Source organism: Chelonia mydas, chromosome 5 (genome assembly GCF_015237465.2).
Source record: "Chelonia mydas isolate rCheMyd1 chromosome 5, rCheMyd1.pri.v2, whole genome shotgun sequence".
NCBI lineage: Eukaryota > Metazoa > Chordata > Testudines > Cheloniidae > Chelonia > Chelonia mydas.
In genome coordinates this window covers 95,384,927-95,529,105 of record NC_051245.2, presented here as the reverse complement: position 1 = coordinate 95,529,105, position 144,179 = coordinate 95,384,927, and the positions used below count along the sequence as shown (strand labels likewise).

Sequence of the window (144,179 nt, the reverse complement as noted above, 5' to 3'; positions counted from 1 at the left end):
CAGTCTGCAAGAAGAAAGGAGTTTAGACTGCCAGATCCTCAGGCCAGGGATTTGTCATTTGTGTTGTGCTTGTCAAAAGAAACTGTGATAAAGTAGCATGTACACTTATGGCACCACAGAAATGTATAAAAATAATCATTTTATTGCATTTTTAGTAAAGAGATTTTTCTCCAGAGACTGCTGGTTGTTAATTTCTGCTGACAGAAATTTACGACTATGGTGATTAGAGAGACAAGGTGGGTGAGGTAATAACTTTTACTGGACTTTTTCTGTTGGTGAGCGAGAAGCTTTTGAGACATACAGAACTCTTCTTCAGGTCTACAGTGATGACTCATTATGGGGGCATCCTTTTTAGTGAATCCACTGCTAATGAAAGATGCTGGATTCACAGCTCTAAAGACTGCAATCTTCTGATTTTTCCATTGAACAGCGGATATAGAAGGAGGACAACTTACCTCACACTGCCCCATCAATGTGCCTCACTCCTCACTTGAAAGATACTTCTAAGGGATAAGAGGGATATACAGTTTCCAGGGCCCATTTACTCTTTGGATTTTTCTGATGAGACTGACAATATGGGTGCCAACTACAACGAGAATGGGTGGTTTGGGGATACTGATGCCTGTCCACAAGCTGGACTGAGACCTCTTATTCATTGCACATAAGCTACTGAACAGCCATTAGTCACACACTGGCAACTATAAGGTTTTAGACCAAAGTTCAGACATACATTAACAGCATCTCCCACTGCAAAAGGTAACGTGGCCTTAGCCTGCAGCAGCATAGCTGAATTATTCAAAAGCAGAGAACAGTCTTTAGAGGATTACAATTACAGTGTCAGAGATCAAGAATGAAAGAAAAATTAAAATGGTGGCAAAGCAAAGATTCAGAGGCATAATATCACAAGCAAAACATTACCTTCCTCCTTATTCAAATAATGGAATTCAGACACAGGACAAAGAAACAGCAGCAATGGGTAATACAAAACACATGTACCATGTCACATAATCCAGACTGAAACACACAAAACCATTGGGTTAGCATTGAAGACCATTCAGAAGCAGAGCTAGTGCAGAATGCTTGGCAGTATGAGCTGAAGGGAATACACTATTGATCCAACCTTTTTGTGTGGCAGGGCATATATGCTAGGGCTGGTGAATGCGGCACTATGTTGCCTACCCCTCCACAGCCCCTGGTGTAGGGGTAAGTTGGGGTTGGGAGGAGAGTGCCAAATGCAGGAGGGGAAGAGCAGCCCATAGGCAGGTGTAATGAGGCTGTTCTAACTTATGCCAAAGGGTGCATGATCTCTTGGAACAGGCAGAATCCAGGATGTGCAAAGGTAGATTAAAATTGTAGTTGTCCAGAGGATGACAATTCTGTTTTGTGACAGCTTTCGAAGTTTCAAAATTTGTTTTAGCTGTGCATTGGAAGGAAGACAAAACTTTTTGAATATTTTAGTACAACAGATTTTTTGTTGAAACAGCTGTTTTTGGATCAAAAAGCCCAGGCTTTAGATTCAGGTTTCTATGTCTCATCACAAGTGACCAGAGAGCCCTGGATACAATTCCAGACAAATACTTAATATAAACTGATCCATCTTGACATATCAGCATATTTCAGTAACATTTAATTGAGCTGAAAATGTTCTGATTAGTTCGACTTAAAACTAGGAGTCTCTCAGGAAGCATACCACAGTACCTAGGCCCAAGTCTCTAAATTGTACTAGTTTCCTGTTTAATTCAATGTATTCGCTGATCCATAAAACCCTAAGAGGCTTGTGAGTCGCTCAGGAGGCGTACCACTGGATCTCTCATTAGCTGAGAGACTGCCTCCATGTTCATGTGCCACCATTAGAGAGACAAGGTGGGTGAGGTAATACCTTTTACTGGACCAGCTTCTGTTGGTGAGAGAGACAAGCTTTTGAACTACACAGAGCTCTTCCTCAGGTCTGTGTAAGCTTGAAAGTTTGTCTCTCTCACCAGCAGAAGTTGGTCCAGTAAAAGATATTACCTCACCCACCTTGTCTTTTCAACATCCTGGGACCAATGGCTGCAACAACACTGCATGTGCCACTGTGGCAACTGATACCAGGCAGGGCACTTTGGCTGACAGTCCCTGGGTTTGATTATCCAGGCTTGGCATTCTCGGTGGAAGCTCCGACCCTCCTCTTAGCTAAACCAAACCCAAATGTATTTGCCATTTCCATTCTCTGGCTTTTCCCTGAGAGAGTTGTATGTTGTGTAATAGTGAAAGAGTTTTTCATAGTTGACACTGGTCAGAATGTTACGTGTTATTCTTATTAATATTGTTCAGTGAGCAAGGGCTCGGAGTCTAATCCTGCTCACCAAAAATTGTCACTGACTTCAACAGGAGAGGCATTGGTACACAGAGGATGGTGGCTTTTATAAAATAAAAAGTAATAACAACAACATATGGGGTACTGAATTAATAACACGAACGAGACTGCTAGGCTTAACTAAATATACCTTTAACACTGATAAAATATGACCTAGTTAATTTGATAAGCAACTGCTTTGTTAATATCTATTAGATTATTAACCCAACCAGTTCTTGAATAATCATTTCTGAATTTTAATTAAAGTTGTGTTGTAAAAGTTTCTCAAATTTCTCCCACATGCATATTTCCTCCATTTTTCATGGCAACCATTTCATATTTAATCACATTTGCCATATTCAGTTAAGCTGAGAATAATGCCTGAGGTAAAACTTTTGAGCAAGTCATGATAAATTTGGTTGCCAATGCATAAATCAGATATAGAAGCCCAGTCACCTCTACCCTTGAAGCCCTCAGAATAATGATAGGAGTGATATAGAGATTTGAAACCTCATGAACCCAGATAAAATATTCTAATCTAGACCTGAAATGCTTTGTTATCAGACGTTCATCACAAGACCAGTGAATACCTAAGGCCCTGATCCTAAAATGAGCTTCATCCATGTTGAATTCTGCTGAAGTCAATTTGTTGCAGTTGCACTGATCTAAATATGCACCCACACGAGTCATTTTGAGCCTGACCCCAGGTTCTTTCCATTACCGTCACTTCTCTTGCCAGTGTCATATACAGTAGTACTGCCTGATAAAAATAGGACTATAAGTCATAAACAGAATCAGCAGCTGGTGTAGAAGGCACATGTAAAGGGGAGGATAATGATGAAATTATTCAATCATTTAGTAGATGGTGCTTAACCCTGGTGTCTTGGACAAAGTCCAAACAAGATAATCAATCTCTCTACCTATATTGCCCTGTTCATTTAATTGGATGAGATCTCTTTTCACTTCCTGTGCCAGATTGGTGTGAAGTGTGGTTGGCACCGTTATAATTGCAGTCATGTTCAAGTGACTGAATTTCATTTCTAGGAGAAACTCTGCAGGGATTTGCTGTTGCTAGAGTATGGGCCACATAATTTGATTCATAGTTTGTAATTCTGTGAAATGCTTTGAGGCTTACACCAAGTGCTATATAAATAAATGCACAGGAATAATAATCCTTGAAATGTAATCTGATTACACAAAATTAACAACCCTGAAAATATGTCAGCTTGTTTTATAAATTCATATTTTTGTGGCAATGTTGAACAATTTAACAGAATTTAATGGAAAAATGGAGCAGTCCAAGAATTAGGACATTTGTGTGAAAGTTGAAAAAATTGCAAAGTCAGGTGCAATTTAAGCTTGTCAAATAAAAATGGATACATGGGAAAGGATGGGGAAATTGTAACCTAGAGACCATGTATTATTTGTTCACTATGCAGAACAAAGAAGCAGGTTGAGGACCATGGTAGGAGGAGATCAGAGTCAAAAGAAGGTCACAGCCTTCGTTTTACATCTCATCATAAGGATGGCACCTGCAGTGGCAGAGCACCCCAGCATTCTGGTGAGGCATTGGTAAGGTACTGACTCTGAAGTGTGTCATCCACTGAACCCATCAGTGTCACTTTGTGCAGCACCCTGGATTTTCCCATGCAAACAACATCAACTCTGCTCGCCTTAGAATCATAGAATATCAGGGTTGGAAGAGACCTCAGGAGGTCATCTAGTCCAACCCCCTGCTCAAAGCAGGACCAATCCCCAACTAAATCATCCCAGCCAGGGCTTTGTCAAGCCTGACCTTAAAAACCTCTAGGAAGGAGATTCCACCACCTCCCTAGGTAACATGTTCCAGTGTTTCACCACCCTCCTAGTGGAAAAGTTTTTCCTAATATCCAACCTAAACCTCCCCTTGCAACTTGAGACCATTACTCCTTGTTCTGTCATCTGGTATCACTGAAAACAGTCTAGATCCATCTTCTTTGGAACCCCCTTTCAGGTAGCTGAAAACAGCTACCAAATCCCACGTCATTCTTCTCTTCTGCAGACTAAATAATCCCAGTTCCCTCAGCCTCTCCTCGTAAATCATGTGCTCCAGCCCCCTAATCATTTTTTGTTGCCCTCCGCTGGACTCATTCCAATTTTTCCACATCCTTCTTGTAGTGTGGGGCCCAAAACTGGACACAGTACTCCAGATGAGGCCTCACCAATGTCAAATAGAGGGGAATGATCTTGTCCCTTAATCTGCTGGCAATGCTCCTACTTATACAGCCCCAAATACCGTTAGCCTTCTTGGCAACAAGAGCACACTGTTGACTCATATCCAGCTTCTCGTCCACTGTAACCCCTAGGTCCTTTTCTGCAGAACCCCTAGGTCCTTTTCTGCCTTGTCAGGTAACGACCCAAATTGTGGTTAGCGCTTAGCCAACAGATTACAATAACAGTTTACATTATGCAATGCCATCCTGAGCAGTAACTTGATTACAGAGTGGTCTGAAAAATAACATGGAACACATTATTTTCTCTCTGTGGGCAATCTTGTCTTTCTGTGATAAGTGTGAGTGAAGTCATGGTGCCCACAGCCTTGCTGTGCAACTCCCACACATATGGTGCGAAAGTAACTGTCAGTCTGTAACTGATCCAATTAAGGAGCCAATTATCTTAAATTGTACGACATTGTTGTATGAAGTGTGGTTAAGGCACAGTATTGATAGGAAGGAGAGGTGAGCTCTTTGGGGAAGGGACCATTTTTTTAATGTTAGTACAGTGTCTAGGACAATGGGGCCTTGATTCTGATTGGGGTCTTTAGGCATTACCGCATCAAAATAAACAACACTAATCATAATAATCAGGATTTAAACCTCAGATTTGTGACTGCCCAAAGTCAAAGTCACTTACCTTTTTTGTGACTCTTTGATCACCTGTGAAATGGGGACAATAAAAATACCTACTTCACAGGGGACTAGACTGTGACAGGCCCTTACAGAGTATGCTGGGGTGAGCAGTGCACAAGGAACCTTCTTCCCATCTTATCCCTTGTGTTCTCTGACGCCTGAATGCAGTCCCTCTGCATGGGGGAGTGCCAGGACTGTTCTCCCTGGGCACCCCTAAGAATGGAAGGAGTGGGGAGGAGGTGGTTCCCCTGTTCACTTACTGCCCCTGCCCTCTTCTCTCCTCCCCACACACTGGCTAGCCGAAGGGATGTAGCTCCTGAAGGAGCTTAGCAGGAATTCTGCCACTCTGAGGCAGAATTCCTCCAACAGCCCCTTCAGGGATTTACTCCCCACCAGCACAGACTATGCCTAACTGGCATGTTAAAGCCCATGGGCATTACGTTAATTCATTAATGTTTGCCAAGTGCTTTGAAATCCTTGGGTGGAAGATATTCCAGAAGCACAAATCATTCATAATAATTCTAGGTTGATTATTAAAAACCAATGACTAGGATTCCAGGTAGACATTAGCATCCCCACATACTTCCCCATAATTCACTTTTGCCTTTGTTGTAACTGTTTGGAGAATTACTTCAGAAGCATTGCATGAAACACATGCACTGCAAACTATAAATAGAAGTCAGTCTATCAGAGGTCCTTTAACACATTCATTTGACTAGCTCCTCTCTGACAATTTGCTCAGCAATGTAGATTACAAAATAAATGATAAAAATATCTGAATAGTGCCTTTGTTGTCTGATTTTTTTTCATTATTCCTTAATAACCTTTGAAGCAGCATTGAAACTCTGCCAGGAATTCTTCCATTTCATGATTATATTCTGGCTGACCTATGATATCATTTAGCATTTCACCTACAGTGGTTTATTCAGATTTGATTGTATGATCATTACACACCACAGACATAGTCTACAGCTTTTGCAGATAATTTATCACTCATTTGAGCTAATTCTGCACTCATTTGCTTCATGGAAGAGAGACAACAGTTCTCTCAATGTTTTTAATGACTGGCTGTATTAATAGGAATGCCTTATGATAGTCCAGCCATTATGGCCATAAATCATTTGCAGGCCCAGATCACCCACTGTCCCAGAGAAATTTGTTAGAGGGGGTAAGACAACGCTGAGGTGAACTTCCTGAAATTCCCAACAAAGCATCCCCTCAAGGGAGCATTTGGGGCCATACAGTATTTGCAGATGGTAAAGTCTCCCAACACTGAACATCCGAGGGATCCACAGGGAAGGAATCCCTAGATCTGCAGAGAAAGGAGCCATCCACATGTAATGATCCTCATCTTCGCATGTTCTCCCCCTGGCATCATGGTTCCTGAAGGAGCAATGCAGTCATCAGCTGGGCCTTGTAGTTGCTCAGCAGCAGACGCAGAGGGAATTAATGTAGCGCTGTGCAATATCAGTTCTCTCCTGGATTTCTGTAGGGAAGTCCAGAGAGGGGGGTGTAGGGCATGGTGCAATGAAGGAAGGCCATGTTGGTGCTCTGCCCCTGCTGTTCATGGCACTCCTCCCTTCTGAGCAGGCATGGTAGTGCATTATACTCACTTCTTCCCTCAGTGTGTAAACAGGTTAGGGCATGGAACTGCTATCTGTTTGGCACAAGTACAGTATAGTACAGACCTGCATGCACTGTGGTGCCATATAAAGGGTAGACTGTAACCTGGACTGCATATCCACATAGAGGTGTAAGGTGAGCAAGAACCCTTCCTTATGTCCATTCCCTGACTACCCAGACCTTGGGTCCAGGAGTGCATGGGCAAATAGAAACTGGGCACCCACTGTTGCCCCCCAAACCGGTATGTGGGGAATGGATGGAACCTTGGCTCTGCACCCACTAGGCAAGTTAGCAGAACTGAGCCTGTGCAGGGAAGGAGAGGTAGTAATTTGTGGCTGAGATGAGTCACAGATTTTGTAGTGAATATCTAGTCATTTATGCAATATTCAGACTTTGCTATATAAGTTTTGTAACAGATCACTTTAGCCACAGGGCATTGTTTCTGTGCCCTGATTGGATGACTTATCATGAACGACTCCCCTCTTTGCCTCAAATGCATTTTGTTTCATTTCCTAAACACATTTCTTTTTTGATTAAGCAACATTTTGGGCTTAAGCCCAAAATGTGGATATTTTGAAAAGTTGTTGTATGAATGTTTGCAAACAGCAAATACCAAAGGGGTATGAACAGACCAATTCACAACGTAGCTTTGAATTCAGGGAACTGAACAGATTTTTACACGAGGAATTCTGTAGCAACATCTAAAGCCTAGACGTTAGTTGAAAATTGACTGATTTTTTCCTTTGACCCCATTCTTGAAAGTAATCCTTTCTGGAGGTGTTACTTTTGGAGATTATAGTTGCAAGGTGGTATTTCAGATTGCTCATGCTGTAGAAGGCTGGGAATTTTTGCTGTGGCTTCTAACTCATAAAAGAGGTCATTTTGATTCTAGCCTCTCTCTGCTGGTGGCCAATAATAATAGTAGTAAATTGTGTAAAACTATGTACAGCGCTGCTCTTTGATAAATAATTATTGTAGTCTAAACCCTCTTTATTTTGTATTAGTGACCTTGCCAGAATGCTGATATTTTAATCTAATCTTGTATGGATAATTAATGAAACACATGGCTTTGGGGGCCATTTGATTTTACTTCCTTTCTGTACTTGAGCAATAGTGGGATACCATTAGATAGGATACTCCCATATAAAACAAGTAGCACAGAGTTCAGGTGCTATCATCCTGTTCTTGTATATTTTGTATTTGTGCTGGGGCTGTGCATATGGGTCCTACTGGAAAGCAACGGGTCAGTATTGCGAGGGCCGTCTTTCTTGCAGAGGACCATTATGGGTCCAGTGTAACAAAAGATCTGGTCTTCTAAAGTTATGTTCACCATCTAGAAAGTGAAATACTAGGAACAGATCAAATCTCTCATTATTTGGCCTCATGAATAACTCTGATGCTTTGTCTACACTGGGAAACCAATTTTAAAACTGGTTGGTGCCAGAGGCCACATCCACACTACAGACTTTTGGTCAGAGCTATGAGGAGGTACCATCTCTGACTGATAGCTGCACTCAAAATTCCCTCGTATAGACACAGCTATACTGGCAAGACTGTGCAGCTTTTACTGATATAGCATGTTTTACTCGGGGAGGTGATGGTGAGGCTAAACCAGCAACAGCACAGCGTTGCCAGTGTATGCTGAGTCTATAATAGGAGTGCTTTGCTGGTATAGTATACTGGCATTAGCTGTACCACTAAAGCACTCCTAGGGCAAACCAAAGTCAAGACAAAGCTTTGGCAGCTGGAACCGTTTTTATAACTGGCTTAGTGAAACCTGCTTCCTGGAGGTTAAACTAAAGTTGAGGACATTTCCAGTTTTAAAACTGGCTTGAATTTCTGGGATGACTTCCTGTGTGTAAATCAGGCCTGAGGGATTAAGACAGCCAGTGACAACAAGCACGCACAAACACACAGCTGTGACCTGTGGTGTCCAGGACAATGGGTGGAGCAGTTTTGTATATTTAAAAAGATTCTATTGAAGGACATCACATAGGGCTGGTGAAGGCAGAAAAATTTAGAGCTGGGCAAACAGATTTGGATGGCCTGAAATAAACATTGGCCTGACCTGTCACCCAAGATATTAACTGAACCTATTTATTTATTTATTTATTTATTTATGGGATTTGAAAAAGTTTGGCTAACTTAAAAGAAAAACAAACAAACAAACAAACAAAAATCCATCTTTGTGCCCCTTCCTAGTTTTGACTGAAGGAGAAACAAAACATCATGAGGTAAATAACCCTGTCTACCCCTTTCCTTGGGATCATGGAAGCCAGGAGCCTGCAAAGAAGCTGTGCAAACCCTTTCCTATTCCATACAGCTGAGGATGGAGTTAGGGTGAATGATGCTGGTGGATCTGCAACTACATGATAAACTATTGGATATTCTCACTGCCCCCCTTCTTTCCCCACACAATGGCTACTGTTTCCTCCCACATCTGTTGTTATTATTATTTATATTATGTCCTGCTCAATGTAGCATCCTAGCACCTTCAAGCTGCAGGAATGCCGACTGCCTTTTCTCAACCTGGAGGTGGATGGGAGGATTCCACTGAGGAAGAACTCCAGCATGCAGCCTGTATATCCAGCATGCAGCCCAGGGATCAAGATTTGCCTCTATTAGGAATCCTAATGAGAACAGAATGTGTTGTAGATATCTTGCAAGAAATGCTCACTGGAACAGGCTTCCAGATGGAATTTTTGCACCAAAACAATTTGGTTAGTTCCCCTTAACACTGGGATGCCTTTACCCAAGACCTGATGGGGTTTTTGCATTAAAAATACCTTAGGTATGTTTTTGAAAACTTACTGATTAAAAAGAAGGGAAAGCAGGTTCTTCATACAATATATGAAACAGCATCAGCTCCCAAACCTCCAAATTCACACATATCGCTCTTCACTTAAAATGTCCACATAAATGCATTATAAAAGAACTGAATCATATAGAAAACATAATCAGTATGAACACTTAAAATAAGGAATTATCTGCAACCCAGCTGATTATGGCCCAGCCCTGCAGTCATTTCTCAAACAAAATCTCCCACTGAATCAGGGCTTAACTTAATTAGATGTTCTATTACATTTTATGGGCCAGATCCTCAGCAGGTGTAAATCAACATGTCTCCATTGACCTCTTAAGGGGTGAATTTCAGCTGGTGTACATCCGTGTAACTCAGTAAAGCTAGGCTGATTTCTATCAGCTGAGGAGATGATCCAACATGGCTTGGGATGTGGCTGTTATGGAGGGGGGGGGGTGTGTGTCATTTCCAGAGTCCATCAACTGTACAGTTCAGTGCAGTGCAGTACTTTGGCCTCTCCCCTGCTTAAGCTGCCCCTCAGAAAGATTTTACATTCTTAACAGCATTTAGCACTCACCATTGAGATTTCCTGTCTGCACAGGCCCTGATAATTACAGAGTGGGAGCAATACTAAATCATCTCTGTTGTTACTGCCCGATCCTACCCTATAGCACTGCCGATGGCTGTCTGCTCCGTCTGCAGCATGTGTGGCATTGTGTAGCGAGAGGAGGAGGGCTGATAACTACTGTACTGAACAAGAATACTATCACCTCTTTCTCTTAGGCTGTTATACGTGCTCAGCTGAGTCCCATGCTAGATTGCAGGCGATGTTCTTTTACTAGCACATCCTGTATGACACCAGATATCCCAACAACACAGCAGAAAAGGTGGCCTGAGAAGCCTTTCTGTGGGTGCTCAACATATTTATAATTATTTTAAAATAGCCCTATTCCTACAAGACTGTGGGGATGCTTCTCCCGCTGTTTAAACCAGTGTAAGTCAGGACTCAGAATAACTCCAACTGAGGGTCAGAGTTGTGACCATGAAACTGGTGTAATGGAGAGAAAAATCAGGCCCTATTTATTAAGAACGTTGGCGTTCCTTATACGATGTTAGCTTGCAAATAACTGCTCCAGCACTTCATGCACCAATGGAAATATTTTGAATAGCATACTATGGCAATTTGCAACCTTCTTGAATGAGGAATGTGTTTCTCTCTCTTGTGGATCTTCCTTTGGGACTTACTGAACTGTGGTTTTATACACATATGGATGGGCACACTTTCTGGTTGGTCTACCTTAAAGCTGGCTGCTGGCCTTGTCTGGTCCCCGGGGCCTACCTGTGGCCATGCATCCTGATGGTTCCCTGAATCTCTCTCCCCTGGTCTGGGATCTGTGCTAGGTGAGGGGATGAAGACTGAGTGGACTAAGAGGAGACGCATGGAGGATGCACATTGCTACCCTTCAATCCCATGCAAATTAGCCAGAAAGGATGACCCTGCCTTGCAGCGTCCACTCCCAAACCTGGCAGATCTATGTTGATCACCAGGAGCTAACTGGTATGCATGTAGGGGATCAACAGAGGGAGGACATGGAAGAACAGACCATCCACCCAGGTGATCCTGGCCTCCCATCTGGCCTCCCATGGATCCCAGGAGATCCACTCAGATCCCCAGTAGTCTACTAAGTTTGGAAGCAACCCTCCCCCCCCCCCCAGCCTTTTGCATACAGAGGAGAGGAGGAGCCCTGAGCTCCCCCCACCCCCGCTCTGGTGATATGGGGTAATAGCTGTGTGGGGATCCTTTAACCCCATCCTGTGGGTCTTTACATGGAAGGGGATGATTTGGGCCAATATTAATTGCAGAGGAAGACTGTTGAAAACAGGTGCAACCAGTAGCTGGTGAAACCAGTACAGCAAGCAGATATGCTGTGTCCCGCAGATTTTCTGCATTACCCTCACGTTGACCCAACATCCAAAATAATTGGTTTCATCCTCTGATCACTACTCTGAGGCAGGTCATTTCTATTATTTAAAAATGGATCAGGAGAGCTGGTCTACCTGACTGCCATGCTTGCCTCCCTGGTATCCTTACTCAATTCATTCTTTGGGAAAGACGTGCAGAAACTAAGGCAAACCAGCTGCGAGTGCTGACTCTCCTAACACTCTTTACTAGAGCTGTTTTGTCAACAGAAAATTAATGTTGGACTTTTAACCCCAATGTGGTAAATATCTGTTTGGTTTCTTGTTGTCTAGGGCAATCTATATCAGAAAAAAGGAAGTAGTTGTTTCAAACACACTGTACATTACTGACTGGTGTAATAGGCAAGGTGTGTCTAAGATGACTTAGGGTGACTCAGAAGTATGATGTGCTTATCATTGATTTAAACAAGAAAGTCATTCAAAAACTGTTTGTGTCTCTTCCCTCTCTGATTTTTTTTGCTCCATCCAGCTGTGTGACTGAAAGTAGTAGTAATATCAGGGAGCACAGCTCTTTTCTCTAAATTAATCACTGCCATGCTAAACACTGCTTGTTCTGAAATCCTGAATCACATTTGAATTCTTGGTCACAACTTTCTATGGTATGTCATCACCTGGGGTTTTCTCTATTTTAAATCCAAATGCAACTCCAGAATAACGTAGAATGGTTTAAAACTTGACTCAACAGTTACACAAGTGCAACCATACTAACTTAACAGGAAATGTATATGTGTACTTTAAGGATTGAAATAGACTCAGTGATGGGAGCTATACATGGTTTAATGAGTGTTTGGTAACACACTATAAAACATTTTAGAGATTTACTAAGGCCTGATGTTCAGAAACTTGAGCCCTGAGGTCTGTGTGCATTTTGCACAGAGCTACTGCAACGACAGATGCTAATCTAATGTGTGCAAACAGGTATTTTGCTCTGCTTTGCATCTGTAAATACACATTTTGCTGTGCAACAGCAGCAAGTGCATTCACAAAGTAGGCATGGAATAATATGTGCGTGCAGTTCTCAGTATTCTGGAAATCAGGTGCTTAATGTTTTCCCCAGCTACAGTGGGGTTTCCCCCCCTGCAATTTTACGAGTTTTTGTGATGGAATGAATGCCTGTATTCGCACCTTACACACTATTGCAATAATCTTTGTATAAAATATGCCTTGTCAGGTATCATTTGAAAACTAAACTCACATGATTAAATGTTGCTATACACATCATATGTAAAGTTATACATATAAGCTGAAGTCAGGTCTGAAAGGTGTTTACCATACAACCAGTTTCTCTGAGACAAAAGACAAGCTGATGCCTCTAGCTAGGTATCAAAGTTGATGGGCAATCATCTGTCAAGTGGCCATTCTTTGGCAAGGAAGTGGGGAGGAACAAACAGATCTGCCTCTTAGCAAGCAACAGCATGGAATCTCTTTCACCACCAGACCCCTTGTCTTTGTCCTTACAGCCAGAATAACCATCAAGAAAGTGTATCTCAAAGGGGATTGGACTATAAAAGTGAGGGGAAACACACCCCAAAGCATCTCTCCCTATCCATCTCTCTTTTACTTAAGACAACAAAAGAAACAGCCTTTGGGAACAGACTCTGACTTGAGAATTTGGTCAGCAATGTTACTGGGAACATGTGGTAAGGGATTTCACCTTGAACCAAGTCTAGTTTGTTATGTTTTAGTACTAGGAAGTGTTTTATCTTTATTTCTTTTGTAACCGTTTCTGACTTTAATGCCTTATACTTGAACTCAGTTGAAGTCTCTCTCTTTGTAGTTAAATAAACTTGTATTTTTCTTTGATCAAAACTAATAGTGTTGTGAATTGTTTGGGTCACTCCATTTAAAGTGGCAAACTGTTGTATATTGTTCCCTTACAGGAGCAACAGACCTAAAACATCTGAACAGTCCAAGAGAGGGCTGGACAGTGCAGAACACATATTTTTGGGGAAAAGTGAGGACTAGGAGTGTGTTGGGGTCACCCTGCAGGCAGTAACCAAGGCTGTTGGAAGCCAGAGTGTGGCTGGCATGCTGCTGGGGTCAGAGTTGCTGGACCAGGGCTGTGGCTATATACAGACACTCACGGTGTGACCTGCATGCTGGCAGGCTGATTGTGAATGGCCTAAATTGGCAGGTTTCGGAGTGGAAGCACCCCAGGTTGCAGGGCAGGGGTGACAACCCCTCACTGACCTGGATTTCACCCCAGAATGTCATAAGTGGTATAGTTGGCAGGATTTATACACAGCTTGCAATTGTAACTGAGATTTACACTTTTGAAACTGTTACACCATTGCTTAATGAGTCTGCAGAGTGGTGGCTGGGAAGAGTCAAAGAAAGGTTAGTTTGTTGTTTTCTGTTTGGTTATTTCAGGTAGGGGAAATAAAAATAAAGCATAAATATGAGCACTAGTGAAGCAGCTGTAAAGCCAGAGCTGGCCAGGCTGGAGAAAGAACAGAAAGACAAAGAGTGTGAACACCAAAAAGGCAAGATGAGATTAAAGCCAAGGAGAGGGAGGCAAAAAAGCAGCAGCAGGAAGAAGCACATGAGCAGAGAGAGGAGAAAGAAGCAACCACCCACCAATGAGCCAAAAGCCAAAGCAGCACACTGTTTTTGTTTTTGTTTTTTTAAGTATGAATCACACTGGAAGTTCCCACACTGGAAGTTTAAGCAAGTGGGGTTGTAAAGCTAGATTTGCAAAACAGAGAGCCAGCAGCTGACTGTTCCTGCTCAAGTCCTCCCAATAACAGTTCTGCTTTTGTGCTGTGATTCCATGACCATCTCATGCAACCTTTGCAGGCTGGACAATCAGAGAGAAACGTATGCTCCCAGCCGACAGCTTCCTTATGTGAGCACTTCCAACAGCCTGGGAAGGGAGATTAAAAGAAAGGCAAGTATTTGAGGGACTGAAAAATAAAGTGGTTTGTCCTGCTATGAATTTACTGGCCTCCTACTTCTCTGTGCCTTAAAAGGCAGGGCTACTTAGGCCAGACCTATGGTCTCCAGAGGCCAAGTGCACACCTGAGAGTGTGGGGCATTGCATGGTCACATACACTGGCTGATTCTTCAGGGAAATGGGTTGTTAATCAGTATTACTGCTAAACCCAGCTGAGGGATTAATTTGCAAACTGGACACCATCAGATTAGGCCTGAATAGAGACTGGGGGTGGTTGGGTCATTACAAAACCTAGACTTAATTTCCCCAATACTAATTTCTCCCTACTGTTACTCACACCTTCTTGTCAACGGTCTGAAATGGGCCACTCTCTTACCACTTCAAAAGTTATTTTTCCTCCCTTGGTATCCTGCTGTTAATTGATTTATCTCGTTACACTGACCTCACACTTGGCAAAGCAATCCCCCATTCTTTCATGTATTTATACCTACTCCTGTATTTTCACTCCATGCATCCGATGAAGTGGGTTCTAGCCCACGAAAGCTTATGCCCAAATAAATTTGTTAGTCTCTAAGGTGCCACAAGGACTCCTCATTATTTTTGCTGTTACAGGAATACAGCTCAAATGAGCATACGGTAAGCAAGAAAGCAAATGAAGAGGGAGGGTATTGTCTATGGCATAAGGGGAATGGGAGGCCAGGTTAGCTCAACTAACTGAGGGAATCTGTTGTAAGGTAGAAGAAGGGATTAGAAGAGAGAGAAAGTCAGACAAGGAAATAAGATTTGGTGGATTGAGGCAGGATACCTGGAGAGGGGAGAGTGCACATGGGTTATGGAGAGAGAGAGAATAAAGGAGGAAACGCTTGAGCATGTGCTTAAGCCCATCCTTAGTGAAGCTGGATTTCAGGCATGTGCCTAAGTCTCATTAAGAGCAAGGAGACTTAAGCACATAATTCAAATTAAATAGGCTTAAATATGGTGCTGAATTATAGCCAGAAAGAGCACCTGGGGTCTGGATGGAAGGCCAGAGGGTAAGAGCATGTGGGCCTAAAAACAAAGGGCCCATGAAAGACGCAGCATTTTCATTACAAATCCCTATTGTCGGGACTTTCAAAATGAGGGTTTTTTTTTTGTGTGTGTGGTTTTTTTTAATCATTTGGCCAGCATATGCATGCCTCAGTTTGAAATGGATTGATTTAGTCATTTTTTTGGCATGTAAAAGGCCAAACTCCCCCTCACCCTTTATAGAAGAACAGATCATTGTTAATAGCTTCAGTTAATGCATTTTTTTCCTCCTTTAAGCAAACTGCCAGGGGGTGGGAGTGGGGAAGACTAGCTGTGCCTTAAAAAACAACAAAACAAAACAAAAAGACAGGCATTTAATATTGAATGTGGACTAATGCCCTTTGCTATTTGAAATAGTACTTATTTCTTTATACAGCTGAGCTAGAAAGGGCCCAATGCTTCAAATAGCTACCGTCCAGCAAACACTATTGATTTCATTGAGATAACTTACTTTAGGGTCTATAGAATCAGGATCTCAATGTATAAAAATGTTGCCTGTATTATAAAGAATAGCTACTTTTTCTAAAGCTATTATTATATCAGTGGCATCTGGCTCCCTGAAGCCCTGGGTGTGAAATGCTTCTATTGATTTCAAATAATTCCATTGACCCCTCCAACTCTGTTCCCCTGGAGCCATTGAAGTTTTATGCCCTTACAAAGGCATCACTGTCTTTAAAAAGCTTTCACTTTTACTGCCGTTATTCTAATTGTTTCCAGCTACATATGTAGATTAAATGACCAAATGAGAGAACGAGCATTTCAGATCTCTAACATTCAAAAGGGAATAGGAGACTGCCTGGCAAATTTTGCTCCTGTCTCGGTCTTGCTCCTGGAAGGTCTTGACTCAATATTTTATTGTCCAGGCAACATGGCACTTCTGTTGATGCCAGTGGGAGAGCAGATGATCCCAACTGGCTGGGGAATGAGCTTCCAAATTTGCCCTATAGTGGCATCAAGGTACTATGATTAGTCTTTCAGGTTGATGTAGGGCTTATAAAGATTACTAATTGGACTCAGGGTTTCCCCACTATATAATTTGTCTTTGATTTAAGTGGGTTCTTTCTCCCTGTTTAATATTCTTTATTAATTGTATTACCATAGGACCCCAACTGAGATCAGGGCCTCATCATGCTAGGCACTGTATAAACACATAGTGGGAGGTAGTTTCTCCCCTGCCAAAGAGCTTACCATTTCCTCTTACCATGTGGAAGAAGAAACAGAGGTGGGAAGTGACTTACCCCAGGTAACAGAGCAAATCAGCGGTCCAGCCAGGAACAGATCCCAAATCTCCTGATTCCCAGTCCCATATTGTCTCCCCTCTTTCTATTTTGGAGTGAATGAATTGGGAGTCATCTGAAAAAAATGGCATTCTGTTTGAGCTGCAGGGCCCTCAAAGTCTGCCAGTTTTAGGGAGTGATATTTCAAACAATTATGAGTGGAATTCTAATTGTATCACCTGTGAAACTTGCACAACAAATCCTCTAGACAAAGAATATATATCTCCATCCAAATTCCAGTTATACCACTGAAATCTAAAAAGTCACACAATTTAATTCAAAGTAACTCAGTGTCAACAGGGTAAAGCAGAATTTAGCCCATTCTATATACAGTCACAAACTCTTTCATATGGATGGGATCGTCAGCTGGTAGCTACAAGACAGAAGTCAACCTATCAACTTCAGAACCTCTGAAAGATCTATCACTAGTCTCCTTCATTAGGTATGTGCTTGCTAAGTATTCTTTAAAAGCACTTATTAATTAAACTTTAGGAATATTCTCAAATTACAAATGGGCTTTTAATTGTGGGGTTTTGGCACTTCTCAGGATTGGACCCTCCAATTTCTACCAGATCATAAATAAAGAAAATTTAGAAAAGAGATTTTGAAAGAATTTGAACTTGTTTTCTGTAGGAGTTAAATCCAGACTAAACTGAACTGAATTACAATCCCAGTCACACTGAGAATTAAACCACATTAAAGAAAACCTCTGAAGCACCGCACCTTAGACAGCATTCCTGCCACTACAATGTAAACATGGTTGGCCTAGTCAGCAAGGACCTACTTCAGAACAGGTTTTAAATGAAAACAATCATGCCCAGTCCACAGCTCAAAGATGTTTAAACTATATGTTAAAGAGGTTCTGTTGACACATTGTAATTGTCAATGAGATGGGGCCTAAGTGTCCCCATTACCCATAAACCTGAGGGCATGTCACATTCTAAGATTTGAGCCAAGATTTACAAATGGAAGTAATATGTGCATTTCTCATTCAGAGATCATATGCCGTACATATTTTCAACGTGCTACACATGTGCATGGACTCTACTATCTGAAAGGGGGCACATTCTTATATCTCTGGGATATCACACATCTGAACTGTCCATTCATATGCTGTGTCTAAAAAGAGTTCATACACAGTATGTATATTTTTATTTAATGAGTCAAATCCAACATTAAATAATAATGGACAAACTTTAAAAGATTTTGAGAAGGCACTGGACAGTTCACTTGTTTCTCTGAACTATCCAAACTTCTGTGTCAGCAAAACTTATCTGGAAATCTCACTGGAACAGATTTTCTCATGAGATTTGCAGTTCTTTCTGCCAGGACAGAAATAGTTCAGTCTTTCTTGTAGAATTTCAGCACTTTTACTTCATGTCCCAGCCAGAACCAGGAACTGAAGAAGGGTATGCAAATTCATTCTAATGGCAGTAAGACAATTTCAAGGCTCTTTGGGGCAAAGGTTCATTTCTTATTTTATCCATTCCAGTTTTCATCGTGTTTTCTAATTAGTAGCCAACAACAGCGGCACCAACTCTTGCAAGTCTCACAACACTTGGTGTTTTTCTTAAAGTCCTAGACCACAGATACGGAGACCTCAGTGGTTCAGAAGCCAACTTAACTATCAACATTACCCAAAAGAGCCACTGTAGTGTGAATAATTCATGGTTTCATTTACTTTAGTATATATTCATATTTTAACAGTCTGACAGGGGAAATATTTAGCATATGTATATATTTTATTCTCACAACAAAATGACTGACCAAGTATTATAATAGTATCAACTGCAATTGATTAATAACATATTAACCAATCAGGATGCTTTTACTAACTTAGACTGGTTAATAATTAAAATCACACTGTTTTAATTTCATGTGCTGTGAAGAGCCGCAGGAGACACATTAAGGAGCCGCTTGCAACTAGCAAGCCTCCATCTGAGTATCACTGCTTTAGGCCAAGGCATATGAATATACCATAATCTCATATTCTATTAAAAAAAGTTTTCAGTCCTTAGAGATAAGCTTACCAATGCACTCTTAAAGTTTCAAAAACCAGAAGTAAAATAAAAATAGATTTGAACTTCTTTTAAGATCTCGTGATTATTAAACCAATTTCATGGTTTTTGGGAACCTGACTTCTGATTTTTGAATGCTTGGGGTTGGCAATACTGCAAACATTAATGAGATGTTCCTTAATCCTGCTAATTATGCCTGATACTTCACAGGGATGGATGATACTGAACAGTCTCTGAAAAGACATAATTAATCAGAGATTGCAATCAATCTGTGCTTTAGAGGATTTAATAATATTAAGGTTCAGTTTGACTAAGCACCCAAAAGCCTAGATGTTTATCAAGACCCTCAGCTGCATTGTCAGACTGCATTTCCAAAACTGATATCAAACTCACAAGATTTCCATAACACTAGAAACGACTCTGAATAGAGCCTTACGCAAAAACTGAATAACTTCAGGATCTTAGAATTAAGCATGAAGCTTGTTTGTGCATGAGGCAGGTTTTTCTCAAGGGCTGAATGAACTCCTTCACAAACTGCCAACCAGCACAAATCTCTCCAGCTTCCTTTCCAAATGCAATGTGTAGTTCTTTGACCTTGTCTTTGCTAATATGACCTACAATGTACATTTAATATTATACTTAATTTTTTTTAAAAAAAGTAACAGTTCTATCCTAGTGGAGAGGAAGAGGAAAAGAAAGATCTTCATGTTAAAGATGCCAGTCCTAGCACATAATATATTTTTGGAAGGTGCTTGGATACTGTGATGAAGAGGGCTATGCAAGTGTAATAGCACAGAAATTATCATCTCCTTTCTTTACCCTATCGACCCTCCCTGTCATTTATCATCTAATTTTGGACAGGTCATTGTATTTGTTCTGAGAGATACTTGTGGGCACTACCTAAATAATACTTTTGCCTCCTGTGAGAGACAGAACCAGGAAGTACAGAGTGAAGCTAAGCTGAAAAATAATAGAGAAAAGTTAACCCAAATAATTCAGAGCCTTCCAAAAGGTTCATTTTGGAGGTAGACATAGGCAAAGATGTGGATTCTGCTGAAGGTGAGTTATGTTTTATGGTGTCCGAGCAAACATGTGTTGTTTGTTTATATAGAACCCTAGATGCACATGGCCATTAGGGAGGCAGTGCTACCTAGTGGCTACAGGAGTGGACTGGGGTATGAGACTCTCTTTGAGATTCTCTTTGTGGCTCTGCTGGATGACCTTGGACAAATTACTTCCCCTCTCTGTGACTCAGGTTCCCACTCAGTAAAATAGGGTTAATGAAACTGACCTTTGTAAAGGAGAGTCCACACGCTACCTATACTAATGGGAGGCTCAGCCAGGCTCTCTCAGGCAGAAGCAGCTCCATCCCACTCCCTGCTGTGCTGCCAGGGAGAGCAGCCGAACTTGCCTGGGGAGAAACACAGAGAGTGAAGGACAGAGAGCCCCCACCCCACAGGTAACATGGGGGCAGGGAGAGCACTGCAGCCTCAGGCTGAGTGCAGGGCAGGGGAGACACATGGGGCAGTCACGTCCCCATACTCAGGGGTACAAGCTATCTATGGGTGCAAAGGTCTGTACCTAATCATTGATCCCCCAGCCCATCCAGTTCCCCACACCCAGCACTTCTCTGCCTTTTATAGACTTGCCGAAAGAATGACACCCCTCCTATTCTGGAAAGAGGAAATCTATGATATGAATGAAATCCTCCATTTGTTTAGTCATTCTTCTGCAATGATTGCCTCATATTCCCTATGATTCAAGGCCAAAATTTAGACCGACAATCTCACTCGTGGATGGCAATTCAAGGGAGCAAGGAATAAGAATACAAAATAGTGACTCCCATTTTTTGGGCCAGTGGATCGTGAGCCCATATAAAAAGCACAAGCACTTTAAAAACATGCCTCAGACCAATAGCCAGCCTGTGACACGAGCTCAGTTACATTAATTTGCGGATGTTTTTAACAATTTATAATAGTGCACGCTGGGCACTTGTCTATACTGTAACAACTGCCCCCACTGATTTAAAATGGAATTCACTCTTCTGTTTTTAACCAAGCACATTTGCTATGTGAGAGATGTGCCATTGTTCCAGACCATGCCAAGTATATCTGGGATACTGATTGGGTTAAGTAGACCGTGCACCGGACTGTCTTGGCCCCTCACAGGACCTGAGCTGAAGCAATTTTTGGTGGGCAGAGGCTGCAGGTTTTCTAATAGTTGGCTACAGTGGAAGAACAAACCACACATTTTGCGGGAGGAGAGGGCTGTGTGTGCAGCTGGTTTTAAGTCTGGGCCAGCTGTGCACCAGGGGACAAAGTTACAAAGGTATTACAGTGCCTAAAGATGCACAAAGGCGCCTAAGCAGGTTAGGAACCTAACTCTCTCCCAGTTAAGTCAATTGGGATCCAAACAGACAGACACACACAAAGTTCAGTGGCCATGTCTGAAAATGTTGGCCCTAACTATTAATATCCACCTCCACAGTGAACTGCAGATATAAAAAAGTATGTGGGCAAAGTTGTGCCCACTAAAACAGAGACTATCACTGGAAGCCATTAAGCCTACTCTTTGTATTGTGATCTCCCTTGATATGTTTCTGAAGAATTATATTATACATTTATGACTCTTATTTAGTGGGTTAAGGACAGGAAAGAGATGGATGCATGTTATTAGTGTGACATATGTCAATTTCCCACAATATCTTTGAAAGGCTTTATGGCATTAAGCTTGTGTATTATTGTGGGCTGGGATTGTATGTAGCTTCTTTCTGGGAGAGATGGAATAAATATTACAACCCCAGGCTTTGGGGGTCGATTTTTTAACTGAATGGTTGATATATGATTGTGTTCTATTCCATAGAGGAGGGCTACCACAGCTCCATTAGGAACTAAAGACAGTGGGTGGCGATTAAGGCAAGGTTGTAACTCCCCAGAAAGGTATCACCTACTAGGGAGGCTTGCATGAATTTTTAAATGTAGACAATAGATTGTTTTTAGGCAGTCTCAGTGTCTATGCCAGTGGTAAGGAATCATGGAAAGAGTCACTTTCTTCTAATACCTAACATGGACATTTATTAGAATGAGGATAATAATGGTAGCTAGTGCCTGAGTTTCTGCTCAAGATTTGCTATCTTAAAAAACAAAACAAAAAACAAACCCCACAGAAAATGTACCCTTGCCCTTGGTCCTGCTCACTTGTGTCAATTTAAAATGAAATCTTTATATATACTTTGGGTTCAGTTCTTCAAAAGCACTCAACATCGACCCACTGCTGCTCCCATGAAAGTTTACCCTTGACTTCAATGGGAGCAGAGTTAGGCCAGTGCTGAGTGCTTTTGAAAGTCCCCACCTTTACTTCTCAGTTTAACCATGGTTCCTCAACACAGTAAAATTGTACATATGGCCAGCTTCTCGGGGCCGGTGAAGGATTGGTTCATTGGCAGAGAGGGAAAGTTGATGTGGAAGTCTGGCATTAGAGCCGCTGGAAAACAATTTCATTTTGTGAAAACTTTCGAAGTTTGTTTTTGTTCTGTATTGGAACAAAACCAAAACCTTGCTCACACTGTCACAAAACAGAATCAGTGGCATTGGAACAATTTTTATAGTGGGTGCGCTGAAAGCCATTGAACTGTAAATCCTGTATGTGATGGAAACCACTTCAAGCCAGGGGTGCTGCTGCACCCTCAGCACTCCTAGTTCAAGCATCCCCAAACAGAATTGTAAAACCCTGTCTGTTTTTGAATCAAAACGGTCATGTTTCCAATTTGGCTCACTCTCACTTTAAATGACCACATTGGAGAGTTCACCCTGGACCTCAGGAAACTTCCTGTCAAAATAGCCATCAAAAACTGATATATCTTTGCAAAACAGTTTGGCTTCAGTGAAACAGAGTATTTAAAGGCGAAAAAAACTGTCAAAAACGCTCTGACCAGCTGGCATCTTGGGTATTCAAGACTTCTCAAAAAGATGTGGTGGAAGGGGACTAGATGTGGTCCCTCTGTGAGAAAGACGGTAGGTCCATTTGGCAACTGGGAAGGAGTGGTGTTTGTTGTTGTTTTCTATGTGGGCTACAGAACCTATCACTCTATAGAGACTTTTGCCTAAAATGTATCAATACCCAAGGATACCTAAGATCCTAACTTGTGATGGACCTTACCAGCACTGTCCTTACTTATTGCTGGCATTTTTATACCTAGACAATATACAACACAGGCTACCTACTACTCCAGTTATGTGTTCATTTTATGGTAATCCGCAGAGGTTTGAGTAGTTACAATTCAAAGAGAACCATGCTGTTGGGCTGTGAGTACAGAAGGGAGAGAAGGTATTTGTTCTCATTCGATAGCTCCACCAAACGGATCTGTGGAATGTGATCAATATTCACTTTGCAAATATCCAAACAGGCGAATGGCAAGTGAGCAAAATAAGTTAAGAACATCCCTCCTCCTCAAACAGCCTTGTCCCTCAAAAAAGCACTTATTTCCCCCCTGGTGAAAATTCAAGATCCACTGTCATTTATGTCATCTGTAAATATCTTTCTCTATATAGCTCCAAAGTTCACAAGTCTAATTCATCTAGTTTTGAAATACCTGGGGTGGGCTTAAATAAAAATCCTAAATTTGAACATCAGTCTCTGGGAATATTCAGATCCACATCTGAACTTCATGTCTGTCCTTCATCCTTATAATGGATTATAAATACCCTAGATATAAGAGAGTTACAGATCCTGCTCTAAACTTTGTGGTTCTTTGTCCACACAAAGCACAGATAGTGTAAAATACATGTTGTGTCATAGAAAAGAACAACTTGAAGCATTACACACACACACACGAGCCTTTGAGACCACTGATCAGAATCTCCACTTTTCAGAGTAACAGCTGTGTTAGTCTGTATTCACAAAAAGAACAGGAGTACTTGTGGCACCTTAGAGACTAACCGACTTATTTGAGCATAAGCTTTCGTGAGCTACAGCTCACTTCATCGGATGCGTCTTATGCGCAAATAAATTGGCTAGTCTCTAAGGTGCCACAAGCACTCCTTTTCTTTTTGCAGTCTCCACTTTGAATTCATTCATTGTATGTACACGGGAACAACAAGGTTCTTTCTAATTAGAAAAAGATGGGAAACCCCCCTCCCCCCAGATATTTAAAGAAACCACCACAAGTTTGAAATGTTACGTAGCTCAGCAGATTTGCAAATGTGATTAAAAATAATTGGAGAGACAAGGTGCCAAAGATACTTAAAAGTAACCGATGGCGGAAACCAGGTACTTGATAGAAAAACAGAACTCCTCCACCACTTCGATTTAGCTATTTCATGCAGCACTCCATGAAGGAAACCTCTTGATTTCAGCAGCATTGTAGAGTCGGGGTTGTTTGTTTTTTTTTGGCAAGGGTAAAAGAATTTGGTGGCAGGTTTTAATGAAGCCTAAGGCTGTTCCAAAGCAGTAACCCGTCTGACTGTCTCCCGGGTTCTGCGGACGCAGACCTGGGAGCTGCAGAGTTCTGAGAACCCGCGCTTCTCCTGTTTCCCGGCTTCCTTGCTCATGAATCATTCATTGGCCACGCCGCGTGTTCAGCCATTGCAACAGAAGCGTCTGCGCGGTGCTGCAGGAACAGGAAAACAAGCACATCAAGAGGCAACCCTGAATGCATCTTGCCATGGGCTGTTCTGGTAAAATGTTTAACAAGAGTTAAAGTAGCTTTATTCCAACTGGAACACAGGGCTTCGCCTTTTAGGCACAATTGAGCCCTTTGGCATACCTGTACTGTCTCTCCACTGCCAGGTCAGGCTCTACGCACTGCTCTGATTTGCATGGCTGTAAATAGACTTTCCAGTCGGACCTGTATCCGCAGCACTGGCAAGGAAACAGCTGAGCAGAGGCTGAGGCAGTCAGATTCACGGAAACTGCAAGGGCTGGGTGAACTCAAAGATCCAGAGGTTTGGCTCGGCTAACGTAAGACTTCGGGATGCCTATCTGCATGTACCCCTTACTACAGCCGCTACTTGTTTCCTCATTTACAAAAAGTATTAAAAAAGAGAGAGAGAGAGAGAGAGAGAGAGAGAGTCAGGATTAGGATTCCTCCCTTCTGTTAAGAACTGCATGCAAAGAGTCTAGAACACCATCACCTTTATTAGTCCTACAAAACCCAGGAACAATGCTGAATATTCTGGAGCGCCATCTACTGGCACTTTATTAGTTTTGTATGTTTTCACTGGTTTCAGAGCAACAGCCGTGTTAGTCTGTATTCGCAAAAAGAAAAGGAGTACTTGTGGCACCTTAGAGACTAACCAATTTATTTGAGCATTGTATGCATGTATTCACATGTATTCACTGCATGTCTGCTTCATAGAGCACTTTCCTCACCCTTTCCTCACAACTTAAGACACCCGGCAGTTTCCAAGTCTGCATCCCTATAACCCCTCCATCCCTCCTTGGTTCCTAAGCCCACGAGGTAACCTCTTTCTTCTTCTTCACTGCACGCCAGCAGGCTCCTCTGAACTTCCCAGATATTTCACGTCCCACTGCCCGTGCCGCTTCCAGCAGCTCCGGCTGGCCTGGAGCAGCGAACCGCGGCCAGTGGGACCCGCGCTCGGCCAAACCTGCAGATGCGGCAGGTAAACAAACTGTCCCGGTCCACCAGGGGCTTTCTCTGCACAAGCGGCAGAACAAGTTTGGGAACCACTGCCGCAGTGGATGTTTAAGTTCATTGGCAATTCCAAAAACTAATTAAAAAATTATATTGGTTAAAACAAAAAAGGAATAGTTTGAAATTCAGTGAATTGAAAAGTGATTTTGGGTTGAACTACATTTCATACAAATAAAATGTTTTGTTTCAATTTTGAGCATTTTTAAAGGTTTTGAATTGTTTTGTAATAAAACTGAAGGGAATTTCAAAACAGCAATTTGAACCAAAACCCCAAACATTGAAAATATTGATACAAAAAGTTGGTCTGGATTTTGTTTTTGATTGAAACAATTTGGACCAACTGATGTGTATTTGAAGACAATTTGGTGTTGCCAAATCTACATTTTTGGCTGAGAAATATTTTGCCTGAAACATTTCACCCAGCTCTAGGACCTATACCTTACCATGCACAAAGTCGAGCAGAATGGGGCTCTGACATTGAGTAGGGCCCAAAAGGCTGGGCCCCACTCAAACAACAGTCTTCAAAGGTGATCGTGAACACTGGAAGCAGGAGTCATGGTTATGGAGGGCTCCTTCAGATGTGTGGACCCAGGGAGAGGAAAAACGAGGGTTATTTTAAAAAGGTGGAAAGTGTGACTGTTCATGTCAGTTTTATTTGAAATGGTTTATCTGTGGGTCAGTCTAGGTACTTAAATGGCTCACATCACCATAGTATCCACAGGTCTCCCAAGTACTTAGAGAAATAAAAATCCCACTCTCCCCATCCTCCTTCCAAATTGCAGGCAAAATAGCTTGATTAATTTATAGGTGGATTGTTTGCTTGTCTGTCTAGATTCGTCTCTGTAGGTATGTATGTAATGTATGGTATATAGAACTTGCCGAGGAGAAACTGAGCCCTGGTCTACACTAGGACTTTAGGTCGAATTTAGCAGCGTTAAATCGATGTAAACCTGCACCCGTCCACACGATGAAGCCCTTTATTTCGACTTAAAGGGCTCTTAAAATTGATTTCCTTACTCCACCCCTGACAAGTGGATTAGTGCTTAAATCGGCCTTGCCGGGTCGAATTTGGGGTACTGTGGACACAATTCAACGGTATTGGCCTCCGGGAGCTATCCCAGAGTGCTCCATTGTGACTCCTTTGGACAGCACTCTGAACTCAGATGCATGATTGTCTGCCGTTGCTCTGACGCAGGGAGGGGCGACTGACGACATGGCTTACAGGGTTGGCTTACAGGGAGTTAAAATCAACAAAGGGGGTGGCTTTACATCAAGGAGTATTTCAGGCAGGACTTCATGGAGGGTTCCAATAAGAAATGGTGCACCTAAGTTATTGTTCTTATTGCAACAAGCAGGTTGGTCTGGCCTCTGATTGATAAATGGCTAGATTTACCTCGCTGCACCTTCTCTGTGAGTGACTGCAGTGTGACCTAGAGGAATGAGTCCCCTAGACGGGGGGCGGAGGAGTGGGGTGAGGTTGCAAATGAGTACAAAACAAATCTGGTCTATTTCTTGTTTTGATCCACTCCATCTATCTTTTACATCTTTGGCTGGCAGCAGACGGTGCAGAAGGACTGCATGCCATCCACATCTCATGGCTGCTCGGCAGAAGATGATACAATAGGACTGCTAGCCATCCTCATCTCTTGCCTGCCTGGCAGAAGATGGTACAAGAGGACCGCTAGCAATCCGTATTGCCTGCCTGCTCACCATAAGATGGTTCAATAGGGCTGACTGCAGGACTAAAGAGAATGACCTGATCAAGTCACTCCAGATTTAGTCCCTGCGCCCATGTCTGCCCAGGCGCTCCTGATCGACTTCACAGAGGTAACCAGGAGCACCTCGGACATGACGATGACGGCTACCAGTCCTACTGTACCGTTTGCTGCCATAAGGCAATGGGTTGTTGCTGCTGTGTAGCAATGCAGTACCGCGTCTGCCAGCACCCAGGAGACATACGGTGACGGTGAGCTGAGCGGGCTCCATGCTTGCCGTGGTATGGCGTCTGCACGGGTAACCCAGGAAAAAAGCCGCAAAACGATTGTTTGCCCTTTCTTTCATGGAGGGAGGGAGGGAAGGGGGGCCTGACGACATGTACCCAGAACTACCCGCGACAATGTTTTAGCCCCATCAGGCATTGGGATCTCAACCCAGAATTCCAATGGGCAGCGGAGACTGCGGGAACGGTAGGATAGCTACCCACAGTGCAACACTCCGGAAGTCGACGCTTGCCTCGGTACTGTGGAAGCACTCCGCCAAGTTAATGCACTTAGAACATTTTCTTTGTGGACACACACACTCAAATATATAAAACCGATTTCTAAAAAAATGACTTCTATAAATTCGACCTAATTTTGTAGTGTAGACATACCCTGAAACAGAGAAATGAGTGTTGCAGTTAGTTCTGAAAGCGGCATGGCCTAAGCTCATTCTTCGTTCTTGTGGGAATCAATTGCACAGGCTAGATTCAGATGCTGTGAAAATTCTTGTCCTTAATGCGGGGGGGGGGGGGGGGGGGACGACCCACCAATCAGTGAAGATGAATTACGTTTCCCATGTCATTGGGAAACTGGCCAAAAATCATATTTCATCTCTGTCATCTGCAGAGATGGGAGATCAAATGAAATATGGTAAATCATGGAAAATATGCAATGCTCCTATCCACAGAAGGGCCACTGTGAGATTAACATCATGAAGCTTCATGCTGTCACTTGCTACTCAAAAGAAAAATCAGCTCTCTCCTTTCTTGATTAACTGATGAGACATTTATATTTCATTGCCTGCAATTTTGTTCTGAATTGAAGCATTACATCCATCTGAGATGGAACTACTTACAACTCCATCTGCTGGTAGCAGCTAAAACTGCAATTCCTCAAACAAAGCATTTCATGCACTAGAGTTTGTCAGAATGAAGTATAATTAAATGCCCCCCCCCTTTATATAAACAATAACAAATTTAGAAAATGCAAAGGTTGCATATTGCTTACCACACTGAATATACTAGATCTGCTTACAGATGTTTATTTTCTATATATTGATTTATCTAGATCCTGTCAGGCACTCATCATTGTTATATTTTAATAATTCCTTGTCTATCACAATCTCTCATTCTTTCCCAGCGGGTAGGTTTGACTGATGCATTGTGGTGGGGGTTGTGTTTCTGTGTATGGAGAACTACCATGGGACAGTTGAGCTGAAGAGTTCAGTTTTGCATTGAGTGAGACAGGAGTATTTGGTGACCTAACATTAGTAGTGGGTCCCAGCTGCTCCCTCTTCTCTTACCTTCCAAGAAAGGAAAGAGTCAGAATCACATATGATGGTCCTTATTGCTGTTTCTGCTTCAGTGACTGCCACTTATGTGAACAACAGCCCCACTAGTAATCAGAACTATGATGTATGTGCAGTGTAGTTGAATTAGTTACTTTGATAATCTTAACTACACACCCTAACTTTGAGGGTGACTCTAATCTAAGGTTGAGCCAGTTTGTACCTAGCACAGGTGTGTGAGTCAAGAGGAGGAAAGCACAAGGAGCCAGGCAAGATAACACTCCCAGCTCCCCATTCTATCCCTCCCATCCCCAAGCTGTAAATCACCACCATGATGATCCAGTTTGTAGTATATGGGACATTAGCCAGATAAAAGCTTTGGATGCATCCCCTGACATGTCTGTAGTTTTAGTACAGAGAGCATCTTATTGTCTCATCTGCATTTTGACTACAAGGCTGTATCTTATACAGAACTTCACTTCTTTAAATTATGTTTACTTGCTGCTGCTGACCACCAGAGATACATTAGGTACCTCAAGAAGAGGCCAGACGGATACTGTAGATTATGTAAGGAGATTCATTTACAGATAAACTATAGAAATTTACAAGACAGGCTGAGTTTTGCCCAAATCGTCATTTTAAGAAATGGCTTTAATGTAGTCAATCCTACATTTATCAATTTTTCAAAAGATCTTTGATAGTGTGAATCATTCTTTATTGGGCAGTAAACTTTACAGCTTTGGTTTTAAGTATATCGTCTAGATCTGTGTGAATAGATTTGGGGCTGGAGCAAAACAGTCATTTTCCCAGCAGTTCCGGGCCTCCACAAGTTTGTAGTATTCTGCAGACATTGCTGGATTGGTTGCTTGATTTTCAAAAATACTTTATCTTTCATTGAGCCTTTTCTGTCTCTGCTGAGGAAATGCAGATGGCCTCTCCAGATTTAAAAAAAAAAAAAAAAAAAAAAAAAAAAAACAACCTCAAAAAAACCCCAACCCCAAACTCATTTATTTCTCTAATAAATTGAATGTTGGGAGTCATGTCTCAAGAGATCAGTAGTAATAGTACAGGGAGCCTTTAGTTAACTGTTAAGCCTTAATCTGTAGCAGGAGTCTGCCACTCATCACTGAACACCAGAAGTCACTACGGTCAAACAGCTGTTTAGAGATCTATATGAAATGAGTTAACTATTTCAGCGCCTGTCCTAATGGAGAGATGCCTACATCCCAAAAATTAGTATTATACTTGACACTAAGTGGCACCCATTTGGCATCTCAGTAGTGAGAACCAAGAGTAAATGGAAATGAAGATTAAAAACCTCTCACTTCAAATCATGATCTCTTCATATCAGCACTGAGGCCACTCAGGGGAAGGTGGCCATCTCATTGCACATACAGTAGCTGTAGATATTAAAAGATGAGTTAGTCATTTTTGGATATGAAAAATTTTCTAGATTTGAAAGCTGGAGCCCAAGCCCTGGGCCCCTGCGGGTGGGGCCAGTGGAGGGGGAATTGAAACAAAATGGTGTGTTTTGGTTTTAGGTTGAAAAAGCCATTTTAGCCAAAGTGATTTTTTTTTAGTTTTTGAAATTGCCAACAAACCAAACAAAATCCAGTATTGGCCCAGCTTTAGTCACAGGCGTAATGGAGCCAGAACATCATTTTGGCACTTTTGCCATTTGGAAGATGTCATTTTGCTTCCAAAATGGCATCCTCTGCACAGCATGACCTCACACTTGCATGGGAGGATCACATTATTTGCCATGCTCCCTGAGCATCCTGGCTGTATTCCCCTATGCAGGCAAAAGGGCCTCCATTCACATTCTGCTATTACAGCTGTACAACCCCTGCTAGCAAGTGCTTCCAGGCACATTTAGCTCTTAGTAGTTTTAAAATCTACCACTCTGCTTGAAAGAAACAGGCAACGAACGATCCCAGAGAAATAACGATCTAGGCTTCCTCTCTTGACTCTATAGCTACAGCTAAGCAGCACAATACTGTCACCAGAACAGTGCCATCATCAGTCAAGGCTACAGATGCTGACTACAGCCAGCTGTGGTGACAATGAGTGAAATAAAAGGATATTAAAAAAAAGCAGCTATATTAACTTTAGCTCTGATAAAGACAAGAAAAGTTATGTTTGCATATAGAAAAGAACGTGTGTGTGTGTGTAAGTAGTGGAGATTACACACACACACACACACACACAGTTTTCAAATACAGCATCGTCCCCCAAACATTTTTTGGGTAGAGATTTTAGTCCAGCTGGTCTGAAAACAGAAGACAGTTATGTGAAAAATCACCACGCAATACTGTTGTGTTTTTCTATCAAACGTTTCAATGAAATTTTTATGACCATCTCTGTTTTCAAGCTTCTAAAAGAGCATTCCTAATAATGGATAAACTTTAAAGACTCAGAGATCAAGGCCAGTTTGAATAATTTCCCCAAATTACATATGCTCATCCAAACCTTTTAAAATCTGCATAATGTAGCTGAAAAACTGCTAAAACTGGCTCCCTTATGAGATTTGAGACTTTCTGCTTGAGTCAGAAGTACTGCAGTATTCTTTTTCATGGTATTTAAGTACTTGGAGTTCAGGGCCTAATCAGAACCAAACAGTCCAGAGGGAAGCAAACAATGACTAGTATACTGCAGAAGTAACATTTGAGAGGTTTGGTTCTAGCAAGGGCTATTCAAATGGCTCAGGAAACAAGGCCTGAATATATTTGTTTGAATTCCAAAGAACTGTTTGGTTCAGCCATATTAATTCCCCTTTTTCCCCCCCCCCACACTATCCAGAAATGTTTACACAAATGGGATTTTTGTTGCACATAAGGTTGTATAGCTCCTTTTTGTACAAGCAGCCAAAATGAACAAGCCACTTGAACAAGCTTATTTGTACGTAATAGTCTCTATTACTTGTCAGTTCCACGTCAGCACTGATCATTTTCCCCATTTGAAAAGTTTCAGTCTTCCAATCTAATTCAAATCAATCTAGCCATCCATTCAATCATGGGGCAGAAATGATACCGTGGGATCGGTTGACCAATTCTTCACCACAAATACTGCACAATTCATGAAAACCTATAGAATGAATGCATCCGATGAAGTGAGCTGTAGCTCATGAAAGCTTATGCTCAAATAAATATGTTAGTCTCTAAGGTGCCACAAGTACTCATTCTCATACTATAAAAAGAAAAGATGTGTCAAATATTGATCAATTAAAAAAAAACCAACCCACACACCACATGTGCAGAAGTCAGGATTGTTTGCAAATGATTCACCAGCAGGAAAAAGAGCATGTATTCACAAAAAATAAAATAAAATAAAAAAAAAGTTCAGTCATCACTAATTGTTAAGTTACATACCTAACACCAAATTTAGGGCTCCTCTACACAGGGACACTCAGGAAAGCTATCCGAATTAATTATCACAGTGGATTAGTTAAACTACATTAAATCCATGTATATTTTTACTCAGAATTAAAGCGTTAAATTTGTTTAGCTTAAATTCATTTCTGAATAAGTTGGAATAAGATCATCCATACAGGGTTTTAATGCAGTTTAACTAATCCACTGTAAATTCACACTTCTAGTTAATCTAGTTGGATTAATTTTCCTCAGTGTCCTTGTGTAGACAAGCCTCCAGACTTCATTTGGGCTCTCTCTGTGTGAAGACTTTGGGACAGTGCTCATAGAATTTAACTGGACAGCAACACTTCTTTTTGTCTCACACATGTAAATTGAATATTTACAAAGAGACAAGTTACACCCCATATAACTGAGGTTGCATAGGGTGTAATTTGATGTAAAAGGGTTGACTCACCCTCACATGACACACCCTCACATGACTGGGCATGGCATAAGCAGGCTTTCCTCCTCTACTGTCCCCTTCTGGTGGTCACTCCAGTCTCATGGTAGTCTGCCTCTTTTTGCAGCTTGGCTCTCCAGCCTGGGCATGTTTTAGTTCCATCCTTTCCAGAGTAGCAGGAAGTCCAACAACTAAAAGTCCCAATCCTTATACCAAAGCTCTCTGGTTCTGGCCTCACAGGCTTCTCTCTACCTTTAGCCCAAGAGAAGAAACTTCCAGCTACCTCTCACCTGGATCTCTCTCCCCTCACTGCCCTCTGCTCCTTCCTTTCTGAAGATCCAGCTCCTTCCGAGCTGGGCTTGCTCACCACTCAGACCTGACCCAATCCCAGGTGCCACCTAGTGACCTAATTGGGCTCAGGCTACTGTTAGCTCATGGTTAACTAGTGTGGAGTTTATACACCCATTACAGTTGGGTAGAATCTTTGTTACATTTAAGCATTTATCATGCATCTGGTGGGTCTTAGAGCCAAGCTGAAGTGAATGGTTTGATAATTTACAGGGCTGAAGCCTTCAAGTCTGCAAAACTTCAAGCAAGAATTCAAGCTGGCTATTTAGAATCTATAGTCATATGCCAGAGACAAAGCTCTGGGTCCTGCTTGACTAATATGAAAGCAAAACCTCAGTTTGGATTTTTGTGGATATTTGCAAAGAATTATGCCAGGAGTTGCTTTCTTCCTCCAGATTTCTTGTCAAAAACTGGGGCAAGCTGGCTTCAGCCTGCAAATTGCTGAAGTTATGTGGATTTAACCAAGTACTATACCTGCTGCTACAGATCCACAACATTGTAGGGGCCTAAGCAATTGTTTGTCTTTCTTGTGTTTTGAGCTGCCCCAAATTTTTGGGAACCATTCATGTATATATTCGTTTTGCAAATTATCCTTCATTCACTATTGCAGCCCCTCAACATTGAGAAGTCATTTGTCAGGCCTCAAAATCATGATATTAACTAAGAAATAAGGTGTTTTTTTTTTTTAAATTAGTATCAGGTCTTTATTTTTTGCTTATTTCTGATTTTTGAAATTTAGGTGACTTTTGGGCTTCTTTCCATAACCATGAGGCTAGAAACGTACTTAAAAAATGAAACCTACAGAAGCTAGGGCTTTAAGACAAAAAAAAAAAAAAAATAGTGCGAAACTCATGGGAGTGGACAATATGTGTTTGTACTCTTTATCTAGGACTAGATTGCCACAGCACCTACTTGACCATGCAGAGAAGTAAGAAAGTGGAGGTTTGGGGGGCCGGGGGTTAGGCTTAGCCCTGCTAAGAAGCAGAGGAATTGTGTCTCTGAGGTTCAGTTTGTTCTCTAGGCTGCTCCTGTGATTGTGCAGTTACATAGCACCCCCTCCTTAGGCAGATTGTAACTTTACAGTCTAACCCCTTCCTGCACTTTTAAAAGCAAAATGTTATTGTAGTCAAAGTTTGGGGCTTTGTGGATGTTCCAGTTGGAGGTAGAAATTGATGGAATCTGGTATTTTCTTTGGTGCTATCTTCTTTATTTACAAGGAATGTGCAGATTCCTGAATGCAGAAGACAAAAGGAGCAATTTCTTGGTTTATAGCCCTCAAGCCTCTTTAGCCAACAGATCCAAAATTTTTTCTCTAGCTTTTTCCACTATGGTTAGAGGCTCCTGCTTGGCTTTCTTGCCTCTTCCTCTTTCTTCTTGTTTGTTCTCAGTTTTTGTGATCTCTTCCCTCCAAACAATGCTCAGTCAAAAACTCCTGGGTAGGTTCACACGCACTCTGCTTTTGTCTCAGGTGGGGATTTATGCAAACAGTAATGTTAATTGAAGGGTAATCACACCTGTCAATCTCAATGAGTTTTAATTAAATCCATAACAAGGTCCCACCCAGCTCATAACATTATGTTGATAATCTATCACAGTAGGAACAATGTAGTGACTTTTATTAGAACTTTGTTGTGAAAACATTAAGAAGCCATTTATTTGTACTGTATTTATAGCCTGCCAACTAAGTGCATCTTATACATTGAAAAATAAATCAAAAGCATTCCATGATCTGAGAGAGGATGTGCATAAGTGACAGAAAAAAAATGACATTTATTTTGTAGAGGGAGAGTTATAGCATGTTTAAGTTAAAAATGCTGCTTACTGACAAAATTGAGTTTTCAAATTTACTAAGGAACTAAATATTCTCTCTAAACACAGTCATCATTCATTTGTTTACTCTTTATTATCTCTTCTGTGGATTAATCTGGTTGGCAAATGGATACCAAATGAGCCAAATTAAAGCCCTTGGTGTGGATGTGACCCAATAAAAAACCCCAAACAAACAAAAAAAACCAAGCTGGGACTCCTTCCTGGCCAGGGATCACCCTCCCCCAGTTCAAAGTCTTTGTCTGCCAGACATGTTTTGAGGTGTTGAGTTATGGGTGGAGTGAGGCCACGTGATGATGTCACTTCCCCTCTTTTATACTTTCTTCCAGCTTGCTATAAAGATCTTTGCTGTGAGGTGGGTTAGTCTGTCTCCATGGCATACATGCCTCCTCCAAGAAATCTCAAGGATAGTGGATTCTTTTCTTGATGAGACATTACGCTGTCTAGCTACTCCATTGTTGTACCTGAAAGGCTGGTTGTGGGTGTTCCCCACCTCACCACATTTCAGTAACATATATAGCAATACTTTATAAACCTCACATAATGATAGCACATACAATCCAAGAGGATATTAATGTTCAACAGATCAGGACTTTTAAAGTGATACCTCATAAGGCATACTTTTGTACAAAACGTATCATAATTGTATGACAGTGGTGAATATGGAGGTTTTAGGGTGTTGCTTTGAGGTACAGAATGTCACAACCTCATTTAAGCTCAGCTCAGCCACACATGGCAATACATTAAAGGATCTTATGGAAGACGCTCACAAAGATGACAGCCTTGACACACATGCAACTTCAAGGAGGTTCTTAGTAACATTGGTGTCAGCTGGCCCTAGTATCTAATGGACACAAAGGAAGTGACAGGAGACTACTTTTGAGTAAAATGGACTCATGATTAAAGGTCATTGTATTGTAATTTCAAATTAAATGAGAGGAGAAATCCTTAACCTTATCTAGGAAGGACGTCGAAGATTAACGAAATGCTATGAACTGGCCAACCAGTCATTGTGGTGGCCAGGCATCAGCAAGGATGTAAAATAATAAAGAATCACCTGTGAACATTGCAGAGCTAACAGACCAACACAACACAAAGAACTTTTAACACCTCTACCAGACAGAACTAGGAAGAGACTAATTGCAGATTTCTGTGAATCTGGAGGACATCTACCTGGTCACAGTGGACTATTTTTCCAGGTATATAGAAATACATGTACTTGAAAGTCATGACGTACCATAGTATTGAGAAACTGAAGTGCACATTTGCTCACTTCAGTATTCAAGAACAAGGCTCAAAATTCACTGGTGGATGACAACTCAGAACTACTGCTCCAACTTCGGAACAGAACCTAACTCCAAAGTGGTAAGACATGAAGATAACAGCCCAAAAAAAAAAAAATCAGATAAAAAGGCAAAAAGAGCTTACAAATATTTTTACAACAGATAATTAAAGACCTGCTGGCTGTAGAACCTTTGTGCATGTCTGTCATAAATAGAAAGGGAAGGGTAAACCCCTTTAAAATCCCTCCTGGCCAGAGGAAATCTCCTCTCACCTGTAAAGGGTTAAGAAGCTAAAGGTAACCTTGCTGGCACCTGACCAAAATGACCAATGAGGAGACAAGATACTTTCAAAAGCTGGGAGGAGGGAGAGAAACAAAGGGTCTGTGTGTCTGTCTATATTCTGTCTTTGCCGGGGATAGACCAGGAATGAAGCCTTAGAACTTTTAGTAAGTAATCTAGCTAGGTACGTGTTAGATTATGATTTCTTTAAATGGCTGAGAAAAGAATTGTGCTGAATAGAATAACTATTTCTGTCTGTGTATCTTTTTTGTAACTTAAGGTTTTTGCCTAGAGGGGTTCTCTATGTTTTGAATCTAATTACCCTGTAAGGTATCTACCATCCTGATTTTACAGGGGGGATTTTTTTTTATTTCTATTTACTTCTATTTCTATTAAAAGTCTTTTTGTAAGAAAACTGAATGCTTTTTCATTGTTCTCAGATCCAAGGGTTTGGGTCTGTGGTCACCTATGCAAATTGGTGAGGCTTTTTATCCAACATTTCCCTGGAAAGGGGGGTGCAAGTGTTGGGAGGATTGTTCATTGTTCTTAAGATCCAAGGGTCTGGGTCTGTAGTCACCTAGGCAAATTGGTGAGGCTTTTTACCAAACCTTGTCCAGGAAGTGGGGTGCAAGGTTTTGGGAAGTATTTTGGGGGGAAAGACGTGTCCAAACAGCTCTTCCCCAGTAACCAGTATTTGTTTGGTGGTGGTAGCGGCCAATCCAAGGACAAAGGGTGGAATATTTTGTACCTTGGGGAAGTTTTGACCTAAGCTGGTAAAGATAAGCTTAGGAGGTTTTTTTTCATGCAGGTCCCCACATCTGTACCCTAGAGTTCAGAGTGGGGGAGGAACCTTGACAATGTCAAACTTGATAGGCGGGGAGGGGGGGAAGACAGCCAACTCCAGCTGCTGTAAAGGAAAAGAACTCATTGCCCAGATCATATATGTGATCAAGACTACAGTGGAGAGTTCAACACAAGCCATTAACATCTTGAGTTTGTTCCTCAGAAAGAGCAAACAGCAAGATCTACAGGTGGTGATGCAGAACAAGAAGCCAACCCCAGCCAGTCATTGCAACTAATGGACAGCCAGATGACCAAGTTGTTACACATTTGGGTTGGATAATTAGAAAACCAGTACAATTCCGAGACACTTGCAGGCTGATACATACTGAATTTCAAAGAGAACATGATAGTGTGTAGCATACCTTAATAAAGCTAACATCAGCCATACCTGGCAGTGCATTAAAGGATCTTAGGGGAAGACATCTTTGGAAGCTCTGTAGTCAGTCCATATCTGATACAGAAGCCTGACCTGCTAGTAGCAGTCCTGCAACCTACTATGTGCATGTAAATTTATTTCCTAGAATGTAGAATACACAAGAACCCCAAAATGGAGAGAAAACAGACTGCATCCAAAGACAGCAAAGCACAACACACCTCACCTTACTTTAAGAGAGCTCTTTCCTGATGGACTCTGATCACATACTTTGCTAGAGAGCCCCCTAGCCTGCAATCAGGGCCAGGAAACCTCTCCTCCCCTGATTACAGTACAGTTCTCAATATACTACAGTGAAGATAAACTAATGTTTGTGAAGCACTTGGATACTGTAGTGATGAGTGCTTTAGAGGAGCCCATGTGGAAGTTAGTAATTCTGTCTTCAGAGCGGGGTCTTAATAGTGTTCAGTAAATAAGGCATAAGGTCACACGTTGAGCAGTAAGGCTACAACAAAATATTGAATAACTGCTCATTCGAATGAGCACTGTCCATGCTGTGCTCTGAATGAGGCAGGGGTTCTATAAAAAGTAGGTGACCATGAAATTAAAGACTATCATTATGAGTACATACCAGGCATGGACAGTCTTAATTCTGGCATTTCCTTACTTTTAGTGCTTGACTTTCCAGTCTAAGTATTATTGTTAATTCCATACAAAAAAGAAGTCAGACAAGCCAAGTCTGCATTTATAGTCCTTTCCTTCCCCTTTCCCATACAGATAAGTGGTTTATTTCACTAAATATTTTCAGTGTGATTGACAAACAGAAATAAGATATTACTGAACTGAAATTCTTCAGGATGAAATATAAAAAAAACTCTGCCAAGGGTTTTTTCCTGGATAACAGATTGATGTTTTTCATTTGCATTGTAATTAAAACATGCACGATTATAATGCTTTGCTTAAATGCCTACAGCTTCTCTTAAATGCCTGCAGTGTCATGAATTTGACTGTCATGTTCATGATTCCTTTAAAGTAAGAAAATATGAAATTAAACCCACAGGGTAATTTACAAGACTTTTTGTACTGTTATTCCCTTTACAGTTTTTTAAAAAGTGAGGGTGGTTGGACATGGAATTATTCTGGATTTACACTGGGTATCTGGGATCAGAATCTATCCCTATATTTCTTTCTGAACTACAAATGTTTCCCTGGCTCATCTCATATGAAATTTAATTTTCCATGATATGAAATGTAGATAAATGGGAAATTTCACTGTAAATCTTTTCCTAATCACATAAAAATCATGAGAAGCTATGTTTTCCCTATAATGAATTTTAAATTGCAATAAGTGAAAATAGTTCAAGAAGCTAATTTTAGACAAATGTTCAGGAGTGGTGTAAGGCTGTCATAAAGAGAGAATTCTTATGGTTATAAATGCAGAATTAATCTTTTTGACTGGGGGCATTTATATTGCTGAGGATTAATGGCCTGGTTGGAATTAAAACTGAACATCTTTACATATTTTGTTATTAACTTAGGTTGCAGTGGAGTCCAAATAACACACATCAAATGTTAGTCTCTTTTGAAAAATTCCACAACTTCCAGAAACCAAATAAAATGAAAACCCCAAATCAACACGCAACCTCAAGATAATGGACAAGCAAGGGAAATGAACTGGGAAGGGATCACCCTCCATCATTCACGTCACCTGGTTTACACCACCCACCCAAATGTAACTTTGCCCCTACAATTTGCAAAACTATATGCAGAAGTCAAAGCAGCTTGCTAGGGTTTTATAAAATCCTATTTCCTGTTCAAGGAATCAGTTTCCAGCAATTTCTTATTTTGAGCTGTGTATATATTTTTGCAAATATTAGGGACAAAATGAAGGAAGGGTGAGTATGAATGAAGAATGATTTAGATTTTAAACGCTTTGGGGCAGAAATTGTAATTTCTTATATCTTTATGTTAGTCACTGTACAACGGGATCAAACCTGGCTGAAGACTTTAGGTGCTAATGCACTCTAAATGTTAAACAATACTAGGGCAGTGGTAAATGTATAGTTCCCTTAACTATTTATTTCCAGGCAGTAAAAGATTGTATTAAAAGCAGCAGCAAATATATTTCAAAGGTGAACTCTGTTGCTGTTATCCTAGCCTTTGGACACTTATATTGGGAGACATTCTTTTTGTTTCTTTTCTTCTAATGCTTTGTCAATCAATGTTTGGAGGTGTAATGAGAATTTTAAAAAAAAGAAGTACTTACCTATTAATTGTAGAGGCCAAGATTTTCCAAAGAGGACCCATATTCAGGGATCTAAATCTGTGGCCTAATTTTCAGATATACTTAGGAGCTCCTGGACGCTCAACATCTTTGAGAAATCAACAGGGATGCTGGAACAATTTTTATAGTGGGGGTGCTGATGATAGAAACCATGGAAACCATATATTTGGGGTTTGTTATTACTACTTCAAGCCAAGGGGTATGGCAGCACCCCCAGCACTGTTAGTTCCAGCACTACTGAAAATCGGGCTACTTAGTTATATTCCATTTCTACATGGGAAAGCTTTTTCAATATAAATTAAGCTATGAATTTAAACCAATATACCAGTATAAGCTCTCCCCTCCCCCAACGTAGACACTCTTATTCTGGTATAAGAATACTTTTTTTGGCTTTGGTTTTGGTTGTGTTGCTTAGGAAGAGGTTTAACATGGACCAAAAAAATCAACTCTATACCAGAATAAGAACATCCGTGGGGGGTGGGTTGTAACTATATTGGCAAAACTTTCCTGTTTAGACAAAGCATGAGGTCCTGATTTAGCAAAGTGCTTAATCATTTAAACAACTGTGCTAGCTTCTGTAGGAGTGTATATTCCAAAAGAATTGCCGTTCCTTTTCAAATTTAAAAAACAAACAAAAACACCCTGTAAACAAGCTCTCCCTTCCTTTTGACCCCGGTACTCCAACCCTAAATGGTAAACTAAACATTCATGAAAAGTTAATCACTTGGGAAATTAGTACCTTCTTATGTTTCAGCCCATGAAAGCGCCTCCTTTTCACTGACAGGCAAAACTCGGTTGATATGCTAGACACTTTATCTTGAACGACTTATCCTTCAAGCAATCTCCTGTACAGGCAACAGCCAGAGCAGCCCTGTGAAATACAGTCACGATGCCTAGACACGAAAAGCCAACCATCATTGAGAGTGCTGGTAATTACAAATATAATTATACGTCTTATACATGTATTCACTTACTGTATGCAGCTCAACATTCTGCAAGATTGCTTGAAACTATTTCCCCCGTATTCTTCCTGGTAGAACTTTACCTTCAAGGTGTAATTCACTATCTGTTTAGCAATGTATTTTACTTGAAAGCACCTTTGCTTTTAGTTTGCTTCTTATAAGAAGTCAACTAGTTTTTCCACTAGCTCATAAATCAAAACAATGCAACAACCGCCATTTCTTGACCCACAATTCTATCAACAGATGGGACAGCTGAAGAAAACAAAGAATTTTCGGTGCCTCTTGCAGTTCATACTCAGGCAAAAATCCCAGTTGTTTCAGTATTTAATATGAAATGTAGTACACATTATTAATCATGAAAGCCTTTAGTAGTATTTCCATGTTGTTGCTGCATCATTATGTGTTGAATATTAGAAATGTTTTTTCTAGGACTGTAATTATCTAAGGACTAGATCCTGCAAAGTATTGAGCAGCTTCTGAAGGTGTGACATATACTTTTCTCTCGTGGGCAATGCTGCAGTTTTCTAAATGTAGTGGGCATGAAATATCTGATTTTTCTCCTGGAAGGAGGTGTGTCAGGGGTCTTATATCAAATTGCTTTTAACAGGAATTCATCAAGTCTCATTAAGGATCATGGCTGATACCACAAAGCAAATTTTTAGCAAACTCATGTTGTTCAGAAATAATGCAGTAAATTCTACTTTTATAACCAGCAGCTCCAAGAACTGCTCAGCACTTTGCAGGATAGGGCTCTAAAAGAAGTAATTTGGAGTTATATTCTGAAATACTCTCTCCTCCTCTCCAGATACCTTCACATACATTTTTTCAGTCTTTTTTTCTCTTTTATTGATTTATATAATTTTCAGAGTGCTTGTGGGGACTCTAAATTGTTATGTATCAGTGGAATCTAGTTTTAGTATGGGACAAATTCTGATGTCCTCACTCAGGCTTTACTTAGCTAGAATTCTTAGTGACTTCTGTGGGTATTTGTTCATCTTTAATAATGTCTTACTTGGACAAAAGTGGACTACAGCATTCACCCATATTTGTAGGAAATGGGTACTGTGCTAAATTTTAATCCAGCTAGCTAGTCAGCTGCCAGCATTTGCCCTTTGGGTCTAGATATCGGACTAATAATTCAGTTATGTTAGCATCTGTCAAAAAAAGTGATTCTTACCAGAATTAGTATTTCTGAGATGAACAAGAATGGTGTTATATCTTTTCTGCACTGGATAATAGGATCATAATTAAACTTTAGGTAGATTTTACATCAGATTTTATTAGTAACATATAATGTTCACTTCACAATTTATATGAAAATCCATTTGGCATAGCGAAATTATCTTGATTCTATTTAGGGATGGGCTCATGCTGCTAAATTTAGGTCTGGATCTGGATTTCAAATACCCAAAGTTAGGTTGTGTTTAGTTCCGGAGCTTCAGTTCAGCTTATTATAAATATATAGGAAGCCTCTGAAAAATGCTCCATGGTTGGATTTTATACTCTCTCAAGGGCTCAGGATGTTTGATTCTGGTGTTTGGGTTCAGGCTCATCTCTAATTTTGTTGCTATAAAGGTAAATTGTATTATATTATTGCTGGACCAAATGATTTTGGTAACAATCTGTTTCATAATATCAGTCATGGTACTTTATCATTCTGAATGAATTTCTGTCAGAAACAATTTGGTATAAGTAGGTTTAGCAAAATTCATATTATTTTTATAATGTTGATGGATACGTTCATTATTTTAAAGTTTTTAAAATTTTTATCTATTTAAATGTTCACAGTTGCAGGAAATTATGGCAGGGTGTCAGACAAATATTTAGTGACAGCAGATGTTGAGATTCAAGAAGTTAAAGCTTTAAACCACAAATTGTCAACATCACAAGTCTAAATATGAAAAGTAAATATCCTTAACTCAACAAATCATGCCTGTTTTTAACTATTCATTCCCTAGCCCATAAGCCTAATTCACTAGTCTAGATCACTGGATTTCGACTCTAAGAAGTTCCCAAGCAGTGTTTTTCTTATTTTGCCTATCTGTAAATTTCTATCATCGTCGACAGAAGTATTTTTTCATTGGTTTGTATGTGTATGGTGAAATAGAAAATTTACCAGCACCCTACTGATAAAAATCTAACCCTTTCAAAGCTAGGTATAAGACACCTGACCCACCTCTTTCCATGAGCAGCAATGCTTCAGACATGTCTGTAATGAGTGATATCACATCCATACAATTTAGAAAAGTGTAGCATTTTCTCAAATGTTTGGCAGATGCATTGTTTCTGGGGCATGTTCAGGATGGTGCAACACATCATTTACTGTCATGTTGCATGATGTGAAGTGATCAGTAAAATATCAATAAGAGGTGCGGAAATAGGTGGACTCCTGAACATTGTCTGGTGGACCAAGCAGGGGCATGGGAGTCAGGACTCACATCTTCTATTCCCAGCTTTGTGAGTGATTTGGTGTATGGCCCTCACCAAGCCACACAGGGCTCAATTCTGCCACGCTTACTAGTTGTGGCCCAGGAACATCTTAGTGCTAACTGGCAGAGGAGAAAGGAGGGTGCACAGAGTTTAACAGGGATTCCCTGGGTCAGATACATGCTTAATAATTCACTCGAGGGGGGCATGTGAGGATGCTGCTGAGAGCCAGTAATCTGTTGTCATCATCCATCCATACATTTTGCAGCGATGTATGATTATGTATCAATACTGGAAATTGTATTCTTAAGTTCAGGCATGTCACCAGGAGGAGACATGTCTCAGCCAAGTTCCTTTCAACCAGGAGGTAACAGATGCTTCTCTCTCTGTCTGGTCATCTGTGCATACTGAGCCAAATGTTAATCAAGAGATTGAAATTTTTTTTTCCCCCCAAGAGAGGAAGTTTAAAGGAAGAAATAAACAGAAGGGGATCCTGGTTATGAATATAGACAACGGGTTGTTGGGGGTATAAGTTGCGGAGGTACACCCTGGATCCTTCACTGAGGAGCCAAGTTAACAGTAGCATGTATCTTATCAATGGAGGTCACAGCAAAGCCTGACTGTAAAACACTGGCAGAACTTGGGTGAGCATTGCTCTATAAGATATGAAAGGATCTAATTAAGTAAGTCTAAGTTCTAGAATGCATGTTATGATCTTATATGTAACCATTTGTTTCCATTACTTCTATTTGCTATCACTTGAATTCCTACACTTTTCTTAAGCTTTTCTTTGTTTTCACTATAAACATCTCTAAGTGCTGTATGCCAAGCAGAGCAGTGATGTGAGGTATAACTGGTAAGCCGGCGTGTACTGCTTCTTTGGCAGGACAGCAACAGTGAATACTGCAGGCCTCCAGTGGAGCAGGAGCTGGATGCTTCAGGGAGATGCTCGGACGGCTCAGAGTTGGAGTGTGCCTATCAGTAACCTGTAGAGAGAGAGCACGGCTTGTGTAGACCTAGACTTTGTGTTGGCCATGGCCCATGGGAGTGAGGCAGGCTGACTCATGACAGGCAGGGTGAAGGCTCTCACACTAAGGGCAGGTGGTACTGGGTTGCCTCACAGCCCTGGGTACACCTGGGAAGTGTCACCCAGTGGGATTACTTTAGGTAATACTCAACATGAGTGTATCTCCGTAATGGAGGAGCCCCAGAAGAAAGGTAATGCAACCCAGGGTCACACAACCTATCTTTCCTGATCTCTAGAGGATCAATGCAGCCCCTCCCCTCAGTCCTGGCCAGCCCATTCATCTAAATGATCCAGAATTCTCTCTTCAGGGCCTGGAAGTGGATGGAGATGACCCTGATAGGTAGGATTGGGACCAGGTCTGTTTTATGTACCCTAGACTTGGAACTTGTACAGAATCTTTCTTTTCAGTAGCTAGCAGTACCACCTGTTCTTCTCATTACCAATGCTGTAAATCGGAGAATGGGAATAAGAGGAGCAAGTCACACTTTGGAAACTGTAAAGGTCAGAGACATACAATTTACTACATTCCCAGTTTTCATAGACAGTACTGGGCATTAATATTTTGATCCTACAGTCTTAGGACAAAGATTGTAATGAGAATGGGAAATGGCCCTACATCAATCTGCTCAATTGACAAAGTGTTAACAGAAATAGGAAGGAATACAGATGTAACCTGTTCTAGTTCTGGTCTTACGTGCGTAGTTTAAGGGGTTCTGCAGGCTTCACAGACCCCAAATTCTACCTATTGTAAAGCACTATAGGTCAGCTCCTCTGCTGGTATAAGTCAGCATAGCTCCACTGAAGTCAAGGGCTTCAATGGAGCTATTCTGAACAACATTGGCTGGTTCCTCTTTTTTATTTTTTTAAACTCTTTCTTCCTGACCTGATCTAGAAAAAAATGTATAAGCTTGCACCCTGCTCTCCACATGGCACCAGGTGTTTTGCAGCAAAACCCTAGATTCTCAGGTAGGGGCCTAATTAAAAAAAAAACCTCTAAGCAATGAGTGGTTTTCTGTTCTGGGTATTTATGAGCATGATGCAAGCAAGGCTGTCACACCATCCTTCTGCCTACCCATCTGCTCAGGAGACATGGGCTGGACAGGCAAAACTCGCATGCGGATCTGAACTTGTCCCAGATTCAGCAGGAGTGCTCTGAACAGAAACCCTTGTTGGCAGGGCACTGACTTATACTTCACATATATAAACAGGTTTTAATCTCCTAGCCCCCCTGCATGCATAACAAAGTCAATATGGCCTGTCTAATGATAGGGCTGAGCACAACCTTGATATTGGTGATGCTGTGCAGAACGTTTCATTGTAAAGCAGGCCCAGGAGCCCTGAGGATTCTGATGGGTCCACAGGGCTTGGGGAAGGACAAACCCTGTGCTTCCCATGATGGAACAAGATGGGGGAGGGAGGAACTCTGAAGGATTTTTTACTGAAGTTTCCTCCCCTCCTCAGCCTGCTTCTGTGGGTTTTAATGGCAAGGGAGAATAATAAGGGCTTGATTCTGCAGCCCTGTAATAGGCTTATCAACCCTTGAGCTGAAAGGGAGCTTTGCCTGAAATAGGAGTTTTAAGTCTTGCCCTAAACTTAAAAGGGCAACAAATGAAACCTGTGATGTACAAGTACAGAGTAGTAGGAAACTGGAAGCAGCCAACCAGATTGTAGGATACCATACAAGTGCATGACAAGATGCCAACCCTCCCAATTTAGCCAGAACAGTTCCTATTGTTTTGGCAAAACATTTACCACTTCTTCATTCTACCAACAGAAACCAGTTGCCACCCTGCAGAGCTGAACAGAGTTGAAAGAATGTGTCCCTCCCTCATTTACTTCCTACATGTCCCTGTTTATAACTTTCAGATGTTGAAGAGGTTGCATGTTGTCAGGCAAAAAAGTCCTCTTCAGTGAAAGCCTGATGTAGGGAATGGATAATAATAAGGCACATGACTGACAACTAGGCAGTTGGGAAAGTAGTTATTGGGAGAGGGAAGAAAGAAAATCTTCCTTTAGTTATCTGAGCCTGGTCATTAAAAACTGAACCTCATTAAATTTATGTAGTGATGACATTTTGGACATGTATAAACAGTCTATTTAACCAGCTCCCCTTAGCACATTTGAAATGTAGCCTGGAAAAAGAAAAGAAGGACAGTGAAGGCAAGTGGAGGTTGCAGAGTTCCTGTATCAGCCTTCTAGAGTTTTGCAGTAATCTGACCAGCTTCACATATAAGGTCACATCAAACAGCTGACAAGCAAAATCTGACAATATACTAAAATGGTAAAGAAAACTGGAACGTCTCAATGTGCATTAAATTTGCAGTATAGATCTATAATTAAGTAGAGGTGAGATGTTTGCTTAAAACAGCAAGAAATCTCTTGATTTTTGTAGATTGGATCTTGGCTACTTGAAGGACTTCGTCTCTCCCCATGTGCTACACTATAGCAGATGGGATGCTGCCACCGACAGTTCCCTGGTTAAATGAGATAGGGATGCTAGCAGAACATCCTAGGGGAAGGATAATTGAGCTGAGCATAACTTGGCCCCTTCAGGTCATCTTCAAGGTCTAGTGGTTTCCCCAGGGTTGGGTTGCAGAGAGGCTTGTGAGTGGATGGAGGTGTGGTGAGGTACTTAGGATCTCTGGGACTACTTATTTTGGACATTAGTCTATTATTCAAGGGTCAGAGAAGAATGTGAAGGGAATTTCTGAAAGGAACACTTACACCAGGGTTCTTACCTCAGAGCCCAGATAAAACTTAAGTCCTAAAGCAAAATTCTCTAAGTTCCAGAAGCAGCTTCTTGTGTTGTAAGGCATCAGGATTCCCCAGCTTGTTCAAGGTCTCTCTCAGGTTTTCCCTGTCTGGATAGCTGTTGCTTAGTTCAAGGTCCATAAGTGTTCCCCTCCTTTGGAGCTTCCTTTCGCCTCAGAAGCTTTTATCAGCTGAGATCTCCCAAGCATTTTATTTGGCTCCTTACTTAATTAACTGCCTTCCAGCTACATAGGCAATTAACTACACCCAGGTGGAGCAGGGTTGGCTCATTCCCTTCAGCGGAGTCTGTCACAGGTAGGCTGGGCATTTGACTCCAGGTAATTGCTTGCAAGTCTGTCTGTGCTCCAGTATATTGTCTTAATGATTAAATAATAAAGTCACAGTATTCATTTTTTATGTCACCCTTTATCCTGAAGAATCTTACAGTATTTTCCAAACTACATACAAAACATTTTTTTGCCTATTACTGAAATGCAGCCTCCTCCAGGGTGAATGCAGGCAACTGTTGAACAGTTGCCAGCCAACAGTGTTACACAACTGGACCATATTTTATGGGTTAGTTCTGAGGAACATTTGCATGCTGCATCGTGCTATCAGAACAAGACCACGGGGAAAGTTTGTCAGTGAGAAAAAATAGAATGAGCTAGAAAATAAAAATTAAATATGAATGCTTCCCTCTATTCCTCCCATTTCAGCTGCACAACATATCATCAAGTGCAAAAGTCAATGGCAGGATGGATGAGGTAGGAATTTATCAGTACCTACAGTTCGAAATCTCAGGTTTATGAGGGCAGAGTGACTAGGGTGAACAAGGCCACTGAATGGCCACCCCACACACAATCTGTCTCTATCTCATGGAGTGCTCCACTTGTGGCCATCAAAGTGAGAAGTGTCCAGCTTTTCTTCTGAGCAGTCTTTTGGCATCTATGAGCCAGGCTTCACTGCAGCATTAACTCAGCCTCTTACTTGGGTGTTTCCCCAACCCTGCATCCCATCTACACACAAATCCCTCTCACTCGAGTTTGGCGGAGCTTTCAGCCCAAGCTAGCTCGCCTGACTGGGGCTATAGGCTAAAACTTGACTGAGTCTTTGGTTGGTAACCTGACCATTTTGCATTGAGGATGAAGGCTAAAACACTTGAGTGGAGAAAGTCCTTTAGTGCCCTCCCATGACTCCCTCCATGAACTCAGAAGGACAGAGAAGTTCTCCCACAATTCACTGGGAACGAATCAGAGTGACTCAGCTTACCACCGCACAAAGAACCACTGGCGGCATATCCTGAAGTCTTAGTGACACATCCAGGTGCAGCACCAGTAACTCAGGCAGAGTTTTGCAGTGTGGCTGCGCACACTAGGCTAGGCTAACCTGGATGCTCAGATCCTGGTGCTGGTCACCCAAGATAACTGTGCAGTGAACACATACCCCAAGATATTTGAGACCCTCTTCAAACCTTCTCATTAACACTGAGTCATTCTAGATGTTGCTGCATAGCTCTGCCCTGCTTCTTGGAGCTGTTCACAAGTCTGATCACGTGTAGGCCAATTTGAAAAAGCTGGAAACAAGTGACAGTTATACAGCTAAAAGCATCCCACATACTGATGTTTATGGTCTTGCACCAAAGATTATAAATAACGACTTCAGCAAACCAGCGTATCATGAAGCCTTCAGTTTTGATGCAGGGTAATAGTAAAGCGTCTGAGGAATACTTCTCTGCTATTTCTGTAGGCTGTGTCATATAGAAGTGCATTGAAGTTTAGTGCTAAACAGCATTTAGATTTAGTGTCACCATGAAATGTAATTTGTATATGGATGAAATGCTCCCCTAATAATTCAGTAAGACAGGGCTTGCCATGAATAATGGTAGCATTGAATTGTGGGCTGCTTAGCCCCTTCTTTTCCTCTTAGAAAACTATTACCGAGTTAATGATCTGAAGTAGCTTTCTAGTAATAAGGCTAAGTACATTTCTATTGCTCCTATCTGCCAAATGTCCAAACTACCAATAATGTTGGTCTTTTAGATATGTGACAAAACAAACAAACAAAACAAAAAGTCAATTATTAATACAGTAAAGATCTTAAAATTATTTGTATTTCTACGCATGTGGTCTTTGTCATTCCAGCAGCTGAGAAGGGATCTGTTTCTTTCATATGTATAATATTTGCTAGTTTCATGATCAGTTTCATGACACAGCTTTTCTAATGTCAATAAAGTACAGAGCTACGTGAAACGTTTGCGAGGAAGCCACTAGAAACACTTTAGGTTTCTGGCTTTTTTTATAAAGTCCAAACTTAAGTCAGGTGTGTCAAAAATCTCACTGGCCTTTCAAGTGAACCTGAACAGATCCTGTAATGTGTGCATGCTCTCCTGGAGCAGAGAAAGTTTTGGTACTCACCTAGTAAGTGCCACTTGCCAGGCCTACACCCTAGACCTCATATTACTCATACAGCACACCCATTTTTTTCTGCTTTGCTTAATATGCATTGTCCACCATGTCAGGTCAGAAGTCTCATAAGTATTTTAAAAATTGGCACCGGTAGCAATGTTGCTGACACTGATTACCATGAAAGGCACATGTCCCAAAGTCTGGTGCTCTTTGGCTGCAGCTCCTCTCCTGATACTTTCAATTATCATTGAACTGTAGCTGTTGATACTCTCTGCTCAGCAACATACAATAACGAGTTACAATCCAATAGCACCACCCTAATAAATAACGCTTTGTACCAGACCACACTGTGAGCTCTGTAGGTAAGAAATAAAGATAAGAAATTTAACATGTCCAGACCACTCTAGAACTTTTGAAGCAATATATTCTGTATTGCCCTGCCCCACCTTTTTTCAAATTACTAGTGATATTTGCACGGACCAGGGTTTTTATCCATGTGAAGTTCATTTTCCTTGCTGCTTATTCCTGTCTTGTTTATACTTGAGCACGTTTGTTACTTTCTGTGTAACATTTCTGTAAAAAACAGTTTAGTTAAAAAAATGGTTTCCCAAAACAAGTCTTAACAGGTTTCATCAGCTGCACATACATCAAGCAGAGCAGTTTAGGTCTCATTTACATGGTGTAAAGGCATTGCAGTAAAATGGCTTAAGCTGGAAACAACACACATACAACTGCTGCCCAAGCATTTTGCAAGCATCAGTTATATCAGCTGGATGGAAAGCTGGGGATGAGGGGGTTTTTTGCTGTTTCTAGCATCTATTTCTGTGAGAGTCTTGTTTTTGCTTCCTAACATGCTTGCTCTGGGAAAACTTCTGATAGAGCTGAAAACTGGCCTGAGACCAATATGAGAGCCCTGCTTGGGATATGGAATGATGAGGTGTTCCAGGCGGAGCTCATCAACATTGTCCACAAGCGGCCGGTCTCCAGCAAGGTGTCACAAAGTTTGGTGAATTGGGTGTAGTGCTAACCAGTGCTGGGACAACATCAAGAGGCTGTGGGATCAATATCATAAAAGAGCATTGTCAGGGCTGCTTGAGTCACTGGCACCTCCATCTTGGGCCCTTCTATGCAGTGCTTGTCTCCATCCAGGCAATCATTCCAGATTGTTGGTGCTTGCGGGGGGTGAAGGTGAGGCTGATGAAAATTGCCAAGAATCAGGAGCGGAGTGTCCTGGAGTCCAAGGGACAGCTGACAGAGGAGGATGACTGAAATGAAGATGAACTATCACAAGATGAGAGGACACTGACATAATTAACTGTCTTCAGACTGTAAGCTTTTTGGGACAGATACTGTCACTTCCTCTATGTATATACAGTGCCTGAGACAATGGGTACCTAGCCTGTCTGAGGCCCCTAGGTGCTACTATAATAATTATAATTAATAATAATAGACACACTGTGTGTTCTATTTGATGTCATTGTGCCTTATTGCCTTTTTTATTTGTTTGTGCTTGAGGGAAGAAGAATCCCGGAACTAACAATACCAATACCATCAATGTAGTACTGAGATGTTTCTTCAAAGAGCTAGTAATAGGCATCCATCTTCATTTGGAAATTTATTGACACTCACCATCACCCCATCCAGCTATCATCCCAACATAAAATACAGGTCTCATCCAGAATGGTGCTCCACTCAGGAAACATTCATGGACTGCAAGAAGGCAAGGTTCGTCTTCAGTGCCTGCCTGCGCACCAGTAGATTATTCTACAGCTGATCCTGGGACGTTTGGCTAAGGGGAGTTATGAGCACTGTGACCATTAACTGAAAACTCAGGAGCTCTTATCTGTTCCTGAATTCTGCCTGTAACACTTTCCAATCTTCAGCAGCAATGCAACTAATCAGTGGAAGCTGTGTTAAGAACTGTCACTTCTGCTCCAGTGGGGTCTGCTCATAGTCGGGTCTATGTTGGTGCTCATGTTGATGCTGATACTGACTGCATCTGGGAATTCTGGGGTATTAACAAACAACTCTGATATCCTTTAACTCCCAGAATGTTTCACTATGTGGAAATTCTTCTCTCTTATCCCAAGACTACTTATTTTGCTTACGAGCCTTTGGTGAGGGACCTTGTCAAAGGCTTTCTGAAAGTCCAAGTACACCTATGGAACTCGTTGCCAGGGGATGTTGTGGAGGGCAGATGGTCAGGGACGCAACCCCATGCTCCGGGTGTCCCTAATCCTCTGAGTTCCAGAACCTGGGACTGGATGACTAGGGATGGATCATTCAATAATTGCCCTGTTCTGTTCATTCCCTCAGAAGCATCAGGCACTGGTCACTGTCAGAGGACAGGATACTGGGTTCGATGGACCATTGGTCTGACTCAATGTGGCCATTCTTAAGTTCTTATCTACTGCAGAGAAGGCCAGAGTGTTTGTGGAATGAAGCACAATAATGTGTAATTCCAGCAGATATAAAAGGAACCTGTAATAATTTGTCACTTAAATGTTGCCACAATGGTTTCTGTTGCACAGTAAATTTGTTTTTTTTAGAGGGTCTCTTTAGGACAAATGGATTTAGGAGGTTTTTGCATGGTCTATTTTTGCAGAAGAATGAGGTCATGGAGGCAGGAACTACCTTTCAATCTAATGCTGTAAATTGTCAGCTTTTGCAAAAAAACCAAGATTGTGCAAGGTCTGCACTATGAACTCACTACTCTTGCAGTTGCGTGATCCCCTCTAATCCTCTCTTTGCACTTCAGGCTAATACAATGCTTTTTGTCACATCCTTTTCACAGTAATATCCACTTCTATTTGGCCCTGTTTTTTTCTTTGTTTGTTGTTTAAAATCTCTGCTATTTAGCACTTCTACTGCTGGTCACATAGATAATCAAGCATGTAAACATGTTGACTTTCTATTATTTATTAGTCAGGATGATGAGTGATCCTATTATTTGGTGCAACATATTATCTTGTCCGATATGCTGGATTCAGTTTAGCACATTTATTATCTTATGCCACTATATTTAATTAAATTTAATCAATTACTTTCTATTGCATTTAAGTTGCTACGCTGCATAGGCATTGTTTTTATTTGTTCCACATATAATGTTAATTTCTGCATGATATACTTTTAACTCCAGCGAATGATTCAGAATATATTCTAACCCCCCAGCTGTTTGCTTATTGTCTGCACTCATCAAAATCTGAAGTAAGGCCAATCCTGTATCATTATAATGCTTCCTTGGGAATTTCTCTTTGGCTGGAGGAGCTCAGCAAAGGAATTAGTTGCAAATAAAAGACCATGAGCTTCTGTTGCATGCAACCTATCTTTTTAGAGATGTCTGTCTTCGTCATTGCAAGCTCTCAATAGCAATGTAATGATCTTTGTCAAATGTAGATCCAGTTACTGCCAGCAACAGTAGGCATATGTCCAGGCCGAACAAAAGAGCACTTATTTTTACATCCCACTGATGATATTGCATGATTACATTTTTGCATAGCCTTAAAAATTATTATGCAAATGTTGTTCAAATAACAGAAAATACTATTACAAAGAGATGCTTTATGGAGGGAATTTAAATTTTGTGCATATGTCCCTGTTTTAATGTGTCTGTCAAATACTGGATAATAATCCTTTCCATGTTAATTCACAGACAGAAACAAGACTCTTTGTTGTTTCTTGTTTACAGCTTTACATATTTTACCATTTTTTGATTTATAATCTCCTATCTCGGCAAAGCTAAGCAGCAATGCCTGATTGTTTGGTTACAGTTTTCACTGGATAAATTAACTTCTACATCATCGTTTAAGAGGTCACAAGCTGCTTAATATGAGTCCATGACAGAAACTGCGGCAGAGGGGAGCCACTACAATAGTGAGGAAAAGTGAAAAGGCACACAAGGAAGTGAATAATAATGATAATTTTAGTTTCCTGTTGACTGAAAGGTTATTTTAGAAAATTTGAGCTGTACAACTTACTATAGGCTTACTGTCCTGACACTACAGGGAGAAAGTTAGGTAGCACATGTCTGAAAATATATGGTAAAAAGTAATGGAATAACAGCTGCATAGTTATATTAATGGACAATATTTCTTAATTTCCTCCTTAATTCTTTCCCACTACATATCAACTTATACATTCCATTGGCATACCTCAAGCCCTCTCCCTCATGCTTCTGGACCTCCAGGCTCAGAGAACTTTTCAGGGAGCCGGCTGCAACCTTCTCCTCAGACAACAGTAGAAATCTTTCTGAGGGAACATCACTGGTCTCCACACCAGTTGATCAACACCAGGTTGACACCAGGTCACCAAATAGCTCTTTTCTACAGTTGAACTTTTTTGGAATTAAATACATAGGGTTCCCTACCATCACCACCACTGGTTCAAAGTGCCCCAGGGAGATTATTTGAGATATACTCCTGGTTACTTGTGGCTAGCAGGTACAGGATATCTCCCGCTCTACTCATTAGTAATCACTATTAGAGCGGTGTGAATATTTGACTGGAATTTCAACTCCCATAAAATGAAGGCAGGTTTGTGTGTTCTAGATCTCTCCAGGAATAATAAACCCAGTTCCATAAACATTTAGGTAACAGGCTTGATAACGTTTGCAGAACCATAGATCCACACCCTCCAACCACATATCAATAAAGAGAGCAACTCAACCAACCTCCTCTATTCATTACAACCAGTGTCCATAAGTGCCCTTCTCTCATTAAGCCAACCATCAGCTTCCTCCATCACTGCATTACTGGACTCCCTCAGACAGTAACACCGCAGCCATGTCCCTCCACTTAGGACCAGGGACCCCACTCTAACTTAAGTATTGTTGTCCTGGGAGTGGAAGGTGGCTAGTATATGGGTCCTCTCCCTGAAGTCTCCACTCCCTATCTTGTCTCTTGGGGGCTATGAGGTAGGGCAAATCCCTGTCCAAGAAAGAACAAAATCATTTCTTGCCACTTTGCTTAGAGTTTTGAATTCTAAATCTGAAGCTTCAAGAGAAACTCCTCTCCCCTCTTCTGGAATCTCTACCCATCAGCTGTGCTGCTACTCCTAAATCTCATTCCCCCTTCACTCAGTTTTACCAGGAAATGGCTCTTTGTTAAAGCTTGCAGGTGATCTTAGAAGATTCCAGAGCACTAGTCACTGCTAATCTTGCACATTTTAAAAGAAAGTTTGAGAATTGCCTGGTGAGGCAGCAGTTTTTTCATTGTCTTTCTGCTAATTAGCTGCTAGTTACCTCATCTCTCCATGAGACTTCTACCTCTCACATCCTCCAACTTCTTCCTATTTGAAAAAGTAAATCTCACTTTTTATTACCACCATTCACAGCTCCAGTGCTCTGGCTGAAGAAAGGGGGACAAGGGGTGTCACATGCCACTGTGTTGTTCATACTTCCCTCGTTGTACTCACAAAAATATATATTCTAAAACTTCAGTGTTCCAGTATGTTGGGTTTTTGTAACTAAGAGCCCAAATATGACACATTCAAGTCATTTCAAAGCATATTTTTTAAAAATGTCTTTAATGACTATTCATCTTTCAATGTGCAGCACAATATGATTTTCTTTCATAGTGGGCATTGAAGTTGACAATGAAGAAGGCAGTGCAGCTGAGAGCGAAGATGATGACAGCAAAATAGGTAATCAGTGATGGACAATTTCAATTCTCCATTCAGACAGTTTCTTGTTGCAGTGCATGACATGAAATGTGGAGGCTTAATCCAGTTCCTGTTCGGCAGGTCTCCACTTAACAAAATGACTGTTTTTAGTGAAGAGACTAGGGCTGGATTTAAACTAGTCATCTGAAGCGAAGAGCTCTATAGCTTATTACTATTCTTTTGAGACATCCTGATCCCATAGTTCATGAATTACTGTAATCATGTTTTGACTGTAGTGCACTCTGAATTTCATGTTTAAACTAATATCTTTGGAAAATAACTCCAGTGGTTGGAAGGCAGCAGGGAAGTCTATCAGCTAGGGTGATAATATAATGAAATTGGTATCTTAATCTGTCAGGGGTATAGGAGTGTTATGAGCTCTAATGATAGAATCATAGAAATGTAGGGCTGGAAGGACTTTGAGAGGTTATCCAGTCCACCCCTGGCACCAAGGCAGGACCAAGTATACCTAGGACTTCCTTGACAAGTGTTTATCTAACCTGTTCTTAAAAATCTCAATAACAGTGATTCCAAAATTTCCCTGGAAGACTATTCTGGAATAGCCTTCCAGGGAAATTTCGGAATCACTGTCATAGCTTAACTATCCTTATAGTTAGAAAGTTTTTCCTAATATCTAACTTAAATCTTCCTTGTTGCAGATTAAGCAGATTACTTCTTCAGTGGACATGGAGAAAATTGATCAATGTCCCCTTTATAACAACCCTTAACATATCTGAAGATTTATCAGATCCTGTGCTGGGGAACAGGGGGTTCACGTCTGCTCCCAGCAGCGTCGTCTGCTGGTAGTACTCTGGGATAAGTCTCACAAAGTGAGAGTCAGTGGCCACTTTGCCCTGCAGTGAGAGACAATGGCCACATCACCCAGTGGCGAGAGTCAATGGCTGGAGTCAGGGAAACCTGGGACCTCCCTGCTCCACCGGGTTCCAACCCAGGGTCCAGTGAAGCAGTAATTAAAAAATGTGTGACCTAAGGGGCAGGGGCCCCTATATCTTCTCCCTGGGCCACTTCCTACCCTAGCTTCTGTTCCTCTATTGGTGTCACTGGTTGCCTGGGGGTCCCTTCTGAAGCTCTCGCTGTCCATGCTCCGAAGGGTCTTCTTCTCTCAGCTATGACTTGTTGTTGCCAATCTCCGCAATTGATAGGTCTGTGGTGGCTTGACATTGAGGACTGGGCCTGGCCACCTAGGGCCTCAGTGGCTTCTTGGCAGGAGCCTGCAACTGTCCACCCAGACTGAACTAAACTGTTCCCTTCTGAGCTTAGCCCTTGCTGTGAGCATGCCCAGCAGGGGCAGCTGGGCAGGGCTTTATGGGCCCAGAGCTACTCCTTAATCCTTACTTCACCAGTGTAGGTTCATACACCCCATCACATCCACCCCCCCCCCATAGTTTTCTTAAGACTAAATATGCCCAGTTTTTTTAAAGTTTCATCATAGGTCAGGTTTCTAAACTGTTTATCATTTTGTTATGTCATGTGCAGCTATAGTATATCATATTGATAACATAAATTCTGTACATGTGTGTGCGAGAGAGAGAATTGTTGGTGTTGATACATAATATTAACTTTTTGTTTTTGCGTGTCCCCCCACCATCCCCCATCATGATTGTGAAGATGAAGAAGAATCTGAAAAAGAGAAGAAAGTAACTGCCAAAACCAGAAGAGGAAATGCCAGAGGGAAAGCCAGAAAGGATTCGGAGGAGGAAGAGGAGACAAGGACAGCTGGGCAACACAGACAGAGAAACAGAAGAGCACAGAGGAAACAGGCTGGGAATGAGGACAGTGATTCTGATGGGGAATCCTGCAAAAACAAGAAGAACAGGGAAAATCAGATATCCAAACAGCAGGAGCCCAATGAGGATGGAGAAGAAGACAATAAAGGGGGCAGAAAAGGAAGAGGCAAAAATGAGACCAAACAGGAAAAAAAACCTGACGAGAAAGGGAAAAAGGAGAAGGACAACAAGAAAAAGGATAAAAAGAAGAAAGGTTCCTCAAGGTAATTGTTTATGTAATCTGAAACCTATCTGAACTTATGGCTATAGTTAGGAAGTACCCACAGCCAGCACAACTCCCTTAGCTATAAGAGCTAGTTTTTCAGAAAAGATCAAAGCCAGAGTTTCAGGGACTCAGGACCCACAACTGAGGCCAGATTTTCAAAAGAGCTCAGTTCCCACAGCTCCCATTGTGACACTTATGGCCAGATTTCCAAGAGCCCATGCCAGATATGCTGAGATATTTTGCAAACCTGTCTACTTATTTAGGTGCCTAAATGGAATCTGAAGTCTTTTGAAAATTGAGCACCCACTGTGGGTGCTGAGGCCTTCCGAAAATTCCAACCTTTGTGTTGTTCTGCTAGCAGCCTTGATGCTCTCATTCTTCCACCTTCTCTTTCCACCACCTCATGCTTTGTGCTTTGAAAGGAACCACCTGCTGGGAAGAGTGCATCATGAAGCAGATGGAGATAGATACATTTACATAGCTGGGAGAGATATTCCACTTCCCTCATTTTTACATTCACTATGGGTGTCGGTGCCCCCAGAGACACCTCAGAAGAACACAGCAGGAATCATCAAAGGAAAGGAACCCATAATGTGAGACGTGTTGTCCTGACTCTCATATTAATTTCTTCCCAAACACATTTCAATACAATTCTACTCCATTTCCCCCACCTTTTAGCATTCCTAGAATTTGTCTTTGTTCCAGCTCTTCACTATGAAATCCATTATAGCATTATCCTTCCTTTATGTGGTTTCCTGCACTCAAGTATATTTTACTAAAATCGTATTCTTGACTGTGCCAATTGATATTCTTTCACTTATTGTTGTTCTTGTCTTCTGTTGTGAACATTAAATAGTTATGTAGTAAAAAAAAGACCCACAGAAAAATGTAAAATTGAATGAAAACAGAACTTTTTGGACTGGATGATAAATTTCAGTAGAGGAGGATATATTCATTTAGGCTAATTAATTAGAAACATTATACAGGCTAGGACATTGCTCATGGGGATAGCAAGGATAACATTTGAGGAATAACTAAAGATAGTTATCTATTCCTGGAAGGACATCAAGAACATTGTCTCCTTAGACAGTAAGTGGGACAACTAACAAGATCACTTTTCCAACAAGCTATTGTAAATAAGGTATGAGCTCTGGGACACCAAGAGTAGAGGGACTGTCGCTTCTGATAGCAGAAGCTTATGAGGTATGTCACAAAATGGCATCTTAAAGATTTTAAAAAAGTAATTGTAAGAAAGTTGAAATGAGTTGAAGAAAGTTTTTTAAATCGCATATTGTTCCGACAATTCCTTTACAACAACAACAAAGGGTGTTTAAAGGGTATTTATTTTGATAGACGAGTACAAATAACGTATGAACAAAGAATGATGTGCTGATGATCAGTTTGGCTGATTTAATTCAGATAGAGCATTTGCAAACCTTGGGGGAGGAGGAGAGGGTGGAAAGTATGAGCTCTTTAGTATGTCCATGTGGATTCATCACAACAAAAGCTATCTATGGCAGTGGTCCCCAAACTGTGGGGCGTGCCCCCCCCAGGGGCAAGCAGAGGAACATCTTGGGGGGAGGCATGGTGGGACCTGGGCCAGCTCCCATGGTGGGAGGGGAGGGAACGGCACCCAATCCTGCTCTGCCCCCAGCCCAGCTCTGCTTCAGCCCTGCCCCTGGTCGCAGCTCTGGCCCCGGCTTCAGCCACCAGCTCCTGGCCCTGCTCCTGGCCATGGCTCTGCTCCTTGCCGCAGCCGCAGCTGCAGCCCTGCTCCTGGCCTTGGTTCCAGACTGTGGCTCCTGGAGGGGGCGCAGACCAGGTAAGGTGTGTGTTTGACCAAAAAAGTTTGGGGACCACTGACCTACTGATTTAAAAGTGATGCACTGCTTCTGGCTTTTCAGGCAGAACAGATAAGCATGCTAAAAGAAAATAAGATGAAAAAATAAACAAGGAAAAGAAAAGCATAATGAGGAACCTTGGAGCATTCACTGCTAACTTTTTGCCATGTTGTGCAATTATTTGTTTTTCCTGTCCATATTCTGTCCATGAGAGAACTCTACCTCTCACCTCAAGATTACTTAGATTCCTCAGCAGCCTCCTGTGAAGGACCTTGTCAAGGTCTTTTTGAAAGCTCTGAAAGCCTTTCATCTGAGCTTGTTCATTATTATAGGGCCAGATTGTGATACTCCTATACTGAATATGAGTAGTCCCACTGATTTCACATAAGCAGCATTTAAACTGGTTGTAAATAAAGATAGAATTCAGATCTCTTGGTTCCAACAGCAGAGACCTTACACTTGAGCTAAAGGAAAACTGTCAGAATTTTTTACCCAAATTATTATTTTTTAAATGCAATTTAATTGAAATCAAACTGTTTCACAAAAGTTTGATTTCAATAAAATTTTTGATTTTGTTGATGAAAACATTCTAAATAGAAGAGATGAAAAAATTTGGTTGGCGTTATTTTGAATTTTGTTTAAAAAATAAATTTTTGCTTTTGAAGAAAAAAAAATATTTTACCAGCACTAGGTCTGACATTACATCATATAAGGAGCAGTGAGACAAATAAAAGCTCTAATATATATTTTATTCTGCCTTGTTTGCAGTGTCTCGTTCATTTTGTACAGCATCCTTTCCTTACTGGCTCCACAGTATCACAATTTATTTTTCATACTCCCCCACACATTCCTCTCAGAACTAGCTACAACAAACACAGAGATTCCCCTGTGTCAAAGGGAACCCTCCTCAGCTGCCTTGGTCAGAAAGGTTTCTGGCTGCTTTGTGCTGCCTTGGCTGGAACGGGGCAAAGGATTTAACCCCTTTATCATAAATAGTATAATATTCAATTCCCTGTCAGTCCTTCTGATTTTTGTTTTTAAAAGAGTACTCCCTTGCATTAGGATTCAAGGGCCTCACAATAATATCCATGAGACATCTGACTTTTGATTTTCAGTACATTGGCCTAGGTCTTTCTATAGTGCTCATCTCAACACCAGATAATAAATATATCTGATTGGCTTTCAGCAAGGCTCTTTCTTTCTGTAGAGGTTTGTTTTCAGCAGTGGGATTTTTTTATGATACATTCTTGCTGAAATTTTATGGATGATGAGTTCAAGTTCTTTAACGTTCAGCTCTCTTTAGTACGTAAGATTTGATTCTTTAGTAACTGAGAATTTGGTAATTGTAGGATCCTATTTTTCTTTTTTTCTGACTCAGTCTAATGTGTCTCATACAGTCATCTCAAATGCTGTTTTTATATCCTTCTCACATAGCATTTGTTACCAAAGCTAGAGCTTGGTGAAGAGTGAAAAAAATATCTGTTTTGATGTTTTCTAAAAAGAATTTCACTTTGACTGTGCTGGTGTAACTTTTTATTAGCTTTTAATGATCATTCACGCTGGGAAATGTTTTGGTGCAAGTATTAATAGAAGGAACATTTTAGGTCAATAACTGAGGTCTGGTTATTCACACAATTCATTGCATTAACAAATGGAATTTTTTTTGAAAGGAATTCGAAGAAGTTTATAAATCCTTGGTTATCCAGTCAGGGAACAGAAACCACATTACGTGACTTAATCACACAGCTCAAATATCAGATCATGCATATCAAGCATTCAAAGATGTAATGGCAGCTAGCAATTTGCAAACAGTCCATAGGCTAAACTTAGCATGAACAAACCATTCCTAAAACTAATTCAAATAACAAACAATTTCCTAAAGGCGTCAGTCCATTCACAGAACATTCAGAACAGGAAAAAGAGCTAAATCCACTGGATAATTTCTTTGTAAATTCCTTTAGTTGCCATCTTCAGCCTGATTTGAATTGAGTTCAATGATTTTTAAGCATTTTTCCCCATGCCACTGCTGCAAAAAATGGTTTCTGTCATACTGATGGTTATCTGTTTGTAGTCATATCTGGGAGAGCAGTAGGTAGTTATTGTCACAGTTCAGGGCAATTGCACCTGTATTTCCCTCTTATGATCCTTCAGGGGCACCACTCTAGGCCCCCAGCTCCTCAGCAGTCACCTCTATGGGGCAGAGACCAATGTCTCTCTCCCCCTCTTGACCAGGGTTTTTCCAGGCTGCACAGTTTCCTGCCTTCACTGTGATATCCACAGCAAGCCAGACTGCCTAAACAGGCCAGCACCTGCACTTTACTTTCTCTTCAAAGGCTCTGGGCACTTGTAACTGCCTGCAGTTATATGTTAATATACAAGTTTTTATAAGCACACATATTTACTCTTAAGGTGAAAACATTACAGAGAAAAAATATTAAAAACAATTAAAAAAATTACACGTGCCAATAGCTTACCCCCAGAGATCACCCCCCCACACACTCCAACAAGAACTCTGATAGGAGGCACCCCTTCCAACTCTTCTAGAAGGATTGGGGCCATCCTTGGATAGAAGGTTCTGTCCGTTGGATCAGAAAGAGTGTGTTTAAGCTCAGGCTATTTATCCAAAAGTCCATTCTTTGCCTGTTGGTCTCTGGAGAATCTAGTTTGAACTAGTATATGCAAGCCATCCCAGGAGGTGGTATCTCCCTGCAGGGGGAGTTACAACCTGGCTGATTTGCCTTAATCACCACCCAATGTTTTTTGTTCCTGGTGGATTTGTGGTAGCCCTTCCTCATGGAGTGGAGCATAATCATACTATCAACTATGCAGTTAAAACAATGGACCCCAAAGATGGGGTACAATATTTGTCATATCTCCCCCATAGAAAAGATACATACAATCCTGGCCTATAATAATACATAAGCTTAATACCAAAAGGTCTTTCAATGATACTTCATGAAATTGCCATATCTGTCACAACTATCTTTAGCCATGTTATCCACTCAGGTAGTGGAGGGAATATTACTCAACATAGTCCCATATCCAGAACATTCTGAGTTACCCACTAACAGCATGGTATCGGCTTAGCTTTACTGTGGTAGTGTATCTGGATTTATATATAATTGGAGATAATTGCAAGGATGTTTGTATTTTCATTGGATTTGGCTAGGGTTTAAATTTAAGTTTGATTCAGAGCCAGGTTAGGGGTTTGACAGTGCTAAAATTTCATGACATTTTGCCCCTAAATAGCAGAAGTCACGTGAAATTAGCTGATCTTGTGAGAGTTCTGAGATATGTAAATTTGCAAAATCAATTTCTCATGCAAAATTTCCATACTCTTATGTGAACTGATGGTGTCACAAGATTTCGGCCACATATAAATTGGACCCAGAAAATAAGTTCCTTTGCAACCAAAGCTGTAGGGTGGGGCTGAAATTCAGAGATTAGAACACAGCACTCCCTCCCCACAAATTTAAAGTGGTTCAGATCCAAGATTCTGGTTTTAGCCTCTCTCTGTATAAAACATGCATAATTTAAAAAGCCATAGGCTCTGCCTTTCTGTATTAATAAGAAGATGGATGATGGTCATTATTACAATTTAAAGATCAGATTATGATTAGCCCTGTTCAGGTGTCGGGGAAGAGAGAGTGAGGGTATGACTCTTCCTAATCCAAACTAGCCAACAGAGATGAGCCTTCACAGGTGGGGAATGGCTCTCTCAAAAACTGCGGTTTGAAAAAACACCTCCCTCCCATCGGTTTAAACACTCTTCTAAAAAGAACCTATACAATGTTCCGAGTTAGGTTCATGTAAGGAAACCCTTGATCTAACAGATTGGATTACCCTTGAGGAGCAGATCTCTTGCTCTCTAAAGGCCTGATCCACAGCCCATTGAAGTCAATGGAAAAATTCCCACCACTTCAATGGACTTTGGATCAGGTCCTACATCTCTGTCTCTGTCATAGTCCAGCTCAGTTTCAGTACTTCAAGCTCCAAATACTTCATTTCAGGTCAGGGTTACAGAAATTCAAGTTCAGAGTTACAGCTGCAAGACACAGACCTAGAGGATCAAGTTAAGGAGTTAGCACCGAACATCTGCTTCAGTGAAACCTTCTATTACCCTCACGTTTTTAAACTTACTGTATTTATCCCTCCACTTTTGTTTGAAGCTCTGACTCCGACTCTGAAGAGGAGCCAATTACGGAGGAGGAATTGGCCAAGCTGAAGGAAGAGGTAGAAGAGAAAAAGAAACTAATTGCCACATTACGAAACAAACCATGGCAGATGAAAAAGAAACTAGACGTCCTGAAGTATGGTCTGATTCATAATGAATAACGCTGTCACTGTGGTGTTTGTACTGTATACTCTCTTCTTGCTGTTTTTTCTCAATTTTCTCTTTATTTCTATATCTGTTGAACTTCAAGCAGCCCCAGAGATCAGGCTCTTTTTTTTATTTTTTTTCTCTGAAAGCCCATCCTTGGGACTTAAGTGGCATTGTGTGTCAATGCTCCTTCACCTTCTTAGATCTGGGGTGAAAATATGAAGGAGTCAGATCTGTTTTGTAGGATTCCATTACCCACCCTGATCAGACCTTTCTGATCATGATAGTTTCCCATCAATTAGAAAGGTCACTATCTTTGGAGCTGTCTTGAATGCCATCTGATGGCCTGTGTGCTGTAATTTTAGCATATATTTCAAGATTTGTGGAAAATTCTCTGTCTCTTAAACTGCAAGGGAAATGAATGAAAATGTAATTGAATTTGGGAAAAACAAAACATTGGGAACATTTTATGCATTTTCTTGTACGTTGTAGGCACAGACTGCCTTTGGCCTTAGTGAATGCCACACTTCCATTTTCACCAAAGCAAAAAGGTTGTTTTCACTAGCAAATAAGTCTCCAGTGGAAACAGATGCTTATAATCGAAATAGACGAAACAGAAACAGAGTGTGGGAAGGGGTGTAACACACAAGCAGAGTGAACAATGTGATGCCAGCAAATGTCATGTTAGTTCCACTATTTATTTACTTTTGCGGGGGGTGGGGAGAACAGTTAGTTAGGAAGGGATCAGCTAAATGGAAAGAAAAGTGGAGAGGGGAATTGAAGGGAAGGGGTGAGAGTAGACAGGATAGAGAAGAAGGTGGGAAGGGGGCAGGTGAAGAGACTGTGAGGGAGGGGCAGGATTGGAGCAAACAGCCAATTGGTGCAGGCCAGAGAAAGTCCAGTCCAAACTATACAAAGTTCTCAGAATGTCCAGACATCCCTGCTTTGGCTGCTTCTAGAGTCTCCGGCTGGTTGTTCCTCTCTGCAGTTTTTCTCCAAGGCCACATGGTGAGGGGAAGAGACAGGTGGGACCACCTGAGTTCTAGTGCCCTCAGAGTAGTGGGGGCCTGTCCTGGATAGTTCTAAAAGTTCAGGGGAGGCTGAGGTGGCCCCAGCTGGGCCCCATTTTCTCTTCTCCCATCAGTGCAGCAGCCCCTGCTTTGGCTGCTTAGTTTGCTTAGCAGAAATTTATATAGTTCCACGCGGAGCCCTCAGGGCTTATAGTTTTGTTTCCATGCCTACTTGAGTCTGTTTAATTGAGATGGGCCTGGGTCTCAGGTATTTTCTCTTGAAACAATCTGAAAAATTCATCTGAAAAAGCTAGAATGTTTAGGTCTTGGCTAAACTGGCAAAACACATGAAATACTAATCTTTCTGTCGGAAGCAACTTGGCCCGGTTGAGTTAAGTGACACTTTGCAATCCAGAAGTCAATGCAATTATGAATGAAATGAAATGAACAATCTGCTTCCCCAGGAAACTGTGCAGCCCTGCAGTGTGCTTTTGTAACCTGGTTTCCTCTGTGCCTGCCAGCCTTCCCTCTCCCTGTGCCCTCACTGACTGCTGGTAGCATTCTGCCAGTATCTTCCAGAAAAGGGCTTTTGGTTCCATGTTTTTGACTAAGGGCTCCAGGCAGGTACTTCTGTACCCTTATAGGTTCCTCTGAATCTTGCAATACATTTTTCTTCTTTTGGGAACTACCAGCAAAGTTACCCCCAAGTATCTAGTACTTCCAAATTATCTTAACTAAAAAATATTTTGGTCTATAAGTACCTACTACATGGGGAACAGAAATTTGATAACAGAGGAATTTTCAATCTAGCAGACAAAGATATAACAAGATCCAATGGTTGAAAGTTGAAACTAGACAAATTCAGACTAGAAATCAGGCACACATTCTACCAGTGATGGTAATTAACCATTGGAGCTACTTAACAAGGGTTGTGGTGGATTCTCCATCACTGGAAATTTTAAAATCAAATTGTGATGTTTTTCTAAACAATTTGCTCTAGTTCAAACAGAAATTAGTTCAGGGAAGTTCTATGTCCTGTGATATACAGGAGGTCAGCCTAGAATGATCACAATAGTCCCTTCTGGCCTTATAATATATGAATTTGTGAATTTGGAAAATGGACATAAATTTCAGAAAAATCAAAATTATACAGAATACTCTTTATCTAGTCTAGAACTATAGAACCCTCACATAGATAGGATAAACCTTATAGTTACAATGTGTTAAGCAGGAACAAAATTTTCACCTTAAAGTTCAGTTTTCTCTTCCAGCATTAACACTGACACGCTCTCTCATTTTATTTTCATGACCCTATAAAATATAACTGTCTGGGAACAACTAGTGCAAATTTTTTACAATGAGGGTATTAACCATTGTAATAATATACCTAGGGACAGGGTGGATCACATCATCTGAAGTCTTTAAATTAAGGCTGGATCTTTCTAAAATATACGCCGTAGCTCAATCAGTAGTTAAGGGATTGACGCAGGTGAATTTCTATGGCCTGTATTATGCAAAAGGTCAGACTAGATGATCATAATGGTTTCTTCTGGCCTTAAGACCTATGGATCTATGAACTGTGTTGTAACCAGGTCCCCTAACTCTACTGCTATTGTAGGATAGGTGAATATGCTCTCCATTATCTGTTAAAGTTTTCTCATTGTTTCTCTGTGGCTTATACTCCTTTTTTTGGTACTCTGGCTGTGGGATTTTCAGTTAGACGAACACTGAGCTCTTTTAAAATCCCAACCTGGATAGTCTTCTGATGTGTTTTGATGTTATAATGTCAATTTTTTGACCAAGATATTCTTGTTCATTTAACAATTTTAATTATATATAAATTAGTTTAGTTACTCAATTTTAAAATTAGATTAGCTAAATTATTATATTTTTGCTATCCAGACTAGAAGACTACAAGTTTATTAAATTTTATTTTCTCATATCGAAAGGTTTATGTGAATACACATATATGTACCAATGTGTTTTCTGGTGTCTTTCCAAAACAATGGTTTCTTTTGTGCTGTGCTAAGCGCACAGCTCTCTTTGAAGTAGGCTTAGGAGCATTTTAATAGCTGACCCCAGAAAATATCAGAGTACCAAGTGGAAATGACAGTTCTTTAGATCAGTTCTTTATACTGAAATCTATTTTTGTAAACCAGTGAATCACATTTTTTACCATCTAGCTACATCAAATACATTCCAAAAATAGTTACAATTTATACGAGGCAATCCTACTTTAGATTGTCACTATTATGTATGGAGAGTCATATCTCAGCTCAGCAGAGAAGAAACAAACAAAAATTAGAACCTAAAAGCTAATAACCAGGCCACATTTTCAAACAAAGGTGCCTAAAGTTAGACATCTAAATCTATATTTGGCCCCGTACATGTGTCTTGATTTCACTGAAACCAATGGAGTAATAGTGCACAGCACCTCTGAAAATGAAGCCAGTTATTTAGGTATCAAAATATGGATCTACTGTAAAATTTTCCAAAGTGTCTAAATCCCATTTTCAAAAGTGATTTAGGCACTTTGGAGTCCAAGTCCTATTAACTTTTAATACAAGCCTTAGACCTTGTTTACTCACAGTTTTTGTACTGCTTTAACTATGTCATTTTAGAAATCAAAATATGTTTGGATACATTTATATTGATGTGAAGATGCTTATATCACCAGAGCTTACTATGGGGGGGAGGAGGGGGGGAAGGGAGGGAAGGGGAAAGAAACATTATGTAGACTGGCCAACATCATTTTTGAAAATGGGTCTTAGCCTATTTAGTAACTTAGGTGCTTTTGAAAATGTTATCCCTAGGCACCTAATTTTAATAACCCAAGTTTGAGAATGAGGTTTTAGATTTTAATTTTTATTAAAATATTTGCTCCATCCTTCCCCTGGCTCTTTTCTGAGCACCTGTACCGTCTGACTACCTGAGCTGGGAGCGGATAGGTGCAATTCATATCAAATAATTGTTACAACTGTGTACGCCAATGCTCTATAGCTAGAGGGAGGTAAGCCTTCCGTTCTGCTTTCTCCCATCTCTATAAAGTGAGATTTCATTGGCAGTTGTCTCATCATTCTATCATTTTTCTTTGCTTCCATTTTTCCTAGGGGAAAAATCATTAATGAAGAAGCTTTAGTTAAACTATCATGACAAAGTTAGAGTAATAAGTGAGCATCACACTGACCAGAAAAAGTGATCACATTGTAAAGAATTTCATTCTGTTTTAGAAGGAAGTGTATTGTTTTATTTTTTGCTTTTTAGTTTTGTTCTGAAAATACATGAACTATACATTTTTAATGTACAGGTGCTGAATTCACATACAAAGACACTTACACTTACGTTAACACAAGGGAGATGTATCATAGGCTGAACTGCCATTCCTGCCTTACACCCTTGTGCCTAGTATTATGCACCTCACGTGGCCCTGATTTTTCTCTCAAGATCCACGTGTGGAGGGGACCAGCAGGCAGAGCTATCCTGGCTTATGATGAATTTGGGGTTATAAATTTCTGTAGCACTGCTACCCAATTTTCAGATCTCACAGACAACTTTTCATAGGTTTGATGATTTGCAAAGCAGGAGGGGGCAGGCCAAGGATGGGAATGGATGGGGAGAGAGAGTGTGTGTCAGAGAGAGATATTGAGAAACAGATTAACTAGATGCATCGTCCTTCAAACAGCCTCATAAGGAATATTCATGCTGGGATGTGGGTAAGGTTCAATAAGAGCCCATGTAAAGGCTTTGCATCTTGGGAGTCTCAAGGGATCCATAGTGGGTGACTGAAGCTTCTGCTTAATCTATTTGAGGGGAAAACTTGCCCTTTGATGGAATGATCTGTCCCTTGCCACCCCTCCTCTATTAATCCCCACTTCCACAAGTTTTTCTTCTTGCGGGGGTGGGCGGGGGGGCGGGGAGGAATCTGACCTATATGGTATGTAAGAGCACAGTTCTCAGTTACCTGGAAGAAGGCCATATTCTCTGTACTACCTCCGCATAACTGAAGTAGGGAAGGATGGTGATTCAGCCTTTCTCTGAATTTCCTGGCTTTACTGAGGTTAGACATTTTGCATTTCCTTCCTTCCTCTTCTCGTTTAACTACATGGGCTTTTTCTGGTTTCAGCTGGAGTGGGACAAACCATTATTCCAGGATGTGCACTATTCCTTTTGCTGAGTGTAATGCCTATGAACGAGGTCAGATGGGACACTCTGGAGAATAAAGCGCTTTGTTTATTCTAGGAAAGTTGTAGCATGGGCAGTGTCTGTATAAACTTCTCCATGTTACCAAGCCAGTGTGCATTAGTTCTGAACTGGAGGGAGAGCAGCTGAGGATTAGAAGGTAGGGCAGGCTGTCTCCTGTCCTCTCCTCTTTTTTGGGGGTGGTATTTTCTGTGATATAGACACTTATCCTCTGGGAACTGGTCTGAGACACCAACATGTTTCACAAAGGCAACTCCAATGGTAATGACCTTCAGTTCCTATCTACTGAACTGGATTTGGAGAAAGTTGGACCTACAATTGATGCTTATAGAGATAGAGATAAAATATTATGGGCCAGATCTTCAGATGGTGCAAGTTGGTGTAACTCCATTGAAATTTACACAGATTTACACCACCTGAGGATCTGAGACATACAGGTGTATCCATATCTAGCCAGCTACCTTGTTTTCCAAGTTAATGGTTCTTGGTTCTGGAGTGATAGGACCACATTTGAAAAGTGGGATTCTGTATTTGGTTCTGGAGCACAGTTCTAATTCTCACTGTTGACATGGGTCAGTTATATTTTACACACACACACACACACACACACAAAGTATGCATTGTATAATCTACAGAGACAATTAACTTCTATATATAGTCAGATCTACTAGCATGCTCTTATTTAATTACCACATAATCCTGCAATTATACAATAGCATGCCATGCAACTATAATTCTCCCTTGATTAAAGTTTTTACTAAATGTAAAAGCTACCCAATAAAGTTAATACCAATGTATGAACTACAATTAAATGAATGACAACAAAATATGAAGGAGATGGCAGACATAGATCAAGCTTGTATCATTCACAAAGTAGCTTCAAATAAATATGGAATGCAAAGAGAATCATAAGACAACTTGGGAGTCACTGTAGGAACAGTGACAGTGAACAAAGGATATTTGGGAGGGCCCCTAAAACATAACTGGCTCATATAAAATTAAAAGGAGGAGGGACAGAATCTTCAGTCTGTTACCAGGGCTGGATTTACACCTTATGCACCCCTCAGCACAGCATCGTCAGCGCCCCTCCTGCCTATAGCTGACCTATGTGTTGCACACAGTTTTAGAGAGGTCAGGTGCCCCTAGGCATGTGCCAACTGAGCCTAATTGGAAAGCCAGCCCAGGCTGTTACCAGCATCCTGCAATGGGGGAAATAGAGCCCAGCTGCTGTGCTACCGGCACTGAGCTTGGTTCCATTGAAATCAATGGCAACACTCTCACCGACCCCAGCGGCAGCAGTGCAGTACCAACCTGGGAACATTTTTTTCAGTGGATTATTTCTAAAGAATGTGGGAAGGTGGGTGGGAGGGGGGTGTTTAGGCTTTGTCTTTTTTCTCTAGTTTTACTTTCCAGTCCAGAGGAGCCATAAAAATAGATTTACTGTAACAGAAGACAGTATTCTATAAATGCAGCACGACAAAAAACAATCACACGCTACTCTGTGAGAGGAAGAAAAAGATTTTCTTCTTCCACTGTTATCTTCATACCCCCACAGATCTCGTTATGAACTTATTGGCAGCCACCACAACCAAATTAAACACCACTATAGTTTGTCCATTATTACTGTTGAGCTACTTTCCAAGCTAGCTGCCACCTGGCAACAGTTGTGTTGCTGTCAACTTTTAGCCGGTCTTTTTAAGACTTACTTGGAGACGTCCAAAGTGATCAATATTAATAGGACATTTCTTTTTAATGACTTTTTTACATGTTGGTGACTGAAACCTTCCTGAACTGTTGCTGAAAAAACGTGAGCTATCCACTTGAATCCTGTTCACCAGCAGCAACCTCTAAGTGCTGTAATGCATCCTCTACTTTGTACATGCTGAACTGCCCTACATGCAATTTACCTAGCACTTTGGAAGCTGCAACCTCATATCTAGGATTAATAATTAACCTGGGCTACTTAAGGGCAATGCTACCTGACTCCATGAAATATTTAGTAGCTCCTTATGTTGGTAATTAGATTAAGATGTTTTTTCTCAACCAAAAAAGCTCTCACAGTTAGCTAAAGGGGTACACTTTGGCCTATCTTGTGCTATAGATAATTTACCTATAACATGATACCAGTGATTACAAAGCTCACTTTTGTCTTTCACTTTTGTTTTTGATACTTTCTCATATTTGTGAGGTTCTGTCACAGCTTATGCTCAAATAAATTGGTTAGTCTCTAAGGTGCCACAAGTACTCCTTTTCTTTTTGCGAATACAGACTAACATGGCTGTTACTCTGAAACTTTGCATGTAGTGTGTGATATTTTTAAAGATGCTCTCAAAAATGTGCAGATGGGATTTAATAAACTGTTGTAATAATAGGACTGCTCTTCCTCTGCTTCTCACTTTTCTTAGCACAAAGTGCAGAGGCGTGTTATGATTCTCCAGGGATGTGCAAATAAAGTTCTTATTCTCAAAGCTGAGAACTGAGGTAAAGAGCATTTCAAAATATGCTTAGGAAATGATAATGTGCATAACATACAAACATGTAGAGGACAGGGAAATACATTTATTATCTGTGTATTCCCTGATAGTTGCATGTTGATTTAGATAATGGCATAGAGAGTACACTTACAAAGTTTGCAGACCATACCAAGCTGGGAGAGGTTGCAAGTGCTTTGCAGGAGAGGATTAAAATTCAAAATGATCTGGACAAACTGGAGAAATGGTCTGAAGTAAATAGGATGAAATTCAATAAAGGACAAATGAAAAGTACTCCATTTACGAAGGAACACTCAGTTGCACACATATAAAATGGGAAATGACTGCCTAGGAAGGAGTACTGCAGAAAGGGATCTGGGGGTCATAGTGGATCAGAAGCTAAAAACAAGTCAACAGTGTAACTCTTAAAAAAAGAAAAAAAAAGGAAACATCATTCTGGGATGAATAACAGGAGTATTGTAAGCAAGACACAAGAAGTAATTCTTCCACTCTACTCTGTGCTGATTAGGCCTCAACTGGAGTATTGTGTCCAGTTCTGGGTGCCACATTTCAGGAAAGATGTGGACAAATTGGCGAAAGTCCAGAGAAGAGCAACAAAAATGATTAAAGGTCTAGACAACATGACCTAGGAGGGAAGATTGAAAAAATTGGGTTTGTTTAGTCTGGAAAAGAGAAGACTGAGAGGAGAGATGATAACCATTGTCAAGTACATAAAAGGTTGTCACAAGGAGGAGGGAGAAGAATTGTTCTTCGTAACCTCTGAGGATAGGACAAGAAGCAATGGGCTTAAATTGCAGCAAAGGAGGTTTAGGCTGGACATCAGGAAAAACTTCCTAACTGTCAGGGTGCTTAAGCACTGGAATAAATTGCCTAGGGAGGTTTCCATCATTGGAGACTTTTAAGAGCATGTTTCAGAGTAACAGCCGTGTTAGTCTGTATTCGCAAAAAGAAAAGGAGTACTTGTGGCACCTTAGAGACTAACCAATTTATTTGAGCATAAGCTTTCGTGAGCTACAGCTCACTTCATCGGATGCATACTGTGGAAACTGCAGAAGACATTATATACACAGAGACCATGAAACAATACCTCCTCCCACCCCACTCTCCTGCTGGTAATAGCTTATCTAAAGTGATCACTCTCCTTACAATGTGTATGATAATCAAGTTGGGCCATTTCCAGCACAAATCCAGGTTTTCTCACCCTCCGCGCCCCCCCCCCCCCACAAACTCACTCTCCTGCTGGTAATAGCCCATCCAAAGTGACCACTCTCTTTACAATGTGCATGATAATCAAGGTGGGCCATTTCCAGTACAAATCCAGGTTTTCTCACCCCCCCACCCCCATACACACACAAACTCACTCTCCTGCTGGTAATAGCTCATCCAAAGTGACCACTCTCCCTACAATCAAGGTGGGCCATTTCCAGCACAAATCCAGGTTTTCTCACCCCCCCCCCACTAACTCACTCTCCTGCTGGTTAGACAAACACCTTTCAGGGATGGTGTAGATAATACTTAGTCCTGCCTTGAGAACAGGGTACTGGACTAGATGACCTCTCAAAGTCCCTTCCAGTCCTATGATTCTACAGTTAGAGCCAGCCAGGACATCGGAAGTTTAGGAGGGAGTGGGGGAAATTTCCTTAGTTTCCCCTGACCTACAAATCATTGAGGGCTTGACTTTGATCTCACAGCAAGAAAATCAGAAGTAACTAATTTTAATTCAATGGTGTATCCCAGTAAAGAGCCATTGAGAGTCTCTGGTGGAGGAGGGATAGAGCAGGAGCAAGGAAAAGAGTACTTTGCAGTAACTGTTGGATAGCTGCAGCATCACATGGGGCTTATGGTTTCCTTATTAGTTTCCTTGAACGCAACACATATTCTCTGCCTCATCACCCACAGGCCCTCTTTTACGCTCTGTTCCACCACTAGATGTGCTTGTCATATCTTTTGTTAAATACTGCGGTGGGAATTTTTCATGGAATTAAATTGTTATTGAGGCTTGCACTCAACTACCAATTAAATAGGGACTTGAAATTAGTCATGCAAGTATTCCTATTCCTGGACTGTAGCTGGGCTGCTGCAGAGCACAGAATGGCTTCTCTACAGGTTTTCATGTGGCAGGGTCCCCCCATGAGGATGTTATTCACTGTGTCTTCTTAAAGCCCCCCCCCCCACGAGGATGTTATTCACTGTGTCTATAACGAGTGTACAAAAATACTCTTTAAAAGTCAGCTATAACCAAACCTGCACTGCCTACTCAAGGAGAAGGTACCTATGTAGAACATCAAGTGTAATTTTGACACATAAAGTGCTTTCATTCTGACACAAGATGCTGAATAGTGGCAAGCTTCTTCTATCTACCCAATAATACCATGTGGTATGTATTTCCTTTCATTTGCTGTGGAATGTGTGAGAGGCTTCTGAGTGGTTCTTTAACAGGAATGGTGAGTGCTATCAGTACTGTATTCAAGTGCCTCATACTTTGCAAAGGTACTTAGATTATGACAGGCAGATAGAAAAGGAGTACTAGTGGCACCTTAGAGACTAACCAATTTATTTGAGCATAAGTTTTCGTGAGCTACAGCAGATAGTTCAGTATTAAAATATACAGTTGAGCCCTGTTAAAGTGAAGGGTCCCCTTCTATTTAAAACAGAACATCTGCATACGTGGATAGTAACTAGACTAGATGATTAATTTGGCCCAATGTGAAAGTTAAAGCCCTTAACAAATATAGACAGACTAAATACTGTCATGCAGATAAGGGATTTTTTGTAACATACACGGGGAACCACCAGGGACCTAGTCAGAAACCTGAAAAGATCTGGAGAGGAAGAAAAGCCGAACAGTCAATAGGAATGGGGGGAGGGGACCAAATGAAAGAGTGAGGGGAAGGGGAACTTCACTGGGGGAAGTCATGGGAACATACCAGCAGTAGTCCAGGAAACCTAGATCAGTACATCCGAAGGGCAAGAATTCAGTTTGCGCTAGAAATCTGCAACCAGCTTGCAGATAGAAACAGAAAACCCATCCTTGCCAGAGAATCCAGGACCCAGAGAGGAATAAAAAAACTATATTCTAATGCAGAGGAAAACACATAAAAGGCATTTGATGTGACATTCATTGCATTGCAAACAAGCATGCCCAGTTTAAATCCTTGGATTCAATTGAGGGATTGAATTCATGATCTAAAAGACATGTTTTTATAAACTCTGCCTGTGGAAAATAATTTTTGTTTTGGCTTAGCCAAACTCATGATAATTTTATAACAGAAAAGAGAAGTTTCTGGAGAATATCTGTGCCCAGCTATGGATGTATGATGTGTATAATAAGGAGGAAATGTTTTCACATTAGTGACATTGTGTCAGGGTTTTGTTTGAATATTATCCTGCTGACTTTCTAAACTCTTTGTTTCACTTTGAGAAGTGTATTTTTTAATTTTGAAGACTGGAACAGTAAAATAAAGCGGATGAATGGCTGAAAGAATAGATTTTAGCCATGCCACTGCATATTGTGATTTCTTCAGCCCTTTCACAATCTAGGCCCTGTGTTTGGATGTAAAGTCTCCATAAATCAACTAGTGCCACAGTAAGTGGTGTTGATGGTGATTCACTAGGTGACAGTCTTCCTTCTGAATTGAACAAATGGTGTTAGAAGGATCAGGGCTACTTCTGAATGCTTGCAGTCATTAAAGTCCCACAATATTTTTCATAAGAATAAGAGAGATTAGCTTTGGTTCATGTGGCAATTCTGAGCTGGTTAATAGTATTCTTCTTACATAAGCATCACCTGAAGTTTTTAAAAATGTTTTGACACATTGTAATATTTTTGTTTGCTTGTGTGGCTATAAGCTGTGGGCAGCAGATCTATGCATAAGAAATAACTCCAGTCAGACGGACTCAGACAATTAATCTATTTGCACAGCTTCCAGAAAAGAACTGCACCACAACTACTAGTTAGCAATTCCCCAACTGCCCAAGAGTCTCCAAATGCCTAAACAAGCAATTAATCAAAATGTGTAAGGCGCTCTGTATTAGTGCCATCTGGTGACAACCAACATGGTTTTGATATCACTGTGGAAACATTGGATTTCAAGACGTCTTGTTTCTTTGATACAGTACTTTAGATATGGTCATTCAGCAGCAAAAGCAGCCACCTCTCCTCAAAAAAAGTACATACACTGGTGTCTTAAAATTTGTGCTCACAAAGGAGAATACAATGGGGGTGAAGAGGACTCTAGTAAATGACTGGTCTCATCTGATCATCATTTAAAAGGGCTGATGTTACACAAAATCTTAAAAACATTTTAAAGGAACTCTCACTCTTTTTTTCCTTTCACTCTTATGTCCTATCTGTCTCAAGGGAATACTTTAATAATTTTGTCAATCAAAACTCTAATCTTCTGGAGCCAATTGAAGGCACAATTATGAGAAAATGATTCACAGACTGTTCAATGGACAAGACCTATGTGGAGGCACTGAGGGGAGTGAAATATATATAGCCCAGAAGAGAGCAGACACAAGGGAACCATGATTACAGTCTATAAATATCTTCCAGGTAACAGTTAAAATGAAGGAGAAGAATAATTCATTTAGTTCCAGTGGATGAATGGATTACGACCAATGGCTTGAACAAAAGGAAATAATTCTTAAGAGGAAGTACTACTGGGGAATAGGCTAGATTACAAAACAAGACACCATGACTTCAGGTATTCAAGAACAGGCTAGATAACATTAGCAGGAATTAAGTAGACATCACTTCTGGAAAATGCAGATGGCTCAGACTAGATGACTCAAGTTGTTTTCTTCTGGTTGCACTAACGATGATAAAATTACTGGGAAATACAAACGATAAGAGCATCAATAAGAGAACAGGGATATATGAACATCCAACGTGGAGTAATAGGACATGTTTTTCCAGCCTGAAGTGGCAGGAATTCCTGTGTTACCATATCATCACATGCATGTCTCTTTGTTCTTATTTCTCAGGGAAGCCCAGCTTTTTGTGGAAAAATTTGAAGGTGCACTTGGAAAAGGAAAAGGGAAAAAGTTTTATGCATACAAAGTGATGATGACAAAGGTAAGGATTTTATTTCATCAATTTCATACAATGCAAAACAATAGACTGTTGTAGACTATCATTCACCACATCCTCATAAATACCATCCCATTCTTCACTTGCATTTTTAACCACTTTTGCCCCAAATGATCCCAAAGCAGAGGTCATTAACCAAACCCATACCTGCTGATTGGGGTCTATCTTCAAGAGCCTTCTAATTTGTTCCACCAAGAGTTCCATCCTCTGGAGATTAAAATTTGGTTTTGGGTTAGGCCCAGTATAAAGAAAGCCAATGACAATCATACTCCTTGAGAAGATTCAAATGTTCCACTCTCCACATTGTAGCAGAAAAACTGGCATACGGCAAACCTGCACTTTACATATTAGATTGCAGTTCCTTTTTCCCTTATACAGTGCTTGGATAGATTGTCCCTTTGCCTCAGAGCTGAGAGAATACTGCAAAAAATCTCTGCAAATATTCATTCAAATTTTTAAACAAGTTTTGCTTCAACCATGTTCAGTACTAATTTGGCTTCATTTTCTATAGACATTTGTGGAACCACATTTTACTAGCATTAATGTTCGCAAAAATACCCCACAAATTTTCAACTTTCATATTCTGAAATATGCCTGGAAAGCCGGATTAGCATAGTTGCTCTTATCCAATTGAGGGACAGAGATACCACCACCATTTAGACTAACCACAACTAAGCAATACAGTTTGAATTTCAGATTTGGAATAAAATACATTAAATGATCAGAAACAGTTCTCAAGTCAAATAATAGTCAAGAAAAATCACAATCTGTTCAGACATTCCACAAACAGGAAGAAAAAAAAAAGGCAAAATACAGCAAATTAAGTCTTTGATACCAAATGATTCACTCAGTTCGATGCTGGATCTCCAAGGAATGACTGAGAATGTATATGAGAACACTGAGAATGTGGCCTCTTTTTCTTTGTGAACCTTTACAGAAATGGATGAAATTTCAACGAGATTTTGAGAATTTTAAAACAGCCTGCATACCATGGGAAATGAAAATCAAAGAAATTGAAAGTAAGTATTATGGAGAAACAATAAAATTAGCATTTAGCAGCAGGTGTACTCCCAGAGGCTCCCCTGATTCCAAGAACATTCTCACTGCTTTTAAAAATAGCTTTCCAGATGTTTTATTCCTCAGAAGAGAAGATGGACCCGCCTTCTTAATTTCCAGTGAACCCAAAATGGCCTCTTCATCATTATTCTAGAGCACTGACACCACTCCTAGCTGTAATGGCAGAGGGCACAGCCACAGTCTGAACAAGAGATTATGCTTCATGAAACAATCTTCATAGTCAAAGCTTGTCTACACAAACATGTAGCTTGCAGCAAGCTGGAGCGTGAATCTGTCTCACACTAGCCTGCCCCAGACTAACATCCAAAGCGTCCTAGGGGCTCCTCTCGCAGATTGGAGCGTAAGTTTTTCCTTCCTTCCTTCAATAAAGCATAGTTTACTGTTCTTAGGCCTGAGTGTCCTCCTTCTGCTGGTATCTCTCCCCCTCCCGGCCCTTGTGGGCACAATCCACATGAACCCTGCTGATGTGTATTAACAGTTTGTTAACATGCTTTGATCTAGTCCTCTTTGAAATGGGACAAAGAAGCACACCGAGCAAGCCAAAAGACAATGTACTGATTGGACCTGAAGACTAAACACTCCTCTGATCCTTAAAAAAGGGTCTATGCAGCCAGGGGTAAGGCCCTTTGGTATGTTTGTCCCATCTGTTGTCTGGGTAAAAAACAAACAGAATTCTGTGTTCATGGCTCTCCATCTGGCACTTTTTAGTACCACTACATTCACATAACTTGTTCCCTCAAGAACATCAGCTGATCTAAACTGCTGTGCTGGTGTTTGTGGAAACAGGTTATTTTTCAGGTTGCCGATACCCAGACTATCACTTCCGTCATTTTGACTGCATAGCCCTTCTCTTATTTTCAAGGACAACTCCAATGTACCATAAACAGTATTGTCACCACTACATCTAGTTGCAGAGATCATATATAAAATTGTCATGTTGATGATTTGGTAGTGCAGAATCAGATAGAGAATTCAAATCCCACTTGAAAGAACTGGAAAAGAGAAGGTTTCAAATTTGTTAAGAAGTTCTTTCGATATGGTAAGAGAAAGAGCTGCTTATCTAACTAACAGAATTATAGGCCTGGAAGGGATCTTAAGAGATCTTCTAGTCTAGTCCCCTGCACTCAAGTAGGGTTGACGACTTTCTACTCGCACAAAACTGAACACCTTTGCCCTGCCCCCTGCCCCTTCTCCGAAGACCCGCCCCTGCTCACTCCATCCCCTCCTCTGTCTGTCACTCGCTTGCCTCACCCTCATTCACTCGCTTATTTTCACTGGACTGGCTCAGGGGGCTGGGGTACAGGAGGGGGTGAGGACACCGGCTGGGGGGGTGCGGGCTCTGGGGTGGGGCTAGAAATGAGAAGTTCAGTGTGCAGGAGGGGGCTCCAGGCTGAGGCAGTGGGCTGGGATGCGAAAGGAGGTGAGGGCTCCAGCTGAAGGTGCGGGCTCTGGGGTTGGGCCAGGGATGAGGGGTCTGGAGTACAGGAGGGGGCTCCAGGCTGGGGGGTGGAGCCGAGGGGTTCAGAGTATGGGAGGGGGCTCTGAGCTGAGGCAGGGGTTGGGATATGAGAGGAGGTATGGGCTCTGGGCTGGGGTGCAGGTTCTGGGCTGGGGCGAGAAATGAGGGGTTCAGGGTGCAGGAGGGGGCTCTGGGCTGGGGCAGAAGGTTGGGGTGCAGGGTGGTGTGAGTCCTTTGGCTGAGGGTGCAGACTCTGGGGTGGGGCTGGGGATAAGAGGGTTGGGGTGTAGGAGGATGCTCCAGGCTTGGACTGAGGGGTTTGGAGGGTGGGAGGGGGATCAGGGCTGGGGCTGGTACGGGGGTTGTGGCTCAGGAGGGGGTCAGGGGTGCAGGTTCCGGGTGGCACTTACGTTAAGCAGCTCCTGGAAGCAGCAGCATGTCCCCCATCCGGCTCCTTCACTGAGACACAGCCAGCTGCTCTGCGCACTGCCCCATCTGCAGGTGCTGCCTCCGCAGCTCCCATTGGCCATGGTTCCTGGCCAATGGGAGCTGCGGGGGCGGCACTTGGGGTGGGGGCAGTGTGCGGAGCCTCCTGCCTGCCCATAGACATAGGAGCTGGAGGGAGGACATGCCGGCTGCCTCCTGTGAGCCACGTAGCACAGAGGCTAGCAGGGAACCTGCCAGCCCCACTGCACAGTGCTGGCAACCAGACGGTCAACAACCCAGTCAGCAGTGCTGACTGGAGCCGCCAGGATCCCTTTTCTACTGGGTGTTCTGGTCAAAAACCAGACACCTGGTCACACCACAATCAAGGCAGGACTAAAGTATTATTTAGACCATCCCTGACAGGTGTTAGTCTAACCTGCTGTTAACAATCTCCCACAATGGAAACTCCGCAACATCCCTAGGCAATTTATTCCAGTGCGTAACCAACCTGACAGTTAGGAAGTTTTTCCTGATGTCCAACCTAAACCGTCCTTGCTGCAATTTAAGTCCATTGCTTTTTGTCCTATCCTCAGAGGTTACCAAGAACAATTTTTCTCCATCATCCTTGTGACAACCTTTTATGTACTTGAAAACTGTTATGTCCCCTCTCAGTCTTCTCTTCTCCAGCCTAAACTGGTAATCCCAACTGGTAATGTTTTCTAGACCTTTAATCATTTTTGTTGCTCTTCTCTGGACTTTCTCCAAATCTTTCCTGAAATGTGGCACCCAGAACTGGACACAATACTCCAGTTGAGGCCCAATCAGCACGGAGTAGAGTAGAAGAATTACTTCTGGTGTCTTGCTTAAACCACTCCTGCTAATACATCCCAGAATGATGTTTGCCCTTTTTTGGTAAAAGTGTTACACTTTTGACTCATATTTAGCTTGTGATCCCCAAATCCTTTTCTGTAGTACTCCTTCCTAGGCAGTCATTTCCCATTTTGTATGTGTGCAACAGATTGTTCCTTCCTAAGTGGAGTGCTTTGCATTTGTCCTTATTGAATTTCATCCTGTTTACTTCAGACCATTTCTCCAGTTTGTCCAGATCATTTTGAATTTTAATCCTCTCCTGCAAAGCACTTGAAACCCCTCCCAGCTTGGTATCATCCTCAAACTTTATAAATGTTCTCTCTATGCCATTCTCTAAATCATTGATGAAATTATTGAACAGAATTGGACCCAGAACTGATCCCTGTGGGACCCCACTTGATAAGCTTGACTGTGAACCACTGATAACTACTCTCTGGAATGGTTTTCCAACCAGTTATACACCCACCTGATATAATTTTCATCTAGGTTGTATTTCCCTACTTTGCTTATGAGAAGGTCAGGTGAGACAGTATCAAAAGCTTTACTAAAGTCAAGATATACCTTCTCCCCCTACCCACAAGGCTTGTTTACCCTGTCAAAGAAAGCTATTAGGTTGGTTTGACATGATTTGTTCTTGACAAATCCATGCTGACTGTTACTTATCACCTTATTATCTCCTACGTGTTTGCCAATTGATTGCTTGATTATTTGCTCCATTATCTTTCCCGGTACCGAAGTTAAGATGACTGGTCTGTAATTCTCCAGGTTGTCCTTATTCCCCTTTTTATTGATTGGCACTGTATTTGCCCTTTTCCAGTCCTCTGGAATCTCACCCATCTTCCATGACTTTTCAAAGATAATACTAAAATTATGTTACAGTTTTATTTGTACTTTAATTTTACATCAACTGTGAAATGTCCATTACTTTCAAATGGGAGTTGCATTTTTATTCATTGTGACCTATTCCGGGCATGGGATTCTTCTGGGAACCATGTGCTGGGTCACAAGCCCCATTCACTAAACCGAGATTCTGAAACACAGACAGGTATATCTAAAAATACTTTAAAAAATCATTGTAAAATGTCTACATTGTATACAGTCTTCTTTTGTGAAAATGTATTTAGCTTGATAAGGCATTAATAGCTATTCATCTGAAATATCCTTTAAAGTCTTAGTTATCGTACAGATGATAATGCCCAGTATAGATGCCACGGATAAGTTTAAACCTTTTTCATTACCCAGTATTGAAATTAACTTGGGAAAAGTGCTCTTGGGATACAAATTATAGGCTAGCTCTGTTGTTTGCCTATAATATGCTATTTAAGTGTTCTCAAATCACAACATGTAAAATAAAGATGAAAAAGAGAATATGATCATGAATATCACTGTGCATATATAAAAGTGCAAAATACTTGTGATGAGAGTTGTGGCAAAATTTGAGAATGGTCTTATCATAAAGTAAGCTTTGTATTTCACAGGGAGAAAGGCCTTCCAGTAATGAGCTAAGTTACCAACACATCGCCTATAAAGCAAACTTGGCTTAACATCACAAGGACTTGAGTGGGAGCCTAGCCACTGTTCAGCCCTAATTATAGCACAAGATAGCTTTACTGAAGGTAGCTTTGGAGCATGCAATAGACAGTGTCAAGGTGGCCATGACCAGGAAAATTATCAACTGTGAGTTTTCCTGATTTGTATTTTGTGTTGCAAAGCAATCCTAGACAAGGCGGCACTAGGCCAAAAAGAAAGAGTAATTCACCACATAATAACTTGAAACACATGGCATCACAATCAGTAGAGAACAAAGCAGGCTATGCAATCACTGAGGTTTAATTTAGCACGCAGAAGAAGCTGTTTAATAAATGTAGTTAAATCAAATTGAGCAGCAGGAGACAGGTGGTTCTTTTGGTGGGCTGGTAACAGAATAGAATTCATTCTGAGAACCAATGTGAGTGATTCTTCAGTTATATTTGGTAAATAAATGGGCCTGGACTGAGTTGTTTTGCCATTAAAACCCACGTCTGTTTCAAGTTACATTAGTAGGACAAGTATGTAAAAATAGACCAGGATAATTAACTGATACTGTGTCGATGTTCAGTTTTTTTCTCTCCTGTAATGAAATAAGCTCCTTTTTCTTTTCCTTAGCTTAAAGATGCCTGGACAGTCAGAATATCACAGTATAAATGTTACCTTTATAATGACCCTCAATAAATAGGATTGTGAACTTTATCTTTGTAAAAAGTAATAAAAATAAAAATCAAGTTTGGATAGAGACCAAGCATGACATGTATCAGCCCAAAAGAAAACTATTTTGCAACATTAACTAGAATGGTCACTCTACTGCAAATTAATGTGTTTTTACTGTACAGGTTTGCATGGACAGCATGTGTGACTACCTAACCCTTACCAAACAAAGACATCTACATTTTAAACCTAGAAAATCAGCAAAGCAAACCATATAATGCAGTGATGAAATGCCTGAGTTAGAACTTCAGAACTTGCTGCCCCCCATCTAGCATAGCTCAGGGGATGGGTGGACATGAAGTTATTTTTAAGACACCTTTATCCCCGTCTACCCATCCTGGGGCCACTGGGTGCTTGTCCAGTCCCAATGCGCATTTAGGTCCATTACAACATCTGGGAATCAGATGATGTGCAACTTAAGGTCCTTTATATTGGCCAGGAATCAACCACACCTAGTGGTTCCTAGCACTGATTCTCTTTTCTGCAGCTATGCATAGGGTGACCAGATGTCCCAATTTTATAGGGACAGTCCCGATATTTGGGGCTTTGTCTTTTATAGGTGCCTATTACCCCCCACCCCATCCTGAGTTTTCACACTTTCTCTCGTCACCCTAGCTAGGCACCTGTGTGCTGGGATATAGGACAGGATGGCATACAAGCTGAGGATTCTCCTATATTGAGGGAGACCAGTTCAGGTAGATTTCTGGCTGTTTTGTGGCACAAAGGGTAAAGAACAGGTCAGAGGCAAAACCTATGCCTTTGTCTTGTTACAATTTTCTGCTTAAATGGAGCTACTAGTGGAACTGTATGGGAAACTAAGATTAGAACGTATAAAGGCTACCTTTCATAGGAGCTGAAAAGTTCAATGTGCTGGACAAGCAGTGCCAATTGCAAATATTAACATAAAAGTTCAAAGTCAACATAAACAGGACTAGGTATTTCAGTTCCTCTCCAACAAGGGCCTGGGATGATTCTCCCCTCCCCAGTTCAATCCAGTCTAGTGACAGTTTTAATGAATAACTACAGGTCAATAAATGTTAGAATTAACTGGGGTACAATGCTAATCTTAACTGATTTAGCACCAAGAGGGTCATTACCAGAGAAAATAGGTGACATAGTAACAAAACAGCTTGTGAAATCATCAATTACAATAAATGCTCACATGTCCCAAACCAACAGGAGCCACTTTAGCAGTAAATAAAAAGATCATGTGATCAATGTTTTCAGTTACGGCAGCTCCAGCTCCAGAGCCACGTGGGGATAAAAGTCTTCGTTTAATCATAAAGCGTTTGATTCTTGATTTCAGTGGAAGGTTTCTTCACATAAGTGTTGCAGAATCAGGGCCTAAACTGCTATTATTTTATTATTATTATTATTATTAATATAATAGTAGTACCTAGAGGCCTCAACCGAAACCAGGGCCCAATTGTGCTAGGCGTGGTGCAAACAGAGAGAGAGACAATTCTTGTCCCAAAATGCTTACAATCAAAATGGACAAGGCAGACAAAGAGTGTGAGGGGAAAGAGAGGCAAAATATATGAACAAAGTCACACAGCTGGTCAGTGGCAGAACTGAACAGCTCATAGCTCTCAATTAAATACTCTGACCCCATGATCAAGCTACCTCCCCTGTTCTTTCCTACCTAAATCTTTCCTATTTACAATAATAATCTTTCACACAGTATATACTTGTTTCCCTAAACCTGAATCTTAAACCATCTCTTGTTGTCATTGCTAAAACTTTTATATTTGTGATGCATAGACTAATCAGCCTGTTGTGAAGAATCTTTTGTATTGAGTAATTGTATCCTCCTGGTTCTCAAGGTATTCTGCATCTGGTGTTGTGACTGACACCAATCATAAAAATACCACTGTATTCTATACAATAACAGGAACAGTAGTATCACCATTGCAAATTCTAGTGTTTTGGACCACTGCTGTAGAATAGTGTGTGTGTGTGTGTTTTTAAATTCAGGAAGTTGTCTTTCCAGCAACATTTTATTTTTTCCCTGGCTAGTAGGCCAGAAACAAAGCATATGTAGAAAGGCACTGATAAGCTCTAGAGACCAGGATTTCAAAGGTATTTTTAGTGGCGTTAGGTGCCTCATCTGTTTAGGCACTTTTGAAAATCCCACTAGGCACCTATCTGCATCCTTAGGCAACCAAATACCTTTGAAAATCTGGCCCTAGGAGATCATCCTGGAGTTCTATTCCATTGTGTTGGTGTCATGTTATTTATATTCCTTCAATATAAATGTATAATCTTTGGTAAATGGTGTTTTGGCTTCTGTTTTTTAAATCATGTCAATGAAGTGATTGCTAGTCTGCAATCTTGAAAAATTATGGAAATGATAAAATAGGTATTAATATAGAATAAAGAAAAATCTGATATTTTTGTGTCTTAAGCACTCATGAAAATGCTCAAGTAATCTTGTCTCAAAGTAAGAAGACAAGAAGATTGACTGATCTGTCTTTTCGTCACTGCAAATGTTTTCATAGGTCATTTCGGCTCTTCAGTAGCTTCTTATTTCATATTCTTGCGCTGGATGTATGGAATAAATATGATTCTCTTTGGATTGACATTTGGCCTTGTAATGGTGCCTGAGGTGAGAATGGGTGATTTGGGATTTTTTTAAACTGCATTTCTTATTTCTATAGGAGAATAAAATGTCACTGAGAAATGTTGCTTAAAACTTTTACCTTTGTTACTAGAACACTTAGGGCAAGATCCCTACCAATGCTCCAGCTCCTTTAAGCCATGAAAAGAGACAGAATGGTGTAAAACAGACCTAAATGCCCTGGTTCTGCCCAGGGGCGCATTCCTGGCACAGGCATTGCAGAAGACAGCTATAAGGCTGCCTCCCAAGAACTTAACACTCCCTGGCATGGGGGGGAGGGGGACATGGCAGAGCAGGGCTGAGCGTGAGACAAGTGTGCGGAGCAGGGCTGCATCTTCCAGTGCTGGGGATATTCCAGGCAGTGCTGCGACTCTTAGGGCAGTCCAAGAAGTCTGTCTAAATTACATCAGGGGCATCGCCACTCTATACCTGGAGCAGCACAGGATTGGCAGTGGAGAGGGGTGGGGAACACAAAGGTGGTTTAAAGCTACCTTAGCCCCCATCCCCTGGACTGTGAGTTCTGTGCTGCACCTCTAATAGTATGTCTGCACTTTGAGCTGGAGGTATTATTTCCAGCTTGAAGAGACATATCCCATGCCAGCTGTGATGAAGAGCTAAAAATAAGGTGTAGCCACAGCAGCGCAAGGAGCAGGCACAGCTAGCCAGCCCACATATGTACCTAGCATCTTGAATGGGATTGTACTCAGGGCAGCTAGTCTCTCCCCCTGTTCAGGCTGCCATGGCCTGACTCCATTTTTTAGAGTGCTAGCTTGCTTAGAGCTAGCCTGCGGTACATGTCTCCTCAGCTGGAAATTATACCTCTAGCTCGAAGTATAGACATATCCTTAGACATGCAGCACAGAATCTCAGCCGTAAGGTGGAATTCAACCCAAACTGAAATTATCCCATGCAAAGGACGAGTATAAGACTTAAGCAGGGCTCAAAATAGGACTTAAATGGAATTTAAGTGGTACATAGGTCTTGGGCTGGCCCCTAAATTTCTGCCATAGAGAATATCCTCTTGATTATACTTACTTCCAGTGTGTACATGTAAGTGAGTGCAGCAGATAACATCAAGCCCACAAAATTTATTTAGGATATGACATTTTCCAAATATTTTCTAATGGATGGACCAAATTCTGCTTTCATTAGGGTAGAGTAATTGAAGCCAATTGAGTTACTTTGGATCTACACCACCTTAAGAGCCTGGTTCTGTTCCCACTGAAGTCAAGAGAAAAACTGCCAGTGACTGCAGTGCAACAATATCAAGACCCAAGTGAGAGTAGAATCTGGCCGAGTACTTTCAGTGGTTGTGCAAACATCTCACCAGAGGCTCCGATACTTTCAGAATCCTAGCTGTCATCATCTGAAAACTATATGCATGTAATGACCCAATATATTTTCTATTAACAAAAGCAACAAAAGCAATAGCACAAGAAAATGAATTTGCATCGCTGAAAGAACTCACTGATCTGATGAATATTTTTAACCTCTTTATTGCTGCTGAATATAAGAGGTACAGCTTAACATTCCACTGATTTTTAGTAGACTACCATTTAATAAAAAATTGGCATGGAATACTTCAGTAATAGCATCAATCATGATAAAAGACATGAAGGCAGAGGATTTGGAGAGGTGGATTGCTATCAGTAGGGAGTTAAGGAGAACACAAAGCAAAATCTCCAGGGCAGTTGGTTGCATCTGCATTTTATACTTCTGGTTGTTGGTGTTGTGTTTTGAGCTGTTATCTACATTCATCGTATTTTGGCTACAGGTACTGATGGGGAAACCATATGGCACGTTACCTAGAAAAACTGTCCCGAGAGGTGAAGAAAGAACTGCTATGAATTTTGCAACTTTGTGGGACTTTAGTGTAAGTGTGCATTATTGCAATACTGCATATTATCATGACTCTTTTGGCTCTAAAAGGCTTTGATTTCAGTGCTCAGTGCTTCACTGTTCAATTTCAGTAGTTTAATATGAACTGTCAGGAGATCATTCAAATGGATAGAAATCAATTCAAATCCTCTTTTCATTAATTCTGAGTATAGATGTTTCTTGATCTAAAAACAGAACGTATGAATATTCCATGTCCATTACTGTGTCTTTAGGAATAAAAAAGGAGAGGAATTTAGGAATAAGAGTCTAGACTGATTTAGTCTCTGGTAATTCCATTTGCTTCAGTAGAGTTGGACTCTGGATGAATTTGACCCTCTGTGATTATATGCATTTAGATTTCAAATTGGTGATGCTGTGTAAGTTCCATGTAAGACAAAACCTAATACTTTAGGCCTTTTTTAAAAGATAGACTAGAAGCAAAATTCTGTTTTTTAAATATGCAAATATTTTAGCTGTAGTGGGATGGCTGGCTGAATCCCTTATTGTTTCTTTGAAGCTCATTGTATCCTTAAGAGATGAACCTCCTCAACTGAAAGTCTGAAGGTAGACTTCTAAATACCATACAATACTTTTATTTATTGAAACAATATTTTCACCATCTTTCACACAGGGGAAACTTTTGTAAACATGAAATAAATTTAAGATGACTGTATGGAGGATAAATTCCATATTACGAGTCCAGAAAATGGTTGTAAGGCAATGAAAGTCTCCGCATTGTCTGTCACGCAGCTGCAGAGGTCATTGTAAGGGATTTTGTACAAACAAAAAAGGTGGAATCATCCAGTTATAGGCGTTCTCCAGATTAATGGGAACAGCATTCAGATAAGGGTGACTTTGACTGAAGCTTCTGTACAATCTCTCTTCTACATTTAGGCCTCAATTCTTTAAATCTTTATGAACATGCTTAACTTTAAACACTTGTTATGGATTTCAGCAAAGGTAGGTATGATAGAATATGTAGGAGGTGAAACTGGGACTCTGTTTCTTTGGACAATTTACAGCCAGACATGGCAAACTCAGTAGAACAGTTCATTCTCTTCATACTCATAAGCACTAGGAAAAGTTTTAAAAATTACTCAGAGGAAGAAGGAGTTAAAGTCTCCTTGGTTTGGACTGCTGATGCCAGGAAGGGTGATGAGGGCTGTGGGCAGTGTTCCATCCTTCACCCTAGGGAGTTCTCCCAGCTGGGAGCAGCTGTAAATTCTGGAGCATCCTAGGAGCCATGCAGACAGAGGCTGTGGTAGGGATTCACTGAATTAGCTCAGCCCTTGGCCATTCCTCCCATCAAGCACTGCCCACTTTCAAGCATGTGCTGGCTGCCTAGAGAGGGCCCCTGCCTTGTGCCACTTCAGTCCCAGCCTTACCTCTGTTTCATGGCTTATTCCTCTGATACAGTGCCTGGAACAGTGGTGGGCAACCTGTGGCCTGCTGGCTGCATGCAGTCCATCAGGGTAATCAGATTGCAGGCCGTGAGACATTTTGCCGACATTGACCATCTGCAGGCACAACCCCCCACACCTCCCGGTGGCCGCAGTTCACCATCCTGGCCAATGGGAGCTGCGGGGGGCTGTGCCTGTGGATGGTCAATGTCAGCAAAATGTCTCGCGGCCCGCAATCAGATTATCCTGATGGGCTGCACCACTGGCCTGGAATGAACTCTGGGCCTTTCGTTTACTTCTTTGGACAGTTTCAGCCTGGTAGCAAGCCACCTGTGGAGGAAGTGTTGGGTTTTTAAACTCTCAGCAAACAGACAGAATACCAGACTGGATGCACTGATCTGTATGCTGACTTCCTGACTTTTAATGCAATACTTCCAGGCTGACTCACTGAAACTCAGTGAATTTTTAAAATTTTAGTTTAATAAAGTGTTCAAAGTAACACATTTAGCTCTCTCCACATTGCCTGATGTAAAGTGGTAACTGGCCAGATGAGCTGATTTCCTTTAGTCCCAAAGTGATGACCCCTCTCTAGGTCCATGAAAGGAGGTCAATGTTCTTTTTTGGGTGAGCTCCTGGCCCATGACAAGAAGCAACTGAATAGCATTCTGCAATCACTGATGTATGTCAGTAATTAACAGAGTTGAACTCCATTGTATTTGGATGATCAGGAGAGACAATAGTTGAACGGTAGTAGCAGGAGACACAGCAGTGAAGTCAAGTGGTGAGGCCTATTTAAAGAAAGAAGTATTGCAGAAGAGAGGGACCTTGGAGGAGAAAAGTGTGCCTTATAGCAACATGGAGGCCCTTGTAAGAATAGTAGATCCTAGAAGAAGGGGAAGAGATGTTTATACAATTGTATGGAGAAGGTGAAAGAGAGAACACTTGAGAGAAAAGAGATGGCAGCAGGAGAAGGGAAGCTCCTAGTAACTGAGAAAGAAATGGAATCTGGCCTCTCTGAAAGAGAGATTAGCAAATAGAATGAAGGCTTGATAACTGCAGAATACCAGGTAGCACAAGAAGCAAATGGGAGGTAGAGAAAAACAGTTGGCTATAAAAGCAAAGAAAGAGATAGTGAAAGACATGGACCCCAAGAAGTAGTGGGGAAGACAGAACTTTGACAAATGAAATATCAGGCCAAAGAACATTCCCAAGGGACAATGAAACCTTTATCCAGACAAGGATGGGAGTGGGGACTATATAGCTGAGATAATTTTAGAGGCAAAAATAATTTTTTCAGATCCAAAATAAAATGATAAACTAATGTGTACATTTAAGCAAACATTTTTTTTGTATTCTGAGTAATTTCCCAATAATATTTTTCAAAATAATAAAAAGGGCTCTAAAATGTCTAGCAAAACATGTCTAGTAGGAAATTGCGCCTGTCCCGCTCACCCATGGGAATGTGGCTATTTTCATCCTGCAGAAATTGCTAAATTGCTGTTGCCTTTTGTATTTTAATCTTGAATTGAATTTTTTATATTTGTATATAATCTACAGATCAGACCATACTCCACAGCAATCAGAATCTCAAGGCTCATTATAATCATGCATGCAACTAAAGAGAATATGCTTATCTGTCTTGTGTTAGGCTGTGGGAAGGGTGTAGAGGGAGACCCTATATTTATGGCTATTGCTTCACAGCTAAAAATATATCAGGCTTCACAGTTAAATACAGTAGGCAAAGCCCAGGAAACAACATTCTCAATTATTCACAGTGTAAGGCTCAGCTAAAAGCTTTAAAACACCTATGACAACACTGACTTAGCAGAGCATGGTGACTTTAAAGCTATTTTAATATGTAGTGTGATCTAAACAGCCATCCAGAAATGTATGAGGCTGTGTACAACTACAGATTAGACAACCCAAGCCCAGCATAAATTCTTACACCATTATTTGTATTTAAGAAATTACACCATTTCTTAATAGAAGTATAGTAACTAAAGACAAACCTTCTCACTTTTCAGAGTAGCAGCCGTGTTAGTCTGTATTCGCAAAAAGAAAAGGAGTACTTGTGGCACCTTAGACACTAACAAATTTATTTGAGCATAAGCTTTCTGAGCTGTAGCTCACGAAAGCTTATGCTCAAATAAATTTGTTAGTCTCTAAGGTGCCACAAGTACTCCTTTTCTTCTCACTTTTGGTGCTCTACAAATAAATAATAATATTCCCTTTAGCCTAGAATCAGATGCCTAATATTGTCTCTCCTGCATGCATATCTCTACAGCTGTTCTGATACCAATACAAATAAGGGGATACGTCGATTACAAAACCAAGAAATCTGTGAATATTACCTTTAGTTACCATATATTAATATTTCATTCTCACGTTCACAAGAATTGCAAATGAGGTTCTGAATACTGTGTGTGACTCATTTCAGACATTTTAAAATCAAATGCATAGTCTGTGATTACACAAAACAGAAGGATGTTCATCTATAGACATTATAATCTATGAATGGATTAATTTTAGGAAATACCAGCAGCTAAACAGAAGGGAAGTAAATGGACCTTTTAATTTAGGAGGACGAAAGAACTCCACATTAGCACTGTCAGTTCATAATCAGCACCTCTCAGATTCATCAGCAGTATACTGATAAATTACACTTTGGCATGCTGAACTCTAGTGTTTGATTTGAGTTAATTGGGCCCATTTGGAGCTTCGCTGCTGCTCTGCATGTGCTATGCTGTTCATCAAAGTGGTTTAAATACACTGCTCTCCTACAGGGGTAAGTTCTTATTCGAACCAAAATGGTCTTTGATCAGGCTAAGCTGACTACCTTGATTACTTTCAGACTCCAGCAATTGGCTATTAAATTATTTTGAAAAAACAACAATTCAAGCCAATAGAAACTTCATTCATATGATTTTTTTAAAGAAATGCAAATTTTTCAATACCAACCTAATAATTTGTTTTAGAAACTGTAGATACAAGAATCATTTCAGTATCCAATGAAACCCAGCTATCTGCTGAGTGAAATTTATCAACTGTTAACCAGCACACAGCAACACTACCCAGTACTTTAGGACAGAAGTGAAGAATTTTATACCAAACTGGAACTGGAGGAAATTTTAAGAACATGGAATATAAGTAACCAAACTTTCTGTTTTGTTGAAAAGTCACTTTCTGTTAAAACACACATAGAACCAACCAAAAAACCACTTGGATGAAAAAGCTTTCAGCTGCTATGTTGTAGATGAAGTGTTCAACCTATAAAATACCTGACAGGTTATGGACCTGACAATCAACATGAGGATCTGAAAAAGATTTCTTTAAAGGCTCCAAAATAGAGCTGTTCTGAATACTCACAGAATAGTCAGGCCCTAGCTGCCAGGTTTACCATAATGATGTCTGAGGATGTCATGAAGACATAAAAATGAATGTCTCTTTGGTATTCTCTGCTTTTGGTGAAGTTTCATGACGTGGTGTGTGTATGTATGTATATAACAGGCTAGTTAAGCTGTTACCTGCCGTGTACTTTTCAGGGTCTTGCACAGTATTCTGTGCTCTTTTATGGCTATTACAACAACCAGAGAACAATTGGATGGCTGAAGTTCAGGATGCCTCTTTCCTATTTCCTTGTGGGAGTTGGGACCATTGCCTATAGCTACATGGTTGTCATCCGAACGTAAGTTCCTTCTGTCTTTAGGGAAGTAAAGAATGAATTAAAATAAATGCAATTCTCTTCACAAAGGATGCACTATCAGAAATGATAATGTAGCAGTTTTAACAGCAGGATTGATGCAGCTTTGGTGGGGCAAAGCTGCAAGGAAATGCTGGACTATATTAAAGCCATTTTATAATTTCTTAGGCCAGTATTTATTTATTTGTACCAGAAAGCATGTCTCAGTCTGGCAGAGGTGGGGAAAAAAATCTTTACTGAAGTAACATAACACTTTCCCTCTGCACCTTAAAGGTGTAAAATGAATGTATAATGCCAGGAACAAAGCTGTCAACCCCTCCTTTGATAATAGTCTGCATCTAGCACAATGTCAGATAACATCCAGGCCATGCAGTTGTTCCTCTTTTAATCATACCTGGTGTGAAGTAAATTAAAAGAAAAAAGGAAGAAAAGGAAAACACCTGACCAAAAATTCAGCTGTATAAGTCACAGTGAGCAGTAAATGATTCTCAGCAAGACTATAGTGGTTAGTTCACATTTGCACAGTGGTGTAGCAGAATTAATACCATTGGTCATGGTAAAGTATTAGTGTCCTATGGCAGACAAAGTAGTCTCCAGTTGTGCTTTCTCCATTAAATTATATTTAGAGCACAATACTAAAAAGAGTAGGAAGAATATGGGTAAGTGGACAAAAGGAAAGAGAGGCTAGATACGTTGGTGCACTAAACACTAGTACACTTCCACCTCTGGAATTCTGGGTTTAAATCCTGGCTTAGATCCAGAGTGAAAATGAGTTTGGTTGTCTTATTTGAGGGCCAAATTCATTACTGGTATAAACTGGGGCTACTCCATTAGTGTATGCCAGTGGTGATTTGGTCCATAGTACCTATTTGATCACACTAGAAAACCCCTTAACATAAGAAAGATCAATAACTGAACAAGCATACTGAAGTGTTTCTTTAGAACAAGCTCAGGATCGGAAAAGTCAGACCATCACAAATCAGGATTATCCGGCACTCTAGTACAGCTGGGCAGTAGAAACTCCACACATCCTTCATGTGCTGTATCAGGCTGTTTGTTTTTCACTTTCACAAACACTAGATTAACTCAAACAATACATGGTTTCTTAGTATAAGGTAAGCAGCATTCCCAAACAAAAAAAAATGGCCTCATTCTTTTTGTTTAAAATAATGTGTGTGTGTGGAGAAAGAACAAAACACTTTGATGCAGCAGGCATAGTTTTTGACCTAGAACAGCCTTTAAAAATGTTTCTTTGATGGTATATCCCTGAAGATTAGAAGATTCTTCTCACTGAATCCTCTCAGGGAATTATATTTGAGTGGCTGTCAACCAGAAAAAAGAATCCTTATAACACAGAATCTCTGAGGACAAAACAAAGGGAATAGCCTTGGAGAAGCATATACCATATGTGCTAAATTTCCATCTGGACACAGATATTAGTGCTGATCCACATTTAGGTAACCCTATATAATCTTTTGTTTAAGGCCATTTTTTCATTGCAATACAATAAGCACAGAAATTAAAACCTAGTGTCATTAGGGTTGTTGTTGTTTTTGCCGGTGGTTGAGGGCAGACAAGAGAGAAAGAGGAGTTGACTATTAAGTTTATAGAAACCATTTTGAGTTAGGGCACAAAACAGCAACTCCTTCACTCACAGCCCAACACTAAGTGGAAAAATCCACAGCCTTAAGGTTGCAGAATTCACATATTTAAGATAATTTTAGTTTCAAACTCTTAAGGAGTTTCCAGTGCATCATGCAGTTGGGGCCAGATTTGCCTGTCCAAGGAGTGGGCAGGAGATATGGCTGCCCATACCTACAACTATTCTGAAATCCATAGGCATTCTTTGCAGTTCTTGGGGCATCCGAGTAGAGTCTGGGCATTCACCCAGGCCCAGAAGCTCCATGTTACTCTCTGGGCCCCCTGTCTCCATACAAGAATGGCTCCATCTGGATTGGATGGTCAGGAATCAAATTACAGAAAGGTAGGTGTGACAGATTCAAGAAATTGACACAAGGAAGCTGTTGGATTTGTGGAGACTCTTGTGCCTTCCCTCATTCCTCTTTTTCTTCTCTGTAATGGTAAACAGTGGGTATATATATCCACTATCTAGTTGCTGCTTGCTTTAATAATGACCAGGCAGTGTTTCTATATTCTTTAAATGCTTGTGGAACATAATACTGGAGAGTATTTTCCCAGATGATTTCCAAAGGAGAAGGGGATGATGGGGACAAGAGGTGTCAGAAGAGGTATTCACAGCAGGTTATTTTCATGCAACTTCAAATGACTAGCAGAGACAGTACACTGAGAAATCTGTGCCTCAGATTCATATATGGTAACAGACTCAAAATTAGCTGCCTGGACTCACATGTAATATAATGCATATAGATACAAAACAGTAATTGCACACACAAAATATGCATTTTAATATCCAAATTCCCATGGTACATTGGCCAACTGCCTGTTGGACCAAATCCTTCCATCCTACATACACCCCATACACTGAGTTGTTCACCAACTTTCTTTTTGGGAACTGGGGAGAATGAATCCTCCCACAACGTCTCAGAGAAGCAGCAGGGCAGAAGCTTCACAAGGCCCATTCAGAAGCCCTTTGTGCTATTAGTATCTTCCACCACTCCCACCCGCAGTATCAACTCCACAACAGCTCAGCTGCCAGAGACAACTCCGTCCCCACGGATGAGAAAGCAGGAATGCTGTATAGCAGACACAATTAGCCTGGGTTAATGCATATATGCTTTCTTGTGCATCTTAGGAGTTTTGTGGTTCACATTGTTTATTATTAATAATATGATTCTGCTCCACAGCATAACCTTAAAATAGAAATTGTTTTCCCTGAGCATGAAATTAATGAAAGTATCCAAGGCTAAATTTATCATTCCCTAGTAATGTATCCCTTCCTTGTGCTTAATGATCTGAATTAAGTAATAAAATATACAGCAACCTGACCATCAACATTAAAAGGCTGTTAATACCTTGAAATAGGGAAGTTAGCAGTCCAAGGTAAAGTCAAGCCACTTAAGAAACAATTTGATATTGGTGGATGCTATTATAAATCCAGTTATACGCATATCACAGACTAGCAGTATAAAAGAAAGCAGCATTTGTGATTTGTTTATTCGGTGCAACCAGATTTTTTTCCTGGCTAGTTATTAGAATTTATTTTTCTCTTTGTCACACCTAGGATCTGATCAGCAGCATTGTAGTGTGTTCTGTAGGTTTCGGTTTAAGATAACTTAATCCCTCCCTCTTGATATTTTGTTTCCTGCTGAGTTTCTCATCCAACTGAATTTCTCCAATGTGCTATTGAAGAAACAAATAAGAAATTCTATGGTGAGAAAATGAATTGACTCCACTGGATATGATCTATCCATCATTTCTTCATCATCATGGGATTGGAGTGCATTTCTTGGATTCGGGATGACACGGCATGATATTCTATGACATTAGTAGGAACATTTGAAAATCTAAATCACTTAACAGAGCCAGCTGCTTCCTTCTAACCCCGGGTTCTTTGTGCATCTTTTTGGCCTTTACAGAATGGCAAGGAATGCAAATGAGGAAGGTGGTGGGGATGATACAAGTTTTAATTTCAGCTGGAAAATGTTCACTAGCTGGGATTACCTGATCGGCAATCCTGAAACAGCAGATAATAAGTTTGCCTCAATCACAACGAGCTTTAAGGTAAGATATAGCTCACTAGAGAGTGGGAACCTGATTCTCCCTTTACACTAAAGTCAGTCGGTCAGTGGAAATATATCACTGTTAAACCAGCATGAGAGTGGAACTGTGGTATCCAGGCTCTTTCCTTCTCGGACTGCAGGGAAGCAGTACTGGTAGCAACGGCTGTGTGCTGTGGGATTGCTGTACATGTACTTGCAAAATGATTCCTGTGCAAAACATGTTTTCCTTCTTCTCCTCCTCACTATTCCTAGCTTCCAGTTTCTATGGTGCTTTTATTTAAAAAAAATGTTTTGTTTGAAAAATGCTGGTGACATTTTGCAGCACTGACATCATCATATTCTCTTGCTGCTCTGAAGAGATACCATTAGACAGCAATGTCATTGCCACCAGGGCCCATTTGGCATGTCAAAAAAAAATTTGATTCAGAAGTTTGACACCACACCTTCATCTCAGGAAGAAAAAAAAAGGTCATTTTGTGTTTTCTCACAACAACAAACGTTTTATTTTCCAGTGAACAGGGAAACACAGTCCAGTTCCCTGTGCAATACAGCACATTCACTGACTGGACTCTAGACTTAGGGCTGTCTCGTGGACTTCAGTAATCTCTGATGTGCTCATGGGTGTGGGAGGGGTAGTGCAACAGCCGCATTGGCTGGAGGCACTCTGCCTGTGGAGTGCTGAGGCAGGCACCTTAGGACACTAGGGGGAGTGAATTCAGGAACCGCTTCTACCATGCACTTCATTTTGGAGATGCAGCATGCACTCTCCTCCATTGCTGGTGTGGAGAGTGCAGGAGGCTAGGGCTGTGTTAAGGAATTGGAGGGACAAGAGCTCCACTAATTCCACACTACTCAGCCAGCCACACCCTCTGTGCTTTCTGGAGTACTGTCCAGGGTGCTAATAATCCCCTCCACCTTATGCATAAAGGGCATCTCTCCCCCATGCAACTAATTTCACTGGAAGTTACTCAGGTCCTGTGGGTGGAGAATAAGGCCCAAGGAGCTCAAGCAACAGTGGCTCTTTGTGCAGATTCCCACGGGGGCTAGAGGGCTGTGAAGGTCTGCCTGTGTCCTCGCCTCACATTCTCCTACACCTACACGGGGGCAGCCAGGAACCGGCATGAAAAGAGTGAAAATCACTTGAGAGAGAGAGAGAGTAAAGTTTTTGATGGATATCCCATGATGCAACCATCCTACCTTCATTTCTATAAACAGGCTGGGAACTGAACAGTCAAAGGGTGAATTCCTGGCCTCACTGAGCTCAATAGGACTTTTGCCATTGACTTCAAAGGGGTCAGAACTCCCCCAAGAATTTCTGCTCTCTCGTTTTCCTTATGTAATAGACAAAAGTGGAGTAAAGAAGGCAGAGCCACACAGAGTTATTAGAAGGCAATAATCCAGCTGCCCTACTGGGCGATTGATACATTTATGTAACGTAAGAAGTAAAGTAAGAAGCTGTAACTAAACTCTCCCTCCACAAGAACATCTTGGTGACAGTGTGAGCTCTTTCTGCTGATGAAGCTAGGAAGGGATGGGGGTAGGGTTAGTTACTCAAGAGCCCTGAAATTCATCTGCACTCTACACAGAGTAATGTTGTGCAAATGTTTCATTTCAAAATCTGAAATCATCCAGCCTTGGTCTAGTCTTGGGTTCCTTTACAGAGACCCTTTTCAGTCCACCTGAATTGCAGACCCTCAAAATGAAACCTTGCTGTCTCTGGAGAGACACATTTTTCAAGTTTCCCAGTTCCTTAACAAAAAGATTTCTGACAACTGGTCATACACTTATCCTTCTGGGTCTCCAAACTCGCAGCACCTTGTGAATTCGTAGTCAGTGCTGGCTTTGTTTTGAATTACAGCTTTGGCACGTGAGTTCAGGTGTAAGAGAATCTCAAAATGAAACTCAATGGGGACAAAACCATAGAAAATGAGCCTGATGATACCCATGCAAGCCAAATCCAGCAATGCCCCACAGCTCCAATGGAGATTTTGATACAATGTCACCTTCTTAAGAAACCTGATTCCCAGGAGTAAAGTCCATTCATCACAACTCATTTAAAAAGACTCTGTTATTTAGCAGCTGCAGAGACAATATAGAGCCTGATGCTTTTCATGCTGCTCACTTACAGCTATACTTTTGTTTCCAATAAGTGCAGGAAGCTATTGTGGAGGAGCAGGAGAACCGAAAAGAAGAAAACATTCACCTAACCCGATTCCTGAGAGTTCTTGCTAACTTCCTGGCCCTGTGCACACTGGCCGGGAGTGGTTACCTCATCTATTTTGTTGTGAGGAGATCCCAGAAGTTTGCCCTGGAGGGCCTGGATAACTATGGCTGGTGGGAGAGAAATGAAGTTAGTCCCAGCACATTTTATGAAACAGATGTGGTTTGAAGCCACAGGTCTCTCTCTCTCTCTCTCTCTCTGCTCTCCATAGTGCTTTTTTTCTGATAGTCTTCTAATTAGGGCTTGGATGGTAAATGTGTAACAAGGGATTTCCCTTTTTTTTCTCTGTTTCCCATATTCATTAAGACAGTCATGTTTTGTTTTGCTTTTTAAAATGGCTTTTCACACCGAGCTCCCCCACTTCAATTCCAGCTCTGACTATAAACTCCTCCATGCCTAAACCTGTCTAATTTCTTGTACACGTTCAAAGCAACTAGTGACAGGGCCTCACCTACTTTATTAATACAGCCTGTTAATGGCATTGTGCGGGTTAGCCAGAAAGATGGATGGGGTTGAATATTAATACTAACATTTCTGTTTTAAGCCTTTGTTATTGGTTCCTGCAGGTAAATACAAGCAAAAAGAGAAGTCATAAATCACAGTTTCAAGCAAAATGAAAGTAAATTCAAGGACATAGGAGAGTTCCATTAAGTCTTTGGTTAAACATGATTTGTAACATTCACAAACACACACACACAGGTCTGGGTCTAACAAATGGAGCGCACTTCCCCACAGTACAGACCAAATAAAATTTGGGCCTGATTGCCCTCTTGCTTACACTGATTCTATATTGGTGTAACTCCACTGTCTTTACTGTTACTCCTGATTTACACTGGTATATGTGAGATTAAAATAACATATTTGGTACAGGTAGCTGAGGCAAAAATTTTGTTCTGCCACAAAAAGGGAAGAACATCAGTTGGTGCTCTATAGCGTTTACGCTATATAATGTTGCCTGGCTTAACTCACAGGTCACATTCGCACAACAGCATCTGACCTAGCAAGGAATTGTCAACTATGATTTATTAAAAAGGTTCAGTACCTCATTACAGTAAACCTCTCACTGACTCCATTGGGAGAATTTTCAGAGCAAGGGGTGATTAAGGAGTGACGAACAAGACGCTGTATTAGGCACAGTGATATACAATACTCATCACTTTCCTTGTAAAAAAAGGGTGGGCCAGATTCTGTCTTGCAATCCAACCTTTTGACACCAGTCTGGTGGTACAGAGAGGCCAAAGGGTACAAAGATTCCCTGGTACAATGGGTCCCCAGCTGGGCAGAACCAGTAACTATGCCATCCATCCTGGCAGCCCCCAGCAAAGTGCGGGTAGGGCATGGCCAAGTATTACTGTGCTTCTGCTATTCTCCACTGGCACAAGCCAGGCCCAGTGCAGAACTGTCCTCAGAAGTAGTGAGATCACAATTGGCTCCTTTTATGGGCTGTAGCAATTGGATTATGCACAACTGAGAATCTAGCCCATTCTTTGGAAAAGAAAAAAAGTAGACATTGATTTGTGGTGGGAGACAATGTTGCCTAGTGGATAGTGCACTGGACTGAAATTCAGTTGACTTGTGATCTACTCCTGTCAATGGCTCGCTGGGTGATGTGGGTAAGTTATTTTACTGCTTTGTGCCTCAGTTTCCCCATTGGTAAAATGGGGATGATAATCCTTACCTCCTTTGTTAAATGCTTGGCTATCTACTGATATAAAGCCCTACATAAAATAATAATATATAATTTGGTAGAAAATAGGTAATGGGAGGAAAATTCACATCCATAAATTCTCTGTCGGTTTGTCTTTATCTTAAGTACTTGCAGAGTGTCCATACTACCTAAGCAATAAAGCTACTTAACAAAAGGCATATAATAAAAGCATAAAGAACATGTGGAAAGACAGACTGATTCAGCCAAAACAGAGTCAGTAATAACACTTGAAAGAGAAGGAGGTCTTGTTATATTAAAAGTCTTTCCAGCAGCAAAAAACAGATTTTACATTTAAGATCTTGCAAGCTCAAACACAATGGATTTTTGCAAAAAAAATACCTTCCAATTTATTTAAGAGCTACCAGCAGTGCGGATAGAGTAGATCACTGCATTTATATTTAAGGTATCGTTAAGTCAACGTTCAGTTTTCATTCTAGACATCTCAAGGTTTTGCTACTATAAAATATAAATCTTCCTCCTAATTAATTTTTAAAAAATTGATACAATATTTACATGGAAAATAGACCTTTATTACTGCCTTCAGTAGTAGGGAATATTAGACAAGGCTATTACTATTGCATTCAGCAAGAATGGAAAGAGTGATTTATATTTACTAAACAGTTTATTCTTAAACTTATAATTCAAACAGTAAGCGATCAGCATTCAGTATTCATTGCTGGCATGATTTACGATGCTGGGGGCTTGTGTTTAGACTTCACCGCAGTCACAGCAGTACTTACAAGATTCATAACCTCACTTAGCAGCGGGAAAATCAGAGCTGCTTGTGCAGCTGTTATTTTCTAGCCCTCAGAGTGCCCTGGAAAGGGTTGCTCTCCAGAATAGTTGACTTCTCAGCGAGGGGAAAGGATGTGTTTGGAGCTACAGTTTGCACATTAGTTAGTGGGTACCTGGTGATTATTGTTCCATAGGTACCTTTACTCCCAGCTCTATAGGTGGACATTACTTTTCTAGGTCACTTCCTGCTCCTTGCAGATTTTTAGTGATTGCATGTGTTTCTCTATCTATAGAGATTAGTTCATTGATTCTGTACTGACTCAGAGGAGTGTAAAGTTTCTTAAGCACTTCTGAGATTCTCTTAGATAGTCTATTATTATCAACATGCCTGTTTTGTTCAATAGCAACATCACCAATAAACAGTAAGGACTCCTCACAATAATGTAAAATGATAAGAACCAATGTTCAGGATTTCTATCAAATGTAGCTATGCCAAATAGGTAAGCACCTAAGAACCATCATCTGTTAAATAAATAGCATACAGTGGTAAATAGATTTCGCCTTCAATTATAAAGCCAGAAACTGCAAGGGATGACAGCTACATACTTATTGTTTGTTCAGTTTTAACAAGTAAATGTGATTTCTTTATGCTAGAATTAGTTATTTAAATAGCGATAATTAAACACCTTTAATTAAACAGTTTTGAAATTCTATCATCATAAAAGCTCCAGCTATTCATAGAGTTTACATTGTGCTACAAGCCCCATACAGAATATGCTACTGGTTGTCTATAAATATGAAAATCCAGTAATTAGCACTCATTAAAATAAAAAAATAGAAAAGCAGCAAATAGAAATGCCATTTATTTCTTATTTCTCATTGATGAAACTCTACGAGACACCAATGCTCTGTAGCTGCAAATGCCAGAGGGTAATTTTTCTTGCCTGCATAGTCCCTTTCTGGTGTCACATTACGTGTGAAAACAGAAGTGTAACCTCAACTTTCTACCCTTTGTTATTAGGATGTTGTAAATTTATTATATTTTGTTTAAGTTTTGGAAAGGTAGGTACAGAAGAGGTTAAATTTCAGGGAATTCCCAAGATATGTGGGAAAAACCAAACAAAAGAACAAAAATCTACTTCACCTACACTCCAGCAACCAACTCCTTATGAGTCCAAATGGAATTAGATTCAGTTTGTGGAATGTATAATCCATACCGAGTTTCAAAATTATTAGCAGATAGCTTTATGCTCTAGGACCATTCAACACAATACACTTCCATACAGTTATATAGATAAGTTAATACAGTTACAGAATGCTAATCACAAAAGGTAGAAAGGAGAGGACAGACTGGATTTGCATCTGCAATGTGGACAATCAATTACAGATAATTTAAGGGCTATATAAAGGCCCAGATACTGAGTTAGTGGTGCATTGTTCTAAAAATACCTCATTTTGTTTAAACCCAGATCCCTTTGGCAATCTATTCACCTTAACACACAAGAGGGGTGGATGTAACATGAAAAATGATTGGAAATGGGAAAATCCCTCAGATCTGATACAGAATTAGGCCTGAAAATAGGTGCCATTTAGAATAAAGTAACTAATATTTTATTATCCCTTTCAGTGCTAGTGGTTAAAAAGAACTTTAAAAACAGATATTAAGAAAAGTTCCTCAATTATCCATTTACAGTAGATTACAGCTGATTTTTCCCCACTTCCATCCCCCATATAAACATCTTATGTGAACTCCCACAATAAGTTTTGTTTATGCACTGGGTGAAATGCCAGCTAAAATGGCAGGGGAAGAGCAAAATCCCAGGACTCATCTCTAACTTTTTCTTGTGTGATTCTTTGCAGGTGAACATGGTCATGTCTCTCTTGGGAATGTTCTGTCCGACTTTATTTGATGTAATCAGTTCTCTGGAAAATTACCACCCTCGAATAGCTCTGAGATGGCAATTGGGGCGCATCTTTGCTCTCTTCTTGGGCAATCTATACACATTCATCATTGCCCTGATGGATGAGATCAATCTCAAGGCAAGCTAACCAGGAAGTCTTCCATCACCATTGAATGTGTTTTTTTAAAAACTTCTAATTGCTGAAGTCAAGGTTTCACAAGGTGGGACTGTGACCTACAGGGAGACCAAACAGGTGTTAAGAGGTTGTGACTGCAGCTGGGCAGGAATTTTTCAATAAAAAAAAGTTTTTTCATCAGAAAAATGCTGATTTGTTGAACCTGAAACTTATTGGAAAAAGAGTTGGTTTAAAAATTTCCTCAACTCAAAAAAAAAATTGAAAAAAAAATTCTGAAATTGTCAAAATATTTCATTTTGACATTTTCAGAACACGAATCTCTCATTTGAACTGACTTTATGTTAAGAACTAATTAAGCTAGTTATAGTCAAAAATTTAAAGAAATGGTCAAAATCAAAACAAAACATTTTGATTGATGCAAACCTAATTATTTTTCATTTTTATTTTGCAATTGTTTCCCCAAGATCTTTACTTTTCATCGTGATTCAGGATTTTTTTTTTTCAAAATCTCAAAGAAATTCACAGGATAGGTAACTTTTCCGCACCTCCCCACCACCAGCTCTAGCAGCGACCACTCCACCATGCCCAAGTTGTTCCCTTCCAGTTAAAGGGAGGGAACTTCTAGGGTGTTGGGAAGGTCTAGGAATGGGAAAGATTGAGAACCACTGAGTTAAGTTCACACAGCTGATCTGCTGTTTAGTAAAAACACATTTGGGATTTCTTTTTCCAGCTGGAAGAAGAGAAGATAGTGAAGTATAACATGACAATATGGGAAGCCAGCCTCTACAATGGTACGATATCAGAAAATGCCACTGCTCCTCCAATACAGGTGGATCCTGCAGACATCCCTAGAGGTCCATGTTGGGAAACAATGGTAGGGCAGGTAATGCAATTCATTTAGGATAATAGTGAATCTCTCAGAGGATTTTACATCAGCACCACTTTTTGTTTCTGTTGTCACCTGGCATTTCCCTAAAGTAGGAAAAGACCTGGGGATCGGGGGAAGACAGGGTCCCATGTCACTCTTTAGCTAATGGGCAGAGAAATGCTTATTCCTTTTTTGAATCCTCTGAGGCCCTCACTGTTCCCGTTGCCCTCACACATTGACTATAGCTTGTAATGGTGACTGGAAACATTTCTTTTCTCCTCTGTTTTTCTATCCTCTTGGCCTTCTCTCTGTCTTATACAGCATATTTAGCACTCATGAAAGGTGATGAATTTACCATGTGGAAGATGACTGGCACCATTCTGATTGGAATTCTGATCACCCAAGACCAATTTGTGACAGCAAAATTAGTGTGCCAAAAGATACAACATGTATAATTCAACAAGACAAGTCTTACAAAATCGTGAATAGCCATCACTGCGTTTAAGAAGTTATTTCTCCATATTTTATGGAACAGGTGCAATTGCTGCAATTTAAGACTGTGGGCAGTTTCAGGTAGCGCAGTTTAGTGATGGGTGTACCTAGCAGTTCTGTTTGATTCTGTTGAACATACATATTCATCTTCAGTATCCATGTTCTATGTGGCTTCTGTGATCTCCCCGCAGCCTGTTTTCCTCCTTTTGACCAAGTCTTATCCTCTCTCTCTTAACTTCCACCTTTTTCCTCTCTCTGAGACCAAATCCTCCATTGAATCCTAGCTTTTGATGCTCCAGTCACACTGCCAATTTCCCCATCTGGAGATCAGGATCTTCACTGGGAAATCTTACAGTCCTTTCAAAAAGCCCAGTGGAGATGTCACCAGTTGGGGGCAGCTAGCCTGGAAGATACTAACAGTTTAGCAGACTCTCTGCTGGACGCACTGGTGCAGAATTACAAGCTGTGGAACTCAATCTGTTGTGTGCCTCAGAGGAACAAAGGTTTTAATTCAGCAGCGCTTGAGACCAATCAGTGACAGTGACTGACTTTCTGGAAACCACAATAATAGGACCCAAAATTGAGGGAAGAGTAGGTCTGGGGTGAGGCCTGATAAGTGGTGAAGCATCTACTGGGGCCTCCCAGAGGGATGTGGGCAGGGAGCAACTTTTATGTTGAGATTTTTCATCTTCCTCCCTCTCCAACTCCTGTGGGAACTGGGGGGAGGAAAGAGAGGATGTTCCACCCTACATGTTTGAATGCTTAGTGTCAGGGGTGAAAAGGGGACTTAGGATATCATCTACGGGACTGGATTACACTCTGGCAGTCCCAGTTGGTAGTGGTCACTTAGCAGGCTGTTATTCACCATGTTACAGCAGTCCCAGCATGTTACAGCAGTACAGCTTTAACATGCTGGGGGCCAATTTGGCCCCTGGCAATCCCCAGGTATCAGTAGGGGTAGTAAAGGGACAGAAAGCTCCCCTCTCTTCTAAAATGTGCTGAACACATCTGGGGATGTCTCCCAGTATTATTTATTTATTACTAGCCTAAACTTTCTCTTAAAAGAAAACATTGCATCAACAGGAATTTGTGCGACTGACAATCTCTGACACTATGACAACATACATCACAATTATAATTGGGGATTTCCTGAGAGCTGTCTTTGTCAGGTTTTTCAATTACTGCTGGTGCTGGGACTTGGAGTATGGATTTGTAAGTATCTCTCTCTCTCTCTCTCTCTCTCTCTCTCAATTCCATTGTCAGATTATCACTTGACATGCTGGTAGTAATTTGTATTTTAATCTTGAGCATCCCAAGTTTAGGGAAGACAAGACCCATCATCTTCAAAATCCCTGAACAACATTAAATATTTTCTTTTCTCCTCTCCTTTTGTCTCTCTTGCTACTTTGCTTTGTTTATACACATTTCCATTTTAAAGGATCTAATCTATATCCTACTGAAGTCACTGGAGAGGCTTCTGTGAGCTGTAGATCAGGCTTTAAATGGTTTCTTTTATGACTAAGCCAGCCAGTGGGATGGGGGAAAAGCATCAAAGAACTGGTTTTAGATACTCTAGAAATTGTTTTAGCTGGAACACTGTTTTAACTAAGATTAATCATGATCATATAACATTCACCTGATTTAATCAGTGACTCAATTTGTTTGGTGACAGGTGTATTCGGAATATCTAGAATGAAAGCCTGTGGCTTCATTTAAGTCTTTTGTAAAATCCCATGGACTTCCATGGAGCAATGATTTCATCCTTAGTCTGTATAATGTTTTCTAAGGCCAGTTCTTTCCTGGTTTCACTATCCAACAATAGAAAGCATTCAGAATTGAACTTGATGTAAACTTAAGTCTATGTCTACACTAAAGACTTCTTCTGGCACAGCTATGTTTGTCGGGGCTGTGAACCCTGTCTGACTAGATATGCCTGCAAAAGCCCCTAGTGTAGATACAGTTATACCAACAAAACGGTGCTTTTACCAACATAGCTTGCTTTATTCAGGGAAGGGGTATACTGGTAAAGCATAGTTTTGCTGATATAAGCTGTGCCAACACTAGGAGTGCTTTTGCGGTTAGAGTATACAGGGATAGCTATACCGGTAAAGGACTCATAGTGTAGAAAAGTTTTAAGTGTAAACAGAGTTCCCTTACACAGTTAATTTCTTGGTATTTCTAATGCATCCATCCTGGTAATATTTAACACCAACACAGTAAATAGAATGCAGTGTGTAAAACTAATCTCCTTTTGTTTCTCATCCATCCCTCTCTCCTCGTATTATGCCATGAAAGTATGCATGGATTTATTATTACTTATATTAGGAGCTATCTTCAGGGGAAAAATGACACTGAGCCATTCAGTCGGGTTATTACTCAGGGACAGCTAGTGCAAGGTGATTAGGATGCTTGCCATTCTGGTTTCTGGTGGAAGAGTTCCATAGCTATGAGCCAGCCACTGAGAAAGTACTCTGTTGTGGCAAGTTTCAGTCTTAGCTCTGTTAACACCAACACCCCCCTGACAAATGGAGCTATTGTGGTTGGTCTCAAGAGAAAGGCAGTTCCTGAGATAACCAGGTACAGTCTCTGTAATGTCAAAGCCAGGCACATAAATGAAACTCAGTGTTGGACAGGGAGTCAGTGTGCCATGTGAAGCTCTGGAATGATGTACTCTCATTGCTCTGTGCTACTTAGTAGATGGGCTGCTGCATGTTGGACCAGCCGGAGCTTCGTCAGTCTTCAGATTTACCACAGCCATTGTGGTAAATGGCTTTACCACAGCCATTGAGCCCAGAGGTGAGGAACGCATGAATCATTGTGGCCAATCTTACATCGGACAGAAAGGGGCACAGCCTCCTCACTGGCCAACGGTAGCAACAGGCGTTTTGGGGTACTATGGCTATTAGGGGATTCAGGAGCACTGAAAAGTCCAGAATGACTCCAAGCCTTCATGCCACTCTAATAATTGGAGAGCAGATGCCGTCCATTCAGAGTGATGTTATAGATTTGGCCTGTTTCCCTCGTCCTACAAACTGCTCCTCTAATTTGCCCAGTGTTAAGAGCAGCCAGCTGCTCTTCATGTAGGTGCTTATCTCACTGAAGCCCTGGGAAAGGTGGAGGTGCCAGAGTTTGACGTGAAGGAGATATAGAACTGAGTATCATCTGCATATTGCTTGTACCAAAGGCCATGGGAGCACATGTACTATAAATCTTACTGCATGGATGATAATCACAGTCCCTGAACCAGAGTGGCAGAAACTCCTTTATTATTCTCTGCAGGGAATGTTGTTGGCTTTAGAAAAAAGATGAAAAAAAAATGCCAATTTGCTTCCTGGTGGTTTCTAAAGCCTGGCCAAATGCAAACAGTAAGAAATGTCACTTGTTAGATCATCATCATTACCCCAAAATATAATACTGTCCCGGATTCCTGGGAAAGATGTTACAGGTACTGTTTAAGAACAAGTGTCAATGAGGTGATTTAGGCTTAGGCCAAACTATGACTTTAAGCATGGGAATAATCTTACTAAAGTCAACGGGCTACTCACACTTAAAAATGGTGTGTGCTTCAGTACATTGCTGAATGGGCCCTCAACTTGAAACAAGTCCTGTTGCTCATTGTGCTCCACCTACTGCCCTGGAGCCATTGCTCCCGACTAAGAGATCATGCCTCTTGACCCAGCTACTTTGGGCATGCTCCTCCTCCCTCTTTCCCTGACTCATAAAAGATGTCATTTAGCCCTCAGAATAGTATAGACACTGCTTTACTCACTTGGATTTAAAGTATTAAACAGGCTGGTCTTAGTTTCTAGTTTTTATATTTGAAGCAGGAGATCTATTCAGCCATTTAGCTTTTCAGTTTCTCCAGTTAGTATTTCATACCACTGCCTAATTTTTGCTTCCCCATTGCTTTTAGCTACCTTCTTGTATGTTAAAAGAATAACAAATACATCAATAAAGCATAGGCTGGATGATCAAGAGCTCTAATTAAGTGTGGACTAAAAGAGCAATACCTTGTCTCATACCTTTTACACTTGAGCAGGCCTGCCATGCACAGCTACACTTTGACAGGATAGTCACACACTCTTGCTTGCGTGCCTGGGAATATGCATTGTCAGTGATCCTAGGGCAGTCAGCAAATGGGAGGCTCAGATAAAATGTTAATGAAAGCTGAATGGAATCTTTACTTGGGAGTAAGTGGATTCCTTATTTTTGTTATTGATTATTATTCACTAAGTGCCACTAATACATTTACTGGTTGATGAAGCTAAATGAACTAGCTATGGATAATACGAGGTCACATTTAAGAGATTTGCTCAGTTTACAAGTCAAAAGTGAAGGGTCCAGATTCACCGGTGCAATCTAGATACCTTGTGCTGCCCTAGTAATGTAAAGCAGCCAAAATCCAAGCCAATTAAGACAGGTTTATAGATGCTGTTGGAGCACACAAAGCAGCCAGAATTTACTAGTGAATCTGCCTCAGATTCTCCCACTACCAGCCCTGTTGACACGATTTAATTTGGGGGGAAAAAAATCAAGCTGTGTTCATTCTGCCTCTTCCATCGTCACTAGTAGTAAACTGAGAGTTTTGTTGATATTGTATGAAGTAAACTAAAATCCACTTTACTTATCCATAAAATAGTGAGAATTTGTATTGGCTGGCAGTATTCTTTTACTTTAGAGCAAAGGCTATATAAACAACATACATATCACAGTACTATATAGACATGTATATTTCATACAAAAAAGCTAAGTTAAGAGAACATAAAGGTTGCAAAGTCAAGTACACAGGTTATAGTATTTCCTAAGGTTGCCTGATCAACCTTTTCCAGAGAAACCTTCCCCTCGTTTCCCCTCTCCCCCAGTATATTCTGACTAGCTCTAACACACACATGCACACACACACTTACTTATACATAGATAAGTGCCCAAAGGTGACCATTTCTGGAATATTATGTCCAGTTCTGGAGTACACAATTCAAGAAGGTTGTTAATAAATTGGAAAGAGTTCAGAGAAGAGCCATGAGAATGATGAAAGGATTGGAAAACACACCCTCTAGCAATAGGCTTAAGGAGTGCAATCTATTTAGTTTATCAAAGAGAAAATTAATGGTGACTTGATCACAGTCTAATTGCTTACATGGTGGGAAAAGCTGATTATAGAGGACTCTTCAGTCTAACAGTCAAACAGATAAGAAGATCAATTGAAGCTAGACAAATTCAGGCCAGAAATAAGGTACACATTTTTAACAGTGAGGGTAATTAGCAAGTGTTAATTGGAACAATTTACCCAGGGTTGTGGTGGATTCTCCATTGCTGGACAGGATAGAATATATTTTCTAAAGAGATATCCTCTCATTTAAATAGGAATTAATTCAGGGAAATCCTACGGCCTATGTTATGCAAGAGGTCAGACTAGATGATCTCAGTTGTTCCTTCTGGACTTAGAATCTATGAATCATTGTTTTAAAAGTTCAAAGCATATCCAATAAGAATGGAACTCTTTGTACTTTCCAGTACTACCTTCACCTCTTCAAAGAGCTCAATAAGATTTATAATGAAATATTGCAGGCTGTACTGAAGGCAACACATTGGTCTTGACTCATATTCATTTGTTTCATGAATCATTGTTAATATGCAACAGAAGAGTCTTGAGAAGACATTGCCAATATGTTGTTGCTGTTGTAGATGACAGTTTTAATCTACTCCTCTGTGTCAGTTTAAAACATTATCTGCAAGCCTAATGGAAGCATTTGTGCCTTTTCTTTCAGCCTTCCTATTCAGAGTTTGATATAAGTGGAAATGTGCTGGGACTGATCTTTAACCAAGGCATGATCTGGTAGGTGTGGCAGAGAACATGTATGGTATTAACAGACTGTTGTATACTAGGTCAGCTTAGCCAGCAGGGCGTATGGATTTTTTCACGTTGCCTGTGAAATCAAGCATGAAACACAGAAATTCACATATTTGCCACTTCTGAAATGCTGGGCTTGATTCACCGCTGTATTACTCCAGTTTTATGCCACTGTAGCTCAATAGGTATCAAACTGGATACCTTGAAATCAGTGGAGTTAAATCAGCAAAGCATTAGGGTAACAGTGGTGAGTCAGTCCCAGGCTAAGGTTATGGGACCAGATTCAGCAATATACTCTGCTATCTTTTGCACTGCTCTGATGACACACAGCAGCTGTAAAGTTAGGTTTATAGCTGCTGTGCATTGTCGGAGCAGAGATAAATAAATACCTAAATAAATCTGCCAGTGTGAACTAATGGATCACTTAGTGGTAGTGCTCAGCTGTGCTATATGACAGACCTGAGTTTGAGACCCATTTCTGGTCTTCATGAACTGAGCTAGTAAGTGCTGGGACCACTGTGGGGCAGCATGCTAAGTCCTTTTGTGGAGTGATTTACATCACTCAGGAATGATCCCTCGCTCCATTATTGGGACCTATACTGACATATACTGCTGGGCATGCCTCTCAACCCTCACTTGTAAAGACAGGGACCGACTATGCTCTACAGTGCTTTTACTCTGATATAACTTAATTGGACTTCAGTCTCTATACGGGTGCAAGTGAGAGCAGCATTAGGCTCATAGGGCTCAAGTCTCTAGTGCATTAGGGGGAGTTAGTCTTCCTCTGGGTACCCAGACAGCAGCTGGGGATGTCCCCCTTTCCTGGCCACCAAGAGAACTGGAGCAGCCCCTGGTACTCACAGCGGAACTCATGTGTATCCAGCCTCCTGTGCATCTAATCTAGGCCTGGAGCAGCAGCCTCATGCTGCAGCCAGTCTGCTCATCACATACATCACAGAGAAACAGAAATATGGGCTTGTTGGTTAATCTGGCCCTAGGTACATTGAAAATCCACAGGGCCAGTGTCTACCTGGCACTCAAGGTTAAACAAACAAATTAGCTTGTAAAACAGCATATTGTTGTGTGATCATAAAGACAGCACCGACTGACACCCCAGTTGCTCATACTTAACATTTCTGCTGCACTCACTCCACTGTTCATCAAGACGATACAGCTGTAGTATAAAATGGACTCCCAAGTTTATGCACCATGAATGGCACTCTCATTCCACCACCCTAATTAGCACTTTTTGGGGGGCAGGGAAGATGGAAGGGGATTGAAAGTCAGCCTTTGGTTAGGAGAAGTTGGGAGGTTGGTTTCGGGATCAGACTGGGTTTCTTTTTGATTTCAGAACATTTCACGTTTAATACCTGATTCACATACAGATACTATACATTTCTATACTCTGTCACAATATACACTTTCTAATATAGCATGGTCCCCAGTGTGGGATCCACATGGACCTAGCAGTCCACCTGCCTGCTACATACTGAAGGAGCGAGACCATAACATGTTAGCTAATGTTGACTATATCAAGCAGTGAACTTGAGCGGTTATGTTTTTTAGTGATTTATCATTTATAATAAACATTTGATCATCTCAAGTGAAATTAAGAGAGACACTAAAAATTACAGCAATAAAATAATGAATAACTATTTTAGCAAAAATTTTAATAAAATATATAATTAGTTATTGTATATGTCTAGAATTATTTCGAGCTGCACATACATGTACTCACTTGAACTGTAGTGACAGGAGAGCTTTTGGTGTGGCTGTGTCTAGCCTGTATCTGGAGAGGATTTGAAAGGCCTGCGTGTGTGTAAATTTGCATGTGTATGCAGGGAGATTCATTTCTCTCTTTATAGAAAGGCTTCCTGTTCTGTAAAGTGAATGGAATGTAAACCTTCTCATGTGAATTTGCATATCAGTGAGCCATCTGCAAAATTTACTCTGCATTGCTTCAAATGTTGTACCTAAAAATGATGATAATGGGCACAAATTAGCTTGATCCTCAACTGACTGGAGTCAGTGAAAGTTTTGCAACTGATTTCAGTGAGAGTATGATCAGAGGCACAAGGTGTAGTATATGCCCTCAGCCAAGGACTAGCAGAGTCTGTATGGTCTCTTTCCATTAAGAACAGATGAAAAGAAGAAGGGGGTAAAATTACAATATAACAATAATACCTAGCTCTTATATAGCATTTTTCATCCACAGATCTCCAAGTGCACTCCATAAAGGGAAAGACCATTATCCCAATTTTAAACATGGGGAAACTGAGGCATAGAGAAGAGGTGTGACCTGCCCAAGGTCACTTGGTGGACCAATGGCAGAGCTGGAAATAGAATCAAATCTTCTGGGTCCCATCCACTTAGCCACACTGGTAAATAGGATTAGATCCTCAAATCAGAGGGGCAGGAAGAGTGAGCTCAGGCCAAAGAACATGAGTGCCCAGTGTTTTAAAGTCATAAACATGTAACTATAAACAACTAACAACATTTATCAGAATCATTTAGAATCAGGCACTAAATAACTGTGTCACATTTGCGTGCAACTACAAAGAGAGAGAGGTTTTAAATGAGTACAAGTATAAGATATTAAAGTCAGAAATAGTTACCGGAATAATAAAGATAAAATGCTTCCTAGTAGCCAAAACTTTACAAGCTTTATTTGGTTCAAGGTCAAATCCTTAATACATGTTCCCAGCTACTGGGCTGACCAAATTCTCAGGTCAGAATCTCTCCCCTAAAGTCAAAGGGATGGTTCCTTTGTGTTAGGTAAAAAAAGAGAGAGAACCTGCGGTGTTTTTGCCCCCCCACGTTTATAGTCCAATCACCCTTTGAAATGCATTTTCCTGAGGGTTACCCCTAGATGAAGTTCATTCCAGCTGTGAGGAAAGAGACATGGAGTAAAAGAGGTTCCTTGTTATTGTTTGCTAAAATACAGATCAATCTGTTGCTGTCTCCTTTGTTGCCAAAGAATGGCCACTTGACCAGTGATTGCTAATCAACTTTGATGATACCAGGCTAGATGCGTCAGTTTGTCCTATGTCTTTGTGAAACTGGTAAACACTTTGTAATAGTAATTTCAGTTTATGTTCATACCTCTTACTACACATTCCATAGGTACATTACACAAGAATATTAATGATCGGTATGTTATTAGTTTTTAAATGATACCCCACAAGGCATATTTTCCACAAAGATTATTACAATAATCTGTGAATACAGGAGTGCTCTCGGTCACACCATCGTAACAGAATAAGTGAAATAAATGTCAGCTCAGGAGACAGCAAAAATATTAATAGACAATAGCAAATTAAATTAAGACCATGCTGGATTATGATAAAACAAGATACTCATCAAGCCTGCAAGAGATTATGGGGTATAATGTTTGGGATTATCTGTTCTACAAATGAATGACAATCTATCTGAGTGGATTTGAAAACGAAAGAACCATTTAAAGAAGAAGAAAGTGAAAGGGGGAAATCAATAACAGTTTTCTGACTGGGTGCTTAAAATTCATTTGGAGAAAGAAAAGCGGGGGTGGGGGAAGTCTTGAGACTTGGAAAGAGTTGATTTAGAGTATTTTAGCCATATGCCATGAAGTCAATGGAAGAAACAGAGCCAAGACCAATAAAAAGAGTTAAACAAGTTTTCATAAGCTACAAAACGGAGTGCATTGTGTGTGGCTGCAAAACAAGAGGATAGGAAAGCCCAGGGTGGGTGAAGAGTTATGGTGTATCTAAGGCTGCAGAGTTTTACAGAGCACTTTCTTCTTTGTTTCTAGGATGGGTTCTTTTTATGCTCCATGCTTGCCAGCTATCAATGTGTTCCGTCTCCACACCTCGATGTATCTGCAATGCTGGGCTGTGATGTGCTGCAATGTCCCTCACGAGAGGGTCTTCAAAGCCTCTAGATCCAATAACTTCTACATGGCCATGCTGCTCTTTATTCTCTTCCTCTCTACTCTGCCTGCTGTGTACACTATTGTCTCTATCCCACCATCCTTTGACTGCGGCCCATTCAGGTCCTTCACATTTTATATCCATCTCTTTCTTAACAAATAGGTTATCTCATGGTATGACTACTGTACAGTGAATGGCATAACTAACACGAACTTCCTTACTAAGTGGTGGCACTTTATAAACTATGCTAATTTTACTTGTGCATAGGACCATAATCTCTGAAGATGAATTAAATGTGAGAGAAATGATTAACTATTTAAAAAGTATTCACTAACTGGTGAGACAGAAATTCTTTTTTTAAATAAAGTTTCTTACTAGCGTGATCAAGTCTGAAATTATATGTAAGGAATAGAGAACCATTCTGTTAGAGATACGTTCTCTACCTGCTTGAGATGATCTGTTAGAGTGTAGAATAGACTCATTGCTTGGGAGACAGAACATTTAGAATAGTACTGCAGAAAGGGATCTAGCAATAGCAGAGGGGAAGACTAGATGACAGAATAGGGCTTTTCCATCTCAAATTTCTGAGACTCTCTGCAGTACTTCAGGGAGTTAGATTCAGTAGCACTGTTATAATATATTTCTGGTGCTGTGAGTCATCCTCTGACATTCTCAGGAATGATGGAAAGAAAAGGTTGACAGCAATTATGTGTATAAATCCATGCATATTGAAATAAGAATAAACAGTATCCCAGATAACGTGGCCTACATTTTCAAAAGGGACTAGTGATTGTGAGCACCTCAATTTTCGGGTGGCCAGCTTGAAACACCTGAAAGGGAATTTTCAGAAGGTGCTGAACACCAACTCTTCACGAGTCTTTAAGGTGTCTCAGGTTAGGCATCCAGAATCACTAGTTGGTTTTGAAAAAGATGGCCTACATTCCCCTGCAGGTAGGTAGCAGCAGAAGGGGATACAGCTAAGAAGACATCTGCCCATCCAAGAACCAGCTGATCCCACACCCTATTCTTCACCCTGTGCATTGCAGAAGTGAAATACCAGGGGAGAAATCTTCAGCATCTCTGTTTGCCATTTAGTGTGACATATTACACTAGTAAGCAAGCAATAGTTAGACACGACGTTTAGATTTTAAAATGTTTGAGTCTTTGATATCTGCTTGCAAAAATGTGTTAATGGAGTAAAAGGAGAAGAGCAGTAAAATGGAGATCTGGTTTCCAGTGAAGGGCTTGAAAAATTCATTAGTAAAGTGATCCCAGTGCATCTTCTAAAGGCACAGAAGTCTTGACGTCTTAGCTCTAAAAGTTCCTTTGGGTATAGGCAAATCATTCAGGAGATGTTCTTCCAGTAGTGTGTCACACTCACCATCACTATCTGGGAGAAATGCAAATCTGCTGAGACACGAAACTGGCTGGATTTCACAGAACTGATACAAAGCAGGTGATACTGATTGACAATTTTCATTTAGTAAATCAGATCATAGAAGACATAAAGGGTGACATCTGGGGACTGGTCTCTGTAACTGCAGTCCTGGACCATGTGTAATTCAGGATTAGATAAACTAGAACAGCTTCAGTAAGATTTCCTCTGCCCCGCTCCCCAAGGAATGAAGTTGCATGAACAAGTTACCACTGTTAACTTTTTCTGTGCTACTTTAATATGTTAACATGCATAAAAAGTAATGTTTTTCTTAAAATCGGTTCAGTAAAGAGCATTTAAATAATGTGAATGACAATAACTTATTGTTGGGCCCATCCCTGGTCTGATAACATCATGTTGTATGTTGATACACAATGCTACACTGGCATTGGCAGGGTTTATGATACAGGGTTAATTTTTGTTTTTAACAGTGGGAAAACCAGAATGTTTGAGGTCATTTCAGAAACCTTGGAGAATGACTTCCCTTCCTGGTTTGGAAAAGTATTTAGTTATGCTTCTAACCCTGGACTGATCCTGCCCTTCATATTGCTTATGGTGTAAGTACAGAATCTTAACTCAGATCAAAGCTTTCCTATGTGAATCTCTACCCAATTCCTTTCATGTCAAGCCTCCACCACCATAGTCCACTGGAAACACAGTCAAGTACAACACTGATTACTTTGTGCTGAGGGCCTTGAAGTATTCATGACCCTTTTTCTTGATCATAATTAATGTGTAGTTGCACAAAGGGCAGGCTTCCCAATCTCTCTCTCTTGTTCAATGGCTTAATTTTTGTTTTGTTTTGTTACCAAAACAACAAAAATAATTAAGAAGCAAAAAAACTATATGGGGTCCAAACCGCAGCAAATTTAATCAGTCTTTTAGGCAGAACTGCACATCATAAAACCTAGCATGTTTAGTAGGGAACTCTCAGAAGTGCTATTCCCCTGCTAAAGAGCTTTCTTTAAGCCTGTTTCTGGGCATCTTGGGTTTTAAATAAAGAGGCTTGAAAAGCAGCAGAACTACCATCATTTTACTAAACTAGGTGTGAGGTAAGAGTTGGGGGCATGTAGCAGAGAAGCCACATAGAGGGCTTCCAATCTAGATTCTTTGGCTAAAACCCCCGTGTAAGAGGTGTGCAGCAAGCCATGATTGCTACCTCCTTGTACTAGAAGTTCCCTGTCCAAAGTCAACTTTCTGAGGCTTTGGACTACGAATGGACATTTGTCCATAAATCAGTCCTGAATAAGAATAATAATCCTGATATCTTTAATCCCAAAGGACTTTACAAAGGATCACTTTATAGGATCACTTAGTACACACAAAAGTGCAGCTACCTCTTGGGTGAAATTCAGTCATGATTTAACAGACCACAGTTATACTGCCAAATATTTTAGAACAGGAAGTGAAAAACAGTAAGTGTAATAGAAACTGCAGAAGGAACTTACGCAGGCAGAATGAGATTTTGAGATGAAATTTGGCAAAGACTTGGTGACAATCATACTACATACAGAAAGACTCTCAATGAAGAATATGGGTAGCTCCCATTGATTTCAAGGAGAGCAACTCATATTTTGCATTAGGCGACTGTGGCCCAAAACAAAGGCAAAGACAATACAAGGCAAACCAGAGACAACAAAACAGGGAGAAGATTAATCACTTATTTCAACCAGGAGCATTACACACTGTTAATATCATTATAAAAACATCACATAGCTGGATATCCAGTTAGAGTTTTATTAGGTGAGAGTAGGGGGTGAAAAATGTGCTAATTTCTTACAGTTATTTAACAAAGAAAATTATGCCATGGAGTTGTGATTTTGTGATCTGGAAGATTATGATTTAGAACAAAAAATCAACTAGTTTTCCATGTTTTTGCTTTTTGTCTTTGCTGTCACTACAGCACTTGAATTTGCCTATTGTTGTGCAAGTTTAAAGGATTTTATAAACAACTTTTGGTCATTTGAAAAACATATTATACATCTTTTACAAGTCAATTTTGCAGAACACCCATGTTATGGAAGAACAGCTGGATGGAACTGCCTCCTTAACTACCGTAACTGAAAGGAGGGTTCTTAGATAGGGAAAGTGAATTTTTCAATTGGGTTGTTCTGGGATCTCAAGTAGAGATGTACTTTCTTTCTCCTGTGAAGAAGCACATGACTGAACTGTCAAAACGTTAATGTTAATAAGACAGGATAGTGGAATAAAAGCCACTCTTCATATTAACACACTATAGAGGATAAGGACAATCTATTTATTGTTATGTGGCTTTATTAAGAATTGTGTTAGATTTTATAATTGTTACCTAACAAAATATATTCTTTTTTCTTTAAAATTTAGATTGAGTATCTATTATCTCAATGCTACATCCAAATCCTACAAGGAAGCTAACTTGGATCTCAAAAAGAAGCTACAAAGTGTAAGGATGCCATAAAGAGGGTAGAACTGCTACTTTTTATTGTTGTGAAACAGTAGAGAAATGGTTTAAGTAATTAAAGTATGTTTCCCTCTCTCCCCTTTGACCAGCAAGCTGAGGAAAACAAAAAGAGAAACAAACAAAAAGCACAACAATCACGGGAGATGGAAGAAAACTCCCTTGAGGCTAAACCCAAGCAGCAAGGAAGCAAACAAGACTCTGCAGCAGATCAAGGTGCGACTGCTCTGAAGATCTCTGTACATTTGCTACCATCCCTCTACACTGTCTCAACTTCTTTACTTACTGTACAGTGACACCCTGAGAGGGACAGTCATGAAAATTAAACAGTGCAAATTAACCACAGTACAGAAGCTTGCAGTCACCAGGTTAATCTTTATGGCATTGGTCTTTCTCCTTCCCTTATAAGAAATATTAGTCTCATTCAGTAACAATCCAGAACCCTACAGTAGTAACAAACTGCAGGCTGTATTACTTTGGACTGTTAAGCCCCAATCCAGCAAAGCACTTAAGCAGCTTCTTAATGTTAGTGGGACTATTTGCACACTTAAAAACTAAGCATGTGCATAAGTATTTTGCTAGACTGAAGTTTTACTGCAGAATACTATAGTAATTTTTATATTGGAATATTGAGGGCCAGGTTGTGGCTTTTAAGTCCAGGCTCCTGCAAGGGGTGGTGGTGGTGGGGAACAGCAAGGCCATGATGTAGTAGGAATCCTCAGGAAGAATTCTGGCTCAGTCAGCCTAGGCATGGTCCCGGGCTGCATGTGGCAGCCCTACCTGCCTTAAAGAGGGTGTGGTGTGCTCTCCCCTCTGCACTCAGGCACTACTGTCCTCATTGTCCATGCCGCAAAACAAGCACACCGTTTGGCATGATTGGCAGCAGGAGAAGTCAGGGCTGGAATGTTAGGGAGGTTATAGGTCAGGAATGAGGCACATCAGCAGAGCTATGTGGGGAATTCCAAGCGCACCCTGCTGAAATTGGCCAGTTTTATAATGAAATTGCTGAGTTTTGCCATCTCTCTCACACTGCCCTCACTCCTCCAGTAGCCCTAGAAACTGCCTCCACTTACTTGGTTTTGCCTTCTGTAGGGGTGGGGGGGCGCTTCTACGTTCCTTACCTAAGGTCTTGGAGGATGGGAAGGGCTGACTGGAAAACTTCAGGGGAGAGCTGCTGGACCACTCCCCATAACCTCCCTCTAAGAGATGGGGTTGGCAGAGCCTGCTGGTGCTCCTACACTCTGCGGCTGACATGCCGCAGCACTGCTCTAACAGGTAATCTCTGTTCTATGGCTCAGTTTGGTTTTCTAAATACATTTTAGGTACCCAGAAAGGACGAGGTGACAAAGAGTCTAAGAAAAAGACCAGCCATCAACAGGAAGCAAGCCCCTCCCAGCAGCACGGCCCTGGCCCAAATGCTCATTATTCCTCGCATGGCAGAGGAGGAAGCCTTGCTCCGCCCCCACACATAGCTGTGACTCGACCACCAGTGCCAAGAGGATATGGCATGCCCGGCTACTCCCCCAGAAATCCACGCTTTGAAGGTTTTCCTGGAGGACACCCAAGAATGCCAAGGGGCACTCCTAACTATAGACAATAGTAAAAGTGAGCTACAGGATTAAATGGTACAATCCTGGCAAAAACAATGGCCCTGATCTAGCCAACAAACGAGATGTCCCATTGATTTCAATGCGACTCCTCCTGTGCATGAAGTTGCTCAGTGTGCCTAAGTATTTTCAGGATTGGGGGCTTCAGTACCAATATCTAACAGAAACCACTGCATTAGTCTTATTGTTAATTTGAATGTCTTGGAAGGATGTATGTTGTCACGAGTGTCAAAGTGTTTCTAAGTATATAAATATTTATGATGAGAATGAAAATGTTAGTTTATTCTTGCATAAGTTTCTCAGTGTGTTTCTGTAGCATCTCATTGTTACTTCATTTATTTTTAAAACCACAGGCAAATTGTCAATATAATGGTTTGGAAATCATATCTGAGTCAGTTTTACTTAAGCAGTGCACGCAGCTCGTGCTGGTCATTTACAGAGAAGTGAGATTCACCTGATTAGTTTAGACTGGAAATATATGGCTACCTTTCAATAGCCAAAGCATGACCTTTAAATACCCAGAGATACTGTGCAGCCTAGTGTTTGAAGTATGTGCTTCCCAGTTCAGAGGCATTATGCAGCTGAGCTTTTAATTTTATTAAAATCCCTATTTTTCCTGTAGGTACAGTAATAATTCTTACCATATGCAATATCATACAGCCACCTTTCCTGTTTTAATCTCTTTCGGACCCTTTAAAAACTCACAGTTCAAAGGTGATTCAAAACAACTCCACAAGGACTCCCGATTATTTAGTTCTCTGACACATACTGGCTCTCTAGGCCCCAAGCAGTTCAGTATCTCTCTCCTGATTAACCTGAAATAACACAAAACACAAACTCAGAGTCTTCATCCCAGCTGGCCTTTACAGGATCTCCTTTGCTTGGATGGAGTCCCTCACAGGCCTTCTACCCTGAAGGCCTTTCTCCCACTTACTCCTGCTTCTACAGCTGTTTTTTCCACTGCTAAATCAGGGACCTACAAACATCTGCTGGCTCCCTGGAGTTACAATTTCCCCAGCTCCCACTCTCTTAGAGCAACTCCTTGCTCTTTTTTTTAATCCTGGGAGTCACCTTATTCAGCCCAGATTCAGCTGACCCTCTAAGCAGGGATGACTTAGCCCTAAACATTTCAGCCCATGGGGCAAGCTGCCCAGTTACATCATTTTTTTAAAAAGCATTTCATATGCAAAAAGAAACCACATAGCCCTGTCCTTCAGTAACCGCCTCCAAAATGCTTTCCAAGGTTGGGGTGCTTTACATGGGGGTCTTAGGGACAAGTAATGGGCACTTGCTATTACTGCTTAATTATTATTATTTATTTGTCTGGGGCTCCCAGATACTACCACAAGACATGGACCAGGACCCCATTTTGATAGGTGCTATCCAAACACAGAACAAACAGGTAGTCACTGCCCAAGTATTTACATACACCTGTTTGGCAGTAGTTACACAGCTTTACCGCATTGGCCAGAATTTGACCCACGATATCTATAAAAAAAAATGTAAAAAAGGTTAGTCAATGCAGCTCTGTTTTGTAGTGTAGAAGGAATGTTAACCAGGTTTCATAAGGCAAAGTCTGGGACAAATCTGTGACATCATGAAACAATTTAGGCTACCCTTAATTATGGTGTAACTAGATCAGGAAGTCAGACTAGATGATCATAATGGTACCTTCTGGCCTCGAAATCTGTGAGCCGTGCCCCCTTGACCCAGGGCTGAATTTGTTCTGGAATATTGAAACCAAGGGCCAGGTCCTCAGCTGGTGTAATTCAGCATAACTCCATTGACTTCAACAGCCATTGGATGGCCCTCATACCATAGGCGAATAGTGACCTTAGAGGTGAAAGTCTGTATCATAATTATCAACCCCTTTAGCCAGCCAAACCCTTTGTCTTCCTACTTTGGGTTTCCCTCACCTGCCTACAAACTGGCTCCTTTCCCCCCTCATGAAGACTGAGGTGTTGGAATGAACACTGTATCTGTGCCTTTGTATTGCTGTACTCATGCAGTTCTGGATTAGCATTCTGTGAATAATTTAAGGAAAAATGTAATGAAGTTCAATTATGGCTGACACTCAGATTTCCTAATTCATCTGAGTAAATCTCCTTTGATGGGTTTTTCTATGGGAGTGATTATTATTGTGGAAGAAAGGGTGGTCCAGGAGCTAACCTGGGACTCAGAAGACCCAGTTGCAATTCCCTCTTTCCCCACAGACATTCTGGATGACCTTGGACAAGTCCTTTATTTTCTGTTCTTCAGTTTTCCCATAAACTAGTCACAACAGTCACAGTCCAGGGCTAGCTGCACCGCTGACCCCTCTCAAGTCTCCCAGAGAGCACCCGTCCAACTGACAGGCTTCTTGCCTTTACTGTCCTAGTGTGGAACCCTGCAATTCTCCTTCTCTCTGACCAGGTCCCTGGGCAACAGCACCATGTCCTAAGCATGATTATTAAGCAGGCCTGGCTGGATCCGGCTATGGGTGCTGGTGAAGGGGAGGGACACCAAAGGTCTTTGCCTCCCCCCATGCTTTAAATTTTTTTTTTAGTGGGGGGCATGCTCAGCTCTTTTTAGAACTTGAACTCAGCAGGGACACAACAAAGGGGGAGGGGCAGGGGGCCCAGTCCTCCTCTCCCACCCCCTTGGATCCTGACTGGCTTAACGGTGCTTAACGGTAGCTTAAGGTGGAGCCCTTCCCTGATGGAAGTGAGTGGTGTGGTGAGCTGGTGCACAGGGTTGAAACACCACTGAGATTTGGCTATGGTGGTCACTCACATGTTTGTGAAATTCCAGACATTCTGGCACTTCTGGGAACAGCACTTACTGTGTATGTGAGGTCACACCACATGGGGGACTCAATTTTCAAAACTGCCCTGCTCCGCCGCCATCAGCATGACCCTTGCATGAAAGGTTGCGGGGATGAGGCAGCATGCTCTTCAAAATGGCATTCTCTCATTTAATACCGGCCAAATGCATGTCCAGTTTTGTCCCAGTACTGGATGGGGGACAAGCCAGCCAAAAAGACCGGATGAGTGGCCTCACTAAATTTTGCCCATTTTGGTTGCTTCTCCTGCCATCACCCACACACACTTTTGCAGGCCTTCAGTGCCACTGGAGCTGGCTGCCTTGCAAGATACCACTTCTGGAGCATGACCAACAGCTACGACAGCAACACAGCCTTTTCAAAGCAAGATATTGTTTAATCACTACAACGCGAACAAAGAAGAACAAGAAAGAACATAGACTACATGGATATCTGTTTTACCTGAAGTTTAAATTGGCTTAGATTAACCTAGGCACCCCACCTCCGGGAAATTGGGAATCAGTTTGCTTTCAAATAGTCTCTGCTTCTCTCTTCCGCGTGCTTCAGAGGCTGAAGTTCTTTGCATTCTGCCTCCAACGCCAAGTTCTTTGTTCTAGTCTCCTACCCGGATTTTCCCCTCACTTGTGCCAAGACCAGGTGTTGAACTCAGCACGGTCAGAGTTAAACTTCGAAAGTGGATCACACCTGCATTGTCAGTTAAGTATCAGTGCATGGGGGCCACCTGAATTTATTGTCCAGAATACCTGAAGTCTAACCACTGTTTCAATTAACCACACATAATCATACAGCAAACGCCACAGTAACAGTAGTAGCCCCACTTAACAGGGATATTGGGTCAATAGGTACATGAAAGACTGAGATGCTTGGATACTAAGGTAATGACGCCCACAAGAATACCCATGATAGATAGTATTTCCTTAGGATACAGTAAGAAAGACGATCCTGAGTCTAAAGAACAATTTGGGATGTAACGTTCTATAAGAATGCAAGGCATTATTGTTTTTATCTGCTACTTCAGTTTGCTGGTGATGGACAAGAATGGGGTGTAGAGGTACCTAGTCCATCTGGCAGTAGTAGTGGGTTAATATTATTTCCTGGGCTGTAAGCCTGATCTCTGCTAACTGGACTGAAGGCTGTAAAAAGATCCCTGAGCAAACACATTTTAACTTTTCTATGAATATTTTATTTTCTCCAGCTATTTCTGTGGACCCCTCACCAGTGTTTATAGGTGCATTCCTTAGTCTAGTTAATGTCCACTGAATAGGAAAAAAATTCATGCATTTGCCAATAATATCTGTAACTATATTAAGAAACATACACTTTACAATGCTGCTACAGTGCTTCAGTGAAGACTCTATTAAGCCTATGGGAGAGCTTCTCCCATCAGCGTAGTTAATCCACCTCTGTAAGAGGCGGTAGCTATGTCTGCCGGAGAAGCCTTCCAGTTAACATAGTGCTGTCAACACTGGCAGTTAGGTCAGTATAACTGCATCGCTCAGGGATGTGGATTTTTCACATGTCTGAGCGAGGTAGTTATACCAATGTAAGTTTATAGTGTAGACCTAGCCATAGGGTCAGATTGTGAGCTGGCTTGCACAGCTACGGATGGGGAGGGATAGCTCAGTGGTTTGAGCATTGGCCTGCTAAACCCAGGGTTGTGAGTTCAATCCTTGAGGAGGCCATTTGGGATCTGGGGCAAAAATTGGGGATTGGTCCTGCTTTGAGCAGGGGGTTGGACTAGATGACCTCCTGAGGTCCCTTCCAACCCTTATATTCTATGATTCTATGCCCCAGTACCCATAATCCAGGTAGCAGGAGCAAGCCGTAACATGTAGGGGACGAGAGCAGCCTTTAGGAGAGCGTACATTCTGCATCCCATGTGAGTTGCAGGAGTGGATAGGGTGGGATGAGGTGTAGGCATGCCGCCCATAGTACACCGGCACTGAAGAACAGGGGTACTTTGCCCCAATGCAGCAGGGGGAAATTGCAGAGCAGACGGTAACTCTCAGAGTCATTGCTTCTTGGGCTGCTTCTGAGACCGCCTCTTGCTCAGGGCTGATGTCTAAGCCATGACTGAGCCCTCAGGTTTGTAAGGGAAAAACACTGATTCAGTGTCATGCTTCCACCGCAATAGCTTATGAGAAACATGAATATTAGGATTCATTGCTACACTATATACTAAATATCGGATGTTCCCTACAATATTCTGTTGTGTATAACTCAGGACTATTCTGCAGCTTAAGGCCCAGTCTGTGGGGTTTAAGCCACTTGCTGCGTTTTGGAGTCTGTGAAGGGGCTGCACCATGAGAGGGACACCGGAAGGAATTCTGGCTGCCTCAGAACTTCACTCGGAATCCAGAGCTGCCCATGTTGGAGCAGTAGCTCCACCTTCCTTTGAAAAGATGCAGCTTGTGCTCTCAACTGAGCCAACCCTGCTCTGCAGACCAGAGCAGAGAGATAGAGTCACCCTCCCTCTCCCTGATCCCCTTGGGGAGGTTAGTATCCCTCGTAGTCCAAGCCATGAGCCATTCCTCCATGCCCCAGTGAGTCTGTGCTCAGCCTCTGAATGCGCAACTGCACACCAGTACAAAGCCAGGCACAATATAGTCCTGAATAGTCAAAGTTTACCCCAAGAACCCATCTAAGCCTGATGTTAACCACAGCCAGCAGAACTGAGGCACTTCTTATGCAGGGAGTTTACATAAAGGGCTATTATATTCCCTGTTGCTAGCACTACACTCTCTGTAGTAAGCCCACAGATGCGATTCCGTGCAAGATGGGCTAGGGGAGGGGAGCTGACCGTAGCAGATGGGATTATTACAACCTATGTCCTCATCTAGCAGTTGCAGAGCAGCTCTGCCTGCACTCCACAGCTTGGGAGAAGGACTTCGTCCTCCTGGATCCCCATAGAACTCTGTGCCAAGTTCATTTACGTGGGCTTTGTGCAGGAGAGAGGATTTGGGCCATTTTAAATAACTCTCTAAATAAAAGAAAAGGAGAACTTGTGGCACCTTAGAGACTAACCAATTTATTTGAGCATAAGCTCTTGTGAGCTACAGCTCACTTCATCACGAAAGCTTATGCTCAAATAAATTGGTTAGTCTCTAAGGTGCCACAAGTTCTCCTTTTTTTTTTGTGGATACAGACTAACACGGCTGCTACTCTGAAACCTCTCTAAATAAACGTATTCAGAGGGGTTGTTGGTAACTAATTAGGGACAGAATGGTTGAAATAATTAACAGGTGTGTGTGAAACCCATGTCAGTGTCCAGGGACAGCGTTGTTCCTTTCCTTAATCAGTGTGTACAGAGTGGAAGCCACAATTTGCAGATCCTATTGGAGGAGGGTGAGTGGAAAGCTCTCCTCAGAGTTGTGGCTCCATCATCCTTGCAGAATGATGTTTTACTGAGACATGTTTGCTTGCATTTATGTTATGAGAGAGGATTTTTAGGTGAATGTCAACAACAGAGAAATATTTGGCATTTAACAGCAAGAGTTCAGTGTAGTAATAAAGGTCAGCCAGCCATTAGTCTGGAGAACAGCTGTATATAGCGACCCATATATAAACAGTCTGCACCCTTCTTGCCCTGAAAATCTGAAAAACAAAGCTCAGATACTGCAGAATTTCCTCCCATGTAGTTGAAATGGAGATCAATGGAGACCTGCAGCATCTCAGAATAGGACAGTGATAGAACGTGGTGGATTAATATCTCCTTTAAGTATTGCACACACAAATGTGCCATATCAGAGGTTTTCTTTTGCTCCTGGCTTCAGTTTTCTTTTTTTATGTATTCTTCACTGGGATCAGCTAAAACAGTTAACTTCTTAGGCAATTGTGATTTAAGAAGTGTCATTATTTCAATAGTGCAATAAAGGTGGATTTTCAAAAGTGATCAGCATTGGCCTAACTGCTCCTATAGAATTCAGTGGTTGATTTTTCAACCTAAATCCATTTATATCCCCATGGGTTGATGTTCATTTTAATAAGTTACAGAGCCTTGTGATAAATTACATTTATTATGCACCTTTGATTGCCTCATCTATACTCTGCCCATTAATCCATCTCTGCTGGGATTACTTATACTGTTTCAAAAGTCTGTGCAGCTTCCAACAACCTCTTTAAAAAAAAAAAAAGCCAGAAAACTGTTTCTTTCCTTCTCCAAAGTATAGAATTTCTTCCCACAATTATACTAGTCAGAGATGCAGGAAAGACAATATTCAGTGATGGTTTAAACTGAAATATCTTAAAACCCATCAGAACTCAAAACATAATATTTATTCTACAGCTGATTCAATCTTATAAAAATGATTTTTCAAATATTTTCCCAAATAAAAATGACAAGTTCATGGCGTCATAGTGCTCATGATTCACAAATATCCAAATGTATCTTCTGTGTACTGGAACCATGTTTATTCACCCAAAAATTCATAACAAAAGTGTCCATTGTTTTATTCTTCAAAAAGTTTCCATCATCTAATCATAATGCAGAAACATTTCCATGTGACCTACATGACCATTCACAAATCTCAAATGCCAAAACCCAAATACGGAAAGCAAAAAGTTTGCAAACACCTCGTAGGCTGAAAGTTATTCACCAGAGCTATTCTGCTAATACTTATGGATTATCTAACTTTCTAGGTACATCTGTGGCACTCATCCCTTACAGAAATCAGAATCAGTTCCTCACCAATTCTCTATCTACAAAAGGGGGTAAGCTAGTAACAAATGATCAAACACCATTACTTTACACCACTGAAATGGGAAAGAGTCTCAACCAGATAAGATAAACAACAATTCTTCTAGCCCTGGAAGGTCCTGAAATAATAAAGCTTTGTATTGCAACATAATGATATACAGAGAAGCTGGGCTAGTTAGGTGGCTGAAGTCCTGTCTCTTCTCTTCACATGTTTCAATGCCTACTGGGTTCGGTGGGAATTATGTGGATCACAGTGGGGGATTAAGATGCCTCTGTAGCTTTGTGAATCCAGCCTTATGCCTTAATCCAGCAAAGCATGTAAACATGTGCTTCACTGTAAGGAATGAGTAGTTCCACTGTCTTCAATGAAACTACTTATTTGTTTAAAGTAAAGCACATCCTTACATATTTTGCTGAATTAGCCTATGAACAACTATGCTAGCCTATGAACACCTACCTTTTTATTATTGTTACCCTTTTCCTCTCTCGCTACTGTTTGTTAAACTCATTGATTACATCTTGTCTTCAACTAGATTGTAAACTCTTTGAAGCATGGTGTGATGAGTTGAGAATCTGTCTATACAATTTATGAATTCTTTGTAAGACTGTGAACTCCCTTTGTATCTTTACCAAGCTGAAAACTCCCTTTTGAAAGTGTGGGCTAGTTACCCTCTCCGTGGTCTCCTTGCTTCCATGCTGGACTGAAATGCCAAGGTGTAGTGATACAGAGCTGACAACAGTCTTTTGTTAAGTACTATCAGCACCTGCATAGGCCTTACCTGGGGAGAATGAAAAAGAGTAACTGCATCCTAGGGGAAACCAGCTTTCTCCATCTTCCCTCACCAGGGGACTAGGGGCAAAAATTCTTCAAGCAGGACAAAGAGACAGGTACCAAAGCAAGAGGATAGAAAAGGACTCCTAAGGGGAAGACTCAGAGAACCACACAGGAAGTTTGTTCAGGAAAGGGGAGAGGGATGGACCTGCCAAGGTACAGGAGGTAGCTGGAGGGAGGAAAGCGCCATGTTTCAAAACCAAAGCCAAACACTGTGAACGGAAAGACCCTGCATGGCCTCAGACAACTCTGAGTCCAACCCAAAGAATTCTCTGGAATGTTGAGGAAACTGAGGAAGGGAAATGTATACAGGGCTTATTATTTTTGTAGGGGGCTTATTCCTTCACCCACTTACTTCCCTGGTCCTTCTCACATGAACAGAGAGCAACAATACCCGAATAGTCCAAAGGTGCAAACAATTCGATGTTTATTGGGATGAACTTCCAGCAAGCATGATTCCAGTTTCCTTCCTTAGTATCCTCCTTCCCAGCTCTGACACCACAGAGCCTTACACCTGCGTCCCTATTTCCATTCCTGCCCTTAGCCAAACATGATTCCAATTTCCTTACCCCCATTCCCTGTTCCCATTTCCCCCTTTAGCAAAACATGATTCCAATTTCCTTACCCCCATTCCCTGTTCCCATTTCCCCCACACCCACTCACTTCCTGATTGACTGCAGACTATATAGTAAAACTTGAGTTCTGCTTAGCTATACCTTAACCAATCATTTTCATGAAATTTAACTAACCAATCCCAATATATTGTAACATGATTATGTAACCAATTATATCCCACCACCTTAATTAATTTACACCCAGCAAAATTAATTATACAGCAGACAGGAACAATCACAGAACCAGACAGAGATTATACAGACAAACAATAGCAAAGTGGGAACTATAATGACAAAACAATACAGAAGTGAGGATTTCACATCCCAGCTACTGATAAGTGAGTTCTTGCCAGACAGGATGCTAGCAAACTAAGTTTCCTTTTACATCTTCTAGGCACTTCCCTTTCTCTGGAGGTGATAGCCACTATCAGGACAGGATTGTATTCCTAACAGCCCAATAGCACCTTCTTTCAATGTGACTAGTTTGGAATGTGAGGATGTGACTGGTCTCTTCCCAGCTTATGGCTGCCTCTGCTGCTTAGCCAGAGGCCTTAGCCTAAGAACAGGGCCTCAGACTGTCACAGTAAGAGAAGGCCCATACACCAGCAGACAGTGATTTTGATTCTTTCTTTTATACCTCTATAACTAGCCAAGTGATAAGAATACACCTAAATTCTTAGAGTGTAGGCCTTTACAGACAGGCCTGAATATCTATATCCTAACAGATCTATGTGTTTCTCTTGCTATTTAATAAAGAGCAATGGTGTTTTAAGAAGGACTTGTGGCACCTTAGAGACTAACCAATTTATTTGAGCATGAGCTTTCGTGAGCTACAGCTCACTTCATCGGATGTATCCGATGAAGTGAGCTGTAGCTCACGAAAGCTCATGCTCAAATAAATTGGTTAGTCTCTAAGGTGCCACAAGTCCTCCTTTTTTTTTTGCGAATACAGACTAACACGGCTGTTACTCTGAAAAATGGTGTTTTAGAATCTTATGCAAAGTCTGCCCATCTGTCTTTGTTATGTGCAATGCCTTATCACATGCACATTAACCTGTAACCCAGAAGGCTCACACCTCTGGTAGGATTCTGGGAGAGGGTGTGTTTATGCTACAGGGGTATCTAAGGGGTCAGCACTCATTCTAGGGTGCTGGGCATGGTCTGTATTCTCAGGAAGGGGAACTAGATACAGGATCTGTGCCCTAAGAGTATGCCTGCAACCCCAAGACAGAGACAATTCAGACTCTGGGAGGATTAATACTGCAATAATAAAATAAAAAAGACTAATAAACAGGCAATTTAAAATTAACACTAGTGAATGAATACTTAGCTATTACTTATATTCTGATAGCATGTCATCAAGTGTGGGTAAAAAATAAATCAGTCTAACAAAAAAGAAAAGGAGTACTTGTGGCACCTTAGAGACTAACAAATGTATGTGAGCATAAGCTTTCCTGTAGCTCACGAAAGCTTATGCTCAAATAAATGTGTTAGGCTCTAAGGTGCCACAAGTACTCCTTTTCTTTTCACGGATACAGACTAACAAGGCTGCTACTCTGAAACCTATCAGTCTAACAACTAAATCCACAGGAGAAAGCCCTGGGAAAAAATATATGTTGGAGAAAAGTACAGCAGAAATCCTTGTATTTTTTTCTTTTATATTTGCTGATTAAAAAACGATCTGGCTCAGAGTGAAAATACATGTGCATTGGTGTTTTTGCCAGCAGAGGTCACAGCAACACAACACATTACTGTAGTCATAACATAGAAGCTACAATATTAAAGGTAAAACCAGTGCAATTTGTTTACTTGAAACCTGACCATTTAAAAATAATTTATGTTCAATACCTTGTATTTGTTTTGTAAGAGGTTTTTTTAAATAATGTTTTTGTTAACCAGAACAAATAGTTAATTAACAGAAATGTTGGGGTTTTGTTGATAGTGTTCAGTGTAAAACCAGCTCACTAACACTATTGTTCTGGGGTTATATAAAAAGAAACTGAGGAATAAGGAACCAAAAAGGTCATGTGCAAACCTAATCACTAGAACTGGGCAAATTCTACAGCAATTTCCCTCTAACATTTGTTTGAATTTTGAATGAAATAATTTCTGATGTGTTCACCATGGAATGAGTTTACTGGCCTCAATGTTTCATAAATTCACAGGGGTCAGATGGCCCATTAGGTCATCTAGTCTGACCTGTGTAACACAGGCCATTGACTTTCATCTAATTACTCCTATATTGATCCCAGTAATGTGTAATGTTAATAGAAACAGCAAACCTTAAGCAAATATTCACAGAAAGTAAACTTTCAAACTCATAAACATGAATTTTTGCACTCACAACCTGATTCTAAGAGTTACACTCATGCAGTGAGGGAAGAGGAACAATATGCCACTTGACCAATGTCCAAACTAACCAATCAGTTCAGCCTGAATTTTACATTTTGCCTGATCAGTACTCATCTCCAACCAACTACAGACTAAGAATCACGCCTAGAAACGATTGAGCAAATAGTTTCTAGTAACAAAACCTAAGCTGCTCTCAGAAAAATCGTAATGAGAAAAAGATGAAATTCATTGAGAAGGCTCATCCTTATGACTTATGGACCAAGTTCTACAAAGAACACAGCAGTGTTCTGGTTCGAGTTAACTGTTCCCAGTGGCCCAAACATCACAATAAACAAAACACCACTCAAAGAGATTGATTAAAGTGAAGGCTGAAACTTTTATTAGGTATGATGTACCAAAGCTAGGAGAAGAACAGCCAAGTGGCTCCTACCCACATGAACTACCCAGCAAGAAGAGCCTAGTCCAGTTTCCAAACAAACTATCATCAAGGCAGAGAAATCCTAAAGAGGAGGCAGCTTGCACCCCTTCCTATGAAATCTATCCAGGGATCAGGACCAAGACCCCCCAGATTCCACCTTACTTTCCCTCATGCAAGGGATAAGTATTGAAATGTGAAGTGCCTCTTTCTGAAACTGAACATTGAAGCCTTGCCTTGTCATGCAATACATAGCAAGGGTCCAGCCATATGCCACCCAACTTAGCAACTCTAACTCCCTACTACCTCAGGAAACCTACACTAGACACCTGCCGAACAGTTGCAAAAAACAAACACCCCTTCCATCCCCTCTAACCAAACTTCCTGTGTGCTGTAAGGAAGACTAATAACCCCCCACAGCTAGTTGTCATTCTGCAATGTGGAAAATGTCCTTCCTAGCCCCTTGAAAGGGTGTTGGCTGAAATCCAGTGCAGAGTGGGAAATCTAGCAATAAGAAACCCCAGAGAAGGGTGGATGGGACAAACAAAGCGGGTATGAATGGTAGCCCACACCCAGCAGGAGGAATATAGGTTTCCTGATTATTAATAGATGAAGCACTGAACTCTGAGATATTAAGATAACTGTTTTATTATTATTTTCTCCATTTTAGTCTTTACATGGGGCTGTAATTTTCATGGTCTATGATGTGCCAGAGATATATCACAAAATCCCATCACCCTGTTTTTTAACATCTCTGTCAAAGCAGTGGCCATTTCTACCTTGCTTACAGTCCTGGCTAGCATTTTTGAAGCTATCTGCCATTGTTTGAAGCATGGTATCTTTGCATTTTTGTTTCTCGTTCCAAGGCCCGTACAAAGCCATCCTGTTGGTATCCTCAGCTGCACGGCCCAAGATTCAGTGCACACACTTCTCCCTTCCCCACATCTGCCCCAAATAACTGCTACCCCAGGGGTACAGCTCAATGAGGGATGGAATGTAAGGGAGGGGGTCACGTATCCAGAAATGCAAGTTTGGGGGCGGGGTAGGAAATGGGAGAATTGCATATGAAGATTTCCTGTTAAATGGTCCAGCATAGCTCTGCACTGTGCTCTAAAACAGTGGTCCTCAACCAGGGGTCTGGGGTTCCCTGGGGGGCTGCGAGCTGGTTTCAGGGGGTCCTCCAAGCACGGCCAGCATCAGACTCACTAGGGTCCAGGGCAGAAAGCAGAAGCCCAACTGTATGGGGCAGAAGCCCAGGGACCTGAGCCCCGCCACCCAGGGCTGAGGCAAAGCCTGAGCAATGTAGCTTCGCAGGGACCACTGTGGCACCAGGCCCCAGGCAATTGCCCTGGTTGCTACCCCCTAATGCTGGCCCTGGCTTTTATATGCAGAAGAACAGGTGTGACACATGGGGGCCATGGAGTTTTTATAGCATGATGTGGGGGGGCCTCAAAGAAAAAGGTTGAGAACCGTTGCTCTAAAACATCATAAACTTGCCCTGAAGAGATAACTGTATTAAATATATTTGTATTTTAAATAGGGAAAGTCCTTCCCTGCCTCCAAAAGTAATGATATCCCCATTTCCAATGCATGGCATTTACAAACCAAACGAGTTAAAATAATGCATACAATCCCCTGCTGGAAGGCTAAGCGCTCCTTTTATATAAATCCTTCTGCAAATATTCCTCTAGTCTACTGATCTGTCTCTAATTATTGCTGCATTTTTGTTGAGCAATGTATTTTTATTGAATTGTGGCAAAGTCAAGAGTATATACAGTAAATGGTAAATAAAATCAGCTTGTCCTGGATTTGGAATCAAGTTTCAACTGGACAAGTCACTGCTCGGCTCATTTCCCCTTTGAAAGCCTCATTGCTATGTAGTACTGTGTGCCCTGAACATTGTGTCTCATGCAACCTGGTCACAGTATTAGCTTCATTTTCGTGGCAGATGAACTGATCTCTTGTGTAATGAAGGTATTTCTCCTGTACTGACAGCCGGAGAAAGACATATGCAAAATGTGAACGTGTCTTTAAAATTCAGTTTAATCTTATCTGGCATCGCACACTAGAAAATGCTGTTGTCATAACTGTATGGCTATTGCAGGACACCACTTCAAAACAGTTAAGAGTGGTTGGGTGCCTTATCTGGTTGCATTTCCATAGTTTAATATGTCAGGATTTCTTTTAAATTTAACCTTAATACTGAATTTCCCAAGTTTATAATGCTTGTTTTGGAGATTACTACAACATCCCTGTAGTTCCCCTCCCCCCCATTTACTGATATGTATGCTTAATTTGTACTTCCATTTAATGTAGGTTTTCTCTGGGATTATAGAGAGAGAATCTATAAATCTTGAGGTCTTGAGCTTTTGGATGAAGGTGGCTGATAATGTGAAGAAGTATTATTATAGGTTGGGATAGGTGAATCTTGTGATTTAGTGACACATCTGAATGATGCCACCACTGATAATGTAGGTTAAGCAAGAGGGAGAGAGAATGTGTGTGTGTTTGCACGTGTAAAAAGACCACCATTGGTCTCCTTTTCTGCCCCTTTACATAATCTATTGACTCCTAAATCTTCTCTACTGCATCTTCTACCTCCTGGAACGGCTTTTGTGCATCTTTCTGCCTTATCAATTTCCCACTGAATTTGAAAGCTTATCTGAAAACATATCTTCTCCCATGACAGTAGGGAGTCTTGATTTCTTTCAACCACTCCTGTTTATTATTTTTTACTTTGCAACTTCATTATTTAAGCCGGTAAGACCATTAAAATATGAACAAGATTTGGCCCTGTGTATCTTATCCACATCAGAAATCCCATTGACTTCAGCCAGGTACTTGCGTGCATAAGGTGAGCAGGATTTGGCCCTCGTTTTCTGTGCATTTTATTATGTAAAAGTGCAGGTGTGCACTCTTTCTCTTATGGGGCAATGGCCTTTTTGCATTGGTATTTCAGAGCAGCAAGTGATTTCACAACTGCTGCAATGAGTAAAATTTAAACAGATATTTTCTGTTTAATCATGTAATGGTTTATTTATACAATGAGATTTTCAGTTTTAAATATTTAACTTGTTTCTGGATTCTCTCAACTCTTGTGCTCTTTGTTCTGCCTTCACATTTGTTATACATTTCCCTGGTTGGATGCCATTATTAAAAGTCTCACCTTCAAAATAATTTATTCTACACAACATTCAAAAAGAAAGGTTTGTTTTAAAGATGACCAGTTGGTTTGTTTAACAAAAAGAGAACTAAATTGGAATCTTGTTGGTTCACATTTCAACTTATTCCAAGCCTTTCAGATGAAGTATGCTTCTTAAAATGTAAAACAGCAACATTCCAAAGTCAACGAAGCAACAGAACTTGATGGACAGTTCATTCTTCTGCCTAGAGCTTAGCAAGATTCAAAGGGGATTGGATATTCATAGGAACAATATGGATATCCAGAATTATTACAGCTTAATTCTAACAACAGCTTGGGAAGGGAAGAAAACATCATGTGTCAGGGCTTAAACCAATTCTAACTATTAAGGATTAAGACGAGATCTTCTCAGAGAGCAGATTATCACACATCTACCTACGATAGGGTTTGTTGCAGCTTCCTCTGGAGCATCAGGATCTGCCAACTTTGGAGACAGATGAACCAGGGGTTGGTTTCAGTATGGCACTTCCCATGTTCCTATATAAGCCCAACTCATGTGCCTAGTCATGGATGGTGCCCAATTCAATACTCACTGATGTCACTGGCAGTATCTCCATTGACTTCTCTGAGTGCAGAATGGGGCATTTGGTGAAACGGGTGCTTTAAACAAATTTGGGAACTTCTAGCATTCAACACAGTACACTGCCAGAGAGCATTCTTAATGATCTGTAATAGTTTTTATGTAAGTGTTCCAATGCAAAAAGAGTAATTTAAATTTCTGGGTCAAATCCTATCACCCAGCTCTCCTTCCAAGCAGCTGATCTGGGAGCTAGGGAAGTGGAAAGGGGAAGGAAGGACGGACAATCTGAGGTTGCAGTAAATGTCATGGCCCTAATACGTATCCCTGGGGTGGGAGGTGAAGGGAAGATCTGTTTCCCTCCCCCTCACCATTTGTCCATCATTACAAACACTTCCTTTTTACCAAAGCCACGTTATCAGGATAAATTATATGTCATCCCATTCTGTTCTGATGAATAGATTCCACTGTATCTATAACATACCATATAATCAGATAGGTAATAGGATTATTGGTACATAAATTACAATGTGTACATGGGTCACAGGCAATCGGTACTTATTCTACATTTCATCTATTTCATGTATGTGCACCCTTTACAAGATAGTACAACAAATACATTAATTTAAAAAAGCTTTTCAGCTAAAGGGAATATCTTGAAAAAAGAGTCACCTGAGACATCTCTGGTGCTACATGTACCAATAGTACTATCACTAGCCACAAAGTAACCACTGGGAACCACAATAGAGGCATCAATGCCCAGTCATTCCAGGCTTGGTATTTAACAAGGTCTGGGGAAGTGACAGATAAAACATCAAGGTTTAAAAAGGGTTCTGCTTGATTAATTATGGTGAGTACAGCATCCTCACAAAAGAAAGCAACATCATGCAATTACTGAGACAGGAGCATATGATCAGACATGATCAGTCTTACGTCAATGCACAGTCTAATACGCAGACATTTTTCTTTTTGCTGCAGGAAACTAGGACACGTCTGAAGAGGAACACTGACTCAGCACAAGATGAGAGCACTGATTGGGGGTGAAGCACAAACTGTAAGACAATTCATATTTTGTTGATTATAGAGCCTAGGTTCACTAATGATAATATTGTTTAACGATAATAGTTCCAAATCATTTCAGTTGATAGTTTCCATTTATCTATTAAGGCATAAATAGAGAACTAATGAAGATCAATCTTTTAGTAAACAAATTCTGAGGTGACCTGATATGCACTTTGATAAGTGTGTTTCTTAGCCCTTGTGAAGTTTCTGTAACCAAGAGCAGCCATACAGTTGCCCAGCCATAGTTAGTAAGATGAGTCCAATGCATTTTTGTGCAGTCAGAGTTAACATTCTGCATATCTCTTGGCTGCCCCTTTTAATAACACTAATAGGGTATTTTCCTCAACCACATTAAAATGGAACATTATGGAATATATACTACCTGTGACAGCCCATGGGAAGCAAGCTCATCAGGAAGGGAACATGGTGGCAGAAAATGACTTCAATTTCCCCTGTGCAATGGGGACCATGAGGGAGATAGAATAGTTTAAAAAGTAGGCCATATTATTTGAGAAGGGTGTGGCCATGGAGTGCTCTTATCCAAGATCTCCCCCCAGTAACTCCCACCCATCAAGGTCCCCTGGAGCTCTGACAAGATTCAGCATTGTTCCCCCCCCCTCCCTTTGCCAGTAAGAACCCTGAGGGCAGCTGGTTGCACTTACTCTCCTTCAGGGCAAATCTTCCTTTGGGGTACATGGCCCATGCAGGTGCAAGGAGATGTAGCTTACACTTACCTGCACCAATGTTTCTGAACCTGTCACACAAACTTTCCTGTGTTTTACTGTGCACCTGGGATCAGAAGAACTTTAGTCTGAACATATGTCTTACTAGTGTGAAGTTAACAGGAGCTAGTGGGTGGTCAATAATTTTGAATATCAGGTTTTTTATTTAAGAGTCAGAATATAGATTTAGGAGCTTGACTTTAAGCTTCTCCTTTTTTAAAAATCATGGGTACTCTAATCTGTAGAGCAGAGACAAAATCACTCACCTGTCTCTCACTAAAACATCTGCCAAAAGAGAAATGATAGAGTGGGGAGAATATATAGTAATTAGTGTGTTAGAATTGAACAAGTAATTTGCAGTGAGTAATTTGCTCTATGAATTTAGAACCCTTCTCTTCATGAGGAATGTCTGCAAACCGATCATGATTTCCTTTAATTTATTCATCATTCAAATGTATTCATTAAATTATTTTTATCCTGTGGATTAACCATGCTGTACATGTTTGGTACCCAATACTGAAAAGCTGTGCTCTATTGGTTAGTAATGATTGATTGCATAAGCCAACTAGCATTGTTTCTGTTCCCTGATTTGATGACCTGGAGTGCCTGAAGAAGCTAGTGGGGCCTTCAGGGGGAGGCAGACATTCAGGGAAAGGTAGCAGATAAACATGATTAAGGATTCCTTTCTGTGCCAATCAGGCCATCCCTGAGGCATCATTCTTAGAAAAATTAGACTAGTAGAAGTATTGTCTGGGTGCAGTGTTCAAATCTAGTTTTCTAGCTTCAGTCACACAAAGTAATTCCATATACCTGCACAGTGCTCGCTGCAAAGGACAGTTAGATCCTTGCCTGACTCAGTTGACTGTCTCCATTCCATGAAATCTTGTCCAGTTCCCCTTGCCGCAACCAATCCCATAAATTAGACCACACCCAGTGTCACTACTCTCATGCTTGAGTTTACCTTGCCTGTCTTCAAGTACTCAAGTGCGTGACCTTAACATACATTCCCATGCATTTTATTGTGAGTAAAACTGATCATTCACAGAAAAACAAAAAGGGGAAGTGACTCTGGCTCCATAGTATTCATTTTTCAGTCTGACTGAATATTTGTAGGCAATTATTGTGGAATTCTCTAAATTCTACAATTTATCGAGTCCCTCTCCATGGTAGTTTCTCAGAAATCCATTTCTTATTTTGCTTTTACTATAGAATGGCTCAAATTCTGGTGTTAATGTGGAGTAATTCCATTGATTTCAATGAGATAATAAACCTCATGCTTAAGGGTTTAAGGCAGTCTCTAACTATTAAGCATACTTTGCATAGCAGGTTATTCCACATCTGCCTCCTGTGGAATTCTTGAACCTTCCTCTGAAGCATCTGTACGGACCACTCTCAGAGACAGATATTGAACTAGATGGACCATGGATCCGATCCAGTCTGGTACTTCATAGACTTTAAGGTCAGAAGAGACAATCATGATCGAGTCTGACCTCCTGCACATTGCAGGCCAGAGAACCTCGCCCGCCCACTCCTATAATAGGCCCCTAACGTCTGGCTGAGTTACTGAAGTCCTCAAATCATGATTTAAAGACTTCCAGTTACAGAGAATTCACCATTTACACTGGTTTAAACTTGCAAATGACCCATGGCCCTTGCTGCAGAGGAAGGTGAAAAATCCCTGGGGCCTCTGCCAATCTGACCAATGGGAAAATTCCTTCCTGACCTTATATATGGCAATCAGTAGACCCTGAGCATGTGGGCAAGACCCACCAGCCAGACACCTGGGAAAGAATACTCTGTAGTAACTCAGAGTCCTGCCCATCTAGTGTCCCATCACCCACCATCAGAGATATTTGCTGCTAGCAGTTGTGGATCAGCTACATGCCACTGTAGGAAGTTTCATCACACCATCCCCTCCATAAACTTATCAAGCTAAGTCTTGAAGGCAGTCAGGTTTTTTGCCCCCACATCTCCCCTTGGAAGGCTGTTTCAGACCTTAATTCCTCTAATGGTTAAAAACCTTTGTCTAATTTCAGCCTAACTTGTTGATGGCCAGTTTATATCCCTTTGTTCTTGTCTCCTATGTTTAACAGAAACACTCCAATTTACACTGGTGCAAATGAGAAGAATTTGGCTCAAATCTTTGTTTACTCAGTCCCATCCATCTATGTTCCATCTATCTATGCAACTCATCCTTTGGACCTGCTCATATATCCGGGTTTCCCCCAATGTGGATTCAAAATATTAGTTCATTTCACTTCCCATCATGTCCACAAACAAGCAATGTTGCAGATGAAAATTTTGGTTGAAGTCTCTCCTCTCTATATTAAATTCTTAAATTACTTTGTGAGATCTTACATACACATCTTGAAAATACCAGTCTAGAAAAAGTAATGTATTTTCTTTCCATTCTGACTTTGAGATCTCATGAGAACCCTGGAGTGATGTCAGGAATGGCAAAAATCGTTACTATGTTGGATAATGGAGGGTTATTAATAATTTTCCCTCTTGATGCCAGATGACTGTAGTGCTATTAACTCAGATATTAAATTGGGCTTGCACATTTATCTTTGAAAAAAAATATCAATAAATGGACCTGAACCTAAGTACAAGTGAGAAAAGGTCACTAGCTCAATAAATTTTCATGCCCATTCATCTGAACTAGAAACCCAATCAAACAGGTATTTTAGCTATGCTGTCTAGTGGTACTTAAGAGAGCTAAGAAAAGTTAGATCTCAAGCCCATTTTCTGTCAGGAGTAGTCTATATTTAATCCTCCTCTTCCTCACATGCCCCATAAGAATCTGGTGATGTTTATCAATTGATAAGATTTCTTTGTGGATCAAGAGAGGAAAATTTTGATAAACAAATAAAACCCCTATCAAATAACTTATTTTCACCACTCCACTTTTCCTGACTGAAAATAAGGGAAGAATAATCCAATTATTTCTCCTATTAATTGTTTCTAAAAGCTTTAGGTTAGTGCTGGTTAGGAATTTTCCATCTAAATTTGTTCAGTGGAAAATGCAGTTTCTGCAAAGTCAGAATTTTCTGCAGGGTGCATCAAGCATTCAGTCATAATTATCAAGGCGACTGCTATTATTTAATCATCATCATAATAGCCGATATTGAGCAAAGGCTGGTGCAGCATGAGGCACATAAATTCAAATATTTACTCTTCTTCAGTCATATCATAATGGTGGCTATTTGTCTGTCCTGTCCACAAGTAATATTTGTTTCTGATGACACATGAAAGAGAGCCCCCAACACATTCAACCCATTTCTGGTAGGTAAGTCTTACTGAAGTCAACTCCATACCAACATGTCCAAGGGGTTTGTTTCCTCAAGTTTGCCTGTTTCCAAAGCTTTCCTCTTTGGAAAATTTTGCTACTTTATCTGTGTTCCACCCTCCACCCCCAAAACCCCTGTTGTATTTTGGCTAGCACATACAGTGAACAGGGAAATTTAGGGTATGAAACCTGGTAGTAACGTGCAAAAGCAGCTGTGGTCTCTTCTGCTTTCTAGGTCAGTTTATTATACTGTGGGTGAATCATCTTCGTCGCTGCCCTTTGAGGACTGTTTCATTAGCTGGAATATCAACAGTCAACCCATTCTATTTCCAGGTCTGTTTATTGGACCTGTATGCCTGTCCAATATTTCATACACCAAGTGATTTATATCTTTCCTTCAAGACTGTGTAACACTTTGACTGAATCCGTTTATGTTGGGCTTCCAGCTTTTTAATTTTTTGTTTCCAGAGCAGTTTATTCATCAAGCCACTGTTTCTTTCTCTGCCAGGCAAAGGCTATAATTCAGCCTCTAAGAACTTTCTTTAGGGCCTCCCACTAAGTTCCCAGAGAACTATCATTCCCAATTTTCAGAGAGCCTGCTTTCACTCTGACAGTGATGTTAAAGTGGGCTTTTCCTTAAAAGGAATGATTTAAATGTCAGGTTTTAGTAAATGGGTATTAGGCAGCCTTCAAGCCAGTAGAACTGGCCCATACCTTGAATGAAAAGAGGGGACGTTGCAACAATCATGCAGGTCTAACAGGTGGAATTTTCAGGACGAACTTCTCCTGGAATTGATACTGGGGACTGCTGAGAAGCCAATTTAGTGGCTTCATCTTTTACAGCATTAAATTCAAGCTCCTCATCCTCCCCTTGAAAGCCCTATATAATCTCACCCTAATCCTTAGCTCTGTTCTCATTTGCTGGTCTTGCTTCTTACATTCCTGCAATTTCTCTCACCTTCTTTTTCTCCCACATGGGCTTTTGTACAGCCCCCTACACCTAGACCAGTTCTCCCTCCTGTCCCCTTTTTGGCTGCCAAGTTATTGTGTTTCAAATCTCTCCATAAACCCTGCTTCATTAGGAAATTATCTTTTTAGCCACACCAGTAACCCCTGCACCCACAGTGTCTTTAGTGGTTTTTTCCATGACTTGCCTTATATCTTAGGATCTGAACCATCAGCTCAGGTGCTAGGTAACTAGGGGATTCTAACAGCTACATTTATTTGGCCCTAATTAGCCTGCCTCTCTTGCCATGCCATACTGCCACATCTGTGGTCAGCAGCAGCCAAGCTAGATCCCCCTCAATATAAAAAAGAGGGGACAGCTGGCAAGGTGTTCTCTGGCAGGGCTGCAGGGACTCTGGAACTCTCTCCCCCATTGGTCTGAAATAGTCTGAATTTGGTGATGTTCAGGCATACTGCAAAAGACAGCTATTTGAGAGGGCTGCAGGTATGCTTCCTATAATGAAAAAAGGGTGGAAAGGAGTTTTGAAGGTAGCTGGCTACGTTCCTGTTCAAATGATTACAGGAATGCTGCTGCAATTTTATTGTATTATTAATGGTGTGGCATGGGTATGCCAGCCCAAGCATACACTGCCATGCCCAGTCTCCTTTAACAAGGTTTATTGTCCACACATAAGCAAATAAAAACATTCCCTTAACTCACCAACTGTTTGAATGGTTCACAGCTGCCCTACCCAGGGTCTTTGATGATCCTGCGTTGAGTCATACAGCTTCCCAGTGGCAGCCAGCTCTGCTACCTCCTTAGCTCCAGGGACCCACCACAGGTGTTGACTCTACACCTCTGTGGTTTCTATTCCCCAAGCACAGCCTGTCCCACTTATTCCTCCCTTTCCTGCCCTCTGACAGGTCTTTATAGCCCCAGGAGTAGCCCTTCCCCCTTTAACCTGGTTACCAACTCTGATACAAGGGAGCTATACCTGGTCTACTCAGAGAGACTAGCTGTTCTGTGACAGATAAATGGGTGTCTTTTTATTATTTAAATCTAATATATAAAATACATTTGGCAGGGGCTTCAGGAGCAATCAGTTTTCAGTTTTGAAAACAGGCAGCTAGACCACCTCTCCTGTGAACCTTACTCTAAAATGGTGGACACAACTTTTTTTTTTTTTTTTTGAAGCAGAAAAGGATTTTATTTGTGTAACACTTACAAGGAATCACCAAAAAGGATAAAGCAAAACTATGCAACAAAAGCAAACACAAGGTATAACACAGCAGCCTTCAGGAGGGAGAAGTGTTCAGGCTAGCCTGGGCCCAGAGCGGGGGGGCTTCCTCGACACTTGTGGTCTTCCACCCTCCTGAGTTACCTGGTGGCCTAGAGCGGGGGGGCTTCCTCGACACTCATGGTCTTCCACCCCCTCGAGTTACCTAGTGCCACGCCCAGTGTCACCGATTATTCCTCTCCTGAGAGTGCCCAACAAGATGGGCACGGCTGCGGGGTGGGCGGTTTGGGGGTGGGGGGGATGTACACCACCTGTGATAGGACCCCTCCTAGGTGACAGTAATGATGGTATCCACAGCGGCAATGGCTGGGGCTGGGGCCTCTCGCTCTTCCCCTCAATCAAAGGGTCAGACGGAAGGAACCGGACGGGATCACTGAGCAGAGAACCTCGGACAGCACCCACCGCTCCTCGAAGGTGTCAAGGGAGTCGGTGGACGCCGCCCAGAGGAACTCCGCCCGGATACATGAATGTACTGAGGATCGGAAAACAGCCCTATAATCGCAGGACTGCTTCATTAGCCAACCTCCTCTCTCTGGTTTTATAAATGGCTGTTTTAGCTAGGGCTAGGAGGAGGTTAACCAGGAGATCTCGCGATTTTGTGGGGCCACGGATGGGGAGTGTGTAGATAAAAAGGCGAGGGGAAAAGTGTAGCCAAAAGCGTAATAAAATATTTGTAAGGAGCCGGAAAAGGGGCTGCAGCCTGGCACACTCCAAATATACGTGCGCCAGGGTTTCCCTCACATTGCAAAAAGGGCAAGTATCCGGGATGGGGGGGAACCATTTCAAAAACACGCCCGTGCTCACAGCTCCGTGAAGGAGCCACCAACTAATATCCCCGACGGGTCTCGGGACCAAGGTGGAATACAGGCTGGTCCACCGGGGTTGCTCACGCTCTAAAGGTGGCAGGAGGTCGCGCCACTTTGTATCGGGGTGGGACACCAGGGTGTGGGCGTGAAGGGTGTGAAGTGTGAGTGTGTATAGATATTTCCATGGCGCGATTTGGAAGCTGATCGGCTGCAGTTCATGCAGCCGGCTCGCAGTGAAAGGGTGAGGGGTTTGTTGGGATCTACGGGGTAGGGGCCCAGTGGACACAACTTCACAGACCTGCTAAACAACAGATACCAGTGAGAGGGCCTGATCAGCCATTGCCTTTCTCCTGTTGTATACCATTGCCTTCAGTGGAGTTGCACTGGCAAAAACCAGAAATAACACAGTAGTGAATGAGCCCAGAAAGAAAGGGCTTCTTTAATTGCATCTGCAATATTTGTAAGCATAAGCCCTCATTTATGCATGCACAAACTAAGTAAGTACAAGCCATTATACCTATTTGAACATGCCATTGATAAAGATTGTGCCTGGGGATAGATGGAGTCCATAACATGGTGACCCTTTGAACATTTCATTGAAAGTGTTATACTCTCATGTAGCTCCCAGTTCACCTCCCCCAGGCTCCTGAGACCAGCCTTAGACAGGTTGTAACCACTGCAGTTCTGCTGCAATAGGTGGGGAGGGACAGAATACCAGGAGTCGACTCAGGGGACGTGCCCCCTATGTGCTCACAGAGTGAAGCCTCAACCAGGGCTTCTAGTGTGACTACAGTTAGGAGCTCTTTAGAGGCAGGGTGGGTTGTGGCTGCAGGATCTACTGCTCTGAACATCCTCCAGTTTAAACCCCTCTCCCTGCTGTGGAGAGTGAAGGTACAAAGGCCAGGGAAATTGTAGTAGTGCCCACAAAGTGGCTCTACTTCTGCTCTGTACTCTGGAGAAGACTCCTCCAGTACCCAGCTGAGTTACTCAAGCTGCCTGTTGGGGCGGGATTTGGACCTTTATGGATAAGACCTTCCATATATTCTGAAATTCTCCTGAGTTGAATGTTTGTGTCAAACAATTAGACCTGATTGACCTTCTTATGTTACCTGGGCTACAGTACCTTGGTTTGCCTCATTCAGATGTAGCTCAAATACTTTGGACAAACATGTTTAGTCTTTTAGCCTTACTTAATTGCTAAAAGGTGTATCTCTTTACATTGGCAGTGCTTGATAACAACTTCAGCACGATATCAGATTAACTCAGTGTTAGACATGGCTCCGCAGGAAAATATTGTGTATTCCTCTTTGGCTGAATGGCAGGGTTTGCCTTTACATAAACATACACACTCATCTGATCCAAGATGTCTGCAAAGACAGGAGCTTAAAGCTAGTGTGAGATGCCAGCTAGCTGCATACATCCAATTTTCAAATGATATTTAGTCATTGAAAGAGGGCAAGTAGTATCACTCTCCATCTGCAAAATTGGGAACATGTTCAGGTTTCTTTTGTGCTAGAAACTGCCAAACCACAATAATGGATTCATAATAACCAGATTCAAAATACTGCATAAAGCTCTATCAGTTTTTAAAAAATATGTAGGCCAGGAGAGATACATGCATGTATCTGAGGGCAGATTTCAGCCTCTCCGATAAGGCATAGAAACAGAGGGCTCTTTTCTTTTTCTTTTCTTAAGGTGAAATTTCAGAAAGGTGGTCACTGCTGGCTTAATTCTGCTCCAGTGGGACTTTTGCTACTGACTTAAGTGGGAGCCAACAATCATAGCTTTATAAAATCCCACCTCAAGACTCCACTTTGCCTTGTGTATCTTAACAAGTCTTTAATTCTTTTTAGTATCCATTTTTCTACTAAGACTATTTTTTCTACAATTTTGTCA

At 41.1% G+C, this 144,179-nt stretch overlaps 1 protein-coding gene across 1 annotated transcript; it reads left to right on the top strand.

The window, feature by feature from the left end:
• The first annotated feature begins 40,711 nt into the window (after nucleotides 1–40,711).
• On the top strand, nucleotides 40,712–118,705 carry TMC1 (transmembrane channel like 1). Its single transcript, XM_043546244.1, has 20 exons — nucleotides 40,712–40,774; nucleotides 54,992–55,057; nucleotides 56,705–57,086; nucleotides 63,099–63,239; nucleotides 75,939–76,029; nucleotides 76,982–77,063; nucleotides 84,619–84,725; nucleotides 86,512–86,610; nucleotides 91,558–91,700; nucleotides 95,273–95,417; nucleotides 97,572–97,766; nucleotides 101,941–102,120; nucleotides 102,848–103,000; nucleotides 104,561–104,689; nucleotides 109,246–109,313; nucleotides 113,116–113,355; nucleotides 115,100–115,225; nucleotides 117,012–117,090; nucleotides 117,198–117,321; nucleotides 118,428–118,705. The coding sequence occupies exons 1-20, from the start codon at nucleotides 40,735–40,737 to the stop codon at nucleotides 118,703–118,705; spliced, it is 2,868 nt and encodes a 955-aa protein (XP_043402179.1). The 5' UTR covers nucleotides 40,712–40,734.
• The last annotated feature ends 25,474 nt before the right edge of the window (nucleotides 118,706–144,179 follow it).

Bases quoted from the DNA above. Each gene is read 5' to 3' on its own strand.
- TMC1 (XM_043546244.1), top strand. From the start codon at position 40,735: ATGCCTAGACACGAAAAGCCAACCATCATTGAGAGTGCTG. The intron at 77,064-84,618 runs GTAAGTATTATG...ATGTTTTCATAG, and splicing joins GAAAATCAAAGAAATTGAAA to GTCATTTCGGCTCTTCAGTA. The intron at 109,314-113,115 runs GTAGGTGTGGCA...CTTTGTTTCTAG, and splicing joins TTTAACCAAGGCATGATCTG to GATGGGTTCTTTTTATGCTC.